At 38.6% G+C, this 116,856-nt stretch overlaps 1 protein-coding gene across 5 annotated transcripts; it reads right to left on the bottom strand.

Annotated features, from left to right (window-relative positions):
• Positions 1-7,467: 7,467 nt before the first annotated feature.
• On the bottom strand, positions 7,468-104,333 carry Cog1 (conserved oligomeric Golgi complex subunit 1). Of its 5 annotated transcripts, none has more exons than XM_076207785.1 (22): positions 104,073-104,331; positions 85,888-85,999; positions 82,973-83,106; positions 81,768-81,941; positions 80,005-80,179; positions 78,915-79,028; positions 78,101-78,302; positions 76,033-76,174; positions 73,364-73,479; positions 69,614-69,705; positions 68,438-68,604; positions 67,757-67,872; positions 63,294-63,401; positions 62,738-62,870; positions 61,804-62,041; positions 60,628-60,807; positions 40,121-40,272; positions 38,542-38,701; positions 33,199-33,321; positions 30,580-30,816; positions 9,918-10,055; positions 7,468-9,690 (listed from the first exon to the last, which is right to left on the bottom strand). In XM_076207785.1, exons 2-21 carry the CDS (start codon positions 85,909-85,911, stop codon positions 9,921-9,923), a joined length of 2,922 nt encoding a protein of 973 aa, XP_076063900.1. In that variant the 5' UTR covers positions 85,912-85,999; positions 104,073-104,331; the 3' UTR covers positions 7,468-9,690; positions 9,918-9,920. The 5 variants fall into 5 exon arrangements, with proteins under 5 accessions (XP_076063900.1, XP_076063899.1, XP_076063898.1 ...); XM_076207787.1 differs by lacking the exon at positions 7,468-9,690 and adding an exon at positions 21,221-21,260 and having other exon boundaries at positions 9,924-10,055; positions 104,073-104,333; XM_076207784.1 differs by having other exon boundaries at positions 7,468-10,055; positions 104,078-104,330.
• Positions 104,334-116,856: the final 12,523 nt, after the last annotated feature.

Here is a 116,856-nt window from a genome sequence, read left to right on the forward strand (position 1 = left end):
CATATTATATTGACTTATGGTTCAATCTTCAGATACGACCACGAAATTCCCAACTGCATTAATCGAAACCATGAAATTATGATAACGTTAAATAATGAATGCAGTATTGTATAAGGGTTGTCGTTTCATGAAAATGGGTGGCAGAAATTCACACAGAATTTTCTGTTTCGATGTTATTAGAGTTCTATCTATTTCGATGTAAGTGCCACCATTCTTCAAGATGAACATTCTCAGACGGGCCTTGTCAACTTCATAATAATGTCTTAGTAGCAGTGTCTCTTTTTCGTTTTACATCTTATATACATCTTAAATAATTTCCAATTTCACATCATAACTTCTCAACATAGGATTTTTTCATTTTATCATTTTATTTGGTCAATTTCTGTAATGTCTTTTATGTCAGCTGGGATCATAGTGATTAGTTTAGGGGTACAATTCCCAAGTATTCTATCATTCTGTCAGGTCGTGGCTCAAACATTCTATTTCTATTTTATGCATTTATCATTTTGATGTTTGTATGCACCTGATGTTTCGTACGTTTGTTAGCATCGTCATAGTTTCACGTATTGGCGTGAAAAGAAAATTAATAAAGTACCACATCTCCCATTTATTTACATATAAAAGAATGTCATTTTTTTTTTTTTGCAAACACACAATTAAGGATGCGAAAAGAAGAGCAATGGTAAGACGATAAATAAACGCCTGCCCACATGTATATAGTTTAAAATAAAACCAATGAAATTCTTAAAGCAAACATGAATTGTGAAACAATACAAGAAATATATATTCTTGTTTCATAATTATTTATTTTGAGTGCTAAATTAATGTGAAGTTCTCATGGTAAATGCTGCTGATTTTAGCAACGATCAGCAAAGGTAGGGGGCGCACGGTATCCTTGTACCACGTGGCCCCCTGAAATCATAAGCAATTTACGGAATACAAGACCGGTTATCCGGCTGAGTAAAATCGCTCCATATCATAGGTGGAGATAGCCTTCCTAGAGGTGGGGGCGAGATAAAGAGATTACAGATTTTCAAAGTCAACATATTGCATTTCAAATATATATACCAGATTATGAATCGTGTTTCTTTGGGAATTGTCTAAATTTCGCAACTTGTGTCCATTATTATTGGAGATTCCCAACAATGAAAATTATTTGTACTTTTCATTGAGTCCCACTGGGCGATTCTATTTACTTGAGGGAAATTTGTACAGCCACCGTTGAATTTGCTAAGATAAACTTACAACACAACTTCCTGCAAAGGTCAGAAGTACTCGCCAAACTATAACCACCCTTACTAAGTTACTAGCTAGGCCAATGTATGAAATACAACGTGCAACGGCGACATGAGATTTTCCTCAAAGGTGTCGGTGAGTTAGTTTATTCCGACAACATCAAAAGTGACAAAAAATTTATCCTGAATGGTAGAAACTAACGTCGCCAACCGGCCGTGTAAATGAATAGAATAAGCTTCATGCAGAGGAAGTGAAAGTGCAATGTTCGAAGTTAGATTCATTTAGATGAACACCCAATCAAAATGCTGTAATGCCTGCAATTTATTTTATCTACATATCATTATTTATAATTATATGTTTATTACTAATAAATTATTATTTGTATATTTATTATCCAGTAGTGTATAATTCATCATCATTTTTTTTACATACTTTATCTTCTCGAATCCGATCTATTTAATTAAGGACCAAAAGGTCTCCTGTAGGCATGCTCTTTGTAATCCTTTTGTAATCATAAAATTTCACTCGGTCGTTTGTGCATTGAGATAAATTGCCGGGTGGGTCTAAGTGGAATGAAATTGCAAATGATACCTCTCCCCCAACATACACACAAATAGTAAACCTGTCAATTTAAGGACACTGGGACAAAAATCTGTCGTGTATTATTAGTGTTACGAAATATGTAGTGCCGCATCGGGTTTGAAATGGTTGTGCCGTGTCGAGTGAAATAAATTTTACAATCTTCGAGCAGTAGGCTCATGCCACCTCCAAGGAGTTGGCGTAGCGGTTGGCATCGTATTACGCGTAGCCCACGTGGGTACCAATGTCACCCATGTAAGAGAGAGAGCAGTGGATGCCTGCCCTCCTTCCTGTAGAATCTACAAGTTATCAGAATATCATCACCAGCGTGCTCATCTGCTCGTCTCTGGGACGTACTCATTACATTTCCTTATGCCGCCAATCCGAGCTTTTGATGTATAGGTTTGTATATGGTAGATACATATGAGGGTAAGAGAGGAAATGACATATTCTACACAATCCCTGCGCCACTGTCGGGTAAGGTATCGTGTCAATGTTCAAATGGATGAACAAAAAATTATTACGACTGCAATAGGAGGAACGAGGAACTTGAACGGCGGAGGGGACACCAAGCGAAGGAGGAAAATACTCGTTGGGAGGTGAAAAATGTCAGACTGGTACCCTCGTACCTTTCGTGTCACCCATTGATAGCAAATAACTTTCAGGTTACCTCGTCGCCCATAAGTCACCTTGTGCCTTGTGTAAGAAACATAGGACTGGTGCATATATATATATATATATGTATATCAGCCATTTTGAGTTCAATACTGAACAAAGGCCTCTTTCATGACTCGCACGACTGTATTAACCTCTGCCTCGTCACAAAGTATACTGTACATACAGTATATGATTTAAAATGGAAGTTGCTGGCAAAATGGTCTGAGTAGATACCACATGATTTGCTCATTGAAGCTTTTTGAAGTTTTTCAATTTTTCAAGATGTACTTCAAAAAGATTAAATAAGCAAAACACTTTTAATAATGGTTTTATCCTCATATGGAATCTACTCTGACCACATATATAGAAAGAAGGCAGAAGTGGATGAAGTGGACTTGAGGGGGTAGCCAGGTTGAGATGGATGGATGGGGTGAAATGGGTTTTGAAAAAGGGGAATGTCTATTGAGTAAGGAAAGGAAAAGGCAGGAGATAGGGGTGAATGGAGAATGGCTGTGTATAGATGATAATGTGATGCAAGGAAGGGATGGGAGTGGCTATGTGAGAATGATATGTTGATGCAGCGCAAAGGGATTTCTCCCTGTCTTCTCTATTTTTTGCATGAGGGGACAGAGGGGCTTTTGGCAATTAAGTGAAGCGGCCTTGCCATGGATGTATGGTGTCTTACTACATTGCTTCTGACCCAGGGCAGTGGGTGAGAGAAGGTATGACCCTTCATTTACAAGAAGTTAAGATAAGAGGGAAGAAAGGGTGATGGACTGGAGTGGAGTGGGTGAGAGTGGGCATGTGCCTTTTGACATGGCCATCTCCTTTATAAGGGGAGAAAAAGTCTGTGGTATATAAATAGATGGTGATTATTTGTAATGAAGTGTCCATGAGTAATTGTTCGGTTTCTTTTGTTATGTTGGAGAATGATGGTTTTTGTATATGTGTTGCAAGTCCACCATTGTGCTGTGTCTTCCCTGAGTGTGGTGTAGTGTGGTTTGTGGTAAAGGTTTTGTTCCTTGTATTAGGGTTATATGTATGGTGTGTTTAGGTAAGAACTTTGCTGCCCTGCATGCTTGTTTGTAATGCTGTTGTTCATCTATAATATGTTTAAGTTTGAACACGAAGGTGATGACTTAACCACGAAGAAGAGGTTCCCCTCCCAGACCACTACTGCATGGGGACAGCCATGTAATGTAAAATGGGAGAGAATACCAGCAATTTGGAAGTGATTATTAAAAGAGAGAGGCTGGAGGAAGTGGATAGCTTTAGATAGTTGGGGTCACATGTGGTGGGAAAGGGAAGAGTGGAGGTAGATTGAGAGGAGCAAGTGCCTTGGGGGATTAAAAAGTGTAATGGGAAACAAACATTTGGGGATGGATGCTCAAAGGAGATTGTACAAGTATGAAGGGGTGATTGTGCTGACAGCAATGCATGGGGAAGAGACATGGAACATAAGAGAGGAAGAGTTTAAATGTGAGATGAAATGTCTGAGAAGTATGGTAGGGGTTACAAGGATGGATAGAGTGAGAAACAAGGAGGGGAGCAGAGATGGAAAAGGAGATGGGAGATAGGGTTGATGAAAAAGTATTGGGATGTTTTGGACACATGGAAAGAATGAGTGAAGAAAGATTAGTATAAAGTGTGGATGGAGTGAACATGAGGGGATGACTGAGGATAAGATGGATGGATGGGGTAAAAGGGGCATTGAGTAAGAGGGGGATGTCTGTTGAGGAAGGGAGAAGACAGAAGATAGGGGTGAATGGATAATGGCTGTGTATGGATGATACTGTGATACATAGAAGGGAGTGGGTGGGGGATGGGAGATTAGGGAGTGATTATGTGTGAATGATATTTTGACACAGCTTGAAGAGATTTCTCCCCATCTTCAATGTTAATGCATAAGGGGACAGAGAGGGGATTGCCAATTAAATGAAACTGCCTTGCTGTGGATGTCCTGTGTTTTGCTGTATCCTGGGTGATTGGCAAGATGCAGGGATGGTCCACCATCCAGGAGGAGCCAAGATGAGAGGGAGGGAGGGAAGGGTGGTGAATGGTGAAGTGGGTGGGAGTGGAATTATGCCTTTTGACTTTGGCTACCTCCCTTGTAAGGAGGGAAAAAGTCCTTGGTATATATATGTATGCATGTTTAGGTTGTTTGTTTTGTATTGGGTACTTCTGTCGAAGGATTTGTGGGAGTGCAGGTGGCGTTTCCAGTTTGTGTATTGTTTAGTGTGTCTATAGTGTAGGGTTCATCATCTTTGCCCTAAGGTGGTGGTGGTCAGGAGCCTATGCCAGGAGGCATGTAGCTACGGCCAAAGCCGTCACCTTTGCCCTATGCACTTGGATTGTTGGGGCAGGTAATAGTCACTGCTGGGACTGTAATAGGAGTGCAAGATTCAAACCCACAACTTAGTAAATGTGAGACTAGCATGCTTCCATTTATACCACCAGCTCTTGCCTCAATAGCTACATAGCAACATCTTTTTTTTGTTTCTGAGGATCCTAACTTGATGTCCATCCCTTATTGCATGTTCCCAATTGTTGGTTAATGCTTAAAAGAAAGGACTCATTTCATGATACAAGTAAACAAAATCAAGATCAACAATATTTATTAACAAATTGCAGCAAAACAATAATAGAATTCATAGGCACATAACTATAATCACAGTCTAGCACTTGGCTAGCCCTCTCTATCCATTCATTGCCATAAACAAGGTTTGATATAACCTATAGAAACACACACAATAAAGGAATTCATTTGTATTACATAAACTTTATTAAAAAGAATATAATTTCATGTAGTTTCTGCTACATCAGAAAAAATTAACTTACTACCCCATTTCATTTTAACCAATCTAGAGAAGAATAAATAACACTGATCCAGTTCTATCAAGGCTGAATTAGTACATTTATGGACACTACAGAAAGAAGAAAAAAGAAACGGGGGATGGATGAGGCTTGCCAACTTAAAAGTTTGGTCAATTTAGTTCTCTTGTTCATCCTAATGGTTCTGCATCCATTGCTTCCCCATTTACTGTGAAGAATCTTAGGGTGAGTGTGTATGGAAAAAATATATATATACATATATATGTGTGTGTGTGTATTTATTTACCTAGTTGTATTATACGGGAAGAGAGCTATGCTCGTGGTGACCCATCTTTGTATCTCTCAGCATCAAGTTTTTTCTTAAAATCTTGAATAGTGTTTGCACACACTGTTTCGTTGTGTGTGTATGTCCACATGTGTGAGTGGAGTGATTGTGAATGAATGATAAAATGACAGCCCAAAGGTACTTCTTGTCTGCTCTAAATTTTTAGTAGATTATTATTATTTTATTTATTTACTTACGGTATTCATTTATTTATTTTTTGGCCATGTAATAAATCAGGGGGGTAAACCAGCTTCAGCTCTTGGGCCCTGCTGTGGGTGTGCTGTGTCTTGCTGCATTGGTTCTGACCCAAACAGTGGGAAGATTTGAAGTACAAAAATGAAAAAGTGAGGACGATTTTCTCTATTTGAAAGACATATTCTTTGATGGCACGAAAATATAAAAAAAAATCATGAAAATACTGTACAGAATCAAGTTTACCATACAAGTGACAGCAGCACCAGTCTCGCATATGGTGAGGAGAGTAACTACACTCCCAATTTGTTCAAATAAACAAACTTAAAAAAACAGACTCATTCCCAGTCTGTTCCCGGTCCCCACCATTATCGTGTATTCACCTCTTGCCATTTTGTTACATACTTTTCATCATGCCTCCCAAAAGCCCACTAGCTCCTCTGTGGAGCCTCTCAAGAAAAAGCAACATAGAACCTTGACACTGGAGCGCAAATTATGAAGATGCATGGAGAAGGGCATGGTGTAAGTGAGATTGGACATGCTATGGGTCTTGCTCCATCTACTGTCTGTACAGTGACAAAGGCACATCACCCCAGCAATGTGCAGGGCATTCTGTTACATGCATCACTAAAGTTGTTTGTTTGTTTTATCTTTTGTTAATGATTACTGAGTAAACACCAGTCTATAGTTAATTTATCTTTAATTGACATAACAGTTGTAGGCTTAAGAGTTTTACTTTCTGTCTAGTAGGGTTACTTGGAGGGAGATTCCTAAAACACATCTCCATACTTTTTAAAAATCCTAAGGGATAAATTGCTTCAATATATAAATGATCAATATATGAAATTGTTTAAAGTTACGTGTCCCTTTTGTATTTAGGGGACTTCCTGTATGTGTGTGGAGGAGGCGTCATGCCCCAGAAAGCTCTACACCAGAATTGGACTACAGAGCCATCTCAGACACCATAAATAGGAGGAAGCGTGGTATCATCAGACTACGATACACAGCTGATGATGATATATATTTATATATATATATGTGTGTGTGTGTCTTGCGACATTACTTCTGACCCAGGGCAGTGGACAGGATGCAGGGATGACCAGTCATCCAGGAGGTGCCAAGGTGTGAGGGAGGGGAGTGGAATATGTAGGGGATGGAATGGGTGGGAGTGGTTTCTATGCCTTTTTCTTTTTGGCTACCTCCCATGTAAGGGGGAAAAAGCCTTTGGTATATGTATGTATATATATATTCAAAAAGGTTGACAGAAATTGAACATGAGGTGGCAATGAAACACTTCAGCTACAGGGTGGAGCTTTATTTCAATCCAGATATTTCAACCCTTGGGCCACTGAAGAATGACTATGGGTCAAAACATCTGGATTGAAATAAAGTTCCATACTGCCTTAGCATTTCATTGCCACCTCACCTCATCTCATATATATATATATACAGTATATGTATATATATATATATGTATATATATATATATACATATACATGTGTATGTGTGTGTGTGTGTGTGTGTGTGTATTTACCTAGTTGTATTATACAGGAAGGGAGCTATGCTTGTGGTGACCCATCTTTGTATCTCTCAGCATCAAGTTTTTTGGTTGTCTAATTTATTCCATGTATCTATCACTCTGTGTGGGAAGCTGTTCCTTTTTAAAAAAATTCTGTACAGTAACTATCTTTTTTTAGTTTCTTTTCGTGTCCTCTCGTTTTACCATTGTCCCATATTAACTTATGTACATACATATCTAAAACTTCCATTCCAAACATTAATAAACATTAAAACAACACCCAAAGGCCTGTATCACACACAGATACTCTCTTCTCTTCTTCCACAACCACCAAATACCAGCCTCCGGAAACATATTCATAATCATATCACTCACCGCTCCATTAACACACTGAAAGACAACACACTGCTGCATGCCAGACCCCCTGATATCCATCCTTCTGAATCCTCTCTCCCACGAAAGGACAGAGTCCACCTGGCCAGACTGCGGTGCGGCCACCACCCAGCACTTCTAAGCTACCAGAAGAGGCTGGATGACCGCATTGTGAACAGCTGCCCAGGATGTAACACTTCACCCCATACCATACAACACATAATGGAAGACTGCATTATACACAACCATGCATGCAAACAACACAACATACACTCTATAAAGGATTTGTGGGAAAACCCAGTTTCGGCTGTGGCATTCCTTGGGGAGACGGGAGTGCTCGGACAGACAGTCTAGGGAACGACAACAACAACTTCCATTCCTTTCAATATTCTGTAGATAGTCAACAGGTCACCTCTTTCTCTTCTCTGTTCCAAAGATGGTAGTTCTAATTTGGACAGTCTTTGCTTATATGTTAGTTCAGAAAGAGTTGGTGCTAGTTTGGTTGTTGCTCTTTGTAACCTTTCTAGTTTTTTAATGTTCTTTTTGGTACTGGGTGTCCAGAGTGCTGCTGTGTTCTTGAGCTTTGGTCTTATTAGTGTTGTTAGGATTTTCTTTATCATTTCTTCGTCCAAATAGGCAAACGCCACTTTGAATGATCTCAATAAATTGTAGGTTTCTCCGAATATTTTGTTAACATGCTTATCTGGTGTCATGTCCTTGTGTGTATGTATTTATTTATTTACCTAGTTGTATTATGGGAAGGGAGCTATGCTCATGTGTGTGTGTGTTTACCTAATTGTACACAGGAAAGGAACAATTCTCATTGGGTCCTGCCTTATAGCCTTCAATTCATCATACAGATTGACCTCTCATTAACGGACTAAAAGGGTGGTAACAGTGTCCATTGATGTGAATAATCTGTTGATTTGGAGTGGTTTTTGAGTGGCATGGTGATTGCACAGCACTAAACAACAGCACCAAAAACACAGCAAACACAGCTAATTAACATCTGTTAATGAGAGGTCAATCTGTACCTAGCTTCAAATTCACTTGTGAGTGTATATACATGCCCACACACCAAATCCCCTTGCCCCCTTATAATGGGAAAAGCTAAGTCAAAGTGCAATAAGTACACACCCACTTCAAAACCAAAACTCCTTGAAACATCCCCTAACACATTAACCATTTCCATACGGTGACGCCTACGTAGGCGGCATGATGAGCAAGTGGGTACTCGATGATGCCGACATCGGCATCTTGATTACAGACGCCCCTCAACTTACATTTTAGTTACGTTCCGAACGGCCGAACATAAGTTGAAAATGAACGTAAGTTGTTACTGTACTATACATCCGTAAATTATATTACCGTATCTTATAAAACACCCCTAAATCATTAATTATACACATAACATTGTAAAATAATAAAATTAATTTCAAATAGATTAAATTCAAGCAACATAAATTGAGATGGTGGAGGAGGAGGCAAGGGACGTTCAGTCTGTCATTTGTGCCATGTAAACAATGGACGCAGCGTCATGCGTAAGTATCGTTTGAACTACGGAGAGCACGCTAAACTAAAAAATTCATGCAAAATTTTTTTTTTTTTACCATTTTTTTTTTTAACACAGTTCAAACGTAAAATCGAAAAAACATAAAACGAATGAACGTAAGTAGAGGAGCGTCTGTATATTTATTGTAGTCATACCTACGTAATCTCCATTCTCTCTAAACTGGCTTCATCATATTCTCTATGGTTATCAAAATACACGAGTGAAAGAGAACGAACGATTGAGCACCGACTTTATTTTTTCTAATGCGATTATTATGATGCAACTTCGTACGTCGGGCAGCTAATGCTGCCAGATGTGCGATGTGCCCCGGAGTGAAGAGGTTAAAATAAATGTATATTTTCCTTCACCCTGAGATGTATGATGTTCAAACAAGTTCTTCATTTGCATTTGTTCTAATCAGGCACCTTAAAATAAGCAAAGGAAATCATATTTGTCATTGTACAGTCCATGTATTTTTCATATTTTTTATTTATTCATTTTTTACCCTTCTACCATTTTTTCCTCATTACCCTCATTTCACTTATTTCCTCTCCAAGAGGACCTTCCTATTAACATCCCTTTAAAAGTACTATCACCAGTTTTATATTTGCCATGCTTTCATCTACCATGGTAAAGCTGATTTGGAAATTACTTCCTATGATGAGGATCCAAACCAAGAGGAGCTCATAGCTGAGAAAAGAGACGCTGCACTCCGACTTGCTGATAAAGAGGATATAGAAGTTGTAGATGATGATGTAGTCATTTCCTTGTTGATAGCTCCTACATCACTCTGAAACAGAGAAAAAAAATAATAAATCCAGGATATACAGGGCACAGACATTTCTCATTGAGTAGGCACGAGATATAAATGCACAGACAGATCCATGAGAACAACAGTGAAGAATGAGAAGTCAGATTAGAGAGAAGTGATTAATGGGGTCCTACAAGGCACTTGTAATGTCCTTATATGTCAATGACATGCTGTATAGAACAATTAGCTATGCTAACCTATTTGGTGATACATACATACAGGGGGTAGCCAAAAAGAAAAAGGCATAGAAACCACTCCCACCCATTCCATTTCCTATATATTCCACCCCTCCACCCTCCTCCCTCCCTCTTATCATCTTGGTGATGATAGCAAGATTTTGAAAAGAGTACAAAGTGAAGAGCATCATAAACTGCTACAGGAAGATATAGACAAGATTCATAAGGGGGGCAGGTGTTAAGATGAAATATACATTAACACATATGCATATATATATATACCAGATGTCCTTTTCCCTTTTACAAGGATGATGGCCGAATCAAAGCATATACTCTCTCTCCACCCAAACCACACCCATCCAATACCAATATAAGTAACTGAGGGGGGGTTTGCCATTTAATGAAGCAGTGAGGGTAAACCAGCTCCAGGTACTGGGTCCACAACCACCAAATACCAGCCTCCGGAAACATATTCATAATCATATCACTCACCGCTCCATTAACACACTGAAAGACAACACACTGCTGCATGCCAGACCCCCTGATATCCACCCTTCTGAATCCTCTCTCCCACGAAAGGACAGAGTCCACTTGGCCAGACTGCGATGCGGTCACCACCCAGCACTTCTAAGCTACCAGAAGAGGCTGGATGACCGTGTTGTGAACAGCTGCCCAGGATGTAACACTTCACCCCATACCATACAACACATAATGGAAGACTGCATTATACACAATCATGCACGCAAACAACACAACATACACTCTATAAAGGATTTGTGGGAAAACCCAGTTTCGGCTGTGGCCTTCCTTGGGGAGACGGGACTGCTCGGACAGACAGTCTAGGGAACGACAACAACAACAACAACTGGGTCCTACTATGGAAGTGCTGTATCTCACTGCATTGCTTTTGACATAACTTATGTACATACATATACCAAGGGCTTTTCCCCCCTTACAAGGGAGGTAGCCAAAATCAAAGGCATAAATCCACTCCTAGCCATTTCATCCCCACACACTCCACTCCCATTCACTATCTCTACCTCCCTCTTTTCTTGGCTCCTCCTGGATGATGGGTCATCCCTGCATCTCACCCACTTCCCTGGATTAGAAGCAATGCAGCAAGACATAGCACATCTATAGCAAGGCTACTTCATTTAATTGGTGACTCCCCCTCTCCATCCCTTCATGTAGAAAAAGAGAAGACGGGGAGAAATCCCTTCAGGTTGTGTCAAAATATCATCCACATATACTCCCTCAGCCCCCCATCCCCAACCCACCCTCTTCCATGCATCACAGCGTTATCCATATATAACCATTCTCCACTCACCCCATAACTTGACATAACTTGATGGGGAAAAATGGAAATGGGCAAAACGAAGGAGATTCTAATGAGAAATAAAATAATAAAGCAAAGGAGGAAAAGGATCTGGGAGTCATGGTTAAGAATGCCTTGTCACCTGAAAAACATTAACATCACAACCATGGAGATATATAAGATGTTGACAAACATATGAGTGGCAATTTCTTTCATGATGAAGATACTATTAAAAAAATTATAAAATAAAAATCTTACCAACCCCATATGGTAATACACAGTACCAGTGTGGTTTTTACACAAAAAGAAAGACATTAGAAATCTGGAATACAAAGGGTAGAACCAAAATGATACCTAGCGTGGCTGACAAAAGATACAATGAGAGACTAGATAAATGAGGGTTGCCCAAATTGGTTCCCAGCTTTGCAGATAAACCATACAAGGAGAGGCTAAAAAGAAAAGAAAAAGGTGCCATGATCATGGTGTTCAGGTTATTAATGGGAGTGGACAAAACTGACAGATATGACCTCTTGATTTGGGAGTAGGTCATCACAAGGGGTGGGAACAAATTGTAGATCACATGCCTGAAGAGTGTCAATAATTTATTTTATCATATATATATATATATATATATATAAATTTTCCTCTTCTTTCAATATCAACACATGGAATTGCTTATATGAATATCCAGCCCAACCATAAACAAATTCAAAACTGGGTATGGTATATATATACCAAGGCTTCTTCCCCCTTACAAGGGATGAGGTAGCCAAAAAGGGAAAGGCATAAAATCATTTCCACCCATTCCATCCCTGAATACACTCCACACCCCTCCACCCTCCCTCTTATCTTAGCACCTGGATGACGGGTCATCCCTGCACCTTGTCTACTGCCCTGGGTCAGAAGCAGTGTCGCAAGACACAGCACATCCACAGCAAGGCCGCTTCATTAAATTGGCGACCCCCCCTCTCCGTCCCCCCATTGCATAAAAGAAGACAGGGAGAAATCCCTTCGGGCTGCGTCAAATTTTGCTCACATATACTACCTCACCCCCCATCCCCCGCCCATTTCCACCTCATGCAATCACAACATCATCCATATACAACCATTCTCCATTTACCCCTGTCTTTTGTCCTCTCCCGTCCTTCCTCAACAGACATTCCCCTCTTCCCCAAAGCCCCCTTCACCCCATCCATCCACCTCATCCTAGGACGTCCCCTCATGTTCACTCCCTCCACATCTGCCTTCCATACCTCTTTTACTAGTCTTTCTTCACTCATTCTTTCCATGTGTCCAAACCATCCTAATACTCTTTCATCAACCCTATCTCCCAACTCCCTTTCCAGCCCTGTTCTCCTCCTCACCTCCTCATTTCTCACTCTATCTAGCCTAGTAACCCCCATCATACTTCTCAGACACCTCATCTCAAACACATTCAAACTCCTTCTCTCTTCTTCTCTTATGTTCCATGTTTCTGCCCCATACAGTGCTGTTGGCACAATCACTCCTTCATACAGTCTCCTCTTAGCATCCATTCCCAAATGTCTATTCCTCATTACACTTTTTAATCCACCAAGGCATTTACTCGCTTCTCTCAATCTACATTCTACCTCCACCTTCATTCCACCTTTTCCTGCCACATTTGCACCCAAGTATCTAAAACTATCCACTTCCTCCAGTCGCTCTCCCTTAATGCTCACTTCCAGTCTACTGCCACTTTCACCCCTTGTACATCTCATCACCTTACTTATACCCACATTTCTTTAGCTTTCTTCTATTACATACTCTCCCAAACTCTGTCACCAACTTCCTCAATCCCTCCTCTGATCCTGCCACAAGGGCAGCGTCGTCCGCAAACAACAGCTGGCTCACCTCCCACTTTTCTCCATTTTCTTTAACCATCTCCAATCCCTGACCCACTACCCTTGCATTTACCTCTCGCACCACCCATCCATGTATAAGTTGAACAGCCAGGGCGACATAACGCATCCTTGACGAAGTCCCACCTTTACCTCGAACCACTCACTCTCTCCATTTCTAATCCTGACACAAGCTCTACTACTCTCATAAAAACTCTTGACAGCTCCCAGAAGCTTTCCTCCTATCCCGTATATCTGCATAACCTCCCACAGTGCCTTTCTGTCTACCTTATCATAAGCCTTTTCCAGATCCAAAGCCCAAAAAATCCTTCCCCTTTCCTATAGCTTTCTCACATATCTGTCTTACCACAAAGATCTGATCTACACAACCTCTACCTGTCCTAAATCCACACTGTTCCTCACCAATTACTCCCTCTGTTCCTCTCCTAATCCTCTCAATCAAGATCCTCCCATAAGCCTTCCCAACTACACTTAACAAGCTAATCCCTCTGAAACTACTACATTCACACTTGTCCCCCTTTCCCTTGTAATGAGGAACTATACAGGCATTCCTCCAGTCCTCCGGCACTCTACCCTCTCTCCAGCAAACATTAAATAACCTCACCAGCCAGTCCACCATCACTGTACCTCCCTTTTTCAGACATTCTGCATGGTATCCATCCAGACCAGGTGCCTTACCTGCTTTCATCATCTTAACAACTGCCTTCACCTCATCCTTCCTTATTTCTCCTCCATTCTCCTCACTCATCACTCTCATTTTCTGGGTATGGTAGATGGAGAAAAAGACAGGCCCCCTACTACTATAGCTACTTTTCTGTATACTGCAATTAGGTAAATACAAATGCACACAGTTTCCTAACATGGGGCAACAGACAGTGGTTAGATCTAGAGATCTCTTTACCACATTATGGCTTCATCTGTAATTAATGTATCAGGGACTATTGAGGATAATTGGCTCAGTCTTTTCTGTATGATGTGAATTTCTGGACCATATAAAAGCATTGTGGAGTTAAAAGACTATGCACTGAGTTAATGTAAAAGCATATTATTTACAGGGAAGAGAGACTGAAGAGATAACAATGGGGTGTGATGATACATAATGTAGAGAAAGACCAGAAAAGTTATGAAGAGTGTGTAATGACACACCCCAAGCTGGGGTTTAGGCAAGGAAAGAAACCCCATATATGTATCCACTAAAGTCTAAATCCAAAGAGGCAATTTAATGGTCAGTGCAGTATGCATATCATCCATCACTATGGTCTAAATGAAAGTTATGAAGCAATCCCTTTGAATATCCAAGTAGTAACAAATGGGGTACTAAAAGGAATTTCAGAGAAATGCTGGAGCTGGTCACTGCTAAGCATTAATGTGGTTGTGGGGATGAAGAGCTCACAACAAGAGGTGCATCATCACTGCAATCAAAGCAGGCTTTTTTACGTCTAGTAAGACTATCAGAGAAAAGACCAGTCACCAGTGGCTGCTGGATGCAAGCTGTATACTACTGAGAAAGAATGGCAGACTTTTGCTGAATTCTGTTCTCACTAGACCCTGGTCAACAGTTTAACATAGGTAATCTATAACACTACTGCGCAAAAAAAAAATAATAATAATAAATAAATAAATAAATAAATGAAATAATAAAATTATATATGAAATATAATCCTGAACTGCAGACTTCAATGGTTGTATACAAAAGAAGATTTCAGGAAATCTGATATTGAGAATCTAACAAGACATACATCAACTCCTTAAAAGAATGAGCATTTTCCAAATAACATATCTTAAATACATACATCTATCCATATGTATATATGTGTGTGTGTATGTGTATATATATATATACATATATGTATATATATACTGTACATGTATATGCATTTACCTAATCATATTATACAGGAAGGGAGCTGTGCTCGTAGTTACCCATCTTTGTATCTTTCATCATCAAGTTTGTTCTCAAATTCTTGAATAGTATTTGCACACATTGTTGTCTTATCCAATTTATTCCAGATATCCACCACTCTGTGTGGGAAGTTATTCTTTTTCAGATCTCTTCCATAACTATCTTTTTTGAGTTTCTTTTCATGTCCTCTTGTTTTTCTCTTGTCCCACTTTAATAAATCATCTCTATCTAGGACTTCCATTCCTCTTATGATTCTATAAATAGTCAGTAGATCTCCTCTTTCTCTTCTTTGTTCCAGAGTCAGTAGTTCCAATTTGGACAATCTTTGTTTGTATGTCAATTTGGAGTGTTGGTGCCATCTTTGTTGTTGCTCTTTGTATTCTAATTTCTTTATATTCTTTTTAGTACTGGGTGTCCATAGTGTCGCAGCATACTCCAATTTTGGTCTTATCAGTGTAACTAATATTTTCTTGACCATTTCCTCATCCAAATAGTCAAAAGCCACTTTCATCGACCTTAGTAAGTTGAAGGTTTCTCTGACTATTTTATTGATATGTTTGTCTGGTGACATGTCTTTGCTGATAATTACTCCTAGGTCCCTTTCTGAGCTCACTTTTTTTACTTCTTCACCAATTTTATAATTCCTCGATATTCTATTTTTACTTTTTCCAAACTCCATTATACTACATTTCTTGATGTTAAAGTTCACTTCCCACTTTTGACTCCATTTCCAGATTTTATCTTGGTCTTTCTGTTGCGATTCACAATCTTCCTCTGTACTTACTTTCTTTAGTATTTTTGTATCATCTGTGAAGAAGTTCGTATAACATTCCACACCTTCATCCATGTCATTTATATGGCAAACATGATCAGAGCCAGTACTGAACCTTGCAGGACACCACTTATCATTTCTTCCCAGATTGAATATTTGTCGCTAACTACTACCCTAATTTTTCTCCCAATCAAGAAGTCTTCTATCCATTACAATAATTTTCCTTTAAAACCACCTATTGATTCCATTTTTCTTATTAGTTTTTTGTGGTACTTTATCAAATGCTTTTTGTAGGTCTAGAAAAGCACAATCCACCCATCCAACCCTTTCTTGTATTATTTCTATTAGTCTCAAGTAGAAGCAAATCGAGTTTGTGGTACATGATCTTCCTTGTCTAAATCCAAATTGTGTTGGATTCAGTATATATATATATATATATATATTTATTTATTTTTTTCAGATGTTTAACCCATCTACTTTTGATAACTTTTTCACATATTTTTGCTATTGTGCTTGTAAGGGAGACCGGTCTGTAGTTAGTTGGATTTTCCTTGTCCCCTCTTTTATATATTGCTACAATATTTGCATTTTTCCAATCCTGTGATACCTTTCCTTCTTTTTATTTGGTCTATGATTTCCTTCTGTGTCACAATTATTTCTTCCATTAGGGGATATCTTTCAGTATTTCCTCACAGTTTTGTGAACTTTCAATTGTGAATACTGATTTGAAATGTTTGTTCATAATTTCAGCCATTTCTACATCTTTATATTCATAATTCCCTTGGCGCAGTCTTACTATTTCTTGTTTGTCTTTTAGTTTACCATTTACATACCTGTAAAATAGTTTAGGTTGTTCCTTGCATTTTTCTATTATGTCCCTTTCATAGTTTCTCTTTTCATCTCTGCATATTTTTACATAATCATTTCTTAGTTTGATATATGTTTTTTGTTTTTTTTTTATCTTTTTTCCATCTTTTCCAAGCTTTGTCTCTTCTATCTTTAGCCTCACTACATTTTTTGTTGTACCAGCACTTGATGTATACCCTTTCTTGCTTCTGTTTTGTTACAGATTTGTAAATTTTTGTTTGAGTCCGGGGACGACTGCTGGGAATCATTCAATTGACATACACCATTAATGGAGATTCTATTCAGGTTCTTTTAGTATGTTCCATTTCTCTTCCATCTTTGTTTCTTCATTTAAGATGTTTTCCCGATTTGCAATTTGAAAGAATTTTCTAAGTTTCTCAAAATCTGTTTTGCTGTATTTTAGTCTTCCTTTTCTGTTTCTCATTTCTTCTCAAATCCATTTGTTCTTTTAGTTCGAATTCTATTAGTAAGTGGTCCCAATTGGGGTTTTGTATTAAATTCTGTCTACAATTTCAGGCTCTGACATAAGTATTAAATCTAGCCTTGATGGTTCCTCATTGTTTCTATATCTGGCATTTTTCTTTTACCCACTGAGTCATTGTGTATTCAATGGTCATATCCAGTAGTATGTTTCCCCAAAGGTCTTCACCCCTCACTGTCATTTCTTCCTAATATATTTCTTTTGAGTTAATGTCACTCATAATTACTATATTTCCTTTCAGTAAATCAGATCATTCTTTGTGTCTTCCAATGCTTTGGAATGATCACTCTCTGTCCATGACTGTGTTATGGGGTGTACATACATTACTACAAATTTTCTACTTTTCATGTCACTGTTTTCAATTTTCATCATAATCAATTCCACATTATTTTTTCCTTCTGTTATCCTGGTCACATTTAAGCCTTTCTTAATTAGAAATATTACTACTCTACCCTGTTTCTCCTATTTTTCATCCAATGGTTGAATAGACCTTGTCCCATAGTGTTTGGTGGTATTAGACTTTTTTTCTACAATTCCCATTATGTCTGGTTATTCTAATGCCAGTCATTTAATTAATTCAGTCCTGAAATCATGCCATCTATGTTGGTATAAGCTATTTTTCATTTCTCATTCTTTTCTATTAAGTTTCCTTTTTTTAACCATTTTCTCAGCCTCAGGTCCAGCACTCTCTAAAAAATAAATAAATACATAAAATTTCAGTCTCCGTTCTTTTTTTCATTTTTTCGTTTGCTTAATTTCTAAGTGCCTTTTCTTTCTCTTTTTCTTCATCACTCATTTCTTTTTTATTCATACATTTTTGTAGTGTTCACTATTTGCTAGCTTTGTTGTTTTACACAGTACTGCTATAATCTGAGACCTAAGTTTTATTTTTAATGGCCTATATTGTTTTTCTTTAGAGTATTTTCCCACTCTATGCAATTTCTCAATTTCTTTGCCCATAACCTGTCCCTATTCTTGAATCTCCTTCAGAATTGCTTTAGCGATCTCTTTCTCTGATATCTAGGTACATCATGTTTCTCTTTAATACCATAAGCTACAATGCACTTATTTTATCCACTGTGTCTCTGACCAAATTTCCTCTTTCCTTAATTACTTTGATTACTGTTTCTGTGGCCTTTTTCTTCACTTGTACTATTTCTCTGAAAGATTTTTTTTTTTTTTTTTTTTTTTTTTGTCTCCCCACTTTCCATTGCATCTTTATCTCTTGGAGTCTCCTTGATCATCTCTTCCACTTTCTCAGTCACTGTGTGTGTGTGTGTGTATATATATATATATATATATATATATATAAATACTTGGGTGTGAATGTGGCAAGAAAGGGAGTGGAGGTGGAGATAGAATGTAGATTGAGAGAAGCAAGTAAATGCCTTGGGGGATTAAAAAGTGTAATGAGAAATAGACATTTGGGAATGGATGCTAAGAAGAAATTGTATGAAGGGGTGATTGTGCCAACAGCACTGTATGGGGCAGAAACATGGAACATAAGAGAGGAAGAGTTTAAATGTGTTTGAGATGAAATGCCTGAGAAGTATGGTAGGGGTTACTAGGCTGGATAGAGCGAGGAATGAGGAGGTGAGCAGGGGTGAAAAAAGAGTTGGGAGATAGGGTTGATGAAAGAATATTGGGATAGTTTGGATACCTAGAGAGAATGAGAGAAGAAAGATTAGTAAAAGAAGTGTGGAAGGCAGAGGTGGATGGAGTGAACATGAGGGGAAAACCAAGGATAAGATGGATGGATGGAGTAAAAGGGGTGTTGAGAAAGAGGGGGATGTCTGTTGAGGAAGGAAGGGAGAAGAGAGAATATAGGGGTGAAAGAAGAATGATTGTGTATGGATGATGCTGTGATGCATGGAAGGGAGTGGGTAAGGGATGGGGGAGGGTTAAGGAGTGATTATATTTAAATGATATTTTGACATAGGATGAAGGGATTTCTCCCCATCTTTTTTCTGTATGAGGGGATGGAGAGAGGGGTCACTGATTAAATGAAGTGGCCTTGCTGTGAATGTGCTGTGTCTTGCTGCATTGCTTCTGACCAAGAGCAGTGGGCAATATGCAGGGACACCCCATCATCCAGGAAGAGCCAAGAAAAAAGAGAGGGAGGGAGAGGTGGTGAATGGGAGTGGAGTGCATGGGGATGAAATGGGTGGGAGTGGATTTATGCCTTTTGACTTTGGCTATCTACCTTGTAGGGGGAAAAAGTTCTTGGTATATGTATGTATGGATGTACTTTACTTCTCAGCCCTAACCCACTCTGTGAGGAACTACCTCAGGCAATGCTTTTGTCAGAGCTTATGGATTTAAGACCATACACCATTACTGCTATCACACGTTGGCTCTAGTGAGACATGAACCACTTCTTTAGCTTCTTGCCTCCAAACACCAGAGTTTGGTCTGCTTGGTCACCACAATCCCCATTTGTTTATACATACCAAAGACCCTTTCCCCTGTATAAGGTGGGGGTAGGGTGAGCCAAAGCACACACATGCTACATACACATTAAAACCTATCAAGAAAAGCCCCTCCCATCTCAGCATGTTGTTCAGGTTGAAGACAATGCTGCTAAACACAACACTTCCACAACATGGCCTAAAAGATGGAACTAGTTTATCTCCATCATTTCATTGAGATCAATGACAAGCACTTGTTTGTGATGGTCCAGGGAGATGGACAGTGGGGTTGACCATTTTCAAACCCATCAACCCCCTCATCTCCATCAGGAGATGCAACCCTAAGGGGCTGATACTTGGTCTTTAGACTAGGCCCAAGGTCTCTCTCTATAAGCTTCAACTGTATTTCTTACACCTTTTCACATATGGAAACCTGATAACCAGCAACTACTACTTTTAGCTTGTGACATAGAAACAGTCTCACACCATTAGTTCAGAGTTTCTACCAAGACAGATCTCTGAGAGGATCCAGGACCATTGCCAGCCACTATGGAGTGGCAGGTTTTCCATTCAGTGAGATTTGAAGAAACGGTAATTATTATTTCAAACAATCAATCCACTGCCCCTGGTCTCTTGCAAAGACCAGGAGCAAAAGCAATAATCAGTATTGATAGTAGTGACAATATTAATGGGAATGAAAGGGTTACTTGGTAAATTCTTAAATCAGATTTAAAACTAGACTGCTATACAGGGAATCCCCTATATTCAAAACTCTGATATACAAAGAAAAAGAAAAAAATTAGGACAATTTTTTTATATATGAATGGCACATGCTTCAATGGTATGAAATGAAGTATGGAAAAAATTATAAAAATATTGTACAGAACCAAGTTTAACACACAAATGGTACATCCCTTTCATATATAGAGGATTTCCTATATTAAATCATCTGATACCTGTCAAACCAAAACCTATATAGTGCTATCACACTGAAGGTGTTGAATGGGTAATTTGGAAGTAAATGAGTGGAATGAGCAAAGCAAAAGAATTTTCAGTTCAAGTAAACGAAAAGAAAATTAGTCAATTTTGCAAAAGAAAGCACTACTAACAACATTAGTAATCATTGGCAAATTATATTTATTCTAGAACATCCAAGTACAAATGATGTTATTTAGTGTCAGAGCACAAAACATAAATAAAAGACAATAACAAAACTTAACTTGTAAAAGCTGTCATGTGGAAACCCATCACATGTTAAAAGGCTAACTGTTTGTCACACTAAACCACAACAAATTATTAAAAGTGAAAATTAAATTCATGAAAAGGGATCAGGACAACATACTGACTCCTCCATTGGGTCCCAAGACAGCCTGGGTCACATGCTGCAATGGTACACATACAAGTGAAATGTAGTTTATATATTGATTATGGATGCAGCATTCTAATTTCTAGAAATGGGTGACAGGTAAACACCACTACATAAATAATGAAATGAAACTTCCACCAAAACCCGGCACATACTCAAAATACTGTGCTTCCACACCAGTAATGAAATAATCCTCCGCAAAAAATATGCACTTGCCACTCATCATGCTGAAGGTGGGCATTTAGTGTTTCAGCTCATTTGAATGTTTGTTTTTAATATTGTTTTTCTGCTTAATTAATGCTATATATATGCTATATATAATGCTTATATACAGGTAGTCGTCGACTTACGACCTATGCGACTTACGACTGATCGACTTTACGACCACGAGATAGTGCAATAATATTTAACATTTAATAGAGTAATAGAATTGCAATGTTATGTCTGGCAGAACAATTACTCCGCACGCCGCGAGATGCTAGTATGATAGTTTTGGCAGACTGTCGACAGTATCAGCATCCCAGCCAGCTAAATATTCTTTCAATTTTTTGTTTGAAGTAAAATCTTTCCTAATTTTGCATTGCATTTTGTATTTTTGTATTTCTATGTTTTGCAGTTAATAAAATGTAACAATATTTCTTTATGCCTAGGCTAGTCTGTCGATAACAGTATGTTCGGTACAGTACGTAAGGAGGGGACGGGGAGAAATCCCTTCGGGCTGCATCAAAATTTACTTACACATACTACCCCCCACCCCCCCCGCCCATTCCTCCTCATGCAATCACATCATCATCCATATACAACCATTCTCCACTCACCTCTGTCTTCCGTCCTCTCCCTTCCTTCCTCAACAGACATTCCCCTCTTCCCCAAAGCCCCCTTCACCCCATCCATCCACCTCATCCTAGGACGTCCCCACATGTTCACTCCCTCCACATCTGCCTTCCATACCTCTTTTACTAGTCTTTCTTCACTCATTCTTTCCATGTGCCCAAACCATCCTAATATTCTTTCATCAACCCTATCTCCCAGCTCCTTTTTCACCCCTGTTCTCCTCCTCACCTCCTCATTTCTCACTCTATCCAGCCTAGTAACCCCCACCATACTTCTCAGACACCTCATCTCAAACACATTCAAACTCCTTCTCTCTCCTTCTCTTATGTTCCATGTTTCTGCCCCATACAGTGCTGTTGGCACAATCACTCCTTCATACAGTCTCCTCTTCGCATCCATTCCCAAATGTCTATTCCTCATTACACTCTTCAATCCACCAAGGCATTTACTTGCTTCTCTCAATCTACATTCTACCTCCACCTTCACTCCACCTTTTCCTGCTACACTTGCACCCAAGTATATACAGTAACAAAAATATTTAAAGGGTAATATATACTGTATATATATATATAAAGACCGACTTGCGTCCAGATTGACTTACGACCTGTCTGTCGGAACCAAACTCGGTCGTAAGTCGACGACTACCTGTATATTAAAATTTGATCAGTCAATCCATTGCCCTCGATATCTCTATCAGGAGACCCAGGGTTCCCAGGTAACTAGCCCCAGCCACCAGATTGGTCTACAAGTCATTCACTGAGAGGAAATTGTATTGCTGTTTGGGCAAGGCTAGATTAGGCTAGTGTAGGTTGAGACATTTTGTGTCCCCTATGTGGTGATTGTATCTGGGGCAACTTCATTCTATGTGGTGACTGTATCTGTTGGTATTCTTTCAATCCTGGGTGGTAGCCTGAATGTAGTCATGTCAATGTGGTTCTTGCTTGCTGTAGGAGAGATTTTTCAGTTGGACTGAGATCTAGGGCTGTTTGGTGGAGTACGGTGTTTGGGAATTGGTCTTGAAGTGTTTGCTTAGTGAACTGTGCTTGTATGTGCTTTTGCAAAGATGTGTCATGTATTTACCTAGTTGTATTATACGGGGAGGGAGCTATGCTCGAGCTGATCCGTCTTTGTATCTCTCAGCATCAAGTTTTTTCTTAAAATCTTGAATAGTGTTTGCACACACTGTTTCTTTGTCTAATTTGTTCCAAGTATCTATCAATCTATGGGAAGCTATTTTTTTTTTCCAGATCTCTTCTGTAATTATCTTTTTTTAGTTTCTTTTTGTATCCTCTTGTTTTTCCACTGTCCCATTTCAATAAATCATTATCTAAGATTTCCATTCCCTTCATAATTCTATAGATAGTTAGTAGGTCTCCTCTCTCTTTTCTTTGTTCCAGAGTTGGTAATTCTAATTTTGACAGTCTTTGTTCATATGTCATTTTGGAAAGAGTTGGCACCAGTTTTGTTGTTGCTCTTTGTATTCTTTCTAATCTTTTTATATTCTTTTTGGTACTGGGTGTCCATAGGGTTGCTGTGTACTTGAGTTTTGGTCTTATTAGTGTAGTTAATTTTTTTTTTTATAATTTCCTCATCCAAATAGGCAAATGCCACTTTTATTTACCTCAATAAATTGTAGGTTTCTCCGATTATTAAATTAATATGCTTATCTGGTGTCAAGTCTTTGCTAATCATCACTCCAAGGTCTTTTTCCGAGTTTACTTTTTTGACCTCCTTTACCAATTTTAATCTCTCTATATTCTGTTTTTACTTTTTCCAAATTCCATTATACTACATTTCTTGATATTGAATTTCACTTCCCACTTTTGAGTCCATTTCCAGGTCTTGTCCAAGTCTTGTTGTAATGAGTTGCAATCCTCCTCAGTTTTTACTTTCTTTAGTATTTTTGCGTCATCTGCAAAGAAATTCATATAACACTCTACTCCTTCATCCATGTCATTTATGTATATGGCAAACATGCTTGGGGCCAGTACTGATCCCTGCGGGACACCACTTTTCATTTCTTCCCAATTTAAGAATTTATCTCTAATTACTTCTCTCATTTTCCTACCAGTCAGGAAGTCTTTCATCCATTCCAATAATTGTCCTCTGATGCCACCTATTGATTCTATCCTCCTTATTAGTTTATTGTGTGGTACCTTATCAAATGCCTTTTGTAGGTCCAGAAAGGCACAGTCTGCCCAACCATCTCTCTCTTGTATTATGTCTATTAATCTTGAGTAGAAGCAGATCAAGTTTGTTGTACATGATCTTCCTTGTCTGAATCCAAATTTATTTGGATGTGGTAAAGATGGTATGTTGTTGTACAGATTTAGGTAGTATCCTGCTTTTTCCAGTTAACTGTACTTGTGTTATGTGGGTGAAATTGAAGATTCAATTATGGAATTGTGTGTTTACTATTTTCATGTGCTGCTCCATGGAGAGGATTTTGGTGCTAAGTGTAGATGTTCTATTGAGATGGTTCTAGTACATGTGGTTATTGTTCTCAATGCTTTATTTTGTGTTGTTTGCCAGCGTCTTTTTTTTTTTTCTTCATTATAAGGAACCATTCTTTGGAGATATTGTCAAATAAGGTTCTTATGAGCTCTTTGTATACTGTGATTAGTTCTTTCTGCTGGTCAAAAATTGTGTTTGTTTATCTTACTAAGTTTAGTTTCTTGGTAGTTTTCACCGTTAGGTCCTTGATGTGTAGGCTAAAATACATGTGCATAAAATATATATATATGTACATACATATATATATATATATATATATATATATATATATATATATATATATATATCCCCACGATTTTGGATCTTTTATCCAATGGCAGCAGTTGGTTATTCAACTCAACTATTGGATGTTTCATTAATCCATAATTGATTATTTCCAAGGGAAGGCTGCCATTCCTTTTTGTATTCAAATTCATATCCATTTATGAATTCCTCTACCAGGGTATTGGCTCTATCGTTATATATTTTCATGCAGCATTCTTTTATGCCAAGACACAGGTAAATACATACTCCACTCACACAAGAATGCTGGGACACTTTCTAACTTTTAATATCCTAAATTTCTGCTGTTCATCCTACATATCTTCTGTACCACTCCCAGGGCACATCCTCTTCTTCTTTCATGCTCCTAGGGTGGTGGTGGTGGTTGGGGGTAGGGGGCAAAATGCTGGCACTGTGTTTCCATGCATGACTGAACTGAGAGGAATGAGGAGATTTGGGATTCTCCCTTCTGTATTTTTCTTCCAATCAAGGGAGAAATGGCTATTAGTATATACCATCCTCCTTATATGGAGGATGTCCCTTTTGATATAAATAATAGGTTATGTAGTGGTACCCAAAAGGATAACTGGAAAAACTCTGGATGTAAATGTTTTCAGGGAAGATAGCAAGGGATTGTCAGATCATTATTTGGTAGTGGGGAAATTGAGAGTGCAGAAGGAAAAAGGAAGAGAGGGAGAGAAGTAGTGAGGGTAAACAAATTAAATGAGAAGGATTAAGAGAAAGAATATTTGGAGAAGTTGAGAGAGGTATAGGAGATAGTGAAGAATAGAGGGAAAAACAGCAGATGAATGGGCATGGTTCGAGGGGGAAGTAATAAAATTGTGCAAATCTATGTGGGACAAAGAGGATGCGAGAAGCAGTGAATAACAGGATGAAGCAGAGAACATGGTAGTGGAAAAGAAGAATCATATAAAGACTGGTTGCATAATCGAACTTGGGAAGTAAATGAGAGGTTCTGAAAGAACAGAAAAGCAAAATTTAAGGTGAGGGATACAAGGAGGAGAGCAAATGTATAGTGAAGTAGTAGTTTCACAGACTACATTGAAAAAAATTACAAGCTGTTTTGGAAGGAGGTGAAGAGAGTGAGGACGGAGCTGATTCAGGTAGAGAGGAAAAGGCAAAGCACTGTTTCCCAACCCTGGGGTTGCCAAGACCTTGTATGCTAAATTTTTTGTTGCAAAATTATATGAATTCAATACAATAACCATGATGATGTTAACTTTGTCGTTTATAACCTTACATTACCTTTCTTACACATATATTTATTATACTTGTCCCCTACTTTTTACAGTCAACAATTAGCCATATATATTAACACATATACAAACTCGAACACTTTCTTAAACAACACAACATACACATTGCAATTATACAAGAAACAAAACTAAGACACTCACACAAAACACCGTCATTTCATAATTACACCACCATCAGACAAGACCAGACCGACGGCAATAGCGGTGGACTCATCACCCTGATCCACCACTCCATCTGTTTTGTGAACACAAGTGCCACAACCAAAATTCTCCTCCCTACCACAGATAACACTACAGAAATCCAATCCATTCGAATCCGCACAGGCAACAAATCAACACTGACAATAGTTAACATGTACTTTCCCCCCCAATCATCCCCCACAGTTCCAAACACCTTCAGACCTCAATTTAGCCAACTAGCCTCAATCCCCAACCTGATCATGGGTGGTGACTTCAACGCCAAGTCGTCTGCCTGGTATGTCGACAACCCTGACACAGACAGAGGGCTTGATATACAGACTCAGTTTGACTCATTGACTATCATGAACAACACACATAATCATACACATATCCCACACCAAGTCCTCTACACTCCCTCCTCTCCTGATATCACCTTCTGCTCCCCCTGCCTAACCCCAACAACATCATGGCGAGTGGTCGGAACCCTTGGTTCTGACCTTCCAATCATCATCACCACCAAAACAAGATGCACTCCAGTTGGCCACAGACGCACATACACCAATTACAAGAGAGCTAACTGGGAAGCTTTTACTAAAGAGACAGAACAACATTTTGAAACACTTTACAGTACACCAATCACAAACATAAACAATGCTGTGCATACTTTTAATACAATCATACAAAACGCAGACAAGAGATAAATCCCTAGAGGCAACAGAAAATCACACAACCCCAACTTCACATCAGAAATCCAAGGCCTCATCAGACAACGAGACACACTTAAACACAATACCCCCACACCTATCCCTCAAAACAAAGCAGACCAAATACAAACACTAAACACTGATTGCCAATAAAATACACAAACAAAACACAAAATTGGCAAAACTTTATCAATACACTTGATCACAAAACAAACACCAGCAAATTGTACAAAACACTCAACAGCATTACACTATCCAACAGTAACACAACACGCTCTCACGCAGCAATAATCACAATAACAGACAATCTACCCTCAAACAGACAACAAGCAAACACATTCATAAATCATTTTGCACAGACAAGCCATCTCACTTCTCACCGACAACCAACGCACTATTCGACGCAAGAAAGACTTTCCCACAGACTCAGACTATACAGCCTTCACAGACAGTCAGACAAAACACATAATACATAATCTCAAGCACTCATCCACCTGTGGCCCTGATAACATAAGTAACATTCACCTAAAACACATTGGACCACAAGGTATACACGCACTCACAAACATTGCAAACTACAGCTATTCACACAACATATACCCAACATCTGGAAGCATGGTAAAATAATTACCATTCCAAAACCGAACAAAGACCCAACAATACCAACATCGCACTGCCCAATCACACTTCTCTGCACCCCCTCTAAAGTCATTGAACGCCTAATACTTAAACTTGTCACACCACATATTCCCCTTGCTGACTCACAACACGGTTTTAGGCCACTACACTCCACAAACACTCTTCTGACAAACCTCACACAAAGAATTTTAGATGGCATCAATTCAGATAGGCCCCACCACAGAACACTTCTTATAACATTAGACATTGGTAAAGCTTTTGATGCTATCCCCTGCCACAACCTAACAAATAAAATATATAACACAGACATGCACAGTAACACCAAAAGATGGCTGGCCAATTATCTGGCAGGTAGGAATGCTTACGTGTCATATAATGGCCAATCATCGCACATCAGAAACATTAAGAATGGAGTACCACAGGGCTCTGTTCTATTTCCCACGCTCTTTAATCTATACATGCATGACTTACCCACACCAGACACCTCAGAAATACAAATCTCTTCCTACGCAGACGACATAGCAATCACATGCACACATCGTAACACAGACAAAGCTGCAGAAATAATCCAGCCATACCTTGATACACTCAACACATGGTTCATCACAAACAGACTCAAAATAGCTCCAACCAAATTTACAGCAACACTTCTCACCAACTGGACAAAAGAACACAAATACATACCTCATCTCTACATCAACAACACTCTAATACCACACACAAACACACCGAAAATTCTTGGTGTAACATACGATACATCCATGTCTTTCAAACAACACATCACAAACATAAAAAACAAATGCACACCTAGACCTAACGCACTTAAGTCAATCACTGGAACAACATTTGGACAAAACAAAGAAACTAATATAACAATATACAAACAATGCATACGCTCAGTGATGAATTATGCGAGTCCTGCACAAATACAACACCTACAGACCATTTACACCATGAAACAAAAGTCCTCAAAGTCAAGGACCACCTCGACATGAGAGGCACACAAACACTTGCCGCAGCCACCACAAACACATCACACCTGCAACACTACATAGCAGAACACCAACACACACCAAGAAACATTAAAACAACACCCAAAGACCTGTATCACACACAGATACTCTCTTCTCTTCCTCCACAACCACCAAATACCAGCCTCCGGAAACATATTCATAATCATATCACTTACTGCTCCATTAACACACTGAAAGACAACACACTGCTGCATGCCAGACACCCTGATATCCACCCTTCTGAATCCTCTCTCCCATGAAAGGACAGAGTCCACCTGGCCAGACTGCGGTGTGGCCACCACCCAGCACTTCTAAGCTACCAGAAGAGGCTGGATGACCGCATTGTGAACAGCTGCCCAGGATGTAACACTTCACCCCATACCATACAACACATAATGGAAGACTGCATTATACACAATCATGCACACAAACAACACAACATACACTCTATAAAGGATTTGTGGGAAAACCCAGTTTCGGCTGTGGCATTCCTTGGGGAGACGGGACTGCTCGGACAGACAGTCTAGGAAACGACAACACATATACAAATAGATTAGTGGGGTTGCAGTCATATAATGAGGATCATATTGGGGTCACCGAAAAAGAGGTTGGGAAACACTGAGGTAAAGGGTGCAAATGGATGGATGTTAATATAAATAAGGGTAATTAGGGGAAGATGGGTAGTATTTCAGGAATTTGTTGAATGTGGAGGAAGTCAGGCAGTGGGAGATGCTACAAAAATGGCTATGATAAGAAAAGAAAATTATAGGAAGATAGGAAAAGATAAGATACAAAGGGCATTGAAAGTGATGAAAGATGGTAAAGCACATAGATGGGTGTCATGTGGAATGTCTGACATAGGGAGGGATATTTATAAGAGATTGGTTAGTGAGGTTGTTTAATACATGCCAAGTGGGAGGAATGTGCCTGAGGACTAAAGGAGTGCTTATAGTTCCACTTTACAAAGAAAAAGGGGATAATAATGAATGTAGTAACTTCAGAGGGATGAATCTGTTAAGTGTACACTCAGCCCTCAGTTTAACAGATCCCTACTTAACAGATTTTAGAAGCAGTGGACAAAATCCAGTAACTCAAAAACAAATCTCCGAGTACCCCCATTATACCCATTTTTACAATTCTCGGTAAGTCTAATAATAATTTATAGAAAATATGCTGAATTTATTATATTTAACAAACTGGTGTTCCCCATCTTTTGCTCGTTACATTGAGGGATGGGTGTGGGGCAAGTTTTCATTGCATTTAATTATTAAAATTGTTTCAGCTTAATGCTGCAAACTTCCCCTATCAGGAGGCTAGGATGGTGTCCCTTACAGAGGAATTTGTAGCATGTAATTTAATGAACCACATCCCTGGTCCAATTTGCTGGCTGCAGGGTTTGAATTGCTGTCACTAGGCCTCCGCCGTGAATAGTGATGATCTAGCCCACTCAACCAGCAAGCATCCATTAAAACAGTTGATATAATGCAATAACAAACTTTGCCAATAATGTTTTTTGTACACTGACACGTACAGTGATTTATATTATAAAAAAAAAAAAAAAAGTGTCCCAACCATGTAAATCATTGAATCTCAAAATTATTTTTCTGTATATTATTCAGTAACATATATGAATAAGTATAAGTAAGTGATTCATAAGATATCTGTATGGAATATAATGTGCTGATATTTGTAATTTTATTATGGCAACAGATTACATTGGTAGGTGGCACACCATAACAGTTTTAGTTTGGCCCTTTATTTAAATCACATCCCAATTTTTTCAATTTAAATCAGGAATAAAATGACGGAATTTATATACAAGTACTGTATACATAACAATTTTAACATGGGTTTTCAGACCTTATATTTCAAGCAAAAGTTAACATATATTTATCAAATATGAGTATACTAACCTTTTTACTGGAATCATCCACTTGGCCACTACTATAACTGTCCATTGAGGAGGACATGGACATAAGACTAGGTAGGGTTGAAGACAAAGATGTTGACAGGGGCAATGGCACGCTGGTAAACCTTGGAATTTCCGTAACTCCAATAATAGACACTGTATTGTTTGAACTACTCTGCAGGTTAGTTTGAAACCTTCCCAACAGCTGTTTGTCTTTGGTCACCAGGGCTCCAAGCATGACCTAGGATAAAAGAATTATGCACAATAATCATACATACATATACCAAGGGCTTTTCCCCCTTACAAGGGAGGTAGCCAAAGTCAAAAGGCATAATTCCACTCTCACCCATTTCATCTCCACACACTCCACTCCCATTCACCACCCCTCCCTCCCTCTTTTCTTGGCTCCTCCTGAATGACAGGTCATTCCTGCATCTTACCCACTGCCCTGGGTCAGAAGCAATGTGGCAAGACATAGCACATTCACAGCAAGGCTACTAGAAAAAAAGAGATGGGAGAAATCCCTTCAGGCTGCATCAAAATATCATTCACACATAACCACTTCCTAACCCCCCATCGCCCACCCTCTCCCTTCCTTGTATCACAATATCATCTATACACAGCCATTCTCCACTCACCCCCATCTTCTGTCTTCTCCCTTCTTTCCTCAACAGACATCCCCCTCTTTCTCAACACCCCTTTCACCCAATCCATCCATCTCATTCTTGGACACCCCCCATGTTCGACTCCATTCACCTCTGCCTTCAACATTTCTTTTACTAATCTTTCTTCATTCATTCTTTCCATGTGTCCAAACCATCCCAATACTCTGACATCAGCCCTATCTCTCAGCACCTTTTCCACCCCCATTCTCCTCCTCGCCTCCTCGTTTCTCTTTCTACCCAGCCTAGTAAACCCTACCATACTTCTCAGACATTTCATTTCAAACATAATTATACTCCTCTTTTATGTTCCTCCTTTTGCACACCTTCCTAAACTCTGTCACTAACTTCATCCCTTCTCTGATCCTGCTACAGGAGCAGTGTTGTCAGCAAATAACAACTGACTTATCTCCCATTTTTCTCCATTCTCTTTAACCATCTCCAGCGCCCTGAGCATTACCCTTGCATTTATCTCCCATACCACCCCATCCATGTACTCATTGAACAGCAATGGTGACATGACACATCCCTGGTTAAGTCCCATCTTTACCTCAAATCACACTCTCTCTATTTCTAATTCTAACACAGTTTCTAACCTTGTAAAAACTCTTGACTGCTCTTAACAGCTTTCCTCCTATCCCATATATCTGCAAAACCTTCCACAATGCTTTCCTGTCTACCCTGTCATAAGCCTTTTCCAAATCCATACAGGGCCAAAAACATACCCCTTTCTAAAGCTTTCTCACATATCTGTCTTACCACAAAAATCTGATCCATGCAACCCCTACCTTTCCTAAATTCACATTGTTCCTTGCCAATTACTCCCTCTGTTTCTCTCCTAATCCTTTCAATCAAAACCCTACCATAAGCCTTCCCAAGTACACTCAACAAACTGATTCTGGTGAAACTACTACACTAACATTTGTCCCCTTTTCCTTTGTAAAGCTGAACTACACAGACACTCCTCCAGTCCTCTGCTACTTTACCCTCTTTTAGACAAACATTAAACAACTTCACCAGCCATTCCACCATCACTGTACCTCCCTTTTATAGACACTCTTCATGACACCCATCTAACCATCTCTTCATAACCATCCCTTCTCTCCCTCATCCTCATTTCACTCCTGACACCCTCCCCACTACACTGCCAAACTCAAACTCACCCCTCCCTTTCAACTTAGTTTCACTCAATGCCAACACATCCATCTTTCTTCTCACAAACATACTGCCTATCTCTTCCCTTTTACTCTCATCTGTACCACACCCATGCACATTAAAAGACCCAAACCTTAGGGTTCTGGTTGGAAAACTTCCAGACCCTCTTATGCCTTTGCTCTCTGTAGTCCCAAAGGGGATATTCATAAAAAATACATAATAATCATAGGAACTTAAAAATATATCTATGATAAAAGAGACAATATAAATGACGTGCAAATTTGAGAAATAATACTACAATTTTTTTTTTTTTTTTTTTTTTTTTTTAAGGGGGGACCTTAGGACTTCTCAACCCGACAAAATAGGAACCAAAGATATGTGTTATGTGCAGAGGCTCCACAATGTCAAATCAATGAGGAGCTATCCACTGCACTTCACTGTACAAGGTCTACTCCAAAGATATGGAGCCCAAAGACCCATCAACCAACTTCCTTCCACTCAGAGGCACAGTATTCAAGGCTCCCTTCACCCAATCCATCTACCCCATTCTTGGTCTTCCTCTTAAATTCATTCTTACTATATCCCCAAACCACATTATATATATATATACATGTATATACATGTATATATATATATATATATTTTTTTCTTCTTCTTCTTTTAAACTAACCCTTTCTGACAACTTTCCAACACCCCCATTTACCTCACCTCCTCATGCTATCCATTTTTGTATCACCAGTCAATGATACTTGAGGTAATTATCATGAATTCAAACTCTGGAATCCTCAAATTCAATCATGACCTACCTGGGACCTTTGTACAGATTGTTTGACCCGAGCTATCATGTGAGGAGTAAAGACATCCAAGTCAAATGGATCAATGAAATTTTCTAAGGTAATCTGGAGACTATTAAACCTTTTAGCCAGTTCCTGTAAAGAAAAAATAAAATAAATTGAAGTAAGAAATAATTGTATATATACACTTAATAAAAAGCCTTTTCTCCTTTACAAGGGAGGTAGAAGTAATTAAGAAATAATAATAAATCAAGAATAATTCAGTCTAAAAAATTCATCCTTCAATACATGTATGTATATACCAAAGGTCCCCCCCCCCCCACACACACACCTTATAGGGGTACAAAGAAGAGAAAGAGGAGGAGATCTACTAACCATCTACAGAATTATGAAAGGGATGGAAGTCCTTGATAGAGATGATTTATTAAAGTGGGATAAAAGAAAACAAGAGAACATGAAAAAAAAAATTAAAAAGGGTAGTTAAAGAAGAGATCTGAAAAAAGAATAGCTTCCCACACAGAGTGGTGGATATCTGGAACAAATTGAATGAAGAAGCAGTAAGTACAAAAACTATACAAGAATTTAATATCAAATTGGATACTGAAAGATACAAAAATTGGTCACTATGAGCATAGCTCTCTTCCCGTAAAATATAACTAGGTAAATGCATCCATGTCATAAATAAGTAAAACCCATCCAATTACCCTTCCCATTACAATACCTCTAGAATAAAGGGTTGCCTGTTCCCTGCCATACTGCTTGGGTCAAAAACAATCCCTTAGGACACAGCTCTCTTGCAGCAATGTTGGTTTAGCTCCACTGTTTCACCTTATGGTAACTCCCTCATCCACTCAAACTGATTTATGAACAAGTCATGAACATTTCTTAGGGCCACAAAGTCACTTCATCCATTCACAGTCTCCCTCCATTCACTCCTATGTTTTGCATTCTCTCTTCCCTATTTAACAGAGGCCCCTTCACTCCATCCATTTAACCCTTGGCCTTTCTCTGAAGCTCATTCCATCCACTAATTTCCACATTCTTTCCAAATGCCCACACTACTTTAGCAATCTATGTTTTTCACTATCTGACAGTTCCCTTCTCAACCATGTTCTTTGCCATCCCTTATCTCCCTCTATCCAGTCTTGCAAAACCTATCATATTTCTCAAAAACTTCATCTCAAAAACATCAGTGCTGTAAAAAAAAAATAGTACATACATACATACATATACCAAGGCTTTTTCCCCCTTACTAGGGAGGTAGCCAAAAAGGAAAAGGCATAAAATCATTCCCACCCATTCCATCCCTGAATACACTCCACACCCCTCCACCCTCCCTCCCATCTTAGCACCTCCTAGATGACGGGTCATCCCTGCACCTTGTCCACTGCCCTGGGTCAGAAGCAGTGTCGCAAGACACAGCACATCCACACCAAGGCCGCTTCATTTCATCGGCGACCCCCCCCTCTCCGTCCCCCCATATAAAGGAGAAGACGGGGAGAAATCCCTTCAGGCTGCATCAAAATTTTGCTCACACACACTACCTTCCCCCCCTCCTCCCATCCATTTCACCTCATGCATCACAACATCTTCCATATACAACCATTCTCCATTCATCCCTGTCTTCTGTCCTTTCCTGTCCTTCCTCAACAGACATTCCCCTCTTCCCCAAAGCCCCCTTCACCCCATCCATCCATCTCATCCTAGGACGTCCCCTCATGTTCACTCCCTCCACATCTGCCTTCCATACCTCCTTTACTAGTCTTTCTTCACTCATTCTTTCCATGTGTCCAAACCATCCTAATACTCTTTCATCAACCCTATCTCCCAACTCCCTTTCCACCCGTTCTCCTCCTCACCTCCTCATTTCTCACTCTATCTAGCCTAGTAACCCCCATCATACTTCTCAGACACTTCATCTCAAACAGATTCAAGCTCCTTCTCTCTTCCTCTCATATGTTCCATGTTTCTGCTCCATACAGTGCTGTTGGCACAATCACTCCTTCATACAGTCTCCTCTTAGCATCCATTCCCAAATTTCTATTCCTCATTACACTTTTTAATCCACCAAGGCATTTACTCGCTTCTCTCAATCTACATTCTACCTTCACCTTCACTCCACCTTTTCCTGCCACATTTGCATCCAAGTATCTAAAACTATCCACTTCCTCCAGTTGCTCTCCCTTAATGCTCACTTCTAGATTACTGCCACTTTCACCCCTTGTACATCTCATCACCTTACTTTTACCCACATTTATCTTCAGCTTTCTTCTATCACACACTCTCCCAAACTCTGTCACCAACTTCCTCAATCCCTCCTCCGATCCTGCCACAAGCGTAGTGTCATCCGCAAACAACAGCTGGCTCACCTCCCACTTTTCTCCATTTTCTTTAACCATCTCCAATCCCTGACCCACTACCCTTGCATTTACCTCTCGCACTACCCCATCCATGTATAAGTTGAACAGCCAGGGTGACATAACACATCCTTGACGAAGTCCCACCTTTACCTCAAACCACTCACTCTCTCCATTTCTAATCCTGACACAAGCTCTACTACTCTCATAAAAACTCTTGACAGCTCCCAGAAGCTTTCCTCCTATCCCATATATCCGCATAACCTCCCACAGTGCCTTTCTGTCTACCCTGTCCTAAGCCTTTTCCAGATCCATAAAGGCCCAAAAAACATCCTTCCCCTTTCCTATAGCTTTCTCACATGTCTGTCTTACCACAAAAATCTGATCTACACAACCTCTACCTGTCCTAAATCCACACTGTTCCTCACCAATTACTCCCTCTGTTCCTCTCCTAATCCTCTAAATCAAGATCCTCCCATAAGCCTTCCCAACTACACTTAACAAGCTAATCCCTCTGAAACTACTACATTCACACTTGTCCCCCTTTCCCTTGTAAAGTGGAACTATACGAGCACTCCTCCAGTCCTCCAGCACTCTACCCTCTCTCCAGCAAACATTAAATAACCTCACCAACCAGTCCACCATCACTGTACCTCCTTTTTTAAGACATTCTGCATGGCATCCATCCAGACCAGGTGCCTTACCTACTTTCATCATCTTAACTGCTGCCTTCACTTCATCCTTCCTTATTTCTCCTCCATTTTCCTCACTTATCACTCTCATTTTCTTAGCATTTCCCACTGCAGCTATCTTTCCCTCCCTATCCTCCTTCACATTTAGCAACTCCCTAAAATATTCTGCCCATCTTCCCCTAACTGCCTTCTCTTCCATTATCATCTCTCCATCTGCACCTTTTACCTTTTCTTCTCTACTTGATTCGCCTCCTCTTCCTCTTTTAATTTCTTTCCAAAACATCTTTTTATTACTTTCAAAATTTTCTGTCACACTCTTACCCCATTTTACATTTGCTCTCCTCTTTGCCTCCTTTACCTTTTTCTTTACTTCTCTTTTCTTTTCTTTGTACGTCTCATATGACTCCCTCGTCCTATTTTGTAACCAATCTGTGTAAGCTCACTTCTTCTCTTCTACAACCTTCTTCATTTCCTCATCCCACCATTCACTACCCTTCCTTCTATTTCCTCCTGTCCTTCTTGTTCCACACACCATCTTTGCACACTTTGTGACTCCCTCCTTGAACCATCCCCATTCCTCCTCCACACCTACCTCTACTCTATCCTTCACTCCCTCCCACTCCTCCTTCAGCTTCTTATTGTACTCCTCCTTTTCTTCTTCATTTAAAGAGTTCACTCTAAGCACCTCCCTATCTTTTGTCCCTTTCCTCTTTCTCCATCTATCCTCCACTCTTAACTTACCTTCCACCAGAAAATGATCTGATATTCCCCCACCCTCTCCCCTTTGCACATGTACATCCTTAACTCTTCCTATCATAGTCCTATTTACCACTACATAGTCCATTAAAGCTCTATCTACCACCCTTCCCTCCACCACCCTCTCCCATGGGTACTTATGCTTGACTTTCTTCCGAAACACTGTATTTGCTATCATCAACTCTCTTTCTAGACACACTTCCACCATCAATTCTCCACTACGATTCTTTCCTGGAACTCCATATTTCCCAACCACTCCATCAATTGGATCCTTTCCTACCCTAGCATTAAGGTCTCCCAGTACTATTACATTTAAACTTCTCCCTAAACCCTCTATGCACTCATTTAAATCTATCCAAAAAGACTCCCTTTCTTCTACACTCTTCTCACTGCCAGGCCCATATGCACTTACAAAAACCCACATCTCCTTTCCCAGTTTCACCTTCATCCACATTATCCTTGAGGAAACCTCCTTCCACTCCACTACACGTTTACCTATCTCTTCACTTACTAGTATAGCCACCCCTTCCCTCCCTCACCCTCTCTTCACTCCTGATAACCTCCCACTTACAATCGCCCTTCCCTTTCAACTTAGTTTCACTCAAAGCCAACACATCCATCTTTCTTCTCACAAACATACTACCTATCTCTTCCCTTTTACTCTCATCTGTACCACATCCACGCACATTAAAAGACCCAAACCTTAGGGTGCTGGTCCGAGAACTTCCAGACCCTCTTATGCCTTTGCTTTTACTTTTAGGAATGTGCCCTGTGGGGCTACAAGGAGAAGGATGCCTAGTCCTAATCCCCATCCCTTTCTTCTTGCCTCTTATGATCCAAGTGGGAATACTTGGTGGCAGTATTCTTTTCCCCCACCACAGTAATAAATAAATAAATAAAATGAATATATATATATATATATATATATAATAATAAAAATAATAATAAGCAGAGTTTATCTATCCATATACCAATAGGTTTCTTCCTCCTTATAAGGTAACCAGCCAAGACATGAACCTAACCCCACCCACTCAACTACCATCCACCCCCCATTTGTTTCCCTCTCATTTTAGCTCCTTGTGGATGACACTGGGGAAAGCCTTGAATTGGATACACAACAGAAGACACATCCTCTCTACAAGGTCACCCTTCACACAACTAGTAACATATTTCAAGATTGTCCACTTCTGGCAATACAAATATGACAACATAATGAGGTGGAGGACCTATGGCTACAGTGTGAGCAGGTGATCAGTTTCTTCTGTAACTGCAGTGGCCAATAACACTAGTGTTCCCCTAACAGGCTGATACCAATAACCTCCCTCTATTGGTTGTAGTTTTCTACATAAATAAGAGGTTTCCTACTCCATTTACATCATGAATAAAAGGATGAATAATGAGATGATCAGAAGCTGGGGGGTTACACAGTTTAAACAAAAAGCAACAGCAAAATACATGCCAAGACAGAAAGACAATCACCATGAGATTGTGAATGAATAAGCATGGTAATGATATGATCAAACAGTTCAACACTAAATTCAAAATCTTACCTTGCTATCCCGTGGCAACAGAATAAGCTGAACAAATCTGACATCAAAGACAAACTGGAGTGCTAATGTCTGGTTCATTTCTTTGGTTTCCTTTACAACCTGCTCCATGGTCTCAAGGTAGGATTTGCAAACTTGAGTTACCAGTTGAGCTTGAAGATTCCTGGAACAATAAAAAGACTGTTTTCAAGAACACAGTCCTGTTGTCTGTCATATCTAGTGTTTTTCTCAGAAGAATTTCATCAATTGGCAACTTTCCCTTGCCAACCACCCTCAAGGATAAGGAGACAATAGTTAATTAGAAACAGCAGTATGGTGATGATTTAAATCTTCCATTTACCACTTCTTTGACCTCTCTCTGGTGCAATATTGTCCCACAGGAGAGAAGCACTGGTTATTGGAGACAATATACAAATGGTGGAGATTTTTGTCTTTTGTATGTAGACCTTACTGGATTTTTTTTTTCCATGCGTGTTTTCCCCCCCTGCTGCTGCTGTTTTGTCTTCTCGTTTTCTGCATGAGGGGATGAAGGGGGGGTTTGCTAATTAAATGAAACAGCCTTACTGTGGATGTACTGTGTCTTGCTACATTGCCTCTGACACAGGGCAGTGGGCGGGATACAGGGATGACCCATCATCCATGAAGAGCTAAGATGAGAGGGAGGAAAGGATGGTGGATGGGAATGAAATGGGTGGGAGTGGGTACATGCCTTTAACTTGGCTAGCTCCCTTATATGTGGGAAAAAGCTCTTGGTATATAGAAAGTATTCTGTGCTTACAGCTCAACCCCATTACATAAATAAGCAGAACAAACTGGGATGACATCGATTAATCAATCTGTTGCTCCAATTCTCTCTTACAGGAAATCTATGGGCCCAAGGGAACCAGCCACAGCCACTAGTTCAGCCCCTACATTACTCAGTGAAAAGATTTTTGTGGGGCTCTCTGGAGTGAGTGTAGAATAATGTAGACTAATACATTCTGTATTTACCTAGTTATATTTTACAGGAAGGTGAGCTACGCTCGTGGTGTCCCATTTTTGTATCTCGCAGTGTCTAGTTTGCTCTTAAATTCATGAATGGTTTTTGTACACACTTTTTTTTGTCCAGTTTGTTCCAAATGTCCACCACTCTATGTGGAAAACTGTTCTTCATATCTCTTCTATAACTGCTTTTTGAGTTTCTCTCCATGTCCTCTTGTGTTTCTCTTGTCCCAATTTAACAAGTCCTCTCTATCGAGTATTTCTGTGCCCTTCATGATTCTATAGACCACATCTAGGGCATTCACTGTCTATAACCAGGTCAATTCTACATTGGTAGTTTCAATGCAGCGTGTTGGCCAGGATATAAGAATACTAATGTAATTCTTGCTTGTCTTGGGAGTCTGAACACAGCTTTAAGGTAACAAAAGTAAAATTTAATGGAGCTTCTGTGGTTACTACAATACAGCAGCTAACACTTCTTTCATTACTGTTTAACATGATGCTAAAGATAACTTCTAGCATGCTCATCAATATTGATCATGATTAAATTGCTCTGAAAAAAGGTCTTAATGTTAATAAAGTTTTAATAATACTCTCTAACCTTGCAATTGTGTGAATGCCAACACAGTTGACTGTAGAACACAACATGGCTAAGGAGCATATTAGAGCAGGTGAGGGATGTGCAGGGACACGAATTACAGACTTCACTTTCCCACTCTCTCCTTCTTCATCAATATCCACAGTTTCCCATGCCTGTTCCAGGAGAAAAGTGAAAGCATCTCATAAAAATTAATTAATAATAATTATCACCAAAGACATGTCCCCAGACAAGCATATAAACAAAATAGTTGGGGAAACCTACAATTTACTAAGATCAACAAAGTTGGCTTTTAATGACATTGATGAAGTAATGGAAAAAAAATACTAGTCACACTGATAAGACCAAGATTGGAGTACGCTGCAACACTATGGACACCCAGTACAAAACAGAATATATGGAAAATAGAAAGAATCCAAAGAGCAAAGACAAAGATGGCCCCAACACTTTCAAAATTGACATATGAGCAAAGATTGTCTAAACTGGAACTACCAACCCTGGAACAAAGAAGAGAAAGAGATCTATTGGCCATTTACAGAATCATGAAAGGCATGGAAGTCCTTGACAGAGAAGACTTATTAAAGTGGGATAGAAGAAAAACAAGGGGACATGAAAAGAAACTCAAAAAGGATAGTTATAGAAGAGATTTGAAAGAAGAAAAAAAAAAACCATACAGACTGGTGGATGTCTGGAACAAATTGGATGAAACAATAGTGTGTAATCACCATACAAGAATTTAAGGACAAACTAGATGTTGCAAGATACAAAGACAGGTCACTACAAGCATAGCTCCCCTTCCCATATAATACAACTACTAGGTAAATACACACACATATACATCTCATATATGAGCTCTGAGCTTCTTCTGGGAGGGAAATAGTTGTCAATCATGAGTCCAACACATGATCCAAGACCATGGTGAATCACACACAAAGACAGATATATCAGCAGGATTGTGGGAGAGACATATGGACTATTGCAGAAGATTAAAGTGGCATTCCATTATATGAATGAAGAGATGATGAAAAGATTCATCGAAACCCTGATATGTCAGTAGTACGGTCCCCACACAGTGAAGAATATAAGCAAGATTGAAAGAATACAAAGGGGAGCAACCAAACTGGTCCCCAGCCTGGCAGATAAACCATATGAGGAAAGACTAAAGGTACTGGGTCTGCCAACTTTTAGAGATCAAAGAGAAAGAGGTGACATGATTACAGTGTTAAGGTCATTAAAGGTGATAGATTGCACTGATAGAAGAGATCTCCAAATTAAACATGGGAGGGCTTTCAGAGGTCATGGAAGTAAATTAAGAAAGACTACATGTCAAAAGGATGTGAAGAAATAGTTTTCCATATAGATGCATAAATATGTGGGATAGCTTAGAAGGTGATATAGCCCAGGCTCAAACAATACATGATTTCAAATCTAAATATGATAATAGGAAATCAAAGATACAAAGTTGGAACCAAACATGAATACGAGTCTAGGTATGTTAGAAAATTAGAGAATAGGAAACAGGATCCGACAAGTGTTGCTTCTTTCCTATATACTACATACATATACCAATGGCTTTTTTTCCCTTACAAGGGAGGTAGCCAAAAACAAAGGCATAAAATCCACTCCCACCCATTCCATCCACACATTCTCCACTCCCATTCACCTCCCTCCCTCCTATTTTGGATCCTTCTGGATGACGGGTCATCCCTGCATCTCGCCCACTGCCCTGGGTCAGAAGCAATGTAGCACGACATAGCACATCCACAGCAAGGCCACTTCATTTAATCTGCAACCCCCCTCTCATGCAGAGAAAGAGAAGACAGAGAGAAATTCCTTTGGGCTGCATCAAAATATCATTCATATATCGTCCCTCACCCCTCAATCCTACACCAACTCCCATGTATCACAGTACCATCCATACACAACCATTCTCCACTCACCCCATCTTCTGTCTTCTCATTTCCTTCCTCAAAAGACATCCCCCTCTTTCCCAATGCCACTTTTACCCCATCCATCCATCCATCTTATCTTTGGTCATCCCCTCATGTTCACTCCTTACACCTCTGTCTTCCACACCTCTTTTACTTGTCTTTCTTCACTCATTCTTTCCATGTGTCTAAACTATCCCAATTTCATCAACCTTATTTCCCAACTCCCTTTCCACCCTCACTCTCCTCCTCACCTCCTCATTTCTCACTTTATCCAGGCGAATAACCCCTACCATACTTCTCAGGCATTTCATCTCAAACACATTTAGACTCTTTCTTTTCTTATGTTCCATGTTTCTGCCCCATACAGTCCTGTTAGCACAATCACTCTTTCATACAGTCTCCTCTAAGCATCCATTCCCAAATGTCAATTTCTCATTCCATTCTTTAATCCTACAAGGCATTTACTTGCTTCTCTCAATCTACATTCTACTTCCACCTCCATTCTTCCCTTTCTCACTACATTCACACCCAAGTATCTAAAGCTATCCACTTCCTCCAGTCTCTCTCCAATAATACACATTCTTGCTTGTACATTTCATCACCTTACTTTTACCCACTTCCTTCTTTCACACACCTTCACAAACTCTGTCACCAACTTCCTTAATCCTTCCTCTGATTCTGCCACAAATGCAGCATCATCAGCAAACAACTGTCTTATCTCCCATTTTTCTCCATTTTCTTTAACCATCTCCAATCCCCACCCCATTACCATTGCATTTACCTCTCGCACCACCCCATCCATGTACACTACAATTATGTAAATATATATATATACAGATATATATATATATACACATACATATACCAAGTTTTTTTTCCCCCTTACAAGGGAGGTAGCCCGAGTCAAAAGGCATAAATCCACTCCCACCCATTTCATCCCCACATACTTTACACTCCCATTCACCACCCCTCCCTCCCTCTTTTCTTGGCTCCTCCTGGATTGCTTTCTGGTGTAGTGGTATTACACTTGCCTGCTAACTTAGCAGTCTGAGTTCAGTTCTGCCCTGGGCTGAAAAGCATCAACACACTGCAAACTGCTGGACAAAGATTTAGGTGTGTGTTTTGTGTGCATTTACCTAGTTGTATCTTACAGGGTGGTAAGCTATGCTCATGGTGTCCTGTCTTTGTATCTCATAGTGTCTAGTTTACTCTTAAATTTGTGTTTAGTTTTTGCACACACTATTGTTTCATCCAGTTTGTTCCAGATATCACCACTGTATGGATTTTTTTTTTTTTTTTTTTTTGGGTCTCTTCTATAACTATAATTTTTGAGTTTCTTCTCATGTCCCCTTGTATTTCTCTTATCCCAATTTAGTAAGTCCTCTCTATCAAGGACTTCCATGCCTTTCATGATTCTGTAGATGGTCAGTAGATCACCTCTCTCTTCTTTGTTCCAGAGTCAGTAAATTTAGTTTTGACAATCTCTCTTCATATGACAGGTTTGAAAGTGTTGGGGCCATCTCTGTAGTTGCTCTTTGGATTCTCTCAGTTTTCTTTATATTCTTTTTGGTACTGGGTGACCATAGTGTCGCAGCATACTCCAGTCCTTATTAGTGTGACTAGTATTTTTTTTTTTTTTTTTTTAACCATTTCTTCATCCAAACAGGTAAAAGCCACCTTTACTAATCTTAGCAAGTTGTAGGATTCTCCAACAATTTTGTTTATCTTTTTATCAGGGGACATGTCATTTGTGATGATTACTCCCAAATCTTTTTCAGACCCCTTTTTCTTTATTTCCTTTGTTCTGATTTCATATTGACCTGATAATCTTTTTTTACTTTTTCCAAATTCCATTGTGCCACATTTCTTGATGTTGAAATCTACTTCCCATTTCTGACTCCATTTCCAAACCTTGTTCAGGTCTCTCTGCAGTGATTCACAATGTTTCAGTATTCACTTTCCTCAGCAATTTAGCATCATCTGCAAAAAAGCTCATGTAACATTCCACATCTTCATCTATGTCATTCACATAAATAGCAAACATTACTGGGGGCAATACCCTGTGGAACTCCACTAGTCACCTCCTCCCAAGCTGAGCTCTTTTCTCTGAGTACTACCCTCATTTTCCTTCTATGCAAAAAATCCTCCATCCAGTTCAGTTTAGTAGCTTACCTTGTATCCTTTTTTTTTTTTTTATGTAGTAGTTTTTCGAAAGCTTTTTGTGTCTAGGAAAGCACAATCAACCCATCCATCTTTTGTATTATATCTATTAGTCATGAGTAGAAGCAGATTAGATTTGTGGCACATGATCTTCCCTGTCTGAATCCAAATTGTCTCAGATTTATTATATTGTTCTCTTCCAGATGTTTTATTCATCTACTCTTAATAACTTTTTCACAAATTTTGGCTGCAGTGCTTGTAAGGGAAACTAGCCTATAATTTGTTGGATCTTCTTTGTTTCCTCCTTTATATATATATATTGGTACAATATTGACATTATTCCAGTCATTTGGTATTTTTCCTTCTTTGAGTGAGCAACTTATTATGTTATATATTTTGTCTATTAATTATTTTTTACTGTGTGATTTCCTGACATCAAGCTCATTAATTGATCCATTGTTTCTTTTTGTATTATTTCTATTTCCTTCATAGGGGGAGGAATTGCACTTTGCTACCTTCATCCCAATGCTGTACTTTTTTTTTTATAGTAAAAGCTGACGAAGTGATTGTTCATGACTTTGGCCAATTCTAAATCTTCTGTGTACTCTATACTTTCATGACATAGTTTCACCATTTCCTGTTTATTTTCAAGTTTACCATTCACATATCTATAGAATAGCTTAGGTTGATCTTTACATTTTTCTATTATGTCTTTTTCATAGTTTCTTTTTTCCTCTTTGCACACTTTTACATATTTCTTTGGTTGATGTATATTTGTCACTTTCTGGGTTTTTATCTTTTTTCCATCTTTTCCAAGTTTTATCTCTTCTATCTTTTGCCTCTGCATCTTCTGTTGAACCAGCATTTAATATACACCTTTTACTGTTTCTGTCTTCTTGGTACCTATTCATCCATTCCTTCATTATAAATTTCCATCAAAATCATCCAAAGATTACAAAGGTGGAGCATGCCGACAGGAGACCTTTTGGTCCATATCTAGGTTGGATGCAAAAAAACATCATAATAATAATAAATTAATAAATAAAAACTATAATAATGTAAGTAACAAATAAAATACATAAATAAATGCATAGGTGTAGTTAAATAATAAACAGGTAAATAGTAAATAATGATAAATTGACATATAACTAATAATAAATTAAAATCAAACAGACAAATGATAACAAAACAACATTTCTCTTTTACTTGCGTCTTCACTGTAGAATTTTTTCCAATTTGCATTTTGAAAGAATTTCTTAAGTTTCCCAAAGTCTGTTTAGTTTACATCAGTCTTCCTTTTCTGTATTTCTCATTTCTCTCTATATATAATTCCTCCTTTAGTTCAAATTCTATTAATATGTGATCACTCTTCCCAAATGGTGTCTTGTATTCAATTTTATCCACAATTTCAGGTTCTGTTGTAAATATTAAATCTAGTCTCAACAGTTCTTCATTACTTCTATATCTGGTATTTTCTTTTATCCATTGTGTTTTCTATAGCCATGTCAAGTAATACATTTTCCTATAGATCCTCTCCACCTTTCACTGTCATCTTCCAAGAGATTTCTTTGCAATTAAAATCTCCTATAAGTATCAGATTACCTCCATCCTTCAGCATCTCTTTTAATGAATGCCTTAAACCTTCTAACATTTAAATGCTCACCCTCTTTCCAAGAGCCTGTTTTTGGGAGCACATAAATCACTACAAACTTTCTAATTTTCATGTTGCTATCTTCAACTTTTATCCTAATCATTTCCACACTGTTTTTACCCTCTGTAACCTTCATCACATTTAAGTTTTTCTCGGTCAAAAACATGATTCCTCCAGCCTGTTTCTCATTTCTGTTTTTAATCCAATAAATCACAAACTTTCTATTTTTCATGTTGCTGTCTTCAACTTTTATCATGATCATTTCCACACTGTTTTTACCATCTGTAACCTTCATCACATTTAAGTTTTTCTTGGCCAGAAACATGACTCCTCTGCCCTGTTTCTTATTTCTATTTTTAAACCAATTACTGTATTATATAATCCATGTCTGACACTATTTGGTGGTAGTGGACCCCTTAATTTCATCTCTGCAATTCCCATTATGTCTGGTTTTTCTTGTGACAGGTAATCATTTAGTTCACTCAATCTTGAGATTAATCTGTCTATATTAGTACAGGCCATTTTTATTTTTATTTTTTTCTTCTCCATCCCATTTTCTTTTCCTTTCATTTCGCTTCTTGGTGTACCATTTTCTCAGCTTCATATCTAACACTCTCCAATAGAAATCCTTGCATTCAGTCTCCATTCTTTTCACATTTTTTTTAACTTCATCTCTTAGTGTCTTCTCTCTTTCTCTTTCCTTATTCATTTCTCTATCCATATGTTTTAATCTTAACTCTTTACTAACTTAATTTTGCCAGTATGTCTTCTGGTACCATTTGTGAACTTAGTTTTATCTTTAGGGATCGATTTCTTTCTTTAGAATATTGTCCCATTCTATATACTTCCTCTAATTCTTTTTCTACTTCATGGTCATCATCTTGTATATATATATATATATATATATATATATATATTTTTTTTTTTTTTTTTTTTTTTTACTTGTTTTTGCCATTTCTTTTTCTGCTTTTCTCTCAAGTACCTAACTAAACCATGTTTTCCTTTTAGTCTATATAGTACAATACCCTTTTTTCTGTCCACTGTATCTCTTACCCAATTTGCTTTTTCTTTGATTACTTGAATAATTGTGTCATTTTCATTTTCCTGTATCTGTTGTACTATTTCATTAAGAGCTCTTTGTTTTCAGTTTTCATTTCATTTCTTAATCTGCAAATTTTCCTCACTTAAGGGGACCGGCTGATCAAAAGATGAAAATCTTTATTAATTGGGTTATTGCACAGAAATTTATGCCAGGAGTTAAGGACACCATATACATCTTTCCTAACCCAAAAAAACTAATCTGCAACCCTTTCATGTTTTGCCCCCCCCATCTCCCTTTCAAAAAAATTGATAATTTTGAAATGACTACTCCTCCTATAATAATTGCTCTACATGAATGAAATTAATATGGTGGAAGGACCTTATCCAGACCTTCAAACTAATAGAGAGAAATTTTAGTTAAAGTAATTAGTTTGTGGAATTTTAATTTTTATATCTTTTCCCACCCCGTCCCCCTTCAAATAGGGAAAAAAAAATGGGCAAAAATTAACCCTTTCAGATATTAAAAAAAACGTTCTATTTCATCAATCAGGCAGATTTAGACATATTATGTGTGAATTTTCATTGAAATTGATTAAGAAGTTATGGAGGAGTAGAAGTTTGAAGGTATAAAACTTAGGTTTTGAGATACGGGCCGTCAAAGTTTTCACTAACTTTGAACCCCTACATACTAATATAAATAAGGGATATCATGGCATTTCCTTATTTAGCTTTTTAGGCTTGAATGTTGATGATATTTAGAATAAAATTTATTCATATTCAGTCATATATGTTGATGTCCAGTCATATAATCCTCTGTCTTCTGGCTCCTGGTCCCCACCTGCATTTTAGGCAGGTTATTACATTAGGGTGTCATAGCTTGCTTACTTTGTAATTCTTGCCTTTTCCTAGCTTCCTGAAGGTGTTTGGTTTGCTTGCGAGGACATGGCATCTCAAAAATAGTATAACAGCTTGTCAAATGACAAAAGGATTGATGGTGGCTGGCAGTGGAGCGTATCACTCAATTTTTGTCTACTGTTTATCGCTTTCTGAGGCATCTACCCATTCTGGGGTCTATATATAACCTCTGGTACAGACACAGAGTTGCCAGAAGTCACTAGGAATAGCACTCAATCATTACAAATTATTATTTATTGCAATAATATATATATTGTAGTGACCAATACGTATCATAGGGCCGAAATGGGGTCGAGTTGGGGGGATGAGGGGGTTTATTTGCCATAACTACGAAAATAAGGTGAATTTTGATTAAATACTCCACATACAGATTGTCGATTGCCATACGCAGATGTAGAATTTTTTTCCCAGTTTTTCATTTTTTTCCCAATTTTCATCGATTCTTGACCAGCCGGTCCCCTTAAGTTTTCTTAAATTCTTTCAGACATTGCCTGTATTTTGTGATCTACCTTTTTTTTTTTTTTTTTTTTTTTTATTTTTAATTCTCACTATTGATGGTATCATTGTTTTTCATCTTTTCATTTTCATGTTTAACCTCAATTAGTTCTTTATTTTAACTAACTTCTCATTATTTATTTTGGAATTCTTCTTCTTTAGTTCACATACCTCTTTGTTGGCTTCAAAATAGTTTTTCCTTAAAATCATAATCTCTTTCCTTAGTTCCATGAATTCTCTAACCCACAATCTCTTTCCTTAGTTCCATGAATTCTCTATCCCACAAATTTCTATTTATATTCAATTCCCTTTCCATGTCTATGATTTGACTCAATTTTCTTTTTTTGTACTCAGCAAAGCCAGAAAATGGGTCATCGCCATACAATCTACCAATTCTCCTTGGGGTTTCAAAGCCTCTATTTACATTTAGTTTTGGTATAGCACTCCAGAGGGCACTGCATTTATATCAATATTAGAACCAAAATTGTCACATTTTTCCCTTGATCCACCTGGATTCCCTTGCATTTTCTCACTACAGACACTTTCAACACTGCACAGAGATCTTTTTGGGCAACCAGAAGTGCTCCCCTTCCCACTCAATATAACCCAGGCCTCTTGCTTTTCTTGCTTATTGAGCAGCCTATGATGTAAATACATACACATCTAGTTTGTTCTGAAATTCTTGTATGGTTTTTGCATACACTGTTGCCTCATCCAATTTGTTCCAGACATCCACCACTCTGTGTGGGAAACTATTCTTTATTAAATCTTTTCTATAACTATCCTTTTTGAGTTTCTTTTTATGTCCCCTTTTTTTTCTTTTATCCCACTTTAATAACTCTCCTCTGTCTAGGACTTCCATGCCTTTCATAATTCTGTATACCGCCAGTAGATCTCCTCTTTCTCTTCTTTGTTCCAGGGTTGGTAGTTTCAGTTTGGACAATCTTTGTTCATATGTCAATTATGAAAGTGTTGGTGCCATCTTTGTCATTGCTCTTTGGATTCTTCCTAATTTCTTTATATTCTTTATTGTGCTGGGTGCACATAGTGTCACAGCATACTCCAATCTTGGTGACATGTCTTTATTAATAATTACTCCTAGTTACTTTTCCAGGCTAACTTTTTTAACTTCTTTTGTACCAATCTTATATTAACCTGATATTCTATTTTTACTTTTTTTCAAAACTCCATTACTTGATGTTGAAGTTCACATCCCACTTTTGGCTCCATTCCCAGACTTTGTCCAGGTCTCTCTGTAGTGATTCACAGTCTTTTTCCGTGTATTTACCTCATTGTATTTTATGGGAAGAGAGCTATGCTCGTAGTGACCCGCTTTTGTATCTTCCAGCATCCAGTTTGATCTTAAATTCTTGTATAGTTTTTGCATTTACTGTTTCCTCAATTTGTTCCAGATATCTACTACTCTTATATGGGAAGCTATTCTTTTTCAGATCTATTCTGTAAATATTCTTTTTAATTTTTTCTTTCATACCCTCTTGTTTTTCTTTTATCACACTTTAGTAAATTTTCTCTATCAAGGGCTTCCATCCATTTTATAATTCTGTAGATGGTTAGTATATCTACTCTTTCTATTCTTTGTTCCAAGGTTAGTAGTTTGAGTTTGTCCAATTTTTGTTCATATGTCAATTTGGAGTGTGTTGGTGCCATCTTTGTCATTGTTTTTTTAATTCTAATTTCTTTATATTCTTTTTAGTATTGGGTGTCCAGTGTTGCAGCATACTCCAATCTTGGTCTTATCAATGTAACTAATATTTTCTTTACCATTTCTTCATCAAGGTAATCAAAGGCCACTTTCATTGATATTAGTAAATTGAAAGTTTCTCCAACTATTTTGTTGATATGTTTGTCTGGTGCTATGTCATTGCTGATAGTTACTCCTAGGTCCCTTTCCAAGTTGACTTTTTTAACTTCCTTTATACCAATTTTATATTGTCCCAATATTCTATTTTCACTTTTTCCAAACTCCATTATACTACATTTCTTGATGTTGAAATTCACTTCACACTTCTGACTCTATTCCCAGACTTTGTCCAGGTCTTTTTGTAGTGATTTACAATCTTCCTCTGCACTTACTCTCTTTAATAGTTTCGCATCATCTGCAAAGAAGTTCATATAACATTCCATACCTTCATCCAGGTCATTTATTATATATGTCAAACATTATCGCAGCCAATACAGAACCTTGTGGGACTCCACTTATCATTTCTTCCCAGGTTGAGTTCTTGTCTCTAAGTACCACCCTCATTTTTCTTCTGTTCAAGAAATTTTTCATACATTCCAATAACTTTCCTTGTGCTCCACCTATTGTTTCAATATTTCCTAGTAGTGTGGTGCTTTGTCAAATGCTTTTTGTAAATCTGCGAAGGCATTATCTGCCCATCCATCCCTTTCTTGTACTATTTCTATTAGCCTCGAGAAAAAACATAAAATTTGTGGCACATGATCTTCTACGTCTAAATCCAAATTGTTTTGGATTTAGTATAGTGTTCTCTTCCAAATAAATTTAATCCATTTACTTTTGATAACTGTTTCACATATTTTTCTTATTGTACTTGTAAGGGAGACCGGTCTATAGTTGTTTGGATTTTCTTTATGCCCTCCTTTGTATATTGGTACAATATTTGCATTTTTCCAATCTTGTATATGTGTGTAATTACCTACCTAGTTGTATTTTACAGGAAAGGGAGCTACACTCTTGGTGTCCTATTTCTTCATCTTATATTGTCTAAATTGCGCTTAAATTTGTGTATGCTTTTTGCACACACTATTGTTCCATCTAGTTTGTTCCATACATCCACCACTCTGTGGGGAAAGCTGTTCTTTTTCAGGTCTCTTCTATAACTGTCCTTTTTGAGCTTCCTTCCATGTCCCCTTGTATTTTTCTTATCCCAATTTAGTAAGTCTTCTCTATCAAGGACTTCCATACCTCTCATGATTCTATAGTCAACAAGTCACCTCTTTCTCTTCTTTGTTCCAGAGTCAGTAATTCTAGTTTTGACAATCTCTCTTCATATGACAGTTCTGAAAGTGTTGGGGCCATCTTTGTAGTTACTTTCTGGATTCTCCCAATTTTCCTTATATTCTTTTTGGCACTGGGTGACCATAGTGTTGCTGCATATTCCAATTTTTGCCTTATCAGTGTGACTAGTATTTTTTTTTACCATTTCTTTGTCCAAGTAAGTAAAAGCCACCTTTATTGATCTTGGCAAGTTGTGGGTTTCTCTGGCAATTTTTTTTATCTGTTTATCAGAGGACATGTCCTTTGTAATGATTACTCCCAGGCCTTTTTCCAAACCCACTTTCTTTACTTCCTTTGCACCAATTTTATATTGTCCTGATATCCTTTTTTTACTTTTTCCAAATTCCATTATGCTACATTTCTTAATGTTGAAATCCACTTCCCACTTCTGACTCCATTCCCAAAGCTTGTTCAGATCTCTCTGCAATGACACACAATCTATTTCAGTACTCACTTTCTTCAAGAGTTTACATCATCTGCAAAGAAGCTCATGTAACATTTCACACCCTCATCTATGTCATTCACATAAATAGCAAACGTTATTGGAGCCAATACTGATCCCTGTGGAACTCCCCTAATCACTTCTTCACAAGTAGAACTTTTATCTCTCAGTACTACTCTCATTTTTCTTCCATACAAGAAATCCTCCATCCATTTCAGTAGTTTACCTTGTATCCCCCCTAAGGTTTCCAGTTTACTTAGTTTATTTTGTGATACTTTGTCAAAAGCTTTTTGTAGGTCTAGGAAAGCACAATCAGCCCATCCTTTCCTTTCCTGTATTATATCTAATAGTCTTCGAGTACAATGATCAAATTTTTGACACATGATCTTCCCTGTCTAAATCTCAATTGTCCCAGATTTAGTATATTGTTCTCCTCCAGATGTTTTATCCATCTATTTTTGATAACTTTTTCACAAATTTTGGCTACCATGCTTGAAAGGGAAACTGGTCTGTAATTTCTTGGGTATTCCTTGTTTTCTCCTTTATATATTGGTATGATATTGGCATTTTTCCAGTCTTCTGATATTTTTCCTTGTTTGGGTGAGCAGTTTATTATATTATATAATTTTTCTATTAGTTCTTCTTTACATTCTATTAGTATCCAGTTTGTGAATCCATCTGGGACGTATGATTTCCTAACATCAAGGATCGTTATTTGGTCCATGGGGGAAATCTCACTTCTCGCCCTTCATCCTGATTCTGTACATTTTCTCTCTCATAACTTCAGCCATTTCTATATCTTTTGTGTATTCCATATTCCCTTGGCATAATTTCACTATTTCCTGTTTGTTTTTTAGTTTATCGTTCACATATCTATAGAATAGTTTTGGATGATCCTTATATTTTTCTATTGTCTTTTTCATAATTTCTTTTTTCCTCCCTGCATATTTTTACACATTCATTCCTTTGATATATATATGCCACTTTCTAGGTTTTTTTTTTCTCTTTTTCACAGCTTTTCCAAGCTTTATCTCTTCTATCTTTTGCTTTGCTGCACCTTCTGTTAAACCAGTACTTAATATACACCTTTTCCTGTTTTTGTTTTGGTACATATTTATCCACTCCTTCATTATAGATTTCCATTAGAATCATCTATTTTTCTTCCCAGCTCACTTTTTGAACAAATTTCCTAAGTTTTTCAAAGTCCATTTATACATTAGCCTTCCTGTTCTATATTTCTCATTTCTCTCCATATATATTTCCTCCTTTAGTTTTAACTCAAGTAATATGTGGTCACTCTTCCCAATTGGTGTCTTGTATTCAATTTTATCTACAATTTCAGGTTCTGATGTAAATAATAAATCTACTCTCGACAGTTCTTCATTATTTCTATATCTGGTATTTTCTTTTATCCATTGTGTCATTGTATGTTCTATAGTCATATCAAGTAATACATTTCCCCATAGATCCTCTCCACCTTTCACTGTCATCTCTTCTTAACAGATTTCTTTGCAGTTAAAATCTCCCATAAGTATGTTTCCTCCATCCTTCAGCATCTCATTTATTGAAAGCCTTGTATCTTCTAACATTTTAGAATAATCTCTCTCCAAGTCCCCATTTTTGGGGGCACGTAAGTCACCACAAACCTTCTACTTTTCATGTCACTATCTTCAGCTCTTATTGTGATCATTTCCACCATGTTCTCTCCATTTGTAACTTTTGTCACATTTAAGTTTTTCTTAGCCAAGAATATGACTCCACCCTGTTTCTCCTCTCTAAACCAGTGATTATATATAATCCCTGTCCAACAGTGTTTTGTTATAGTGGACCCCTTAATTTTGTCTCCACAATTCCCATTATCTCTGTTTTTCTTCTGACAGGTAATCATTTAGTTCATTTAATCCTGAGATTGATCCATTTGTATTAGTATAAGCCACTTTTAATTTTCTTCTCTCTCCATCTCGTTTTCTGTTCCTTTTGTTTCTCTTTCTTAAATATGCCATTCTCTCTGTCTCATGTCTAACACTCTCTAATTGAACTTCGTTTTCTCAGTCTCCATTCTTTTCTTGTTTTTTCCTTTAGCTTCATTTGTTAATGTCTTTTCTCTTTCTTTTTCCTTATCATTCATGTCTCTTTTTTTCTCCATACACCTTTACTGTGTTCACTTTTTGCTAGCTTTCCCGTTTTTGCTAGTATTTCTTCTGCTACCATTTGTGACCTTAATTTGATCTTTAGGGCTTGATTTCCTCCTTCTGTCTGTCTGTCTGTCTGTGTGTATTTACCTAGTTGTATCCTATGGGAAGGGGTGCTAAACTCATGGTGTCCTATCTCTGTATCTCACAATATCTAGTTTGCTCTTAAATTCATGTAAGTTGTTTGCATACACTGTTGTTTCATCCAGTTTGTTCCAGACATCCACCACTCTGTGTGGAAAGCTGTTCTTTTTCAGGTTCCTTCTATAACTGTCCTTTTTTAGTTTCTTTTCATGTCCCTTGTATTTCTCTTATCCTAATTTAGTAAGTCTTCCCTATCAAGAACTTTCATGCCTCTCATGATTCTATAGATGGTCAATAGGTCACCTCTTTCTCTTCTTTGTTCTAGAGTCAGTAATGCCAGCTTTGACAATCTCCCCTCATATGACAGTTTGAAAAGTGTTAGAGCCACCTTCATAATTGCTCTTTGGATTCTTTCAATTTTCTTTATATTCCTTTTAGTACCGGGTGTCCAGTGTTGCTGCATAACTTCAGTCTTCATCTTATCAATGTGACTAGTATTTTCTTTACCATTTCTTTGTCCAAGTAGGTAAAGACCATCTTTACTGATCTTAGCAAGTTGTAGGTTTCTCCAACAATCTTATTTATTTGTTTATCAGAAGTCGTGTCTTTTGTGATAATTACTCCCAGTTCGTTTTCAGAACCCACTTTCTTTACTTCTTTTGTATCAATTTTAAATTGTCCTGATGTTCTTTTTTTATTTTCTAAATTCCATTACACTACTTTTTTTTATGTTGAAGTTCACTTCCCACTTCTGACTCCATTCCCCAACTTTGTTCAGATCTCTCTGTAGCGACTCACACTCCATTCTAGTACTTACTTTTTTCAGCAGTTTTACATCATCTGTAAAGAAGTTCATGTAACATTCTCCACCCTCATCCATGTGATTTACATAAATAGCAAACATTGTTGGAGCCAATATTGATCCCTGTGGGACACCACTAATCACTTCTTCCCAAGTAGAACTCTTATCTCTGAGCACTACTCTCATTTTTCTTTCATACAAGAAATCCTCCATCCATTTCAATAGTTTTCCTTGTATTCCTCCCATGGTTCCCAGTTTTCTTAATAATTTTTTAAGTGGTACTTTTGTTGTTTGTTAACAATGATAACAAACAACAAATGGTGGCAGTGGTGGGATATGAACCCACGCCTCCGAAGAGACTGGTTTGAGGCACCAGTCTCTTTGGAGGCGTGGGTTAGGTGGTTGGAGGTGAGAGGAGGAATCCCGTGGCGTATGGCATGAGGAAGTAAGAGCAAACAAGATGTCAATGCTGCTTCCCTGGAATACATTTGAGTAGAAGTGGAAAGGGTGGGAGAAGTGGAGAAGCCGGGTCAAGGCGACAGGCTTGTGAGCCCAACTGTGGAGTGATTGACAGGGGATTTCCTGTTTGTCAGGTAGCGGAGGGTCAAGCTGGAGGGAGAGGTAGTGAGACAGGAAATACATCAATGCTTGGTAGTGCTGGCTCCCAACGAATGTGGTTGTAGAGGTGAGTTGACCCTATAGTCAAGATCTGGAATGTTCTGATGCAGGGCTGATATAGTTGCAGGAACTAGTGTTCAGGTAGGTTGGTACACTGTCGTAAGACACAACAGGTTCGTCAGCAGAAGCTTGGAATTAATCCACATAGGATACTTGAAACATGTTCATAGGTTTACACACTTGTGTCCTTCCGTGGGCAGGGGGGGTGGGAAAAATTTCACTTGTCCTTTCATAATTGTTCGTATTCCACCACTGATCCACCATTTGTTGTTTGTTAACACTTTATCAAAAGCTTTTGTAAATCTAGGAAAGCACAATCAGCCCATCCATACTTTTCTTATATCATATCTATTAGTCTTGAATAGCAACAGATCAAATTTGTGACACATGACCTTCCCTATCTAAATCTGAACTGTCTCTGACTTAGTATATTGTTCTCCTACAGATGTTTTGTCAATCTATTTTTCATACATTTTCACAAATTTTGACTACTGTACTTGTAAGGGAGTCTGTAATTTCTTGGGTCTTCCTTAATTCCCCCTTTATATAATGGTACAATATTGGCATTTTTCCAGTCTTCCAGTATTTGTCCTTCTTTGAGTGAGCAGCTTATTACCTTATATACTTTGTCCATGAGTTCATCTTTACATTATTTTAGTATCCAGTTTGCAATTCCATCTGGGCCATGCAATTTCCTGACATCAAGGTTCATTATTTGGTCTATTATTTCTTTTCTTGTTACAATTATTTCTTTCATGGGGAGGGGGAGGATCTCACTTCACTCCTTTCATCTCAATGTTGTATTTTTTCTCTAGTGAACACAGTCTTGAAGTGTTTGTTCGTGACTTCAGCCATTTCTATACCTTCTGTGTATTCTATATTCCTTTGGCATAATTTTACTATTCCCTGTTCGTTTTTTAGTTTACTATTTACATATAGAATAATTTTGGTTGATCCTTACATTACATTACTATTATTCATTCCTTAGATTGATATATCTTTGCCACTTTCCATTTTTTTTTTTTTTATCTCTTTTCCATCTTTTCCAAGCTTTCTTCTATCTTTTGCCTCACTGCACCTTCTGTTAAACCAGCACTTAATATACACCATTTCCTGTTTTTGTCTAGAAATATATTTATCCACTCCTTCATTATAGATTTCCTTTAAAATCATCCATTTCTCTTCCACTTATATCTCTTTATTGTAGAATTTTTCCCAACTTGCTTTTTGAAAGAAATTTCTAAGTATCCCAAAGTCTGTTTTGATATCAGTCTTCCTTTTCTGTCTTTCTCATTTCTCATCATATATATTTCCTCTTTTAGTTCAAACTCAAGTAGTATGTGGTCACTCTTCCCAATTGGTGTCTTGTATTAAAATTTATCTACAATTTCAGGCTCTGATATAAATATTAAATCTAGTCTCATGGTTCTTCATTATTTCTATGTCCGGTATTTTCTTTAATTCATTGTGTCATTGTGTTTTCTATAGTCATGTCAAATAATAAAGGTCCCCTCCACCTTTCACTATCATCTCTTCCCAACACATTTCTTTGAAGTTAAAATCTCCCACAAGTACTGTTTCGTCCATCCTTCAGCATCTCATTTAATGAATGCCTTGTATCTTCTAACATTTTAGAATAATCTCCCTCTTTCCAAGAACCTGTTTTTAGGAGCACATAAATCACTACAAATTTTCTACTTTTCATGTCACTATTTTCAATTCTTATCATGATCATTTCCACATTGTTTTCTCTATTTGTAACTTTTTTTTTTTTTTTTTTTTTTTTTTTTCAAAAACATGACTCCTTCACCCTGTTTTTCCTCTCTATTTTTCATCCAGTAATTATATAATCCTTGTCCAACACTATTTGTTGGTAGAGGACCCCTTAATTTTGTTTCCACAACTCCCATTATGTCTGGTTTTTTCTTCTGACAGATAATCATTTAATCCTGAGATCAAACCACCTATCTCATTCTCTGTTCCTTTCATTTCTTTTTCTCAAAATTACAATTTTTTCAGCCTTATGTCTGGTACTCTCCACTAGAACTTTTTCTTTTCAATCTCCATTCTTTTCTCCTTTTTTTCTTTAGTTTCTCTCTTTTTCATCATTCCTGTCTTTTCTTATCCATATACTTTCATAGTTTTCTCTATTTATTAACTTTCCTGCTTTTGCTAATATTTCTGCTACCATTTGTGACCTTTAATCTTTTGGGTTCAATTTCCTTCTTTTGAGTATTGCCCCATTCTATGTATTTTTTCTGTTTCCTTTGCTCTTCATCTTGTACTGCTTTCAGAATTTTTCTTCCTGTTGTCTTCTCTTTTTTCTCTCTCAAATACCTAACTAGGTTATGTTTTTCCTTTATACCATATACTACTATGCAATTTTTTTTTTGTCTACTATATCTCTAACCCAATTTTCTCTTTGATTACTTGAATAATTGAGTCTTTGGTATTCTCCTGCATTTGTTGTTGGACAATTTCTTTGAAAGCAATCTTTTGGCTTTCTTTGTCCTTTTATCATTCTTTTCTGATTTTCTGTAAGTCTTCCTCTCCTATATTTCCTCCAACCTTCTCAATCACTGTCTTTTTTTTTTTTTTTTTTTTTTTTTTTTTTTTTTTTTAAGGTCTCACTATTGGTGGTATTTTTGTTTTTTATTATTTCTTTTTCTCTTTTTACTTTAATTCTTTTTTTCAATTCACTTACCTCATTATTTATTTCTGCATCTTTTTTCTTTAAGTCCCTCACTTCTTTGCTGATTTCATTGTACTCATTCTTTAGGTGCATGATTTCTTTCTTTAGATCCATAATCTCTTGATTCCATGAAATCTTCCTAGATCTCATCTCCTTTTCTATGTCTATAATTCTACTCAGTCTTCTGTCATATTTATTAAATCCAGAAGAATATTCATCTTCACCATACCTTAAAACACCCAATGGTGTTTCAATGTTTTCGTTACGCTTTGGTATTGTCCCAGTAGGGGTCTCTGCTCTTCCTATGTTTACATTGGGTTCAACTCCATCGCCATTTTCTGGTCTGTTTCCATTCCTTTCCATTTTCTTCAATACTCACTATTTCCACTATATTAAACCATCTCGGGCATCCACAAATATTCCCCTTCCCATTTAATACAAACTAGGTTTCCTGTTATATTTATAGTTGAGAAGTTCTGCTATTTCTTGGGAGCTCTAGTTGAGACATCTTTACACTGTGACAATTGATGTGTGTTTGTGTGCATTTACCTAGTTATATTTACCTAGTTGTATTTTACAGGAGGAGTTATGCTCATAGTGACCCGCTTTTGTTTGTGTGTGTGAGGTCACAGCACAACCCATACATTGGGTCATATATGAGGGTAATATATTTCTATCACAAGTCCAACATATGATCCAAGACCATGGTGAATCCCCCACACACACACTCACATGCTCCACTCTGTATTTTTCTCCTATGAAAATTCAGGGTATGCAAATCAACAGCAAAAACAAATAAAACCCATTCATCCACCCCTCCCAACTCAGCACCTTGAGATGAAGGGTCATTTTGTCCCACATGCTACACTTCCTTGGTTGAAAGCAATGAAATGAGGCACATTCTTTCAAAGTAGACTAGCAACTGGAGCTGGTTTGCCCCCACCACCTCATTCACTCATATTAAATTATGAAACAGATGGGAAGAACATCCTTTCAGGCTATCCCATCCCTTCATTAATTCAATCTACCTCTATTGGCTTTTATCTTCTGTACTTTTCTTCCTGCCCAACAGAAATTCTATGTGTATCCACAGCCTTTTATCTATTCACCTCATTCTTAGTTTTCTTTTCAAGGTCACTCAATCCACTTTGTTTTCCCATCTATTTTCTGGTCTTTACTTGTTCATTCTTTCCATATGCCAAAACCACATCAGTACTCTGTCCTAGACTATCTGACAGGTCCCTTCTTACATTACTTTGTCTCACCTCTACATTTCTCACTCTTCTCATACTTGTGATATCGTATTTCTCAAACACTTCATGCACAAGTGCAATCAACTTTCAATAATAATGACTGACTGATTCAGTTTAACATCATGAACTCCCCCATCAGAAGGCTAAGCTAGGACAGTGTCCCTTACAGAGAACTTTGTAGTGTGGAATTTAATTAACGAACCCTCTGTCCAACTTGATTGCGGCAGGGTTTGAACCACCATCACCTCAATTTCCGTCGCAATTAGCAATACTTTGACAAAAAAAAAAAAGGCAACATACTACTCAAACATCTACAACCAACCATTGCACCACACCACACAGCCATATGCAAACAAACACAATAAAAATAACAAAAGATGCGATTCATGACCAACCACCATACTCCCCAGTCCTTCAAACCATTCCAGACATTAATCCCATAGAAAAATTCATCCCAAGAGAAGCAAGCACCACACAAGCAACTGCCTTGGATGCAATCATACACATAAACAAAATACCCAAGATGCAATCATTCAGAAAAACAAACTGCCCCAGATGCAATCATCACACAGAAAACACCAAACACCTTGTCCTACACTACTGCACCTTAGCCTTACCCAGACAACATAATATTTCTTCCTTGTGTGGCAATCTGGTGGATGTTGATGATTACTTGGAAACTAGGTCTCTTACAAGAGACACAGCAACAGATTGATCAATTGGTCAAATACTTCATCTCAAAAACACTACCTTCCTGCCTCCCTTATATTTCAATTCTACCTATTTCTCACAATATTTTTCATTCAACCCACACATTTACTCATTCTTTTTATTCTGTAATTTACTTCTACATCTATTCCTCTATTCACTGCCACATACAACCCTAAATACGTCTCTCCACTTCCTCAGGCCTCTCATCCCTTACACTTACATTCAACATGCCACCATCATCATTCTTTGTACATCACATCACTTTACACTTACCCACATTCACTCGTAACCACCTTCCCTCCCCTACCCTTCTAAATTCAGTCACCAACAGCTAGTCTTGCCTTAATATCAGCCACAAATACAGTGACAATTGATAAACTAATGAACTACTGGGAAAAAGAGCAGCTCAGTGGTAAAGCTCACCAGGAAGAGTGAAATGCAGGTTTGTTGGATAGCTGAACGAAACTCATGATCCAGTTTCTTCTTAAAGTTACTCGTGACTGCATCCATGAACATGCCAAACAAGTTTCTGCCTTCTTCATGGAACTGGATACTGACTTGATTCCAAGTCTCTTCATTAACTCTGGCTCCAAGTGAAATGCGCTGAAGAGAATGTAAGAATAAGAACGAATTACTGTATACATTGAAAAAATTAATATAAATTTAGACATAAACACATATACTATACTTGAAAAATATAATGCACATATACTATATTTGAAAAATATAATGCACATATATGTATTACACTTTCCTCGTTATGCAAAGATAACCTGACAAAGAAGACACTAATTCCTTATTTCCCAAAATGCAGGAGCCAATGTCAGAAACGTGAATGTGGTGGTTCCATGAAATGGACTAGCAAAATATCTTAAAAACTAATAAATAAATAAATAGAATAATAATGATAATAAACGTTCCCTCATGTTCTGTTGACTGGAAACCCCCACTCCCACAGTGGCTGGCAACAATCCTTGGCCCCTCCCATATAACTCTCTCAGGGAAGAAACTTTGGACTGTTATCTACCATCATGCGGGGTAATTTTGACTGGTGGTGTACCGTTGATCACAACTTTTTTGGCATCTAAGTGCTTTCTTTTAAAATCTATTGACAGGGTCAACTTTACACCACCAATCAAAATTACCCTGTGTGACAGTATGTTGTATTTACCTCCTACAACAGTTTCAAAGCAGGATGACCCAGGCCCCAGCTCTCCCCCCATTCCCCCACACCATTACCACTGCACTACAAAGGAATTACTATGTATTAGTGTAGGACCCTTTTTGTGTCATAAACTGAATCTAGAAGAATGCAAACAGTCAAATGTTATCAATTCTTTTTATGTGAAAAGATGGAGGAAATACATTTAAAGCTGACAGAGAGAGATCTTGGACCCAGTCTGTAGACCAAGTGCCAACCTATTGGGGCTGTACCTCTAGATGGAGGTGAGGGAGTTCACAAGTTTAGAAACTGGGCAGCAGGAAGAATATTCTCTCTGCTATCAATTTTACAAGACCACCTTTCGCCCATCAATGGTCCCAAATGAATAAACAAACTTATCAAATAAATAAATAAAATAAAATAAATACTCTCCTTACCCTTGCCATTTCCTGTTGACAAAGAGTCACAGCAGCAGTGCATACATGAAGTTGCGGACATAGACTCGTAATGGCAAAACAGATCCGTCCTACTACAATCATTAACGTAAGTGAAGGCTTCATGGCTATATGAACTGAACTTGTCTCAGGGTCATCTTCACAATCAAAGTTACTGTCCACATCTGCTGGTAAATTCTTCAAAGTTTCTTCTACAAGGTTTTTCATGTCAACCACCAGCCTGGGAATAAATGAAATGTATATTCTTTTGATGTTTGACTGGGCTGTGTGTTACAATGCAAAAAGTTAAATATTTGATATACACCTTCATACATATACCAAAGGCTTTTTCCCCCTTACAAGGGAGGTAGCCAAAGTCAAAGGGATAAATCCACTCCCACCCATTTCATTCCCACATACTCCACTCCCATTCACCACCCCTCCCTCCCTCTTTTCTTGGCTCCTCTTGGGTGTCAGGTCATTCTTGCATTTCATCCATTGCCCTGGTTTAGAAGCAATGCAGCACATCCACAGAAAGGCCACTTCATTTAATAGGTGACCCCCCTTTCTGTCCCCTCATGCAGAAAAAGAGAAGATGGGAGAAATGGACCAAAAGATATCCTTACCTTATGACAAAAACTTCTAGCATAGCTGCCCTATATTATAAATTTGATCTACACACTCTTCCTTTCTTAAATCCATACTGTTCTTCTCCAATTACTCCCCTGTTCCTCTCCTAATCCTACATACAATAAATGCTCTTTCCCCATTATAAGGGAAGGTTGCTCAATCAAAACACACAACCACTGTACACACACTGAAAGTGGAATGGTTAACTGGTATAAAAGTAAATACCTGAACTTTTAGCAAGAGAAAAATGTAGACAATCTAACAGTACAAACATAAAAGAAAAGGAACCTAAATTGTTATCCCTTACCGACAAGCAACAATACAACTTTGTTCTTGCAAGTATTTGAGAAGCTCAGAATAGTCCGTTGCTGTTCTCTGGTTTTCCCCATTCTCGAGTATTTCCAACTTAAATCCACCTTCAAATTCATGATCTGAGGACACTGGTATGAGGAGATTGTATTAGTATTCATGATAATAACATTATATATATTGTTATATAAATATCCTTTAGTACCATGAATCTAACACACTTAATGGTCAGATTATGTGATGAATTTCACTCATTACATAAAAACGCTAAAATATTTGGCCCTATATTTGATACATAAATGACTTTCACCCCACACATTAATTTGATTGATTTACTACATTAAATTACTGTGATGTACCCACAAGGTTACAATATAAATAAAACTCTTCCTGGAAGTACTTAAAACTAAAATAATCTAAACCTTTTTGTACAATAATGAACTACTACATTGAGGTATACATACATGTAACCTGCTCATCTGCTATGAAAAATATAAAAACTTCTCAATCAAGAATGAAAAATCAAATACTTATTCTCAACAATGAAGACTAACCTTTTTTATAACTATTGAGGTCTTCAATAAGGCCAGTTAACCTTGAGTTGAATGCCCGGCAAATAGTCTGGATACGGGAGGTGTATCCCATTGTCTTGTGATACAGACCTGGAATCCATAAGATAATGGAATGAAAGACAAGCTCTTGAATTTCTAAAGAAAATAATCTTGATATACAGCTTGGGAATGGCTGATACATTGTCATAAAAGAATGCCATGTGACTCTGATACAGTCGGGATTTTACTAAAGGCTCTATGTACATAGATACATATACCAAAGGCTTTTCCCCCTTACAAGGGAGGTAGCCAAAAAACAAAGGCATAAAAACCACTCCCACCCATTTCATCCCTAACATACTCCACTCCCATCCACCCTGTTCCCTCCCTCTTATCTTGGCACCTCCTGGATAACAGGTCATCCCTGCATCTTGTCCACTGCCCTGGGTCAGAAGCAGTGTCACAAGACACAGCACATCCACCCCTCATGTAGAAATGGAGAAGATGGGGAGAAATCCCATCTGGCTACGTCAAATTATTTTTCACACATACTCCCTCACCCCCCATCCCCCACCCACTCCCCCTCATGCATCACATATTCATCCATACACAACCCTTCTCCATTCACCCCTATCTTCTGTTCTCTCCTGTCCTTCCTCAACAGACATTTCCCTATTTCCCAATGCCCCTTTTACCCCATCCATCCATCTTATCCTTGGTCACCCCCTCTGTTCACTCCTTCCACCTCTACCTTCCACACTTCTTTTACTAATCTTTCTTAACTCATTCTTTCCATGTGTCCAAACCATCCAAACTCTTTCATCAACCCTATCTCCCAACTCCCTTTCCATCCCCCATTCTCCTTCTCACCTTCTCATCTCTCGCTCTATCCAGCTTAGTACCCCTATCATATTTATCAGGCACTTCATCTCAAATGCATTCAAACTCCTCTCTTCCTTTCTTATCCTCCATGTTTCTGCCCCATACAATGCTGTTGGTGATTTGAATCCTGCTCGGGGCAAGTTGAACTAAGGACATGGTTCATTAAATTCCACACTACAATGTCCACTGTAAGAGGAACTGTCCTAGCTTCCTGATAGGGGGGAGTCTGTGACATTAAACCAAATCAATCAATCAAAAATTTCTGTCATACTCTTACCCCATTTCACATCTGCTTTTCTCTTTGTCTCCTTTATCTTATGCTTTACTTCTCTTTTCTTTGTACCTCTCATACGATTCTCTTGTCCTATTTTGTAACCCATCTGTACAAGATAACTTCTCTTCTACAACCTTCTTTGCTTCTTCATCCCACTACTCACTACCCTTCCTTCAATTTCCTCCTGTCCTCCTTGTTCCACACACCATCTTTGCACACCTTATGACTCCCTCCTTGAACCATCCCCTTTCCTCCTCCACTACTCTATCTTTCCTCCTCCACTACTCCTCCTCCTCTACTCTATCCTTCACTCCCTCCCACTCCTCTCTCTGCTTCTTCTTGTACATACATACATATACCAAGGTTTTTTCCCCTTTACAAGGGAGGTAGCCAAAAAGGAGAAGGCATAAAATCGTTTCCACCCATTCCATCCCTGAATACACTCCACACCCCTCCACCCTCCCTCTCATCTTAGCTTCTTCTTGTACTCCTCCTTTTCTTTCTCATTTAAGCAGTTTACACTAAGGACCTCCCTACCTTTTGTCCTTTTCCTCTTTCTCCATCTATCCTCCACTCTCAACTTACCTTCCACTAGAAAATGATCTGATATCCCTCCACTCTCTCCTCTTAGAACATGTACATTCTTAACTCTTCCTACTAAACTCCTATCTACTACTACATAATCCATTAATGCACTACCTACCACCCTTCCATCCACCACCCTCTCCCATGTGTACTTATGCTTGACTTACTTCCTAAACACTGTATTTGCTATCATCAACTCTCTTTCTAGACACATCTCCACCATCAACTCTCTTTCCTGGAAGTCCACATTTCCCAACCACTCCATTTATTAGTTCATTTCCTACCCTAGTATTAAGGTCTCCAATACACATTGACATTTCTCATTACCAGGTCCATATGCACTTACAAAAACCCACATTTCCCTTCCCAGTTTCACCTTCAACCACATTAACCTTGAAGAAACCTCCTTCCACTCCACTACACATTTACCTATCTCTTCACTTACTAGTATAGTCACCCCTTTTCTCCCTCACCCTCTCTTCACTCCTGAGAACCTCCCAACTACACTCCCAAACTCACACTCACCCCTCCCTCTCAACTTAGTTTCACTCAAAGCCAGCACATCCATCTTCTCACAAACATACTGCCTATCTCTTCCCTTCTACTCTCATCTGTGCTACATCCACGCACATTAAAAGACCCAAACCTTAGGGTACATACATACATATACATATACCAAGGCTTTTTCCCCCTTCCAAGGGAGGTAGCTAAAAAGACATCATACATATACCAAGGCTTTTTCCCCCTTCCAAGGGAGGTAGCCAAAAAGGGAAAGGCATAAAAACACTCCCACCCATTTCATCCCTAAATACACTCCACACCCCTCCCACCCTTCCTCTCATCTGAGCACCTCCTGGATGACGGGTCATCCCTGCACCCTGCCCACCGCCCTGGGTCAGAAGCAGTGTCGCAAGACACAGTACATCCACAGCAAGGCCGCTTCATTTAATCGGCGACCCCCCCTCTCCGTCCCCCTTTGCATATAAGGAGAGGACGGGGAGAAATCCCTTCGGGCTGCGTCAAAATTTACTCACACATACTACCCCACCCCCCACCCCCCCGACCATTCCTCCTCATGCAGTCACAACATCATCCATATACAACCATTCTCCACTCACCTCTGTCTTCCGTCCTCTCCCTTCCTTCCTCAACAGACATTCCCCTCTTCCCCAAAGCCCCCTTCACCCCATCCATCCACCTCATCCTAGGACGTCCCCTCATGTTCACTCCCTCCACATCTGCCTTCCATACCTCTTTTACTAGTCTTTCTTCACTCATTCTTTCCATGTGTCCAAACCATCCTAATATTCTTTCATCAACCCTATCTCCCAAATCCTTTTTCACCCCTGTTCTCCTCCTCACCTCCTCATTTCTCACTCTATCTAGCCTAGTAACCCCCACCATACTTCTCAGACACCTCATCTCAAACACATTCAAACTCCTTCTCTCTTCTTCTCTTATGTTCCACGTTTCTGCCCCATACAGTGCTGTTGGCACAATCACTCATTCATACAGTCTCCTCTTCGCATCCATTCCAAAATGTCTATTTCTCATTACACTCTTTAAACCACCAAGGCATTTACTCGCTTCTCTCAATCTACATTCTACCTCCACCTTCACTCCACCTTTTCCTGCTACACTTGCACCCAAGTATCTAAAACTATCCACTTCCTCCAGTCGCTCTCCCTTAATGTTCACTTCCAGTCTACTGCCACTTTCACCCCTTGTACATCTCATCACCTTACTTTTACCCACATTTATCTTTAGCTTTCTTCTATCACATACTCTCCCAAACTCTGCCACCAGCTTCCTCAATCCCTCCTCTGACCCTGCCACAAGCGCAGTGTCGTCCGCAAACAACAGCTGGCTCACCTCCCACTTTTCTCCATTTTCTTTAACCATCTCCAATCCCTGACTCACTACCCTAGCATTCACCTCTCGCACATAAAAAAAGACATAAAATCATTCCCACCCATTCCATCCCTAAATACACTCCACACCCCTCCACCCTCCCTCTTATCTTAGCACCTCCTGGATGACGGGTCATCCCTGCACCTTGTCCACTGCCCTGGGTCAGAAGCAGTGTCGCAAGACACAGCACATCCACAGCAAGGCCACTTCATTAAATCAGCGACCCCCCCTCTCCATCTCCCCATGCATAAAAGGAGAAGACGGGGAGAAATTCCTTCAGGCTGCGTCAAATTTTGCTCACACATACTACCTTACCCCCCATTCTCCATTCACCCCTTAGGGTACTGGTTGGAAAACTCCTAGACCCTCTTATGCCTTTACTTTTTTTTAGGAGTGTCCCCTGTGGGGTTACAGGGAGAAGGATGCCTAGTCCTAATCCCCATCCTGTTTTTTGTTGCCTCGTATGACTCAAGTGGGAAGACTTGGTGGCAGCATTCTTTTCCCCCACCACAGGATTAGGCAAAGAAAGGAAATGAATATTCAGAGAAATGGCACAGACAGTAACAAGAGTGGGGGGTTAGCATAATGGTGGGACAGTCGCAGTATAATAAAGTATCCTCATTTCTCTATAAACAGAGATTTCCTCTACCACAGACAAAATTATGTGTGGCTCTTGTCCATAGAGGCAGCCCATATAGACCCTAAAGTATCAGCTGCATGCTGCTGAGCAATTTAAACTTCACAATAACAAGCAGCCAATATCCCACATGGGATATTTTCCAATTACAATTTGGAAAATAGATAATATCTGTACCTCCTGCTTGGTTCACTGTTCGTGTGGCTAATGTTGTCCATCCAACTTTGTCTGGCAAGTCTCCACTGGTCTCATGCCACACAAAATCACTTATATCACCTTCCTCTTGACATATTCTGAAAAAAGTAAAATTCCATATTCAAATCCTTACACCAACCTTACATCAATATGCATACAAATGGTTACTAGCTTAACTTACTTCATGTCCTGTTCCACAGTCCCTTTACTCTAGTCAAAGCACATAATTAGATACATACATTTACCAATAGCTATTTCCCCCTTACAAGGGAGGTAGCCACAAAATCAAAGGCATACAATCCACTCCCACCCATTCCATCCCCACATACTCCAGTTCCTTTCAACCCTCTCCCTCCCTCTTATCTTGGCTACTCCTGGATGACAGATCATCCCTGCATCTCGCCCATCGCCCTGGGTCAGAAGCAATGCAGCAAGACACACCACATCCAGAGCAAGGACAATTAATTAAATTGGCGATCCCCCCTCTCCATTCTTTCATGTAATAACACTAAAGATGGAGAGAAATCTCTCTGGGTTGTGTCAAAATATCATTCACACATACTATTTCATGCAAAGCTAATATTCCCATGAACATACACCAGTTCTTGAAAACTGATGCAAATCTTATACCTGAAGTGGTAAATAAAGGTAAACAATTCTCACTTTGAGTCTCTGATAAGATCTTGCACAAGACTAGACACCATTTCGATGACACCATCCTTGGAAGCATGTAACTGATTGAGGATCACCTCTTTGGCTCTATTGATGACCTGAGGCCTGATGATTTTGTCCCAGGGGTTCAACTTTTCTTTGCACACACTTTGGCACACCTGAAAAACAACACAGCTTTAAGTTCTTTTGGCTGATGAAGAAGAATAACAAGAGATAATTTCCACTTTCTATACTGTTCCTGAAATACAATCCTATACAGAAAAACCCATTACAGGATCCGTGTCTACTAGTGGCAGCCCTGTGAGTTGGATACTGGAGAGAACCATCTTCCCAGAAACTTCACTTCTATCTGGAGGTGCAGCCCCAAGAGGCAGGCACTCAGTCTCCAAACTAGGTTCACAGTCTCTTTCACATTCAACTATTCCCCAACCCCCGACTTGTTCATATAAGGAATGCTAACAACTGGCAACTGCTCCCTTAATCCTTCCCCTATTGGCCAGTGACATAGAAATAGGCCAACACCAGTGGTGGATCCACACAGCAGGGGGTGTCTGCCTCCTACCCCCGTTTGTTCTTTCATTACCCCACTGTAGAGGTTGAGAAACCTGCCATATGTACACAAGTACATGGCAGAAAGCAGTATTACAATGGCAGAAATATATTCAACATATCATTGAGGGTAAATCTTTAAAATGCAAGATTAAGTATCAATTTTGCCCAATATTCTGAAGAAAAAAAAATAAAAAAAAATAAATACAGAACATATAATCTAATTTATGCCCAAAATCATTGTATTTGTGCCACAGAGTACATCTTAAAAGCATTATCTATATTTGCAAAATTCAGGTAGTCCCCCACCCCAAAGCATCATCTACATTTACAAAATTCAGGTTAGCCCCCTCCCCCCAAATTATGATCCTGGATCCATCACTGGCCAACACTAGTACAACATAGATAACAATCCAGTTTCTTCCCTGAGGGATCTTTGGGAATGTCAAAGTTGTTACTGGCTACTCTGGGGCTACAGACTTCTGGTCAGTAAAACTTGTGGCAAAATTCACTAATATTACTATATCTCATATTTGCATTAAAATTCTATACTTGCACATTAAACTTCCATTAAAAACAAATAATAATATATTAAATTCTACAGGGTAAAAGAGCTACCTTATCCCATTGTTCTGGTTGGAGATACTTTACAGATTCTTCTATAACACTCTGACGAATTGTTGCCAATGATTTGATGCTTTTTGTGAAACCTGAAAGCATAAATAAGATGTACGAGAAACTAAGATCGAAAGACGGACAAATGCATACATATACCAAAGGATTTTTCCCCCTACACAGGGGGTAGCCAAAAAGAAAAAGGCACAGAAACCACTCCCACCCATTCCATTTCCTATATATTCCACTCCCCTCCACCCTCCTCCCTCCCTTTCATCTTGGCACCTCCTGGATGACAGGTCATCCCTGCATCCTGTCCACTGCCCTGGGTCAGAAGCAGTGTCGCAAGACACAGCACATCCACAGCAAGGCCGCTTCATAAATTCGGCAAACCCCCCTCTCCGTCCCCTCATGCAGAAAAGGAGAAGACAGGGAGAAATCCCTTCTGGCTGCATCAATTTTTTTTTTTCTCATACATACTTTCTCACCCCCCATCCCCCACCCACTCCCCCTCATGCATCACAGCATCATCTATACACAACCCTTCTCCATTCACCCCTATCTTCTGTCCTCTCCCATCCTTCCTCCACAGACATTCCTCTCTTTTGTAATGTCCCTTTCACCCCATCCATCCATCTCATCCTGGGACACCCCCTCATATTCACTCCTTCCACCTCTGCCTTCCACACTTCTTTTAATAATCTTTCTTCACTCATTCTTTCCATGTGTCCAAACCATCCTAATATTCTTTCATCAACCCTATCTCCCAGTTCCCTTTCCACCCCTGTTCTCCTCCTCACCTCCTCATTTCTCACTCTATTCAGCCTAGTAACCCCTAGCATAATTCTCAGACATTTCATCTCAAACACATTCAAACTCCTTCTCTCTTCCTCTCTCATGTTCCATGTTTCTGCCCCATATAGTGCTGTTGTTGTTGTTGTCGTTCCCTAGACTGTCTGTCCGAGCAGTCCCGTCTCCCCATACAATGCTGTTGGCACAATCACTCCTTCATATAACCTCCTCTTGGCATCCATTCCCAGATGTCTATTTCTCATTACACTTTTCAATCCACCAAGGCATTTACTCGCTTCTCTCAATCTACATTCTACCTCCACCCCCATTCCTCCCTTTCCTGTCACATTCACACCCAAGTATCTAAAACTATCCACTTCCTCCAGTCTTTCACCCTTAATGCTCACCTCCAGCCTGCTGTCACTCTCTCCCCTTGTACATCTCATCACCTTACTTTTATCCACATTTATCTTCAGCTTCCTTCTTTCACACACCTTCTCAAACTCTGTCACTAACTTCCTCAATCCCTCCTCTGATCCTGCTACAAGCAAACAACTACTGGCTCACCTCCCACTTTTCTCCATTTTCTTTAATCATCTCCAACCTCTGACCCACTACCCTTGCATTCACCTCTCACACCACCCCATCCATGTAAAGATTGAATAGCCAGGGCGACATAACACATCCCTGACGAAGTCCCACCAAAGGATTACAAAGGATTACAAAGGCGGAGCATGCCGACAGGAGACCTTTGGTCCATTACCTCAAACCATTCACTCTCTCCATTTCTAATCCTAACGCAAGCTCTACTACTCTCGTAAAAACTCTTGACTGCTCTTAACAGCTTTCCTCCTATCCCATATATCTGCAGTACCTCCCACAGTGCCTTTCTGTCTACCCTGTCGTAAGCCTTTTCCAGATCCATAAAAGCCAAAAAAAAAACATCCTTACCTTTTTCCTATAGCTTTCTCACATATCTGTCTTACCACAAAAATCTGATCTACACATCCCCTACCTGTCCTAAACCCACACTGTTCCTCACCAATTACTCCCTCTGTTCCTCTCCTAATCTGCTCAATCAAGATCCTCCCATAAGCCTTCCCAACTACACTCAACAAGCTGATCCCTCTGAAACTACTACATTCACACTTGTCCCCCTTTCCCTTGTAAAGCGGAGCTATACAGGCACTCCTCCGGCACTCTACCCTCTCTCAAACAAACATTAAACAACCTCACCAGCCAGTCCACCATCACTGTACCTCCTTTCTTCAGACATTCTGCATGGCATCCATCCAGACCAGGTGCCTTACCTGCTCTCATCATCTTAACAGCTGCTTTCACTTCATCCTTCCCTATTTCTCCTCCATTTTTCTCACTCATCACTCTCATTTTCTTAGCGCTTCCCACTGCAACTACCTTTCCCTCCCTATCCTCCTTCACATTTAGCAACTCCCTAAAATACTCTGCCCACCTTCCTCTCATTGCCTTCTCTTCCATTATCATCTCTCCATCTGCACCTTTTACCTTTTCTTCTCAACTTGATTCCCCTCCTTTTTCTCTTTTACTTTCCTTCCAAAATATCTTTTTATTGCTTTCAAAATTTTCTGTCATACTCTTACCCCATTTCACATCTGCTCTCCTCTTTGCTTCCTTTATCTTATGCTTAGCTTCTCTTCTGTTTACTTTGTACCTCTCATACGATTCCCTTGTCCTAATTTGTAGTCAATCTATGAATGCCTGCTTCTTCTCTTCTACACATTTCTTTGCTTCCTCATCCCACCACTCACTACCCTTCCTTCTTTTTCTTCCTGCCCTCCTTGTTCCACACACCATCTTTGCACACCTTATGACTCCCTCCTTGAACCACCCCCATTCTTCCTCCACTCCTAGTTCTGCTCTATCCTTTACTCCCTCCCACTCCTCTTTCAGTTTCTTCTTAAACTCACTCTCCTTTTTTTCCTCATTTAAGCAGTTCACTCTAAGTACCTCTTTACCTTCTGCCCTTTTCCTCTTTCTCCACCTATTCTCCACTCTCATTTTACCTTCCATCAGAAAATGATCTGATATTCCCCCACTCTCTCCCCTTAGAACATGTACATCCTTAACTCTTCCTACCATATTCCTGGTCACCACTATATAGTCCATTAACGATCTATCTGCCATCCTTCCATCCACCACCCTCTCCCATGTGTACTTATGCTTGACTTTCTTCCTAAACACTGTATTTGCTATCATCAACTCTCTTTCAAGACACATCTCCACTACGATTTTTACCTGGAACTCCATACTTCCCAATCACTCCGTCTATTTGTTCATTTCCTACCCTAGCATTAAGGTCTCCCAATACAACTACATTGACATTTCTCCCTTATCCCTCTATGCACTTTACTAATGAGTATCATTAACTAGAAACAGTCCCTCCCATAGATATCTCTTAGATACCTCTGAAGCAAAACATTGCACAGTTGCCTATGTTGTATTAACATGAGACTTTCTGTATCACTTGCTTATATGAATAGGAGGCTGGTAGCTATTGTTGGCTGTCAGATCTCTTTATGCAAATAAGTGAAGGAAATTCAGTCAAAGTTGATAAAGAGGTATCCTGGGTTCGGTAAAGAGACAAGTATAAGCCCTGAGTACCTACAGATTGAGGTGAGAATTTTCATGAATATTGAAGACTGAGAGGCAATGCTCTCTCACATCAACAGGTCCCAGCACATTATTAATATCCACATGACTATATCTGTATACCAAAAAGCTTCTTTCCCTTTACAAGGGAGGTAGCCAGCTATGGTATGCACTCACCTCCACCCACCAATCATTTCCCTTTTATCTTAGCTACTTGTGGATGAAGGGTCATCCCTGTCCCCTGCCCACAATATTGTGATAAAAATGTACCATATAAATGAAAACACTGACAATTTTAATTCACCAAAGAAGTAAAATCAATATTGAGCTTACCAAGCAACTGGTAAATTGATGATGCAGAGTTGGTGATCACAAGACTTAGCCACTCTGTCATCTGGGTCTGAAGTGATTCCAAGGTCACAACGTTATCGGATCCTACAGTTGCTGGTCTGCCATGTTTGAGAAAAAAAAATGATGGTGTCATTAGTTTTTCATATATACAAAGGCCTTAATCCCCTTTATGAGGTGGACAAGTTAAACAAGACAGGAATATCTTAAAATCATATACATACATACATAAACCAAAGGCTCTATCCCCCTTGCCAGGGAGGTAGCCACAATCAAAATTCATAATTTCCTTCACACCCATTTCATCCCCACCCTTCCATGTTTCTCATAAAATCAGATCTTGGAAAAAAAATTGAGTAGGAACAACCATTCCTATATGATATAATATGATATGATATGATATATATATATATATATATATATATATTAATTTATACACAGCACATCCACAGCAAGGCCGCTTCATTAAATCGGCGACCCCCCCTCTCCGTCCCCCCATTGCATAAAATGAGAGGACGGGGAGAAATCCCTTCGGGCTGCGTCAAATTTTGCTCGCACATACTACCTCACCCCCCATCCACCCGCCCATTCCAACTCATGCTATCACAACATCATCCATATACAACCATTTATTCAGGGGTGAAATGGGTGGGAGTGATTTTGTGCCTTTTTCTTTTTGGCTACCCCCCTTGTAAGGGTGAAAAAGCCTTGGTATATGTATGTATGTATGTATATATATATATATATATATATATATATATATATATATATATATATATATATATATATATATATATATATATATATATATATATATACATGTATATATACATACATATACCAAGGCTTTTTCCCCCTTACAAGGGAGGTAGCCAAAAAGGAAAAGGCATAAAATAAGATTTGCTGACTTTCTACAGAATAATGAAAGGGATGGAAGTTTTAGACAGAAATGACCTGTTAGTGTGGGACAACGGTAAAACAAGAGGACACGAAAAAAACCTGAAAAAAGATAGTTATGGAAAAAACTTGAAAAGGAACAGTTTCCCACACAGAGCGATTAATACATGGAACAAATTAGACAACAAAACAGTATGTGCAAACACTATACAAGATTTTAAGATAAAACTTGATGTGGAGAGATACAAAGACGGGTCACCACGAGCATAGCTCCCCTCCCGTATATTACAACTAGGTAAATACAACTAGGTAGGTAAATACCCATTCCATCCCTTAATACACTCCACACCCCTCCACCCTCCCTCTTATCTTAGCACCTCCTGGATGACGGGTCATCCCTGCACCTTGTCCACGGCCCTGGGTCAGAAGCAGTGTCACAAGACACAGCACATCCATAGCAAAGCCGCTTCATTAAATCGGCGACCCCCCTCTCCGTCCCCCCATGCATAAAAGGAGAAGACGGGGAGAAATCCCTTCAGGCTGTGTCAAATTTTGCTCACACATACTACCTCACCCCCCATCACCCCGCCTATTCCACCTCATGCATCACAATATCATCCATATACAACCATTCTCCATTCACCCGTCTTCTGTCCTCTCCCGTCCTTCCTCAACAGACATTCCCCTCTTCCCCAAAGCCCCCTTCACCCCATCCATCCACCTCATCCTAGGACATCCCCTCATATTCACTCCCTCCACATCTACCTTCCATACCTCTTTTACTAGTCTTTCTTCATTCATTCTTTCCATGTGTCCAAACCATCCTAATATTCTTTCATCAACCCTATCTCCCAGCTCCTTTTCCACCCCCGTTCTTCTCCTCACCTCCTCATTTCTCACTCTATCTAGCCTAGTAACCCCCATCATACTTCTCAGACACCTCATCTCAAACACATTCAAACTCCTTCTCTCTTCTTCTCTTATGTTCCATGTTTCTGCCCCATACAGTGCTGTTGGCACAATCACTCCTTCATACAGTCTCCTCTTAGCATCCATTCCCAAATGTCTATTCCTCATTACACTCTTCAATCCACCAAGGCATTTACTCGCTTCACTCAATCTACATTCTACCTCCACCTTCACTCCACCTTTTCCTGCCACATTTGCACCCAAGTATCTAAAACTATCCACTTCCTCCAGTCGCTCTCCCTTAATGCTCACTTCCAGTCTACTGCCACTTTCACCCCTTGTACATCTCATCACCTTACTTTTACCCACATTTATCTTTAACTTTCTTCTATCAATACTCTCCCAAACATATATATATATATATATATATATATATATATATATATATATATACATATATGTATGTATGTATGTGTATATATATATAAGCTACTAATTGAAGGCAGATGTGGAGGTGTGGAGTGTATTTAGGGATGGAATGGGTGGGAATGATTTTATGCCTTTTCCTTTTTGGCTACCTCCTTTGTAAGGGGGAAAAAGCCTTGGTATATGTATGTATGTACTAATTCAAGAGCAGAGTTCTTTCAATTGAAATAATCTATACAGGCCAAAAGGCAACTTATAAGAAAGTGTTACACTTAAAACATCTGTACTACACATGTTTACTATGTTTTTCATTCATGTAATGTGTGATGGATGTGAATGTCATCAAGTATTTGGCAGGAACTTGCTTAGACATAACCTACATTCTTCGTAAGCAATACTATAAACACAATATTTATGTTTACCTGAACTTCAGGACTGATTGTGGCAAATAACCAATAGCTAGGGATGACTCCTGTAACAGCGAAATGGGGCTCTCGGCATCTCCTTCCATTATTTCTTTCAAGCGAGCTTGTACAAGGCCTCCCTCACGATGGCCACCCTCAGCTGAAAATCAACACTTTCAATCAATTCATGATGTAATTCCTTTGTCCTTACAATTCATGATGTAATTCCTTTGTCCTTACAGTGAAGGCTAAATCTTCTGCTGCATTGGTTAAGATATATAAAACAACTTCCAAATTCACTTTCAATTTGAGGAACTCAAAAAGGTTAATTAGGTTAACCCCTTCCATACAATGATGCCTACATAGGCATCATGAGGCATGAGTGGGTATATGAGGATGCAGGCATTGGCGTCTTGATTATATTTATTTTGTAGTTGAATGACCCCCATTTTCTGTGAACTGGTATGATCATATTTTCTGTGGTTATTCACATTCAGAGTAAAAGAGAATGAATAACACAGCTGTAACTTTAAAGTCCATGACTAGTTCCACCCATTACTTCCACCCTTCGCACCATACTTTGACCCTGTCTTTTTTTTTTTTTTTTTAAGTCCACCAGTTCCACCCATTACTTCCTCCCTTCACACCTCCACACTCTTATGCAATCAATTCTAAATGCAACCCTTCTCTTAATCCCATAGTATATTTTCTATAATGCAAGTATTGTGGTGCATCATATATCAGACAGCTGATACTGCCCATGAGAATGTGACTCGTATTTGGCTACCAACGTTGCAGCTTCTAAACTAATTCGTTCCGCTGCACAAAGTAATGATCACAATAACTGATGCCTTGAGTTTCACTGACTGGAAACTTACAACCTCATAGCAGCTACCAATGGTCCTTAAGCCTTCCCATAAATCTCTCTAAAACCCATGATCAGTTGTATATTATATTAGTGTGGGGTGCTTTTATGTCACTAACTTATAGTAACATGAAGAAGGAAGCCAGTGTTAGCTGTCAGTTCTTATGTGAAAAGGCATACGAATTATAGCTGAAGTTGACAGAGATATCTTGGGCCTGGTCCAGAGACCTTGAGTAAGTATCTTGAGCTACACCTCCAGATGCAGGTAAGGGTGTTGCTGGATTATATGAATAAGTGTCTGGGAAGTGATTCTCTCTGGATTAAACAAATTAAAACCATTCACACCTACATACCTACATATACTGAAAGAGGGACCAATGACAGGTACCTGTATGTGGTGGTTCTGCAAGATGGACAGTGAAACTACACATTTTCAAAACCTTCTTACCCCTTCACCTCCATCAAGAGGTGCAGCCCTGAGAGATTGAGATGTGGTCTCTGGATTGGGCCCAAGATCTCAGCCTTTTAATTTCAACTGTATTCATTACACTTTTTTACACATGAGGAGCTGACAACCAGTGACTGCTCTCCTCTTCATACCACTTTGAGCCAGTGACAGAAATTGTGCCACACTGATACAACATGAACAGCAATCCAAACTTTCTTCCCAAAGAGATCTGTGGGAGGGTCTGCAGACCACTGCCAGCCACTGTAAGGCTGCAGGCTTCCATTTCATGAAACTCGGCAACAACTAACTAATACCAATAGACCCTTTCCCCTTATAAAGGGGGTGACTGAAGGAAAGATTATCCCAGCCTTCACCCATCCAACAAACCACTTATCCCTCCCATCTTAGCTCTTTGTGGATGAAGGGTCATACCTGACCCCTACCACACTGCTTGGGTCAGAGGCCATGCAGCAAGACACAGCACCTCCACAGTAGGGTCTGAGAGCTAAAGCTGGTTTATCCCTCACAGATTCATTATATGGTGACCCTTCCCCCTCATCTATGTGATAAAATAGAGTAGACAAAAAGAAATCCCTTTGGGCTGTGTCACTTCCTGATCCATTTACAACCACTCACACCTGTCACACACCTTCTTGCCCTAAAACTACATACATACATACATATACCAAGGCTTTTTCCCCCTTACTAGGGAGGTAACCAAAACTACATAATAATAATAATAAAAAAACTAAACTAAACACAATTTTACTCACCAACAAACAAAGAATACACCATGTTAAGTGTAGCCATGAAAATTGTAACGAACTTGGTGACTTGGCTCTTAGCAGAGGTGGAATGAGTGAATGCAAAGGTATCCTCAAGTGCCTTCTGCCTCAGAGTCAGTAGCTTCTTGAGTGCATCTCCAATACCCATACCTTCCACCAGCATCAATGCTACAACTGCATCACAAACACCCTGTTCAAGAAATATGGTTTACATATACATCATTATCAATTACAGACGAGGCAAATAAGATTTCAAAATGAATAAGATAATAATGGTCAAATTATGCAAACATTAAAGGGAGAAGAAAATATAAAAAAGAGAAATACATAAAATAAAATAAAAGAGAGAGAGAGAGAGAGAGAGAAAGAGACAGAGACCGAGTGAGATAGAGACAGAGAGAGAGATAGAGATAGAGAGAGAGTGAGATAGAGACAGAGAGAGAGAGAGAGAGAGTGAGATAGAGACAGAGAGAGAGAGAGAGAGAGTGAGATAGAGACAGAGAGAGAGAGAGAGAGAGAGAGAGAGAGAGAGAGAGAGAGAGAGAGATAGAGACAGGGAGAGAGAGAGAGTGAGATAGAGACAGGGAGAGAGAGTGAGATAGAGATAGAGACAGAGAGATGGAGAGAGAGAGAGAAAAGGGAGCAAGAGGGAGAGAGGTAGAAAGAGAAAAAAGAAAAATTAAAAAGTGAGAGAGAGAGACAGGCAGACAGACAGAGAGAGAGTGCATGAGTGTGTGTGTGTGTGTGTTTACAAATACATAGTACACACTCAAGGACAAAGTGTGCAAACACTTTAATGTACCTGAATGTCTTGGTTCTGGGTGCTGATATGAGCTGCACAGCCTCGGGCAATATTGTTCTGGAACTGAGCAATACTGGACCATTGACGCTCCACAACAGGAAACTTCTTCAGCATCTGTTTCATAATGGATATTATTATATCAGAACTTCATACATGAAAGTTCAATTTTATTTAGATGCCTATTTATCTATATATATATATACCAAGGGATTTTTCCCCCCTTACCTGGGAGATAGCCAAAGTCAAAAGGCATATACCCACTCCCACCCATTCCACTCCCATCCACCACCCTTTCCTCCCTCTCATCTTAGCTCCTCATGGATGACAGGTCATCCCTGTATCCCACCCACTGCCCTGGGTCAGAGGCAATGCAGCAAGACACAGCACATCCACAGCAAGGCTGCATCAGTTCATCAGTGACCCTCCCCCTCTCCATCCCCTCATGCAGAAAAATTCTATTTGGATGCCACGTAAAAAAAAAAATAATAATAATAATAATAAAAATAAACAAATAAATAAATAATAATAATAATAGTAATAATCTATCTATATCCCAAAGGCTTTCCCCTATATAAGGAAGGTAGCCAAGTCAAAAGGCACATACCCATTCCCACCCACCACCCATTTTTCCCTCTCATCTTAGCTCCTTATGGATAATGGGTTATCCTTGTGTTTGCCCACTGCCCTGGATCAGAAGCAATGCTGCAAGACACAATACATCCACAGCAAGGATAATCTAGAAATATCAAAATCACACCACAGCTTTCTACTGTGACTGTCTGTCTTCAATTGAGTTATGAAGTACTATACTGTAGGTGGACTGTGATCCACTTTTACTAGAGATATCATGGGAATAGGCAATCAGACAATACACTGGAATTAAGAACAGAATTCTTTAACCATCATTAATGTGAAAAGATCATAATCAAACTTAAGAACACTGAACATTTAATATGGTGACTCAACTCTTCTGAAAAAAATTGTATTCTATATTCATATAATTTCAAACAAAAAATAAATAAATAAATAAATAAATAAATAAATAAATCATTCACCAATAAGTACATAATCCAAGGTAAGTGTAACTCGCCTTATTTGCCTGGGGTGACAGCTGAAGACTAGTATGAGTGTGTCGTGCCAGTAGCAACAATTGAGCGGCATTGAGAAACTGCTTCTTCTCTGTGAGCCCCCACAAAACTTCTGGGGCAGAAACAAGAATCTTGACATGTACTGCCACAGAGTACTGGTTTGCCTTTTGTTCATTTCTGTTGAGATAAATATACATACCACTTTAGTATACATTTATCTATCTATATACCAAGGGCTTTTTCCCCCTTATAAGGGAGGTAGCCAAGTCAAGTGGCAAGCATCCATTCTTACCCATTTCACTTCTATCCACCACCCTTTCCCTTCTCTCATCTCGGCTCCTCATGGATGACTGGATGAGAGGGGGGAAAGGGTTGTGGATGGGAGTGGAATGGGTGGGAGTATACATACATACCAAAAGGCCCTCTCCCTTTTATAAGGGACTGACCATACTAACGTGTACATCACATTACCATACAGAGGTACTGAATACATGGTTACATGTAGTCAATAATTTACAAACTGTTTTAAGGGACCCTTTCAGACCAAAACCACATATCATTCATCTATATTAGATTAAAATCTCTACTTATAAAGGAACGATGAGATACTTTGTTACTATTGTTGTCCCTCCATTCTGCTGCCCCCCATCAACCTATTCTTTACCACTTCTCCACCATCTACCATCAAGTTCCTATACATATCATAGGGGTGGAGTAAGAGGACTACAGATCTCCTTTCTTTAATTTTCTTCAGTAAAGAGTCAAGACACTTTAGCAGCCCGCCCCCCCATTATACTGAATAAAGGACCTGTGATAGGTACTTGTAAGTGATGGTTCTACAGCATGGGTGGCACAGAATCATCTCCCTGCTGTTCATTTTCAAAAACAACCAACTAGTTCACCTCGACTGGGAAGTGCAATAATGAGAGGCTGACACTCAGGGTCGTACTTTCAAAACTTTTCGCCACCCTTGGCGAACACTGTCCACCACTAGAAAGTAGAGCTTGACCTGGTTTTCTAGGTAACCTTAGGCATCTTCATAAGTAATCTACAAAATCTAGTTTCCTTAAGTATAGTTACTGAAGTTATATTCTAATAGAAGTTATTTCACAATAGTAGAGAGCATTCATCAAGGCTGGTGAAAGGTTTTAAATGTACAACCTTCAGTCTCTGGGCTGGAGCAAAGATCGTTTTCTATTTTCTCCTCCCTTTCACATAAGGGGAGCTGACAACCAGCAACCAGTCCCCTTCTACTACTATTTTCAGCCGGTGACAATGAAACAGTCTCACAATAATAATGCCATTGTGAGGCTGAAGGTTTACAGTCAATAAAACTTGGCAACAATTATTATTATCTATTGAGAGGGTTAGGCACAGAACAGTGGGAGTTCTGAGGGATGAACAGTGTGGGTATAGGAGAGAAAGAAGGGGCATGGATCAAGTGTTTATAGAAAGCAGGTATGGAAGAAGTTTTTGGCAAAGGTAAGAATGTTTTTTGGGCATTGTTTTTTGGACTTGGAGAAAGCCTAAGATAGGGCTGATAGGCTTTGTGGAGTGTTTTGCAAATGTATGGAATAGGGGGAAGTCTATTGAGGGCAACCCAAAGAAATTTACACGAGTAGTAGGGCATATTACATTCCCAAATACTGAGCATAAATAAGAAAACTATATAGGAAATTTATCTTCTATTAGAGAAAACTGAAATATAAAAGTAATTAAAAAATGTAATCTTCCTGAAAATATTCTCCATTTTGAAATACAGTACCTGTTGTTAGTGGTAGAATTCTGGTATGACTGAGTCTTAAAGCCAATAAGACCCCGTTGCTGCAGAGAACCACAGAGGCCTTCCATGGTCTGAATGTTCTGACTGATTGCACCTGCACTTGCTTTCATTGCTGTTATGGTGTCTGCAGCTTCAATCAGGTCTCTGTATCTTTCTCTGATTATAAAGAAGATAAAGAATTACTTGGAAAGTAAGAAATTAGCAAAAAGAGTCATGTCTACCAATAGCATTTACATACATATACCAAGGATTTTTCCCCCTTACAAGGGAGGTAGCCAAAAAGGAAAAGGCATAAAATCATTCCCACCCATTCCATCCCTGAATACACTCCACACCCCTCCACCCTCCCTCTTATCTTAGCACCTCCTGGATGACAGGTCATCCCTGCACCTTGTCCACTGCCCTGGGTCAGAAGCAGTGTCACAAGACACAGCACATCCACAGCAAGGCCACTTCATTAAATCGGCGACACCCCCCCCTCTCCGTCCCCCCAATAGCATTTACTGGTTCTTAAAGTTTTTCAGCCCTGATACCCCAAAGTTCAACTTTAAGTCCACCTGATATCTCCTCTCCAATGTTAGCCTGCTGATCCCAACTTTTAATTTCTAACCAAAAAAAAAAAAAAAAAGAGAGAAAACAGGATGGCTATGAAAAAACAGCTTAATTCTAGGGACTCTATTTATTTTTATTTTCAGTAAGTAAATTAATAAAGTATAATTCTTTACACAAATTATTTTCTATGATGCCTTTTTGGATAACCCAAAGAACTGGTTTTAATACCCTCTGGGGTATTGAGGCACTGCTTTTAGAACACTTGATCTAGTTTAACATCACACTCCCCCTCACTAAAAGGGCTAAGAAAGCACCTCCTTCTGGAGGTCAGCAGTAATTTAATGTAGTATGCCCTTACTACAAACTCACTTGCTGGCAGGCCTAAAATTAATTAGGGAAAAAAATACATGTATAAAGAATAACCACATGACAAAGTGATAAAAGTACTGATCACAAAAGGAGCTGTGTACACCATTAACATTTATTGCTGGATATAAACTAATGGAATACTTGTTGGCTAAGCCTCTTCTATGATGGGGAATCTGTGTCCAAATCAATGGGGTGCTGCAAAACATTAGAAAATAGAATAAGAAATGACTAACTAACAAGGTTAAAACAGTAACAAAAGTACTGACCCCACCATAATCCTCAACTCCTCTTTCTTTCGTTCAATGTCTGTGCGAGTTTTGTTGAGGAGTTTCTGCACCTCTGCAACAGGGTGCTGCTCAAATATGAGAGTTACATCACTCTCTGTTGCCATCTCTACTGCCTGTAATAAAATTTTTGGAGTAAATGGAAAATATACATGAAAAATAGTACTTAGCTAGCACATACTATATAAGTGTACCTGTTTCTAAAAGAAGAAACCCGTAAGGCAGAATACATTTTACTTCATGTCTTTGCTATAATGAGGTTCCCAAGATGAATAAAAGTATCTGGTACTAGCCTAATTAAAATCTGTAAACTTTGTTAGTAACGCAACAGATTAGCCAAGATTGCCTTGATGCCCTTGCTGTGGCAGCATTCCCCATATTGAATATAAAGCATTCTATCATTAGTTAAGTTAAACAGTATATTATTGTAAATAATGAGTTATTATCAAATTCAACATATTGTGGAGGTTTCTCTCATGTGAATAAAGGTGCCTGGCAGGAACCAGAATCAAATAGTTTATAACTAAGATGAGAGGAAGGAAAGGGTGGTGGATGGGAATGGAATGGGCAGGAGTGAAATGGGTGGGAGTGGATAAGGGAGAAAAAGATAACTTAGCCATAAAATGCACTGAAAATGCTTACTGATGCAGGGTGAACTCTTTTGCAATGAAGAAAATTTCCCTTAAATGAACAGAATTTTCTACAGGAAGGCAGAATTTAATATAATTTGCAAAACAGCTAATGAGCCATCAAAATAGGCTTCTTTCACTGCAAAGGTGGTTTCCTTCAGCTGAATAAAATCATCTGGCAACAGCCACAATAAAGATATGAAGTAAAATGCAGCAAAAGTGTTATGGTTTATTGAATGTGGAAAAAATTACATTTAAAAGAATCATCTCCCTGCTACCCATCTTTCAAGTCTTCATCACCCTATCTCCATTCAGAAGTGTTGCCCCAAGGGATTGACATTCAGTCTTTGGAATGGGTCCTAGATCTCTTTCTATTAATTTCAACTCTATTTCTTCTACCTTTTCACATAAGGAGAGCCTCTGTCTGTTCCCCTACTTCTATTCTTACAAGTTAGGTGCACAGAAACTGCCCTACATTAATACAACACAGAAGCTAGGGGCATAGAAAATGTCCTACATTAATACAACACTAACAACATGTCCAAAGTTTATTCCTAGGGAGATCTATGGGAAGGCCTGAAGACCACTGCCAAATTTCGGGGGTGCGGGTGATATAAAGGTGCGGGTCATCTGTGGATTCTGGTTAGAAATTGCCCTCTTACGCAGTCAAAAAAAAATGAATGATTAGTTTAGCTGGGTGCCCTCTCGGATCGGGGACTTGCGGGGGGACCGACCGGATTCGTCGTATGAAAGTTGATTAAAGTCATAATACAGCGCGTACGATCGAGACAAACGACAAAGAGAAGGTAGGATTTGTCTTACCCGCTTTACATGCTCTTGTTATTAATAAAGGCATTATCACAAATAAAACAGGCTTAACTAAACAGCATGAACACAATACAAGTGACCGGTACCAACACCAACATCGTGTGTCGCGATCAAACAAAAACAAGCGGGCGACCATTTTCGCAATTACAAATTACAAACTGTACCTGATTCCTTAATGCTAAATTTGTGCATTACATGTGGGTCATTCAAGCATGGAAGAAAATTAAAGAATCGACTATTCAGAACGGTTTCCGTAAATCAGAAATGTGCCATCCTGCAATGTTCAATGCATGCTACGACTCGGAAAAGGAATCGGACGAATCCGAAATCGAAATGGAAACAGATGAGGTCACTGCATCAGAATTGGCCGATTTATACCACCTCTTCCATTACGATACAGAGGATGAGGAATTCGATGGCTTCGTGAGCGATAATACGCCTTCATAAACATTGACTGTCGTCTGTGATCACTGTCTTTTTCTTCTAATAACGATGTGCTCCATTGAGTCTGTTCATAACAGTTCAGTAATGTGCTTTATTATTGTTCTATTCTATTGAAAACTAACCATTGGAAATTGTTTGGTTTAAAAATTAATTACCAGTGTTTGTATGGCATTTATTTGATTAATTATCGGTAAACAATCAAGCAGGGTTTTATGGCATTATTTACACAAATTTATTAAGGTTCTTTGCAATATATATATATATATAAGTGCAATAAAATATATTGAAATGTAATTTGTTGGTTATTCTTCATCTTCATCACAATCAGAAATAAATAGGACTGGAGGAATACTAGTATCATGATCATGAATCGCAATGCCGCGTCTTCGACCCATCCCAAAGGCATCGTAGGATCAGTTGCACACTTTCGAGATCACCTCTCTTTCATCGAAGCTACCACTACATCTAGTGGCAGCTTCAGAAACCAAATTGTGATGAATCCTGAAAAGCAAGATATCACCAAGAAACCTGCTAATATCGGAAACATATATCTTTTTTTTTATATAAATCACATAAGCATTGATGAAACAGAAAATTTAGAAAAAGCCTCAGCTTTGAAATTACTTTGATCACCACGTCAACGGCCGGCCGTAACAACAACCGCCGTGAGCTGTGCCTGTGGCCACCCGTGCATGGGTAGTATACATCGTCGGATCTACACTGCCGCGCACGCCATATGACTGCGGGTCATACAGCGGTGCGGGTCTTGTGTGGATTTTCACTAAGGTGTAAGGGGGTGCGGGTCATATAACGGTGCGGGCTATAGTCCGAAAAATACAGTATTGGAATGTAACTATCACATTAGTTGAAGAATTGTTCTAAGTCAAATGCAATATCAGTATTTAACCAAAAAATTCAATAACATAATTGACTAACTGAAACATGCTGTCCATAATACACATCATCTATGTCTAAAACATGTTTGTGGTACTGTACGTGTTCTGTTATCATTGAAGACATGCTGGTGATAACTTCCTTCTCCTTTCTTCTTCACTTATGAAGTGCGCATGTGCATGGATTGTAGGTCCCAACAAGCAGATCAGTTCACCTATTGAACAGAAAAAATGGAAAAGCATTACATACATGTATATCAAAAGGCCTTTGTCCCCCAAATGTGGGAGACAGTCCAGTCAAAATATACACCCACTCTGCACTCATCCCACATCCATCCAAAAACCATTCATCACCCTTTACCAGCTTTGCACCTGGCGAAATAAAGATCAGCCTTATTCCTTTCCACACTACTCAGTCTAAAGCAAAGTGACAAGACACATTTTCACAGTGGGGCCAGCATGCCTGAGCTGGTTTACCCTTTCCTACTTCATTATATGGCGACCACACTCCCTGCTTTATATAAAGTTTTGTTAATCAAAGGACATATTCACTTTTGCTGGCATGTTCCCAATGGTTTGTTGTGGTTTCAATCAATGACAATGATGAATGCAGTCCTAAATGACTTGTACCAAGGATTCTTTCACGGTCTCTACCATCCTCTCTACATAGTCATGTGATTAACCAATTCTCATTTTCCAGCATATTTTCTCTCACCATATGAAAATCAGAAAGTAGAATATGACACAACTCCTAAATGGGTTAATCAAGATGGATTTTCTTATCATTTGATGAAATTATTTCTCTTAATTAAATAAAATATTTGTCAGCAACTACAAAACAATACATATACATGACAGCACCACTCCTCCACAGGTTCAATTAATGTGACTGCAAATGGCAACTGCTAACAAATATAGCAGGAAATAATCATGTGAAGACACCTTTTTAGTAGTGCAATGTTTTGCTTGTTGATTTTTTTTTGTACACCAATGTTTTGCTTGTTTTTTTAAGTACACAGATGCTTATTACAAATTTGGTTATATATATATAATGCACTGGAGGAATGGGGAGAGGACATGTGTAAAGAAGAGGGATACATGCCTGTGATTCAATAACTGGTGACCAAATGTCTATAATCAAACAATTGGTGACCAAATCACCTGTATTGTTTGTTGATATTCTTACATATATTTACTTAATTGCAGTACACACAATAAGAGCTATACTCTGGGGGTCCTGTACCTCCCATCAGAATATAAATATTCAGCCCAATGGGTTATGATAAAATTCTAAATAAAGACAGACTTTTTGTGTCTTCCATGTTTCTTGGACACTACAGCAATTCTGTACTTGAAGCCAATAACAGAGCTGTCAGTATCAGGTTTATCTACTGCACCAAATGTCATAAGGACTAGGTAAATAACAGAGCCAAAAGTATCACCTTGCTGCTTGGTTGTCACATGCTGAAATAGATAACAACCTTTTATTCCAAACACTACGAGATACAAGGGACACCACAAGCATAGCTCCCCTTCCCATAAAATACAACTACGCAAATACAACTAGGGAAATATTTATGCTCATTTGACCCAACACTATGTATTTACCTAGTTGTATTTTACGGGAAGGGGAGCTATGCTCGTGGGGTCCCGTCTTCATATCTCATTTTATCTAAACTATTTTTAAATTCATGTATTGTTTTTGCACACACCACTTTCTCATCTAACTTGTTCCAACTGTCTATTACTCTGTGAGGAAAGCTGTTCTTTTTCAAATCTCTTCTATAGCTGTCTTTTTTTATTTTATTTTCGTGTCCTCTTGTATTTCTGTCATCCCATTTTATCAGATTCTCTCTATCAGTAATTTCTATGCCTTTCATGATTCTGTAAATAGCTATCAAATCTCCTCTCTCTCTTCTTTGCTCTAGTGTCTGTAGCTCAAGTTTTTCTAGTCTCTCTTCATATGATAGTTTTGAGAGTGTTGGTGCCAATTTTGTAATTGCTCTTTGTATTCTTTCAAGTTTTTTTATACATTTTTTTGTACTTGGTGACCATATCGTTGCTGCATATTCCAATCTTGGTCTTATCAGGGTGATTAGGATTTTCTTCACCATTTCTTCATCCAGGTATGTAAATGCAACTTTGATTGTTCTTATTAGATTATAAGTTTCTCCAAAAATCTTATTTATATGTTTCTCAGGTGACATATTATTCATAACAATGACTCCCAGGTCCTTCTCATTTTCTACTTTTTTTATTCCTTCTTCTCCCAATTTATATGCTCCTGTTATTCTGTTTTTGCTTTTTCCAAATTCCATTATACTACACTTTTTTGTATTGAACTCCATCTCCCACTTCCTACTCCATTCTTGTACTTTATTTAGATCTCTCTGTAGTGATTCACAATCTTCTTCAGTTTTCACTCTTTTCAGTAGTTTTGCATCATCTGCAAAGAAGCTCATATAGCTTTCAATTCCTTCATCCATATCATTGATATATATAGCAAACATTATTGGGGCCAGAACTGTTCCCTGCGGAACACCGCTTATTACTTCATCCCATTTTGAGTGCTGGTTTCTTATCACTACTCTCATTTTTCTTTCTTGCAAAAAGTCCTCCATCCAATTTAGTAGTTTGCCCTATATTCCTCCTTCAGTTTCTAATTTCTTAAGCAACTTCTTATGTGGTACTTTGTCAAAAGCTTTCTTTAGATCTAAAAATGCACAGTCTGCCCATCCATCTCTTTCTTGTATTATATCTATTAGCCTTGAATAGAAACATATTAAATTGGTGACGCATGATCGTCCTTGTCTGAATCCAAATTGCCTTGGATTTAACACTTTGTTTTTTTCTAAATATTTTACCCATCTACTTTTGATAATTCTTTCACAAATTTTTGCTATTGTACTTGTTAGAGAGACTGGTCTATAGTTGGTAGGTTCTTCTTTATTTCCTCCTTTATATATAGGTACTATATTTGCTTTTTTCCAATCTTCTGGAACTTTCCTTCTTTCAAGGAACTATTTAGTATGCTATGTATTTTGTCTGCCAGTTCATTCCTGCATTCTTTCAGTATCCAGTTTGCTATTTCATCTGGCCCATGCGATTTTCTGACATCAAGATTACTCAAGTGTGTTAATATTTCATTCTTTGTTACTTCTATTTCTTCCATAGGGGGGACTTTCTCTTTCCATTCGTTCTCTTCAGGTTGTATGTTCTCCCTTGTAAACACCGATTTAAAATGTTTGTTCATAATTTCTGCCATTTCCATTTCCTCAGTGTATTCAACTCCCTCTTGTCTTAATTTCTCCAAGTCTTGTTTGTTTTTCAGTTTATTGTTTACAAATCTGTAGAATAGTTTTGGTTGATCTTTACACTTTTCTATGATATCTTTTTCATATTTTCTCTTTTCCTCTCTGCACATTTGTACATATTCATTTCTATAACAGGTATATATTTTCCATTTTTCAGGTCTTCTGTCTTTTTTCCATCTGGTCCAGGCTTTGTCTCTTTTGTCTTTTAACTCCCTACAGCTTTTGTTGTACCAGCATTTTACATATTCTTTTTCTTGTTTTTGTCTTGGGACATACTTTTCCACTCCTTTTTTGTACATTTTTGTCGAAATATTCCATTTCTCTTCTACTGTTGTTTCTTCTTTGTATATTTCTTCCCAGTTTTCTTGTTGAGAGAATTCTCTTATTTTATCAAAGTTTGTTTTTTCATACATCATTCTTCCTTTTCTGTATTGTTCATTTCTTTTCATATATTTTTCTTCATTAAGTTCCAGTTCAATCAATATGTGGTCACTTTTACTTATTGGTGTTTTATATTCAATTTTGTCCACTATTCTAGGTTCAGATGTAATTATTAGGTCTAGTCTCGATGGCTCTTCTTCATTTCTATACCTAGTGTTCTCCTGTATCCATTGTGTCATTGTATGGTCAGTAACCATCTCAAGTAGAGTGTTTCTCCATGAGCCGTCTCCACCCTTTACTGTCATTTCTTCCCAGCAGATTTCTTTGCAATTAAAGTCGCCCATCATAACTATTTTTCCTCCCTCTTCCATTATCTTGTTTAATGTTATCTTTGTGTCCTCTAACATACTTTTATGTTCACTCTCCTCCCATGAGGCTGTTTTCGGGGGCACATAATTTATCACAAACTTTCTGCTCTTCTTATCTCTGTCTTCTACTTCCATCATTATCATCTCTACTGTATTCTTTCCATATGTGACACACTTCACGTTTATATCCTTCTTAGTCAGGAACATAACTCCACCCCCTTGCTTTTTCACTCTGTTTCTAATCCAATAATTATATGCATCATGTCCTACACTGTTGGGTGGTAGTGGGCCTTTTAATTTTGTTTCTACAATTCCCATTATGTCTGGTTCTTTTTCTTTCAAATAATCATTCAGCTCATTCAATCCTGTTATTAATCCATCTATATTTGTGTAAGACGCTCTTAGTTTTCTGCCACTTCCATTGTGTTCTCTGTTTCCCTTTTGTTTTTCTCTTGTATGTCGACTTTCTTTAGTTTCATATTCACTACTCTCCAATAGAATCTCTCTTTTTCTGACTCCGTTCTTATCTCGTTTTTTTCCTTTGCTTCAAGTCTTTTCTGTTTTTCTTCCTCTCTTTCCTCTTTATTCATTTCCCTTTTTATCCATACCTTTTTATATTGTTCACTTGTTGCTAGTTTCCCTGTTTTGGATAAGATATTCTCAGCCGTAGTTTGTGACCTGAATTTAATCTTAATTGGTCTGGTCTTGTCTGTACTATATTTCCCAAGCCTGAATTTCTCTTCGATTTGTTTCATTATTTCTGGTTCATCTTCCTGAACTAATTCTAGTAAATTTCTTACTTTTTCATTTTCCTCTTTGATTCTTGTGGTTCTATCTGGGTTATGTTTCTCTTCCATTCCTAGTATAATTATACATTTCTTTTTGTCTGCTAAGTCTCTTACTATATTCTCCTGTCTCATCACTTTAATAACTGAGTTTTCAGTTTGTTCATTCATTTGCTGTCTGATTATGTCAGTGAATGCAACTTTGCTATTTTCTTGAATTTTTTTCCAACCCTCCTTGTTCTCCTTATTATTCTCCTTTAAGACTTTATTCTCATCTTTTACTTCTTTTAACTGTTTTTTTTTTAATTCTTCAATTTCCTTAGTTAAGTTTTTGTTCGCCTTCTCTAGTTCTTCCAATTTTTTCAACCCTCCGTATAATGTTAACATGACCGAACCTACGCTCCAAGTCCTCGATCATCTTATCGACCTTCTCTTCTAGTCTTGTCAGTCGGGGGGGTTTGTGTCCCCCCCACCCTCTTTAAATCCCTGGAAAATATTCTCATCACTTTCTACTGTATTGCTCTTATCTATACTTCTAATCTTTACATTTTTATTAGACATTTCATCATCGTCGGGGGGCCGTTTGTTTACCTTTCGCCTGTCTGCCTGGGCCAAGTCTACTCCTTCCTCATTTCCTTCCATTTCCCTCAGTAATCCCTCCCCTTCTCCTCTTTCCCTACTTTCCTACTACCCCACGAGCAATTTCCCCCCACCCTGTAAATACAATAGGCACTTCTCTTTGCGTTGGGATCCACAAAACTTCAATTTTCTTCAGAACGTCTTCTAAGCCGTCCATTCGTTGAAGTGTATTTACCTAGTTGTATTTACCTAGTTGTATTTTACAGGAAGGGGAGCTATGCTCGTGGGGTCCCGTCTTCATATCTCATTTTATCTAAACTATTTTTAAATTCATGTATTGTTTTTGCACACACCACTTTCTCATCTAACTTGTTCCAACTGTCTATTGCTCTGTGAGGAAAGCTGTTCTTTTTCAAATCTCTTCTATAGCTGTCTTTTTTTATTTTCTTTCCGTGTCCTCTTGTATTTCTGTCATCCCATTTTATCAGATTCTCTCTATCAGTAATTTCTATGCCTTTCATGATTCTGTAAATAGCTATCAAATCTCCTCTCTCTCTTCTTTGCTCTAGTGTCTGTAGTTTAAGTTTTTGTAGTCTCTCTTCATATGATAGTTTTGAGAGTGTTGGTGCCAATTTTGTAATTGCTCTTTGTATTCTTTCAAGTTTTTTTATACATTTTTTTGTACTTGGTGACCATATCGTTGCTGCATATTCCAATCTTGGTCTTATCAGGGTGATTAGGATTTTCCTCACCATTTCTTCATCCAGGTATGTAAATGCCACTTTGATTGTTCTTATTAAATTATAGGTTTCTCCAAAAATCTTATTTATATGTTTCTCAGGTGACATATTATTCATAACAATGACTCCCAGGTCCTTCTCATTTTCTACTCTTTTTATTCCTTCTTCTCCCAAATTATATGATCCTGTTATTCTGTTTTTGCTTTTTCCAAATTCCATTATACTACACTTTTTTGTATTGAACTCCATCTCCCACTTCCTACTCCATTCTTGTACTTTATTTAGATCTCTCTGTAGTGATTCACAATCTTCTTCAGTTTTCATTCTTTTCAGTAGTTTTGCATCATCTGCAAAGAAGCTCATATAGCTTTCAATTCCTTCATCCATATCATTAATATATATAGCAAACATTATTGGGGCCAGAACTGTTCCCTGCGGGACACCGCTTATTACTTCATTCCATTTTGAGTGCTGATCTCTTATCACTACTCTCATTTTTCTTTCTTGCAAAAAGTCTTCCATCCAATTTAGCAATTTACCTTGTATTCCTCCTTCATATTCTAATTTCTTAAGCAGCTTCTTATGTGGTACTTTGTCAAAAGCTTTTTTTAGGTCTAGAAATGCACAATCAGCCCATCCATCTCTTTCTTGTATTATATCTATTAGCCTTGAATAGAAACATATTAAATTGGTGACGCATGATCGTCCTTGTCTGAATCCAAATTGCCTTGGATTTAGTACGTTGTTTTTTTCCAAGTATTTTACCCATCTACTTTTGATAATTCTTTCACATATTTTTGCTATTGTACTTGTTAGAGAGACTGGTCTATAGTTGGTAGGTTCTTCTTTATTTCCTCCTTTATATATAGGTACTATATTTGCTTTTTTCCAATCTTCTGGAACTTTTCCTTCTTTTAAGGAACTGCTTATTATGCTATGTATTTTGTCTGCCAGTTCCTTCCTGCATTCTTTCAGAATCCAGTTTGCTATTTCATCTGGCCCATGCGATTTTCTGACATCAAGATTACCCAAGTGTGTCAATATTTCATTCTTTGTTACTTCTATTTCTTCCATAGGGGGGACTTTTTCCTTCCACTCAATCTCTTCAGGTTGTATATTTTCCCTTGTAAACACTGATTTAAAATGTTTGTTCATAATTTCTGCCATTTCCATTTCCTCAGTGTATTCAACTCCTCCTTGTCTTAATTTCTCCAAGTCTTGTTTGTTTTTCAGTTTATTGTTTACAAATCTGTAGAATAGTTTTGGTTGATCTTTACACTTTTCTATAACATCTTTTTCATATTTTCTTTTTTCCTCTCTGCACTTTTGTACATATTCATTTCTATAACCAGTATATATTTTCCATTTTTCAGGTCTTCTGTCTTTTTTCCATCTGGTCCAGGCTTTGTCTCTTTTGTCTTTTAACTCCCTACAGCTTTTGTTGTACCAGCATTTTACATATTCTTTTTCTTGTTTTTGTCTTGGGACATACTTTTCCACTCCTTTTTTGTAAATTTTTGTCAAAATATTCCATTTCTCTTCCACTGATGTTTCTTCTTTGTATATTTCTTCCCAGTTTTCTTGTTGGAAGAATTCTCTTATTTTATCAAAGTTTGTTTTTTCATACATCATTCTTCCTTTTCTATATTGTTCATTTCTTTTCATATATTTTTCTTCATTAAGTTCCAGTTCAATCAATATGTGGTCACTTTTACCTATTGGTGTTTTATATTCAATCTTGTCCACTATTCTAGGTTCAGATGTAATTATTAAGTCTAGCCTCGATGGTTCTTCTTCATTTCTATACCTAGTGTTCTCTTGTATCCATTGTGTCATTGAATGGTCAGTAATCATCTCAAGTAGAGCATTTCCCCATGAGTCATCACCACTCTTTACTGTCATTTCTTCCCAGCAGATTTCTTTGCAATTAAAGTCGCCCATCATAACTATTCTTCCTCCGTCTTCCATTATTTTAGTTAATGCTATCTTTGTGTCCTCTAACATACTTTTATGTTCACTCTCCTCCCATGAGGCTGTTTTCGGAGGCACATAATTGATCACAAATTTTCTGCTCTTCTTATCTCGGTCTTCCACTTCTATCATAATCATCTCTACTGTATTCTTTCCATATATGACACCTTTCACGTTTATATCCTTCTTAGTCAGGAACATAACTCCACCCCCCTGTTTTTTCTCTCTGTTTCTAATCCAATAATTGTATGTATCATGTCCTACACTGTTGGGTGGTAGTGGGCCTTTTAATTTTGTTTCTACAATTCCCATTATGTCCGGTTCTTTTTCTTTCAAATAATCATTCAGTTCATTCAATCCTGTTATCAATCCATCTATATTTGTGTAAGACACTCTTAGTTTTCTGCCACTTCCATTGTGTTCTCTGTTTCCCTTGTGTTTTTCTTTAGTATGTCGAACTGCTTTATTTTCATGTTCACTACTCTCCAATAGAATCTCTCTTTCTCTGACTCCGTTCTTTCCTCGTTTTTTGCCTTAGCTTCAATTCTTTTCTGCTTTTCTGCCTCTCTTTCCTCCTTATTCATTTCTCTTTTTATCCATACCTTTTTATATTGATCATTTGTTGCTAGTTTCCCTGTCTTGGATAGAATTTTCTCTGCCGTTGTTTGTGACCTGAATTTAATCTTAATTGGTCTGGTCTTATCTGTACTATATTTTACTAGTCTGAATTTTTCCTCAATTTCCTTTATAATTTCTGGTTCATCTTCCTGGACTAATTTTAATAAACTGCTTACTCTTTCATTTTCCTCCTCAATTCTTGCGGTTCTATCTGGGTTATGTTTCTCTTCCATTCCTAATATAATTATACATTTCTTTTTGTCAGCTAATTCTCTTACTATATTCTCCTTCTGTCTCATCACTTTAATAACTGAGTCTTCATTATGTTCTTTCAATTGCTGTTTGACTATGTCAGTGAATGAAACCTTATTCCCTTCTTGAGTTATTCTCCAATTTTTAACTTCTGTAGCTATTTTCTCTCTATTTTCATTACTATTCTTCTTCAATTTCTCATTCTCCTCCTTTACATTTCCTAACTGTCTTTTTAGGTCCTCTATTTCTTCAGTTAAGTTTCTGTTAGCCTTCTCTAGTTGTTCCAACCTTTCAATTCTCTGGAAAATGGAGTCTACATTACCTAACTTACGTTCCAAGTCCTCGATCACCTTATCAACTCTCTCCCCTAGACTTACCAGCCGGGGGGGGGGGGTGTCCCCCCCACCCTCTTTAAATCCCTGGAACATATTCTCGTCACTTCTGTATTGCTCCTCTCTATACTTCTAATCTTTACATTTTTATTAGACATTTGATCCTCGCTCAGTCTTTTGTTTACCTTCCGCTTGTCTGGCTGGGCAAAGTCTACTCCCTCCTCATTTCCTTCCATTTCCCTCAGTAATCCCTCCCCTTTTCCTCTTTCCCTACGTTCCCACTACTCCACGAGCAATTTCCCCCCCACCCTGCAAAAACACTAGGCACTTCTCTTTGCGTTGGGATCCACAGACTTCAATTTTCTTCAGAACGTCTTCTAAGCCGTCCATTCATTGAAGTGTGTGTGTGTGTGTGTGCATGTGTAGTTACTTAACTATAGTATAGTATGTATTTACCTAGTTGTATTTTACAGGACTAGCGCTATTCTCATTTTGACCTGTTTTTGTATCTCTGCACATCCAGTTTGCTTTTGAATTCGTGTATAGTTCTGGCATTAACTGTTTCACTGTTCAATTATTTACATAATTGTATTTACCTAATTGTAGTATGCAGGAAAGGAGCTACACTCATTGGGTCCCATCTCCTATTCTCTAATTTTCTAACATACTTAGACTCAAATTCATGTATGGTTCCATCTTATTATATATCTTTGATTTCCAATTATCATATTTAGATTTGAACTCATGTACTGTTTGAGCTTGGGCTATATCACCTAAGCTATTCCACATATTTATACATCTATATGGAAAACTGTATTTCTTCACATTCTTTCGACATGTGGTCTTTCTTAATTTACTTCCATGACCTCTTAAAACCCTCCCATCTTTAGTTAGATCACTTCTGTCAATAACCTAAACACTGGAGATCACTTCTATCAATGACCTGAACACTGGAGATCACTTCTATCAATGACGTGAACAATGTAATCACATAAGAACAAAGATTGGCTAAACTGGAACTGCCAACCCTGGAACAAAGAAGAGAACGAGGAGATCTATTGGCCATTTACAGAATCATGAAAGGCATGGAAGTCCTTGATAGAGAAGACTTATTAAAGTGGGATAAAAGAAGAACAAGGGGACATGAAAAGAAATTAAAAAAAGATAGTTATAGGAGAGATCTGGAAAAAAAAAAGTTTTCCACACAGAGTGGTGGATATCTGGAACAAACTGGATGAAACAATAGTGTGTGCAAACACCATACAAGAATTTAAGAACAAACTAGATGTTGCGAGATACAAAGATGGGTCATTACGAGCATAGCTCCCCTTCCCATATAATACAACTAGGTAAAACTAGGTAAATACTTTGATCTTTCAAGGTCAGCAGACCCAGTACATTTAGTCTTTCCTTATATGGCTTATCTGCTAGGCTGGGGACCAGTTTGGTTGCTGCCCTTTGTATTCTCTCAATCTTGCTTATATCCTTTACTCTGTGTGGGGACCATACTATCGACACATATTCCTGTCTTGGATGTATCACTGTTTCAATGAGTTTTTTCAACATCTCTTCATCCATATAATGGAACACCACTTTAATCTTCTGCAGTAGTCCATATGCTTCTCCCACAATCCTGCTAATATGTCTATCAGGTGGGGACCATACTACTGACACATATTCCAGTCTTGGATGTATCTGGGTTTCGATGAGTTTTTTCAACATCTCTTCAACCATATAATGGAACACCACTTTAATCTTCCACAGCAGTCCATATGCTTCTCCCACAATCCTGCTAATATGTCTATCAGGTGACAGGTTGTCTTTTATCAATACTCCCAAGTCTTTCTCCTCTTTTGTTATTATAATGTGTTCGCTTCCCAAGGAATAATTAAAAAGATGTCCTTTTGCTGCTATTGCCCATTTCCAGTACTTTGCAATTTTTGATATTCAATTTCATTTCCTATTCTTGGCTCCATGCAAAAATGGTATCTAAATGTTTTTGCAATATTCTACCATCCTCATTTTTCACTCTTCTTTTGACTTTTGCATTATCTGCAAACATGTGGGCATAGCTTGTTATTCCTTCCATAATGTCATTAACATAGACAAGAAACATTATTAATGTAAGCACCGAACCATGTATTTACCTATTTGTATTATACGGGAAGGGGAGCTATGCTCATAGTGACCCGTTTTTGTATCTTGCAAGATCAAGTTTGTTCTTAAATTCTTGTATTGTATTTGCACACACTATTTCTATATCTAATTTGTTCCATATATCTATCACTCTGTGTGGGAAGCTGCTCTTTTTCAGGTCTCTTCTGTAGTTATCCTTTTTGAGTTTCATTGCATGTCCTCTTGTTTTTCCTCTGTCCCACTTTAATACGTCCTCTCTATAAAGGCATCCTTTTCCTTTCATAATTCTGTAGATGGTTAGTAGGTCCCCTAATTCTCTTCTTTGTTCCAGGGTATTCGGCACATTACTGCTCTCCAGCTTGACATCTTGTACTTTACAACTGTCCTCATGTATCTTTCCTTCAAAAAGTCTTTAACCCATATTGATAGTTTGCCTCTCAGTCCTCCAACATGCTCCAATTTCCACACAAGTCGACTGTGAGGTACTTTATCAAATGCCTCCTCTAGGTCCAGGTACATGCAGTCCATCCACCCCTCTCTCTCTCTTGCAGCACATCAAACTGACTGTCTATCAGAATCTTCATCTTTTCAAGATATTTGGTCCATCAATCTTTCACAATCCCTTCACATAATTTCACCATTTTGCTGGTTAGTGATATTGGCCTATAATTTAGTGGTTTCCTTGTTTCCACCCTTGTGAATTGGCACCACATTTGCCCTTTTCCAATAAAGTGGCACAGTGCCTTCTTTCAATGAACATGTGATAAGACTGTGGGTCTTGTCCGCTAGTTGTTCCCTACATTCTTAAGTATCCAGTTTGAGATCCCGTCAGGTCCTGAGGATTTTGTCTCTGTGTGTGTGTATGCATTTACCTCGTCGTATCTTATGGGAAGGGAAGCTACGCTCATGGTGTCTCATCTTTGTATCTCACAGTACCTAGTTTGCTCTTATATTCATGTATGGTGTTTGCACACACTATTGTTTCATCCAATTTGTCCCAGACATCCACCACTCTGTGGGGAAAGCTGTTCTTTTTCAGATCCTTTCTATAAATGTCCTTTTTGAGTTTCTTTTCATGTCCCCTTATATTTCTCTTATCCCAATTAGTAAGCCTTCTCTATCAAGGACTTCCATGCCTCTCATGATTCTATAGATGGTCAATAGGTAACCTCTTTCTCTTCTTTGTTCCAGAGTCATTAATTCCAGCTTTGACAATCTCTCCTCATATGACAGTTTTGAAAGTGTTGGGGCCATCTTCATAATTACTCTTTGGATTCTTTCAATTTTCTTTATATTCCTTTCAGTACTGGGTGTCCATAGTGTCGCTATGTACTCCAGTCTTGGCCTCATCAGGGTGACTAGTATTTTCTTCATCATTTCTTCACCCAAGTAGGTAAAGGCCACCTTTATCGATCTTAGCAAGCTGTAGGTTTCTCTGACAATTTTATTTATCTGTTTATCAAGAGTCATGTCTTTTGTGATAATTACTCCCAGGTCTTTTTCAAAACCCACTTTCTTTACTTCCTTTATATTAAATTTATATTGTCCTAATATTCTTTTTTCAATTTTTCCAAATTCCATCATGCTACATTTCTTTATGTTGAAGTCCACTTCCCACTTCTGACTCCATTCCCAAACCCTGTTCAGATCTCTCTGTAGCGACTCTCAGTCCATTTCAGTGCTTACTTTCCTCAGCAGTTTTGCATCATCTACAAAGATGTTCATGTAACATTCTGGACCCTCATCCATGTCATTTACATACATAGCAAACATTATTGGAGCTAATACTGATCCCTGTGGACACCACTAATCTATATCTTTGATTTCCAATTATCATATTTAGATTTTGTGTGTGTGTATATTTACCTAGTTTACCTAGTTGTATTTACCCAGTTGTATCTTATGGGAAAGGGGAGCTAAGCTCATGGTGTCCTGTCTTTGTATCCCTCCATATCCAGTTTCCTCTTGTATTGTTTTTGCACACATTATTTTTTCATCCAATGTGTTCCATACATCTACCACTCTGTAGGGAATGCTGTTCTTTTTCAGGTCCCTTCTATAATTGTCCATTTTAAACTTCTTTCCATGTCCTCTTGTGTTTCTCCTATCCCAATTTAGCAAGTCTTCTCTGTCAAGAACTTCCATGCCCTTCATAATTCTAGAGATGGTCAACAAGTCACCTCTTTCTCTCCTTTATTCCAGAGTCAGCAACTCCAATTTTATCAGTCTTTCTTCCTATGAATATTTTAAGAGTTCTGGGGCCATCCTCATAGCTACTCTCATGATTCTCTCAATCTTCTTTATATTCTTTTTTGTATTGGGTGACCACAGTGTTGCTGCATACTCCAATTTAGGCCTTATCATTGTGACTAGTATTTTCCTTACCATTTCTTCATCCAAGTAGGTAAAAGCCACTTTTATTGCTCTTAGTAAGTTGTAGGTTTTGCCAACAATCTTGTTTATATGTTTGTCAGGGGACATATCTTTTGTGATAATCACTCCCAGGTCTTTTTCAGTGTGTGTATTTACCTAGTCATATTTTACAGGAAGAGGAGCTATGCTCGTGGTGTCCCACATTTGTATCTTGCAGTGTCTAATTTGCTCTTAAATTCATGAATGGTTTTTGCACACTATTTTTTCATCCAGTTTGTTCCAAGTGTCCACCACTCTCTGTGGAAAACTGTTCTTCAGATCTCATCTATAACTATGTTTTTTTTTTTTTCCATGTCCTCTTGTGTTTCTCTTGTCCCAATTTAACAAGTCCTCTCTATCGAGTATTCCTGTGTGTATTTACCTAGTTGTATTATATGGGAAGGGAACTATACTTGTAGTGACCCAGCTTTGTATCTTTCAGCATCTAGTTTGTTCTTAAATTCTTGTATGGTTTTTGCACACACTGTTGCCTCATCCTATTTGTTCCAGATGTCCACCACTCTGTGTCAGAAACTATTCTTTTTCAGATCTCTTCTATAACTATCCTTTGAGTTTCTTTTCATGTCCTCTTGTTTTTCTTTTATCCCACTTTAATAAATCTTCTCTGTCAAGGACTACCATGCCTTTCATGATTCTGTAAATGGCCAATAGATCTCCTCTTTCTCTTCTTTGTTCCAGGGTTGGTTGTTCCAGTTTGGACAATCTTTGTTTGTATGTCAATTTTGAGAGTGTTGGTGCCATATCTGTTGTTGCTCTTTGGATTCTTTCTACATACATACATACATACATATACCAAAAGCTTTTTCCCCCTTACACAGGAGGTAGCCAAAAAACAATGGCATGGAAACCACTCCCACCCATTCCATTGCCTACGCACTCCACTCCCCTCTACCCTCCTCCCTCAATTTTATCTTGGCACCTCCTGGATGACAGGTCATCCCTGCATCTTGTCCACTGCCCTGAGTAAGAAGCAGTGCTGCAAGACACAGCACATTTACAGTGAGGCTGCTTCATATTCTTTTTTGTGCTGGGTGTCCATAGTGTCGTGGTGTACTCCAATCTTGGTTTTATCAGTTTGACTAATATTTTCTTTACCATTACCTCATCCAAGAAGTTAAAGCCCACCTTTATTGATCTTAGTAAGTTGTAGGTTTCTCCAACTATTTTGTTAATATCCTTGTCTGGTGACATGTCTTTGTTAATAATTACTCCTGGGTCTTTTTCTGAGCTAACTTTTTAAACTTCCTTTGTACCAATTTCATATTGCCCTGATATTCTATTTCTACTTTTTCCAAACTCCATTATACTACATTTCATGATGTTGAAGTTCACTTCCCACTTTTGTGTGTGTATGTGTATTTACCTAGTATTTACTTAGTTATATCTTTCGGGAAGGTGAGCTAAGCTGGTGTATTTACTTAGTTGTATTATACAGAAAGGGAGCTATGCTTGTGGTGACCCGTCTTTGTATCTTTCAGCATCAAGTTTTTTCTTAAAATCTTGAATAGTGTTTGCACACACTGTTTCTTTATCTAAATCATTCCAGGTATCCAGTACTCTATGTGGGAAGCTATTTTTTGTCAGATCTCTTCTATAGTTATCCTTCTTGAGTTTCTTTTTGTGTCCTCTTATTTTTCCATTGTCCCATTTTAATAAACCATTCCTATCTATGATTTCCATTCCTTTCATGATTCTATAGTCAGCAGATCTCCTCTTTCTCTTCTTTGTTCCAGTCAGTAACTCCAATTTGGACAATCTTTGTTCGTATGTTAACTTGGAGTTGGTGCCAACTTTTTCATTGCTCTTTGTATTCTTTCTACATACATACAAACATATACCAAGGCTTCCTCCCCCTTACAAGGGAGGTAGCCAAAAAGAAAAAGGCATAAAAACCATTCCCACCCATTCCATCCCTAAATACACTCCACACCCCTCCACCCTCTCTTTTATCTGGGCACCTCCTGGATGACGGGTCATCCCTGCACCTTGTCCACTGCCCTGGGTCAGAGGCAGTGTCACAAGATACAGCACATCCACAGCAAGGCCACTTCATTAAATCAGCAACCACCCACTACAAAAAAGGAAAAAAATGGGAAGAAATTCCTTTGGGCTGCATCAAAATTTTCTCACACATACTACCTCACCCCCATCCCATCACCCATTCCACCTCATGCATCACAACATCATCCATATACAACCATTTTCCATTTACCCCTGTCTTCTGTCCTCTCCCATGCTTCCTCAACAGACATTCCCCTCTTCCCCAAAGCCCCTTTCACCCCAATCATCCATCTCATCTTAGTTCGCCCCCTCATGTTCACTCCCTCCACATCTGCCTTTCATACCACTTTTACTAGTCTTTCTTTACTCATTCTTTCCATGTGTCCAAACCATCCTAATACTCTTTCATCCACCCTATCTCCCAACTCCCTTACCACCCCTGTTCTCCTCCTCACCTCGTCATTTCTCACCCTATCCAGCCTAGTTACCCCATATCATACTTCTCAGACACCTCATCTCAATCACATTCAAACTCCTTCTCTCTTCCTCTCTTATGTTCCATGTTTCTGCCCCATACAGTATTCTTCCTAATTTCTTTATATTCTTTTTAGTGCTGAGTGTCCATAGTGTTGCTGCATACTCCAGTTTTGATCTTATTAGTGTAACTAATATTTTTCAATCATTTCCTCATCCAAGTAGTCAAATGCCACTTTCATTGACCTTAATAGGTTGAAAGTTTCTCCGACTATTTTATTGATATGTTTGTCTAGTGTCACGCCTTTGCTGATTATTACTCCAAGGTCTCTTTCCGATTTCACTTTTTTTACTTCTTCACCAATTTTATTTCTTGGTATTCTATTTTTACTTTTTACAAACTCCATTATACTACCCTTCTTGATATTGAAGTTCACTTCCCACTTTTGAGTCCATTTCCAGATTCTGTCCAGGTCTAATTGTAATGATTCACAATCCTCCTATGTTCTTTACATTTGTCTATTATGTCCTTTTAATCATTTCTTTTTTGTTCCCTACATATTTTTACATATTCATTTCTTAGTTTTGTGTACATTTTCCATTTCTCAGATTTTTTTTTTTCCATCTTTTCCAGGCTTTATCTCTTTTGTCTTTTGTATGTATTTACCTAGTTGTATTTTACGGGACAGGAGCTATGCCCATTGTGACCCGTTTTCATATCTCTCCACATGGTCTTAGATCATGTGTTGGACTCATGATCAATAGCTATTTCCCTCCCAGGAGGTGCTCAAAGCTTATATGACCAATCTATGGATAATGCTGTGACCTTACACACACACATACACACACCTTAACTCCCCGCCCATGAGTTGGAGTAACAACTCACGGTGCAGCAAACCCAGACTACTGTAGTACCAGCCCCAAATGCTACCACTGTGCCATCAAATCGTGTGTGTATGTGTGTGCGCAAGCCTCGTCTTCATTTAGACATCCACCATGAAGGCCAACTTGGAAGTCTGCCTCTTTTCATTTTTATGATGCTTCCCTCTTGAGATAACTCAACAGGGCTGGTATACTATTGCTGACGACTGCCCAAGGTGCAGGTGCATGAAGAATAGGTGGCTCCTTTGGGACCCCTTTCAGGAACTTTTTCAAAACACTATCGAAGACTTCAGTACTACACTTGGTCAAGTCCCTGATTCTCCTTGGTAGCCAGTATTATGCGTATATAAGTTGATCCCTTGGGTCCCTCTTATATAAAACTGTTAGCATGAAGGGATGTAAGTCATTGAGAAATACCTTTGGGTATTCCTTTGCTACAGGTTCTTCTATGTCTTGGATGATACTGTTCCCTGATGGCACTTGCTAAGCTAATATTTTGACATACGAATGACAGCATACCACTCTCTTCTGTGCTGCATCGAATAAAGTTCCAAAGTTTTCAATCTTATCTAGTACAATAATCTCATCAAGTAAAGTTCCAAAGTTTTCAATCTAGTACAATAATCTTGATCTGTTTTGAGTGAACAACCTCTGAATCGTTCAAGTTGTTCAATATTCATTGTCATAGATTTTGTTTGGTGACCATACTTGACAGACATATTCAAGCTACGAGATCATGAGCAATTTGAATTTAATGAATTTTGAAGGTATGTAAAACTCTGCCCATCTGCTGCTTTGCAGTTTTTTTTAATATATATTGTCTGTATGTCATAAGTGCAATACCCAAAAGTAAACATGATACATCATTTCCTACAAAAATACCGGTATGTCAAGTTCCTTTCTGAAGCTGGTTACAAATTTAAATTCATTATGAATACTGAGAACTAACAATGGTAGTGTCAATGACAGTACCATATTAAAAAACATGCCACAGAGAAACTGTATAAACATAACGTACTTACTACACCTTAAATTAGGGGAGACTTGTTTGTTGTGTTGGCAGGTTTTATGACAGCCAATTCATAACGGGATAACATAATGAGGGTCATACTATAACATTTCCAATAGAACCCTCCGGTCAAGATAATGATAATAAAAGTACTTTTTTACATGCTTCGTTCAAGGCTCAAACTCAAAATGCATGTAAAACCAATATCAATCACTTTTTCTAAACAGCTGCGTTTGTAAATACAAGTTTGTTATTTGCGGTTTCAAGTTGGTAAATAGCTGTTTAAACAAAATGTTAAGATTATTCTATTACTATTTCAAGTTTTTTTTTCGAACTACTTGAATAGTATTCATACTTTTTTAACCACCATGGTTCATTCTGTCCCTGATTTTTTTTTTCTCTCTCTCTTTTATATGTACTGGACACCTGAATCTACATACTATGTGTTTGTTTTCTACATACATCTTATTTGTGAACTTTTTTTTAGTTTGCCTTGTATACAGGAAGCTGGTTTTCTATGTAGGCTACATCTTGCATATTTCGGATTAGTAGTAGTGTCCCGAAGACCGTAGTTCTGACACTTGAATCACTGAAATACAACCAGAAGTGTCATATATAATTTTCTTTGGTATAATATGCACTTGTATTTCATCGCCGACAATTAATCAGCACATTGAGTTTTGGAGATAAGCTACCAATCAATAAATCAATCAATCAGCCGTTCACTGTTTATGTAGTTGGGTAACATGAGCCAACAACACTTCATAGTAATTAACGGCAATCCAGACTTGAACAAATACGAGGATAATGCTGGCGAGCGGGTTTACACTTCTGACACTTACACACAATTCCCAGTCACGTAATTCTCTGCTTTCAGAGTTGTGTTGGGAAGGAGAAAGATTATACAACACCCGTCCGCCTGCCCCCCCCCCCCTCGCACCGCCACTGGAACGACTCTTCTGACTCTCAAACCCAACCTGGGGAAAAGCAGGAAAAGCTCATGCCTAACCTGGGGTTAAACAGGAACGCGCTCTCTACACGCGGGAAGTGAACTCTACTCACTTCCCGTAAGATACATACACACACCTCTCACGACCCACGCACAAACATCTACACTTCCTTTTTCTTCGACAAAAATTCGCTTCCTTTCTAACTTTCTCTTATACTACATCTTCTCATTTCAGGTTACCTCCCACTAAAGATTTTTTCGTTTTTCCACCTTTCTCTACTACTCCGCCTCCTACCATTTTCTGAACTTTTGGTGATTGTAATCCCGGTGTTGGCGCCGCCGTCCGAGTTCCCTGTCCATTTCTCCCGAGCCACGACCACCAACAGCCCCTGAACGTTCGCATAATCGCCCGGTGGCAATAGCCCTCTTTTATACAGTACTATCTTTTCATTTCCTTACAGACATTCTTCCCCTCCCACAAAAACCGATCCCGCGCAAGCGGGTGGTCTTACCTTGCAAGTCGCAAAATACGACCTTGAAATTTACACGATGATATAAAATGCTTCTGACTTATAATGACCTGTAATAGAAAAATAAAATTTACGAAAGTAAACTTGAGGACGATGTACCTGGGGCCAAGACACATTCAGTGTATTGCAGTTACTCCAACATTCAACTGAAGCGTTGGTTGGAGTGTCGAGGAGTAAAAAGTGGGAACAAGGTGGAAGGGTACGCTCTCCATCATGGCCACATTTTGCTAGCCCCATTGACTGGACGAGAAACGCCGCCTCACTATTTTAAAGTTACTGAAGCAGCATCGCTGCTAATGGGACAGCAAGAGCAAAGGACATAAGTGCGTGCCTTGGTGATACAAGGAAAGAGCTTCTCTGAACCGTGACATGAAAAATGAGATACGTAAGACTGTGTTGTGATATGGTTCGGACAAGCCAGGGAAATGAAACTTACGGTAACACTACGCACTCGGTTTTTATTTAACTCTAAACTCGTAAAGGGATGAACTTGATGTGGTATAGTGTACTGGGCATAGGAGTAATGTGAGCTAGGGAAAGGGTGGTGTACTGCGTGCCCGACCCGCAGACGCCTCCCACTACAAGGACCCCTTTCGTACTTATAACAAGCTTCCTTTATATATGTGTGCCTACAGCACCTAGCACCTTCGCCCACGCGCTAGTTGCTCTTTAGTTCCTTGGGTACTTGACGTGCCCCCTCTGTACGCATAACCTACCGATAAGTAAACCCACGAACTACACAACCTGTTTCACTGCCGCCCTTGCAACATGTTTGCGAATATTTGAGAGCAGAGGAGAACTTGAAGATTGGTGATGACTGTTGCTTGGAGAGGAGTATGTGGCAAGTTGGGTTTTAGCGCGTATCGTAAACAAAGCCCTAGAGTGGTTTGGCCGTGCCCAGCCACCACGTTTCCCAGAGACGCACCCTTTGTCCCGGGTTAACTCCGCCCCATACTAGGTCACGTGCTATAGGCCTAAGGGCTGATTGGACAGCGCATAGCAGGACGGCGACTAGGACCCGACGCGACCCCGCTCAAGCGAGAGTGCATTCCCAGGTCTAGGAGCCGACGAAGACAGTCACGACATAAGCATCGCCAAGAGTAAGGTTACTACGCAGTGCGAGTACAGCTTGCCCTATCTTGCCACATTTCAGTGCCTCCGTAGTCAAACTCCGAAACAAATAGTAGCACATAATAAAAGGAGAGCCAACGATTCCAACGGAGTTTTAGTCAGGGGAGGGAGGGAGAGAGAGAGGGACAGAGAGATAGGGTTGGGGAGGAGGGAAAGAGAGGCTCTATATCCTTCGCTCTGTTTTCATGCTGGCCGTATAGTGGATTGGATGATATGTAGACTACATTTAGGGCAGGGTGGGGGTGGGGGTCATAGACCTTATTCAAGACCAGGAAAGGTACCGTAATGATCGAGGGATTAATCCAGCTCGATTAACCTCTTCAGTACCTAGTGATACTAACCCTCTGGTATAGTATACCGTCAGATGATTTTGTTCATCCATATGTGAACCATTCGTGGCGATATATATATATATATATATATATATATATATATGTATATATGTATATATATATATATATATATATATTTTTTTTTCCCTACAAGTGGAGATAAGATATCTCCTGCGATGATGTCTCAGTGGAGATAAGATATCTCCCATGAAATGTTTACTTCAATTAGATGTCTCCTGAGATAATGTCTCAGTGGAGATAAGATATCTCCCAGATGTTTCCTGCAACGAGAAATCTCCTGAGATGATGTCTCTTTGGAGATAAGATATCTCCTACTTAAGAACATAACAGTGGAGGATACTGGAAGAGACCATAAGGCCTATATTAGGTAGTTCTATGTTCATTACCACCCGCCATCTTGAAACAACCCTTGGTTTCAATGCTCATAAGTTTGTTCCATTCCTAAACCACTCTATTGGTAAACCAGTTCCTGCCTATTTCCCTTTTAAACCTAATTTTTTTTTTTCAAATTTAAGCCCATTACTTTGAGTCCTACCTGAGATTGTCTTCTCCAAGATAACGAATGGAGTAGAACTATTAACTGTAATGATTATAATAAATTTTATATTATTTGTTTTTGTTTTGTCATCATTTGTCTGTTTGATTTTCATTTATTATTAGTTATATGTTAATTTATTAATACTTACTATTTACCTGTTTGTTTATTATTTAACTATACCTATGCATTTTATTTGTTATTGACAGTATTATAGTTTTTTTTTTTTTTTTTTTTTTCCGCATCCGACCTAGATATGGACCAAAAGGTCTCCTGTCGGCATGCTCCGCCTTTGTAATCCTTTGTAGCCTATACTACGCTCGACCATATTACCATAAGTACTGCTTCAAGAGGAGAGCTGCTTGTAGAGGAGAGCTGCTTGAAGGGAAGAGCTGATTGGAGGGAGAAGCTGCTCGAAGGGAAGAGGTGCTTGGAGAGAGGAGCTGTTTGATGGGGAGAGCTGCTTGTAGAGGAAAGCTGCTTGAAGATGTCGTATTCTGGAGGGAACTTGCGACTTGCGACTTGCAATTGCTTGGTAAGACCACCCGCTTGCGCGGGATCGGTTTTTGTGGGAGGGGAAGAATGTCTGTAAGAAAATGAAAAGATAGTAGTGTATAAAAGAGGGCTATTGCCACCGGGCGATTATGCGAACGTTCAGGGGCTGTTGGTGGTCGTGGCTCGGGAGAAATGGACAGGGAACTCGGACGGCGGCGCCAACACCGGGATTACAATCACCAAAAGTTCAGAAAATGGTAGGAGGCGGAGTAGTAGAGAAAGGTGGAAAAACGAAAAAATCTTTAGTGGGAGGTAACCTGAAATGAGAAGATGTAGTATAAGAGAAAGTTAGAAAGGAAGCGAATTTTTGTCGAAGAAAAAGAAAGTGTAGATGTTTGTGCGTGGGTCGTGAGAGGTGTGTGTATGTATCTTACGGGAAGTGAGTAGAGTTCACTTCCCGCGTGTAGAGAGCGCGTTCCTGTTTAACCCCAGGTTAGGCATGAGCTTTTCCTGCTTTTCCCCAGGTTGGGTTTGAGAGTCAGAAGAGTCGTTCCAGTGGCGGTGCGAGGGGGGGGGGTGGGGGCAGGCGGACGGGTGTTGTATTATCTTTCTCCTTCCCAGCACAACTCTGAAAGCAGAGAATTACGTGACTAGGAATTGTGTGTAAATGTCAGAAGTGTAAACCCGCTCACCAGCGTCAGCGAAGAGGCCAGCGCGTGGGTGCGGTCCGGTTGGACAGAGAGGCTCCCCAATTCCTCTCCGTCGACCAGCCGGTGATCAGATAAGGGTTCTGAAAAAGAGTTGGGTTGGGACTCTGCTAAGCCAGCGAGCAAGTGTGCGTGTGTCTCTTTTCTTCCAAGCACTACTCTGAGAACAGAGAATTACGTGACTTGGGAAATGTATTTGTCTTTTGGTGCAAACCCGCCTGCCGACGTCAACGAAGAGATCGGCCTGTGCCAAAGTGGCAGCAGCAAAGGAGATACATCTCCTCGCCACCACCGGCCGGCGAAGATTGCTGGGCGCTTGTTGAATGAGCTGGAGTGGAGAGACGTCCGACATCTAGATGCTGCTTCGGCTTGGTCACCCTCCTTATAAAAGAGGTTGGTGTGGACCCAGGCGAACTGTCCTGGGTCCTGATTGGTCCGTTCATTTTCGGTGGAGATGTTCTTGCTAACTATCTTTGCCAACTATAGCTAGCGGGAACGTATGCCGATCGGTCTCCGGCGAGTTTTCCGGGCTTCTGATTGGTCAGTTGCCTTTGCCCTCGGACGTTCTTGCTGACTATGCTTGCCCATTTTGGGTCATATAAAAGCTTAGGTCGGGATGCGTCGCGGTGAGTCTGGTCTAGACTGGTGGCGCGTCGCCACATACGGTTGTGATTTTTTCCACAACAGCCCCCGTCAAAAATATACTAACTTTTCAAAAATCGCTACAGACGTTACTTATTCATGAGGTTCAAAATGCCAAGAAAAATAGGAGGTGTGGAGTGATATAGATATGAATTGCATGTGAGACTGACAAAGAACTTCACACACACACACACACACACACACACACACACACACACACACACACACACACACACACACACACACTTTCAACGAACGGACGGCTTGAAGAACGTTCTGAAGAAAAGTGCCGATTGTGGATCCCAACGCAAAGAGAAGTACCTTTTTGTATTTACAGGGTGGGGGGAAATTGCTCGTGGGGCAGTAGGTAAGTAGGAAAAGAGGAGAAGGGGAGGGATTGCTGGGGAAATGGAAGGAAATGAGGAAGTGGAGGACTTGGCCCAAGCAGACAAGCGTAAGGTCAACATGAAACGACCACCGGACCAGCTCAGTGATGACGAAATGGCTAATAAAAATGTAAAGATTAGAAGTATAGAGAGGAGCAATACAGTAGAAAGTGACGAGAATATGTTCCAGGGATTTAAAGAGGGTGGGGGGGACACAACCCCCCCCCCCGACTGATAAGACTAGAGGAGAGAGTTGATAAGGTGATCGAGGAAGTGGAACGTAGGTTAGGTAATGTTGACTCCATTTTCCAGAGAATTGAAAGGTTGGAAGAACTAGAAAAGGCAAACAAAAACTTAACTGATGAAATAGAGGGCCTAAAAAGACAGTTAAGAAATGTAAAGGAGGAGAATGAGAAATTGAAGAAGAATAGTAATGAAAATAGAGAGACAATAGCTAAAGAAGCTAAAAATTGGAGAACAACCCAAGAAGGGAATAAGGTTTCATTCACTGACATAGTCAAACAGCAATTGAAAGAACATAATGAAGACTCAGTTATTAAAGTGATGAGACAGAAGGAGAATATAGTAAGAGAATTAGCTGACAAAAAGAAATGTATAATTATATTAGGAATGGAAGAGAAACATAACCCAGATAGAACCGCAAGAATCAAGGAGGAAAATATAGTACAGATAAGACCAGACCAATTAAGATTAAATTCAGGTCACAAACAACGGCAGAGAAAATTCTATCCAAAACAGGGAAACTAGCAACAAGTGATCAATATAAAAAGGTATGGATAAAAAGAGAAATGAATAAGGAGGAAAGAGAGGAAGAAAAGCAGAAAAGACTTGAAGCTAAGGCAAAAAACGAGGAAAGAACGGAGTCAGAGAAAGAGAGATTCTATTGGAGAGTAGTGAACATGAAAATAAAGCAGTTCGACATACAAAAGAAAAACATAAGGGAAACAGAGAACACAATGGAAGTGGCAGAAAACTAAGAGCGTCTTACACAAATATAGATGGATTAATAACAGGATTGAATGAACTGAATGATTATTTGAAGGAAAAAGAACCAGACATAATGGGAATTGTAGAAACAAAATTAAAAGGCCCACTACCACCCAACAGTGTAGGACATGATGCATACAATTATTGGATTAGAAACAGAGAGAAAAAACAAGGGGGTGGAGTTATGTTCCTGACTAAGAAGGATATAAACGTGAAAGGTGTCATATATGGAAAGAATACAGTAGAGATGATTATGATAGAAGTGGAAGACAGAGATAAGAAGAGCAGAAAATTTGTGATCAATTATGTGCCTCCGAAAAACAGCCTCATGGGAGGAGAGTGAACATAAAAGTATGTTAGAGGACACAAAGATAGCATTAAATAAAATAATGGAAGACGGAGGAAGAATAGTTATGATGGGCGACTTTAATTGCAAGGAAATCTGCTGGGAAGAAATGACAGTAAAGAGTGGTGATGACTCATGGGGGAAATGCTCTACTTGAGATGATTACTGACCATTCAATGACACAATGGATACAGGAGAACACTAGGTATAGAAATGAAGAAGAACCATCGAGACTAGACTTAATAATTACATCTGAACCTAGAATAGTGGACAAGATTGAATATAAAACACCAATAGGTAAAAGTGACCACATATTGATTGAACTGGAACTTAATGAAGAAAAATATATGAAAAGAAATGAACAATATAGAAAAGGAAGAATGATGTATGAAAAAACAAACTTTGATAAAATAAGAGAATTCTTCCAACAAGAAAACTGGGAAGAAATATACAAAGAAGAAACATCAGTGGAAGAGAAATGGAATATTTTGACAAAAATTTACAAAAAAGGAGTGGAAAAGTATGTCCCAAGACAAAAACAAGAAAAAGATTATGTAAAATGCTGGTACAACAAAAGTTGTAGGGAGTTAAAAGACAAAAGAGACAAAGCCTGGACCAGATGGAAAAAAAAACAGAAGACCTGAAAAATGGAAAATATATACTGGTTATAGAAATGAATATGTACAAAAGTGCAGAGAGGAAAAAAGAAAATATGAAAAAGATGTTATAGAAAAGTGTAAAGATCAACCAAAATTATTTTACAGATTTGTAAACAATAAACTGAAAAACAAACAAGACTTGGAGAAATTAAGACAGGAGGGAGTTGAATACACTGAGGAAATGGAAATGGCAGAAATTATGAACAAACATTTTAAATCAGTGTTTACAAGGGAAAATATACAACCTGAAGAGATTGAGTGGAAAGAAAAAGTCCCCCCTATGGAAGAAATAGAAGTAACAAAGAATGAAATATTGACACACTTGGGTAATCTTGATGTCAGAAAATCGCATGGGCCAGATGAAATAGCAAACTGGATTCTGAAAGAATGCAGGAAGGAACTGGCAGACAAAATACATAGCATAATAAGCAGTTCCTTAAAAGAAGGAAAAGTTCCAGAAGATTGGAAAAAAGCAAATATAGTACCTATATATAAAGGAGGAAATAAAGAAGAACCTACCAACTATAGACCAGTCTCTCTAACAAGTACAATAGCAAAAATTTGTGAAAGAATTATCAAAAGTAGATGGGTAAAATACTTGGAAAAAAAACAACGTACTAAATCCAAGGCAATTTGGATTCAGACAAGGACGATCATGCGTCACCAATTTAATATGTTTCTATTCAAGGCTAATATATATAATACAAGAAAGAGATGGATGGGCTGATTGTGCATTTCTAGACCTAAAAAAAGCTTTTGACAAAGCACCACATAAGAAGTTGCTTAAGAAATTAGAAACTGAAGGAGGAATACAAGGTAAATTGCTAAATTGGATGGAAGACTTTTTGCAAGAAAGAAAAATGAGAGTAGTGATAAGAGACCAGCACTCAAAATTGAATGAAGTAATAAGCGGTGTCCCGCAGGGAACAGTTCTGGCCCCAATAATGTTTCCTATATATATTAATGATATGGATGAAGGAATTGAAAGCTATATGAGCTTCTTTGCAGATGATGCAAAACTACTGAAAAGAGTGAAAACTGAAGAAGATTGTGAATCACTACAGAGAGATCTAAACAAAGTACAGGAATGGAGTAGGAAGTGGGAGATGGAGTTCAATACAAAAAAGTGTAGTATAATGGAATTTGGAAAAAGCAAAAACAGAATAACAGGATCATATAATTTGGGAGAAGAAGGAATAAAAAAAGTAGAAAATGAGAAGGACCTGGGAGTCATTGTTATGAATAATATGTCACCTGAGAAACATATAAATAAGATTTTTGGAGAAACTTATAATTTAATAAGAACAATCAAAGTGGCATTTACATACCTGGATGAAGAAATGGTGAGGAAAATCCTAACCACCCTGATAAGACCAAGATTGGAATATGCAGCAACGATATGGTCACCAAGTACAAAAAAATGTATAAAAAAACTTGAAAGAATACAAAGAGAAATTACAAAACTGGCACCAACACTCTCAAAACTATCATATGAAGAGAGACTACAAAAACTTAAACTACAGACACTAGAGCAAAGAAGAGAGAGAGGAGATTTGATAGCTATTTACAGAATCATGAAAGGCATAGAAATTACTGATAGAGAGAATCTGATAAAATGGGATGACAGAAATACAAGAGGACCCGGAAAGAAAATAAAAAAAGACAGCTATAGAAGAGATTTGAAAAAAAACCAGCTTTCCTCACAGAGTAATAGACAGTTGGAACAAGTTAGAGGAGAAAGTAGTGTGTGCAAAAACAATACATGAATTTAAAAATAGTTTAGATAAAATGAGATATGAAGACGGGACCCCACGAGCATAGCTCCCCTTCCCGTAAAATACAACTACAACTAGGTAAATACATATATATATATATATATATATATATATATATATATATATATATATATATATATATATATATATATATATATTGGAAGAAAGTATACGCTGGACTCATCGTTTGCCAATTTGTCCAGCGTATACTTTCTTCCAAAATGGTTCCTGGACTCCAGCTATTTACGAATATATATATATATATATATATATATATATATATATATATATATATATATATATATATATATATATATTGGAAGAAAGTATACGCTGGACTCATCGTTTGCCAATTTGTCCAGTGTATACTTTCTTCCAAAAGATTACAAAGGATTACAAAGGCGGAGCATGCCAACAGTAGACTTTTTGGTCCATATCTCGGTCGGATACGAAGGAAAAAATCATGAAATGGTTCCTGGACTCCAGCTATTTACGAATATATATATATATATATATATATATATATATATATATATATATATATATATATATAGATATATATATATATATCTTTTGTTAATAAAACCAAAAGAGATCGAATTAGAAATGATGAAATAAGAGAAATGATTGGAGTAAAATCAACTAGAAGCAAAATAGAAAAGGCACAATTAAGGTGGCTTGGGCACGTGGAGAGAATGGATGAAGAGAGAATTGCAAAGAAAAGATGGAACTGGAGACCAGAAGGTAGCAGATCTAGAGGTAGACCGAAGAAAAGATGGAAAGATGGCGTTCAAGAAATCCTAGAGGCAAATCGATTAGGAAAAATAGAGGATTTGAGAGAAGAGGGAAGCTTTGAGAGGACAATCTGGAGAAGTGTGCTGGCCCGACTGACAGGCTGTAAGCCTAACTGGGAGCAGAAGTAAGACGTAAATATATATATATACATATATATATATATATATATATATATATATATATATATACATATATATATGTACTGTATATATATATATATATATATACAAATATATATATATATATATATATATACTGTATATATATATATATATATATATATACGTATATATATACATATACATATATATATACATATATAATTTATATATATATATATATATATATATATATATATATATATACACACACATACAAGCACACTGAATAGTCTCCAGTGAACGGATATTAATTTTTTTTTCAACCACATTTATTTTTCACTTTAATTCCATGTCATCACGATCGAGACTGACAAGGAGCTCGACGGAGACATATGCGCAGTGGTTTAAGTCACCACTGCCCAGTGGTTTAAGTCATTGTTCACTTGTTACGTCTGAGCTGGGTTCAAGTCCTTGGCCTCACTACGTATCAGTTTCCGTCGGACTCCTTACAAGTCTCGATCGTGATGACATAGAATTAAAGTGAAAAATGAATGTTGTTGAAAAAGATTAATATATATATATATATATATATATATATATATATATATATATATATAATATATGTATATATATATGTATACATACATATATATATATACATGTATGTATACATATGTATATATACACATATATATATATATATATATATGTATATATACATGTGTATATATATATATATGTATACATATATATATATATACATGTATATATATATATATATATATATATATATATATATGTATATATACATACATATACCAAGACATTTTCCCCCTTACCAGGGAGGTAGCCAAAAAGGACAAGGCATAAAATCATTCCCACCCATTCCATCCCTGAATACACTCCACACCCCTCCACCCTCCCTCCCATCTTAGCACCTCCTAGATGACGGGTCATCCCTGCACCCTGTCCACTGCCCTGGGTCAGAAGCAGTGTCGCAAGACACAGCACATCCACAGCAAGGCCGCTTCATTAAATCGGTGACCCCCCCCTCTCCGTCCCCCCATATAAAGGAGAGGATGGGGAGAAATCCCTTCGGGCTGCGTCAAAATTTTTGCTCACACACACTACCTCACCCCCCATTCCCCCGTCCATTCCACCTCATGCATCACAACATCATCCATATACAACCATTCTCCATTCACCCCTGTCTTCTGTCCTCTCCCGTCCTTCCTCAACAGACATTCCCCTCTTCCCCAAAGCCCCCTTCACCCCATCCATCCATCTCATCCTAGGACGTCCCCTCATGTTCACTTCCTCCACATCTGCCTTCCATACCTCTTTTACTAGTCTTTCTTCACTCATTCTTTCCATGTGTCCAAACCATCCTAATACTCTTTCATCAACCCTATCTCCCAACTCCCTTTCCACCCCTGTTCTCCTCCTCACCTCCTCATTTCTCACTCTATCTAGCCTAGTAACCCCGATCATACTTCTTAGACACTTCATCTCAAACACATTCAAACTCCTTCTCTCTTCCTCTCTTATGTTCCATGTTTCTGCCCCATACAGTTCTGTTGGCACAATCACTCCTTCATACAGTCTCCTCTTAGCATCCATTCCCAAATTTCTATTCCTCATTACACTTTTTAATCCACCAAGGCATTTACTCGCTTCTCTCAATCTACATTCTACCTCCACCTTCACTCCACCTTTTCCTGCCACATTTGCACCCAAATATCTAAAACTATCCACTTCCTCCAGTTGCTCTCCCCTAATGCTCACTTCCAGACTACTACCACTTTCACCCCTTCTACATCTCATCACCTTACTTTTACCCACATTTATCTTCAGCTTTCTTCTATCACACACACTCCCAAACTCTGTCACCAACTTCCTCAATCCCTCCTCCGATCCTAACACAAGCGCAGTGTCGTCAGCAAACAACAGCTGTCTCACCTCACACTTTTCTCCATTTTCCTTAACCATCTCCACTCCCTGACCCACTACCCTTGCATTTACCTCTCACACTACCCCATCCATGTATAAGCTGAACAGCCAGGGTGACATAACACATCCCTGACGAAGTCCCACCTTTACCTCAAACCACTCACTCTCTCCATTTCTAATCCTGACACAAGCTCTACTACTCTCATAAAAACTCTTGACAGCTCCCAGAAGCTTTCCTCCTATCCCGTATATCCGCATAACCTCCCACAGTGCCTTTCTCTCTACCATGTCCTAAGCCTTTTCCAGATCCATAAAGGCCCAAAAAAACATCCTTCTCCTTCCTATAGCTTTCTCACATATCTGTCTTACCACAAAAATCTGATCTACACAACCTCTACCTGTCCTAAACCCACACTGTGCCTCACCAATTACTCC

The sequence above is a fragment of the Oratosquilla oratoria genome, chromosome 24 (genome assembly GCF_046742065.1).
Source record: "Oratosquilla oratoria isolate Oo_2021 chromosome 24, ASM4674206v1, whole genome shotgun sequence".
Classification (NCBI taxonomy): domain Eukaryota; kingdom Metazoa; phylum Arthropoda; class Malacostraca; order Stomatopoda; family Squillidae; genus Oratosquilla; species Oratosquilla oratoria.

What these genes read in the sequence shown, in the direction of transcription:
- Cog1 (XM_076207785.1), bottom strand. Translation starts at nt 85,911, where the DNA reads ATGTCTTCAATGATAACAGAACAC. An exon ending in CTTCAATGATAACAGAACAC is followed by an intron (nt 83,107 to 85,887) that starts GTACAGTACCAC and finishes ATTTTATTACAG; the next exon opens with GCAGTAGAGATGGCAACAGA. An exon ending in CCTCAATAGTTATAAAAAAG is followed by an intron (nt 62,871 to 63,293) that starts GTTAGTCTTCAT and finishes TCCTCATACCAG; the next exon opens with TGTCCTCAGATCATGAATTT.